The 144179-nt window shown below is 36.7% G+C and overlaps 1 protein-coding gene, 1 long non-coding RNA gene, 2 other non-coding genes and 1 pseudogene across 4 annotated transcripts; all 5 read right to left on the bottom strand.

The window, feature by feature from the left end:
- Positions 1–76079: 76079 nt before the first annotated feature.
- Positions 76080–77620, bottom strand: LOC131623395 (uncharacterized). The gene is made up of 3 exons (XM_058894406.1): positions 77504–77620; positions 77347–77432; positions 76080–77229 (listed from the first exon to the last, which is right to left on the bottom strand). Exons 1-3 carry the CDS (start codon positions 77618–77620, stop codon positions 76080–76082), a joined length of 1353 nt encoding a protein of 450 aa, XP_058750389.1.
- Positions 77621–92864: 15244 nt separating this feature from the next.
- LOC131623408 (DEAD-box ATP-dependent RNA helicase 20-like) lies at positions 92865–103734 on the bottom strand (annotated as a pseudogene).
- A 21801-nt stretch (positions 103735–125535) lies between these two features.
- Positions 125536–127497, bottom strand: LOC131623373 (uncharacterized). The gene is made up of 2 exons (XR_009290184.1): positions 127070–127497; positions 125536–126897 (listed from the first exon to the last, which is right to left on the bottom strand). It is a non-coding gene; the product is annotated as an uncharacterized LOC131623373 (long non-coding RNA).
- LOC131623423 (small nucleolar RNA snoR117) lies at positions 126938–127026 on the bottom strand. The gene has a single exon (XR_009290199.1). It is a non-coding gene; the product is annotated as a small nucleolar RNA snoR117 (small nucleolar RNA).
- Positions 127054–127162, bottom strand: LOC131623422 (small nucleolar RNA snoR100). Its single transcript, XR_009290198.1, has one exon. It is a non-coding gene; the product is annotated as a small nucleolar RNA snoR100 (small nucleolar RNA).
- Positions 127498–144179: the final 16682 nt, after the last annotated feature.

The raw sequence follows: 144179 nt of genomic DNA, 5'->3' as shown, positions 1-144179 counted from the left end.
AACGGTAACATCTGAAGTCACTACTCCAGTTTCTACAGTTGCATTCAACATTCCATCTTTCTCCATGCCAGAAGGTTGGGGCCCGCCTTTCAGTTTTGGTACAGGTTTCCGCCATAATTTCTCTGGGGTTCAAACAGCTACAACTGAAGCGCCTGCTGCACAAGGTTCGGCGTTTATTCCACATTCAGGGGTAACTTTTTCCCAAATCACTATGGCACTTTCTCAACCCACTATGACAGTTCCGACCCCTACGGTTCACACTGTTCCTTATGATGGCAATGAGATTTATCATGATCAAGGTGATAGCACAAATCAGCGTAATCTTGTGGAAGATCTCCAAGAACAGTTCAACAAGATTCAATTGGAAGTCAAAGCTATTCGTGGCAAAGATCTGTTTGGAAAGAATGCCCAGGAGCTATGCTTGGTTCCCAGTGTACAAATACCAGCTAAATTCAAGGTCCCTGACTTTGAAAAATACAAAGGTAGTTCTTGTCCACAAAGCCATCTTGTGATGTATGCCAGAAAGATGTCTACTTATGCAGATAATCATCAGTTGCTTATCCATTACTTTCAAGACAGTTTGACTGGTGCCGCACTGAAGTGGTACACAGGTTTGGATAGCACCAATATTCGGACTTTCAACGACCTAGGTGAGGCCTTTGTCCGACAATACAAATACAACTCGGATATGGCTCCGGACAGAGATCAGCTCCGATCCATGGCTCAGAAAGATCATGAAGCTTTCAAAGAGTATGCCCAACGATGGAGAGAAACTGCTGCTCAGATTAATCCACCGTTAAAAGAGAAAGAGATGACAAAGATCTTCTTGAATACTCTCAGTCCGTTTTATTATGAACGCATGATTGCTAGTGCTCCAAGTGATTTCACCGAAATGGTAAACATGGGGATGCGTCTAGAAGAAGGAGTCCGAACCGGACGTCTGACTAAAGAAGGTGGATCTTCGAGTGGAACCAAAAAGTTCGGAAGTGGTTTCCCAAAGAAGAAAGAACAAAGTGTTGACATGGTGTCCCAAGGGAAGCCAAGAGGAAACGTCAATCATCAACGACAGATTGCTGCTATTGCGCCAGTCGTTAATACAGCACCAAATCCGGGATTTACCCCGCAGTTTCAACAACAACAGCCTCGACAACAGGCTCAACAACTTAACAACAATCAGAATCGTGTGCAAAGAGCTCCACAGTTTGATCCGATTCCAATGACCTATACATAATTGTACCCTGCTTTGATTGAAAAAGGTCTCGTTCAAACTAGAGCACCACCACCAGTACCTGAGAGACTCCCATGGTGGTACAAAGCTGAGGTCTCATGCCCTTATCATCAAGGAGCACCTGGCCATGATCTTGAGCATTGCATAGCTTTGAAATATGAAGTTCAGAGGCTGGTTAGATCTAATCTCCTCTCATTCAGAAATTTGAATCCAAATGTGCAAGCAAATCCGCTGCCCAATCATGGAGGGCATGTTGTAAACATGGTGTATGGATGTCCTGGCCAATACCGAGTCTATAATATCAACTTCTCAAGAGCAGATTTGGTACAAATGCACGCTACTCTTTGTCGGGGGCAGAATTTTCGCCAGCATCAATACGGTTCCTGTAGAATATGTTGTGTGGATCCTCACGGGTGTTCGATTGTGAGAAGAGATCTCCAAGTTTTGCTAGATAATGGTACTATTGAGATCTACAGAAATAGGGATGAAAATGAAGTTAACATGATAGGATGTTATCCGCATGAGCTTTTAGTCTCAGATATCAACTCGGAAATGCCTACAGTTAACGTCATCGTTCCTCATTTCAACATGCCTGAGCGCATAGAAGTTACTTACAACAAGCCAAAGGTTCCTATTGCTCCTTTGATCATTTGTCTACCTGGACCTGTTCCTTATGACTCTGACAAGGCAGTTCCATACAACTACAATGCAACAATGATAAAGGATGGACAAGAAGTTCCTTTACCAACTCTTTCATCTGTCGTGAACATCGCTGATGTGAGTCGAGTAACAAGAAGTGGACGTGTGTATACTCCACTACCTTCAAAGCAGCCTAGTACTCCTGTAACTGGGCAAAATCATGTCAATATTCCAGTGGGAAATCCTGTGGAAACTCCTGTCAGTAATACAAACACTAATATTGGTCAATCCAGTGGAACCAATGTCAATCCGGATTTTGATGAAATTTTGAAGCTTATCAAAAGAAGTGAATACAAGATTGTGGACCAGCTTATGCAGACTCCTTCAAAGATCTCAATACTTTCATTGCTGTTAAACTCAGAAGCCCACAGGGAAGCCCTGATGAAGGTCTTGGATCAGGCTTTTGTAGATCATGATGTGACTGTTGACCATTTTGATGGGATAATAGCCAACATAACTGCTTGCAACAATTTAAGCTTCTGTGATGAAGAACTCCCCGAGGAGGGCAGAAATCACAATCTTGCTTTGCACATTTCTATGAACTGTCAGTCAGACTCTTTGTCCAATGTGTTGGTAGACACCGGATCTTCCTTGAATGTGATGCCAAAGACGACTCTTGCTCGCTTGTCATACCAAGGAATGCCTATGAAGTTCAGTGGTGTAATTGTCAAAGCATTTGATGGATCGCGAAAATCTGTTATCGGTGAAGTCAACCTTCCCATGACAATTGGTCCACATACATTTCAAATCATCTTCCAGGTCATGGACATTCAAGCTGCTTATAGCTGTCTGTTAGGACGACCATGGATCCATGAAGCAGGGGCAGTAACTTCTACGCTCCATCAAAAGTTAAAATTTGTAACAAATGGAAAATTGGTAACAATAAGTGGAGAACAAGCCTTGATGGTGAGCCATTTATCCAATTTCTCTTTCATCAGTGCTGATGATGTGGAAGGAACTCCGTTCCAAGGTCTCTCTTTAGAAGACGAATCTTCCAAGAAGAAAGCATCGATCTCTTCTTACAAAGAAGCAGTAAAAGTAGTGAGAGATGGAACTACCACTGGTTGGGGGCAAGTTGTGATCCCGACCAAGAATGAAACTAGAGCAGGTCTCGGATGTTCACCAACATTCTCAAACTGCACCAAGAAGGATGAAACCCTTCGTCCGATCAAAGAAACGTTCCATAGTGGAGGGTTCCTTAACCCAATTCCTCAAGAGGTTAATGTCCTTATCGAAGAATGCATTGAAGAAGGTCTACCTGATCCTGAAGAAGAATGGAAATGTTATCTCAATGACTCGGGATATATATCTCAGGAAGAACCATATCCTCCGTCAGAGAAATCCAAAGGCAAAGAAACTGAGCCTGTTCCTGCAGAAATCTGGGACACCTTGGGACAACCAAGTGGAAAATTTGATTACATGGTGAAATATTCTGCACCTGAAAGTTACAAGATTGCGATTGAGGATATCCAACCAACTGGATGGGGAGATTCCTTTGAATATAATAGTCAACCAGAAGAGGCTTATCAGCCCTGTCAATTTTCTCAGCAGCCTGAAATTACTGAAGATTTCAGCTTCAATGCATCTGCCAAGATTAACAATCCTGAAGATGGTTATTATCACATAAATGCCATTTTTGAAGATGAAGGGGAAGATGATCCCGCAGCTGACTCAGAAAGTGTCGCTGACAATGAGTCTCTTCATCCTGAAGACTGGGAAATACATCCTGAAAATTCTGAAGATTGTGACTCGTCTTATGCTCTTCAAGAGGTAGAAGAAGACCGTTTCAACTCTACAAAGAACAAGGTTGACAAACCAGGACCTTCAAATCCTGCTCGACCAGCGGTCAATGTCAATACTGAAGATAATTCTGAGGATAATTTTCCTGAATACATAATACACAGAGGAGTTCGTTGCTACTGGAAAGCTGTCGACGTTCCGAATGTTGTTCGCCGCTCAAAGTAATCACTTCGCTGTTATTTTGACCTCCTGCCTTGCCCAAAGCAGAGAGATGTTTTATAGGGCTTTGCTTTTAAATGTTCCGCCCAAATAACTTTGTGTATAGGGCTTTGTTTTTAAAAGTTTCCCTCTTTGTCCTGCCCAAGACAAATGAGTTTGTGTTTAGGGCTTTGTTTCAAAAATGAATCATAAATAAAGTGTCATTTTGAATTCCCTACATTATATGTTTTATTTTTGCTTTTTCTGGAAATGGTAATCCTAAAAAAAAAATAAAAAAAAAAAACTTTTTCAAAAAAAAAAAATCTGCATACACTCTTGCATTCATAAATTTTCTGAAATAAATATAAATCACATGTGCAGATTTACTATTGATAAACCCATTGAATGCAATAACCCTATGCCCTCTCCCAACTTTGAGTTTCCTGTGTTCGAAGCCGAAGAAGAGGAAGAAGAGGAGATTCCGGACGAGATCTCTCGATTACTTAAGCACGAGGAAAGAGCCATTCTGCCTCACAAAGAGCCTTTAGAAAAGATCAACTTGGGTTCTGAAGAAGACAAAAAAGAAGTGACCATTGGATCGCTGCTTGATGCTGATATCAAGAGTAAGTTGACAGACCTTCTCAAAGAATATGTTGACGTATTTTCCTGGTCCTACCAAGACATGCCTGGGTTGGATACCAATATTGTTCAGCATTACTTGCCATTGAAGCCAGAATGTCCGCCAGTTAAGCAAAAATTGCGAAGGACTCACCCTGATATGGCTAACAAGATCAAAGTGGAAGTTCAGAAACAGCTCGACGCAGGTTTTCTAGTCACCTCGGAATATCCTCAATGGTTGGCCAACATAGTGCCAGTTCCGAAGAAAGATGGCAAAGTCAGAATGTGTGTTGACTACCGTGACTTGAACAAAGCCAGTCCAAAAGATGACTTTCCATTACCACATATTGACATGCTGGTTGATAACACCGCTAAGTTCAACGTCTTTTCCTTCATGGACGGGTTCTCCGGTTATAATCAGATCAAGATGGCTCCTGAAGACATGGAGAAGACATCTTTCATCACCCCATGGGGTACCTTTTGCTACAAAGTGATGCCGTTTGGATTAAAGAATGCAGGCGCAACTTACCAAAGGGCAATGACTACTCTCTTTCATGACATGATGCATAAAGAAATTGAAGTTTATGTGGACGACATGATAGCCAAGTCCAGCACAGAAGAAGAACATATTGAATACCTTTTGAAGTTGTTTCAACGACTAAGGAAATATCAGCTTCGCTTGAATCCTAACAAATGTACTTTTGGGGTTAGATCTGGAAAACTCTTGGGGTTCATTGTCAGCCAAAGAGGTATTGAAGTAGATCCCGACAAAGTCAGAGCTATTCAAGAGATGCCTGCACCAAAAACTGAAAAGCAAGTAAGAGGATTTCTCGGACGATTGAACTATATCTCCAGATTTATCTCTCAAATGACTGCTACTTGTGGGCCAATTTTCAAGCTTCTCCGCAAAGATCAAGGGGTTGTATGGACTAAAGATTGCCAGAAAGCGTTTGACAGTATCAAGGAATACCTGTTAGAGCCACCAATATTGATTCCTCCGGTTGAAGGAAGACCACTAATCATGTACCTTACCGTGTTGGAAGAATCCATGGGCTGTATGCTTGGACAGCAAGATGAAACCGGTAAGAAGGAGCATGCCATCTATTACTTGAGTAAGAAATTCACAGACTGTGAGTCTCGTTACTCCATGCTCGAAAAAACATGTTGTGCTTTGGCTTGGGCTTCAAAACGTCTTCGCCAGTACATGATCAACAATACCACTTGGTTAATCTCCAAAATGGATCCGATCAAGTATGTCTTTGAAAAGCCTACCTTAACAGGAAGGATTGCCCGGTGGCAAATGCTGTTGTCTGAATATGACATTGAATATCGTGCTCAAAAAGCGGTCAAAGGAAGCATTCTCGCCGATCACTTGGCGCATCAACCAATTAATGAATATCAATCTCTCAAGTTTGACTTTCCTGATGAAGATGTCATGTACTTGAAGATGAAAGATTGTGACGAACCGTTACCTGAAGAAGGTCCTGATCCTGAATCAAGATGGGGCCTAATTTTTGATGGAGCAGTAAATGCTTTTGGCAATGGAATTGGGGCAATTATTATCACTCCCAAGGGTACTCATATCCCGTTCTCCGCCAGATTGCTATTTGATTGCACCAACAACATCGCAGAATATGAAGCTTGTATCATGGGTCTCGAAGAAGCCATTGACTTAAGGATCAAGATCCTTGACATATATGGAGATTCAGCCCTCGTGATCAACCAAATCAAAGACAAGTGGGAAACTTACCACCCTGGCTTGATTCCTTACAGAGATTATGCAAGACGTCTTTTGACTTTCTTCAACAAGGTTGAATTGCATCATATACCTCGAGATCAGAATCGAATGGCAGATGCTTTGGCTACTCTATCTTCCATGTTCAAAGTCAGTCACTGGAATGATGTGCCTAAAGTCAGAATTACGCGCCTTGAAAGGCCCGCCTATGTGTTTGCAACTGAAGCAGTCATCGATGATAAACCGTGGTTCCACGACATCAAACGCTTCCTTCAAACTCAAGAGTACCCGCTTGGGGCATCAAACAAAGATAAGAAAACTCTAAGGAGACTTTCTGGCAGTTTCTTCCTGAATGGAGATGTGCTATACAAAAGAAATTTCGACATGGTTTTGCTCAGATGCGTGGATAGACACGAAGCAGACATGTTAATGCATGAAGTGCATGAAGGGTCCTTTGGAACTCATTCAAACGGGCATGCAATGTCCAAAAAGATCTTAAGAGCAGGTTACTATTGGTTGACAATGGAATCTGATTGTTATAAACACGTGAAGAGATGTCACAAGTGCCAGATCTACGCGGATAAGATCCATGTGCCACCGACTCTACTCAACGTTCTCTCATCTCCATGGCCTTTCTCCATGTGGGGTATCGACATGATTGGAAAGATCGAACCGAAAGCTTCAAATGGTCATCGTTTCATCCTGGTAGCAATTGATTACTTCACCAAATGGGTCGAAGCAGCATCTTACGCCAATGTTACAAGACAAGTGGTTGTGAGGTTTATCAAGAATAACATCATTTGCCGATATGGTGTTCCTAGCAAGATCATTACTGACAATGGTTCAAACTTGAATAACAAAATGATGAAAGAATTGTGTGAGGAATTCAAGATTGAGCATCATAACTCTTCTCCTTACAGACCAAAAATGAACGGCGCCGTCGAAGCTGCTAACAAGAACATTAAGAAGATCGTCCAGAAAATGGTCGTCACTTACAAAGACTGGCATGAAATGCTACCATTTGCTTTACATGGGTACCGAACTTCAGTGCGTACTTCAACAAGGGCAACTCCCTTTTCTCTAGTATACGGCATGGAAGCTGTGCTCCCCGTAGAAGTTGAAATCCCATCAATGAGAGTCCTCATGGAGACTAAGTTATCAGAGGCTGAATGGTGTCAAAGCAGATACGATCAGTTGAACTTAATCGAAGAAAAACGTATGACTGCTCTATGCCATGGACAGTTGTACCAAGCAAGGATGAAACACGCCTTCAACAAAAAGGTTCGACCTCGTGAATTTCAAGAAGGCGACCTCGTGCTTAAAAAGATCTTGTCTTTTCAACCAGATTCTAGGGGCAAATGGTCTCCTAATTACGAAGGCCCGTACGTTGTCAAAAGAACATTTTCTGGCGGCGCCATGACTCTTGCAACCATGGATGGTGATGAACTCCCATATCCTGTGAATGCTGATGCAGTCAAGAAATACTTTGTCTAAAAAAGAACAAAAGAACAGCTCGGTAAGTTGAAAACCCGCAAAGGGCGACTTAGACAAAAATGAGCGTCTCGGTGGACTGAAAACCCGGAAGGGCGGTCCAGGCAAAAATTAGAGACAATAAACAAAAAAAATCATCCTGGTAGATTGAAAACCTGAAAGGGCAATCTAGGCAAAAATTAGGGATTTATGACAAAGTAACTGCATTAGTCCATACTTCGTCACCTGAAGAGTCTGTACTTCATCAAAGGATCTTCAATCAAATCATCGCCAATCTGAAGCAACAAATACAGTTGGAACTCAAAGTTGTTGGGGGGAATAGTGGTTATTGCTTTCAATGTAGCCTTTTCCGCATAATTACCATTTCCAACTTTTGTAAATACTCCATGGAATCACGCCTTTAGCTGATTTCCATCCTATTAAATAAATTTGAGCCTTGTGCCCATTTGTTTGCAATCTATAATTTCTTTTAGCTTGCAAAATGACGCTTTAGTTGTATTATTCACTTTTGAAAAAAAATAAAAAAAAGTTTTAAATGAATTTACTTTTCTTTTTCAAAATAAAAGCGAAATTTTCTTTTAAGTTGCGAACAACAGAAGGAACATCAACAGCTATCTCCATAGGATGAATCAAAGATTATGATAGGAAAAGGTCCTTTATCCCCAGTGAAGAAGGTCTTTTATCCCCAGTGAAGAAGATTTTCCATCTCCAGTGAAGAAGTTCTTCCATCTCAATAAGAAAAGATGCTCATCTTCCCCAGAGAAGTTGAAAGCATGCAGCATATTCATCACCCGTGCTATCTACAACATGTTGAAAAACATTTGCCAAGTATCTGGTTGTATTGCGGCGTTGGTCCATCTCCAGTATATACTTCTTTGTCTGTCAGTATCGTCAGCATGCATGCTACATTCATGACATTCATCATTCATACATATTTTCATCATTTATGCATTCTTGCATTTTTCAATGTCTGCTTAAAATCACTCGTTTAGGATATATCTATCCCAAAAAGTAGAAGAAAAAAAAAGAAAAGAAAAAAAGAAAAAAAGAAGAAAGAAAAGAAAGCAGATATGGGCGTGTCATCTCTCCAGTAGGTTGTCACCCATAAGCAGAAATAACATCCTTTCTTTCTCCAGTTCCCCACTGAGATCATTCCTCGTGGAAGAAGGTTGCTTTAGTTTCTCCTCTCAAAACAAAGGAGAAAATACCCAGTTGAGTTCATTCCTCATGGGTACAAAGTCTTGTTTGATTGTCTCTTTCCAATTCATTCTTGGTTAGAACTTTGTCTTTACCAGAGATTCAAATTCCGATAGAGTCGTAAAAAACAGACAATAAGCAATAGCCTCATCATCTGAGCAGCTTATGTCTCTTCCAAAAGACTTTTCCTCTCTAGGAAATCAATCATGAAGACCATTTGACAAATCAGGGCCTTATTACTGTTCACAAGGCTGAATAACCAGTAATTTCCCTAGCAAAGTCTCCAAAATCATTTTATCACTCGGCTGATAATTGATCATGTCTTCGAAACCACTATCACGAGGCTGGTAGTCGGTAACCTTTTGTTCTGGTTATATTATTAAACATGTCTATCACAAGGCTGATAGTCGGTAATGTTAACCGAACCTTTGAAACTCTTTTTACCTTGTCAAGTCTATCACAATGCTGGTAGTCGGTAATACAGTTTCATACCTTTCACCTTCGCATTATTAAACAAGTCTATCCCCATGCTGATAGTCGATAATGTCGATAGGTAAGCTTTTCTTACAAAGCTATCATTCTCCGGTGAAGCATACACTTGCTTTCCCAAAAAACGGATTCTCTTCCTAAAACGGATTGAGACATCCTTCCCGATCTCTTGTCCCCAGTGGAGTCAGTTTTGATATCCCTCGGTAAAGATATCCTTGCATCATTCGCAGTTTTGGTATCTTAGGTCCAAAATTCGCGTCTTCTGATATTTAAGTCTCTTCCACCCTATCAAAACGAAGATTTTCAATCTTCATGTCTCAGGTTGAAGAAACTTAAATAGGGGCATCTGTCATACCCCAATTTTTGACCTAAGATACCACCTCATATCATTTGCATATGCATCATTTGCATCTCTAACAAATTGCATAGCTTGTGTTTGTTACTTGTGACTCAGCTGGATTTAATCAGGAAATCACTCATCAGTACAAATACCAATCAATTAGGGTTTTGTTCCCCCTTCATCTCAAATGAATCATCTTCATCTACAATCAACATTTGGTCCTCAGAGATTCATTTCAACAAGCTCAACAGCTTTGAATCGACTGAATTAGGGTTTTGACTGAAGACAGCACACTCCTGACTTTTGCTCAGAATTTGACCTAATGGCTTGGGACATGATATCAAGACCTCAAGTGCATCATTTTGTCCTAATCCATTGGCTCATAATATCTCCTACACAAAGATTGATCAGACAAATCCTCAGATCAGGGTTTTGAACTATCAGGGACTAAAATCAGGGATCACATTTGGGAAACCCTAAAAATCCCCAGGGAGTCAATCAAAGGTTTCAATCATCTTCAAATAATCCCTATGACAACATCCAATGGAAATTACATCTCAATTCAAGATCCACAGTCATCAATTTCATCTGGTCGACAATTAGGTTTTTTGACCTAATTCACTGAATAACTGACTTTTTAATCAGGACATGGTGTCACAACTCAAACCATGGCTTAATATCCTCTAATGCTTCAATATGATCCATTCATACCATTCATATGGTGAGGATAGCCTGTTTCATTTGAAATCTCCAGAAACGCGATTCGTCTGAAAAAGTCAACTCAACAAGATCACCATTGACTTTTGGGGAATTTTGGTCAACCATGACTTTTGAAGTTAAAAATCATCAATATATGATATATGAAGTCATTTGATCAAGAAAAATCAAGAAAATCAATCAAGAATCAAAAAGTCAAAAGTTTGACTTTCCATACTTAGAAAAATTCTAAGTGTTTTTCAATGGTTTTTTCCAAACTTTGAAAGGGAATTTCTAAAAATTTCACCTACAAACTGAAAAAAACTTCCAACATGAAAGTTGTAGATTTTGATCCAATAAACAACTTTGACACATATAATTTTTTTCTATAAGATCAACCATTTAAGAGATATGGAGCTTCAAAGTTGGCATCTTATGAAAATTTCACTTAAAACTTCATTTTCTTCAAAGTTCATGGATCTTTTTCACCCATTTCCTTAAAGGTCTTGAAGAAACTTTCAACTAAGCTTTTGAAGTGTGTAACATGAGCTTTCCAAAATGTCCAAGAGCATGAAAAAATATGGAGTGTAGCTATGGTTTTGAATTTTGCCATTAGTGAACTTTTCACTTGAAATTTCAAGTCATTTTGCCAAAGTTATGAACCAAATTGCCAAATGATCCAAATAATGATGCATAGATGCAATGATTGAAGATATTTTCTGATTTGAAGATCAGAATGGAAGAGATAAGAAGCTTGGCAAAATAACCATGGTTAAGTCACTTTTAACCATTTGCATTTAATGTGAAAGATTCCATTTTATCTCTTAAGCCAAATCATCACTTCTTGATCAACTTGCAAGAGCTTTGCATTCAGAATCCTTGCCCTATAAATAGAGGTTCAAATCACTCTTCAAATCACACCAAAACCTCATAATCATAGGTTTTCTCTCTTCTTTCTTGATTTGCAAGTTTCATAAGTTTCAAAGAGGAAGAATTGCAATTTCCATCTCTTGCAATTTCTGAGCAAAGTGAGGGTTCTAACATCTCATAAACATCAAATGTGATGTGTTTGAACCATCCATACACCCCAAAAACATCAAGAACTCAGAATCACTACCTCACTTCTCAAATATGCATAACTTAAGCCTTATCATGCCAATTTTCATTCAAGCTCAATTCTGTCCAATCTAACCATCCAAACACCATCCATGTACCATATATGAACTATTCCAATCATCATCCCTGACCTGTAACTCCAAAATCACCAAGCTTGATCCTCACTTGAGCCCTACTGCAGATCGAGCATCACCAACTGGTCCAGAGGTTTTCAGTTCATTCCAATCATCCAAACATGTTCCATAAGGTCCACTGAAGCTGTCCAGATCAAGAAACAACATCTGGAACCTCTCATTTGCAGAATTCGATTCCCAGTTTGGCCGTTTTTGAAGGTAAGCCTCATGAACTCCAAACTCATACATACATGCATCATAAATGAAAAATTGAATTGCTATCTTGTTTCTGCACTATCACTGATCAATAGCCCTCAATCAATTTCACAATTCATCAATCCTACACGATTCCATGTTCAAATTCAGAATTAGGGTTCTTGGTGTTCATCACAAAATTGATCACCTTAGAGCAAATATAAATGAATTATGAGGGCACCATCATGTTTCTCGTCCAAAACCGAGCAAGATAGACTATCTACTTGATCAAAACAATCCAGTTTTAGAGAAATTCAAAATCAAAATAGGGATGTGTTCTTGGCGCCATTTTTTGTTCAGAGATTTCAAACACTCGTTTTTGAATATAATTAAATGAGCGTGTATCATAAACAAGCTGCGCGCGCAGCTCAGTTGGTTGTTGTTTTGAGTAGTGAACCTCAGGGCGTGGGTTCAAGTCCTAGTGGAGACAAAACCATTTTTTTTTGCAACCTATTTTCTTTCATTTCTTCACAATTTCATTAATCATTTTAACCAATCAAAATTAATTATTTTTACTTCATTTTTTACACACTTATTATTTTATATATGTATTTTATGAATATAAAAAAAATCACAAAAATATATTTGTTTAATACATTTTTAATTAAGTTTAAAATAACATATTTTAAGTGTTTTTTAATACTTTTAAATATTGTTTTTCACTTGATTTCTCAAACTTAATCACTTGTAAATATTTTTTGAGCAAACCCTAATCATCTAAGTGTCAATTGAAGACAATCTTTTTGTTTATCTTGATTAAATTAACTTCTTTCAAAATTCAAATCGTTTTAAATAAGCGATCGCGATTCTTTTCAAAAACGATAAACCATTTTCTTTTGATTTTCAAAGAAAACTATTGATTAAATCTTTTTAATTGATCAATTGATTTTCAAAACGATGTGGGGCCTCTCGAATATTAGAGAGTATAAGACCCACTCCTTTTTCCTTTTATACAGTTTTTCTTTGTACAGAAAACTCCTTCAAAACAATACTTTTCAAACTGTTTTCAAAACAACAAACGACGCATCTTTTAAACAAAATAATCAACCATGTTTCATAAAATATACCACGGGCCTCCATGTAGGTATAAGTCCCAAGCCCTTTTGTACATACCCACTCACGTACATGAAATTAGGTATTTCATTGTACGCCTTTTGTACATATCTCAATCAATGCGTTTTTAAACTTTGAATAACAAACCAAAAATGAAGGTTTCTTTTAATCTTCCCAAAAAAAAATACCATGGGCCTCCATGTAGGTATAAGTCCCGAGCCCCTTTGTAAATACCTGTTTACATAACTGTTGAATAAACTCAAGTGGACCTCTCCTCGAGTATAAGTCCCGAGCCCTGTGTATACAAATGGATCATGCTTACAGGTATATTTCCTTCATAAACTCCATTATATACACACACTTTGTCATATATGTATAACTGTTCATATTTGTTCATGTACTTGTGCATATTTGTTCGTACTTGTTCATGTTTGTGATTGTGTTATATATATTTGTTCAACTTAGTACAACACTAGGTTCCCCATAGCCTCCTATTGGGCTTCGTGCAAAGAATCTCCACTAGTTTAGGTTAGGACATAGAGTATGGTTTCCCGGTGAAATCGCTCTAAGAGCTCAAACCAACTATACCATGCCTCCCCTTGGGCTTTGTACAAACGAGTGACCCTCCCATAGCCTCCTCTTGGGCTTACAATGCAAGGACCCTGGATTGTCCCTCCCATAGCCTCCTCTTGGGCTTACAATGCAAGGACCCTCGGATAGCCTCCTCTTGGGCTTCGTACAAGGACCCACGGGCTTCTTATAAGCACCCCCAATATCCAAATCAAAACACCCTAGGAGATTAGACATTTTTCATCTCTATGCTAGGAGTATCTCTTTTATATCATCACAAACAATCAATCAATCAATCAATCAAACTTTTTTTTGCCACAAGGCTGGCTAATCAATCAAACTGTTTTACCACCGTACTGGATGATTAATCAAAGTTTTTGTCACAAGGCTGACTTCATTGAAACTTTTGCCACAAGGCTGGCTGATTAATCAAAGTTTTTGTCACAAGGCTGACTTCATTGAAACTTTTGCCACAAGGCTGGTTAAACAAACAAAAACATCTTTATCATTCTAAGAACCCTAAGTGGCATGGCCCCGGGCTTATAATGAAAAGATTTTCAAGCAAAAACAAACAGATGTATGTGATGATATAGATTAGATACATCTAGCATTTAGACGACATTTGTCTATTTTCCTTTGCTTCCACTAGCATAAGTGGGAACTACGATTGCTCTGACTTTCTCAACATCCCTTTGAGAATACGTAGGCACAAGGTCGTATCCTTGGCGAGCAAAACTTCTCTCTCAAACCACTCAAACCTTAGCACCCGTAGACCCGAGCTACAGATGCTCTGATTCCCTCTAAGGGATATGTATGCAGAGGATCGCGATGATCTTTGCGAGCATAATCAAACAAACACCTTAGGTCCCACCTCTTTCTCACAAGAACCTCCACCATAACAAGAATGGAATAAACAAAACAAAGAAACCTATAGAGTACTATAGATACGTTGGGTGCTAATACCTTCCCTTCGTATAACCAACCCTCTTACCCGGAATCTCTCCCCCACTTTTAGGTTATTGCAGCTTTTTTCCTTTTCCTCTTTTGGAAACAATAAAAAGTTTGGTCCGTACAAAAGAAAAATCATTTTTTGAGCACTCGAGCCCAAAGAAGGCATCAGGTGTCTCATCCCGAAAAAAGACAACGATTTTTCCCCGCGACAAACCCAAGTTCAATCAGAACTTGAGAAAATCTAACAAGAAAGGACCCAAGAAAATGTGGGTACCAAAGAAAAAGACTATTTCTTTTGCAGATTCTCTTGGCGACAAAGAAGATAAAAGTCAACATGACATGTCACCTGGACTCAAGTTGGTCTCAACACTTGAAGGGAAGAAGGATTGTCTTCCAAGTTCTGGTACTTAAATCTGTTGAAGAATCTATGTTCGTAGGAGATCAGAAAAGAAAGTTTATTAGTCTGGAAACCAACTGTTTTTGTTTGTTTCTAAAGCATTGATGTTTCGTTCTTGATTATTCTGAATGCTCTAAATGCTACAGAATATACAATATTGAAACATTGATTGTGGACGAATCAATAAATATCTGGTTTGATGATAAACTTGTTTCTGATGAAACAAAGCAGTTTAAGAATTTCTGCAGATACAGCTTTGTCTTATCAGAAGCTGCAGAACAAAGAAGTGAACCTCCAGAAGCTGTGTACATCAGAAGTAATGGATCAGAAGATCATTCAGATTTATATCAGCACACTTCAGAAGGAGTGTTTCCTGAAGAGAAACTTGATCAGATCAGAAGCAGTGATCTGAATCTGAAGGTGTAAAGTCTATTCTAAAATTTACAGCTGTCATCTACTATCTGATGGTGAACACGTGTCTGTACGGTTTGTACAAAGCGTGCAGTTGAAAAGACGCCGACCTAGGTAACAGTTTTAAATCATTTCATTTACCACGTTCTCTCTCCTTACGTCACTCATCATTTAATAAAATTGATTTCTTTTGATTCTGGAACTGTTTAGTTTATATTTCCTTTTATTTTCCTTTTCAAATCCGTCTCTATATATTCTTTTCAAATCATATCTTACATCTTTTTCGCTCCTTTGTCTCTCTCTCTCCTTGCATTCTCTCGTTTGAAAAGTTCTTAGCCGTTTTCTAAAAACCCTAATCGAAAACCCAGTTCGCTTTTCTTGTTCGTTTTTGTTCATTCTGCATCCATGGCTGCCTTCTCATCCAAAAATGCTGAGTCATCTGTTCCTCATCATCTCCAAGAAGAAACTTTGCAACTCACTCCTGTTGTTGCATGCTCCATTCCTAAAGATGAATTGGAAGTTCTGTGTGAACTCATGGTTGACTTTGACAACCTTGAAGAAAACCAATTTCACCTTAAAGAAGACATCATCTTTCAAGGATGGACCTCGTTGTTTGCTGAGTTCGTTGGTCCAGTTTATCCGGATCTTGTCAAGGAATTCTGGGCACATGCTGTGGTTGCTCCAAAATCTATACTTTCTTTCGTCCATGGAAAGTTTGTTGTTATTACTGAAAACATCCTAAGAATGATGTTTGATCTGAAAAACCCTGAAGGGGTTTTTGAGTTTGATCAAAGGGCAGATATGGGAGATGTTCTATCCACTCTCTATCCAAATGTCAAGAAAACAAAACACGTCAAGAATTTGAGAGATGTCTACAGAATCTGGACAAAGATCCTTCTTGGGTGTTTCTACCATAGGAAAGCAACACATGCCTCGGATTTCATCAGCAATGATCAAAGGTATATTCTTTATTGCATTGCCACTCAGAAGAAGGTTGATGCGATTTACATTATCTTCAACCATATGTGGAAAGCAGTAAAGGATTCCAGAAACGCTTTCAGAAAAGAAAATGGTGGAACAATCATTCCTTTTGGTAGAATTATTACAAACCTTCTGGTGCATTCCAAGATTGTTGAGAGTCTGGAGTCTGAAGGTATTATCAAAAACCTTGCTGTCACCTCTGGAGCCTGTCTGAATGCTTTTTCTCTAAAGAAGATGAAAATAATTGACACTATCCTCAAAGTTCCTCAACCTCTAGCTGGAACAAGAATCAGAAGAAAACCAGTACTAGCTGACTTTGAAACCTTCTTCAATAATGAGGTACCTGAAGTCAGAACTAAGTATCTGAAGTCACAAAAAGAGGATAAGAGTCTTAAAGATCAAGACAAAGGTGCTCCTATTAAAGTGAATCGTAAGAAGGAAGAAAGGACCAAAAGAAAGTTTGATCATCCTGCTGCTACCACCAATAAAGAAGTGGTCCCAGAAGAAGTCATTGCAAAGGTTGCTAAGGCTGTCTCTGCTGATTTTGAGAAGAAAAAGAAGGAAGCTGAGAAAAAGAAGAAGAAGTCAAACAACAATGCTGAGATTGTTGAAGTTGTTGAGAAGAAGAAAATCAGAAAAAGAAAGATGATTCTTCAAGAATCTGATGAAGAAAATATCTCTCAAGAGGCTGAGAATCAACCAGAAGTTCTGGCATATGTCAGAAGGAAAGAAATCGCTAGCGGCAAAACAAAGATTATTGAAGAGCCGAAGAGTAAGAAGCAGAAGAAGACTGAGGATGTGGCCAAAGCTTTTCTGAGAGGTTCCAAAGGTATATGCATTTCTGAACCTGATTCTGTTCCTGCTGTTTGTTCAGAAGCTGCACCAATAGAGGTTGTCCCTACACCTGAACCAGAAAAAGCCACATCAGAATCACCTGTCTTTGTCCATGTTCTTACACCTCCATCTTCTTCTATAACCATTCCTTCCTCTCCACCTACCATAAATCCTGTTCTGGATATACCACCCCTTCAAACTCTCTTTCCATCTCAACCTTCTCTCAATGCCACTCTTGAACATACTCCCTCCACCTCTCAAAACAATCTTTGTGATTCTCCTCTTCCAACCTCTGCATCACATGAGCAGCTGCTCCGTGATTGCAACTACACTCCCAAGCCTCGTCCTGAAGCTGAAGTGGTAGTGTTAGATTCTGATACTGAAGCAGAATCTTCTTATAGGTTTGATACTCTCAGAATTGCTGAAAGTTCTGGATTGAATGATGTTGCTATGCGGAACTTCTGGAGGATCTTTCGCAGAGAATCAGATGCTCTGTTTTTAGAACTTCAGGAAGCCTGTGTAGCTGCTGCCCCACGGCCTCGCGGAATTCTGAGGAATTATGAAGACTTCTGGTTTGCTAGTCTCAAAGGAAGACATATGTTGGAAGAGAAGCCCTTCTTGGATGAGATGGAACAATTAAGATTGGCTGCTAAAATGGAAGCAAATCCATGCAGGGATATTGTTATCTTTATTCCTGATTATCCTGTTCTGCTCGGAGATTTCAAGACTCTTTTTGACTATCTGAGGGAAAACCCGTCTGAGAAAGACCCAAGCTTGGTCATTCCAGAAGTTGTTGACCCACCAGTAGTTGAAGGTCCTTCTGCTCCCAGGAATCTAGCTGCCATTCTTCAGGCACTTGAAAATGGAGACTCGGAAATTCCTGCTGCAGAATATGGAGATGCTTCTCTGCAAGAAGCAAATGCTGAAGATCATGTTGCTGAATCAGATCATGTTGAGGAAATCCCTGCAAATGATCTATCCATGGAAGCTACAGATCAAGTTGCTATTCCTGTGGTTGAAAGCGGTGAAGCTTCTTCTGATGAATCTTCTCGTCTTGCAAGGACTCTGGAAGAAATTCAGAGGAGACAGGATGAGCAAAGCTCACTCAATGCTGAGTATAGCGCTTTCATGGTGAGGCAAGAAGGACACAACAATAAGGTTCAAGAGATGCTGACCAAGATCTTGTCAAGACTAGGGCCATCTTAGATTGAGTCTGTGTTGTTTCTTTCTTTTCGTTGCATCTGTCTTTGTGCATCTGATCTTTCTTATCTTCATGTACTTCTGTACCTGCTGTTTGAACTTCAATGAAATCATCTTCCTCCTCCGTGTGTTTCGTTTTGTTTGTCTCTGAATCTTTTTTGCTTTTTGATGATATGACAAAAAGGGGGAGAAGATAAATGATAAATGATTTGATTAATCTCTATCAGTTGCTGGGTAAAGCCCCCACACATTTACTAACAAGAACTGCAAGTTCTATATGGTTTAAGTGTTTTGCAGGTATAAAGCAGTGAAGAGAATCTTCAAAGCAAACACAGAAGCAAAACCATAAGAAGTGTTATTCTGTAAAAAGAATAAACTCATGGAAACTGAAGCAAGCTGAGTGCTATCAAGCTTCAGAAATCAGAAGCACTGAAAATAGAATTTAATCCATATCTGTCTATTTGCTTTGACAAAATTCTATTTGCTCTGATACATTACTTTAGCCTATATGGCTCTGATACATATAATGTGTTCGAATATACATTTTATGTTCTGACTCGTTCATGCTGACTTTTGTCGTTTAGTTTTTGTTCTGTAACATTTCAGGATGTAGAGATGCTCAGATGATGCTCTGGTACATTCAACAATGTTCTGATACAAATCTAGCATGAAGTGATGTTGGTAGAAATTCAAAGCTCTGAAGCTATCCGAAGGAAGCAGAAATCAGAAGCTGTGAATGTTCTAAAGATCCAGAAAACTCAAGTTCTGAAGCTGTCCTAAATGGAAGCAGAAATCAGAAGCTGTGAATGTTCAGAAGATCAAAGAAATTCAAGTTCTGAAGCTGTCCTAAATGGAAGCAGAAATCAGAAGCTGTGAATGTTCAGAAGATCAAAGAAATTCAAGTTCTGAAGCTGTCCTAGATGGAAGCAGGAATCAGAAGCTGTGAGTGTTCTAGGGATCTAAGGAAATTCTAGTTCTGAAGCTGTCCAATGGAAGCAGAAGTCAGAAGCTATGAATTCTCTAAAGACATAAGCTTATATGATCGTCTCTACCGAAATAATCAGGGAAGTCTTTTATTAAAGTTCTTCGAGTATTTATTTCGGGGGGAGATTATTTATCTCAAGGGGAGATTGTTAATCTCAGGGGGAGACATATTCATATGCTTATGATATAGCTGTGTAATTTGTCTTTTGCCGTCTGTTCTTTCTGATCGCAAATTCATATCATTTATATATGTTTTTGTCATCATCAAAAAGGGGGAGATTGTTAGAACAAGATTTGTTCTGATCAATTATCTTAGTTTTGATGATAACAATAATATGAATTTTGCTTAAAATAATATGGTACTCTAATCCAATGCAATTTCCTTTTCAGGAAATATATAAAGAGTATGCATAATTCAGCGCTCAGAAGCTTTGTCTCAAAGGGTTCAGCATGCAACATCAGAACATGGTCTGGCAACACATCAGAAGATGGTCGAAGCAGAATCAGAACATGGGTCTATGGAAGCATCAGAAGAACAAGATAACAGAAGCACTGAAGTTCTGATGGTATCACGCTCAGAAGCACTTCAAGGTCAGAAGATCAGAAGATGCTATGCACCAAGCTGTTTGACTCTGATGATATTCAAACGTTGTATTCACAAACATCAGATCAGAAGAAAGTACAAGTGGCAAGCTACGCTGACTGACAAAAGGAACGTTAAAAGCTACTAAAGGCTACGTCAGTAGACACAGCGTGAACAAGGCTCGAGGTAGTTGACAAAAGCGTATAACATTAAATGCGATGCTGTACGGAACACGCAAAGCATTAAATGCACTCAACGGTCATCTTCTCCAACGCCTATAAATATGAAGTTCTGATGAGAAGCAAGGTTAACGATTCTGCACCAAAACAACTCATATTAAACTTGCTGAAACGCTGTTCAAATTCAAAGCTCAGAATCTTCATCTTCATCAAAGCTCACTACATTGCTGTTGTAATATATTAGTGAGATTAAGCTTAAACGTTAAGAGAAATATCACAGTTTGTGATTAACGCTTTTAAGAAGCAATTGTAATACTCTTAGAATTGATTACATTAAGTTGTAAGCAACTAGAGTGATCGTGTGGATCAGAATACTCTAGGAAGTCTTAGAGGTTATCTAAGCAGGTTGTAACTAGAGTGGTCGTGTGGATCAGTATACTCTAGAAAGTCTTAGAGTGTGTCTAAGCAGTTGTTCCTGGAGTGATCAGTGTGTGATCAGAAGACTCTGGAAGACTTAGGATCTGACTAAGTGGAAAACCATTGTAATCCGTGCGATTAGTGGATTAAATCCTCAGTTGAGGTAAATCATCTCTGCGGGGGTGGACTGGAGTAGTTTAGTTAACAACGAACCAGGATAAAAATAACTGTGCAATTTATTTTTATCTGTCAAGTTTTAAAAGCTACACTTATTCAAACCCCCCCTTTCTAAGTGTTTTTCTATCCTTCACAATCTAATACATAACCTACTGGATGGCATCTTCAAGTCCATCTCCGACAAAAGTCCCTACTTCAGCCAGGGCAAATTTCTTGGTATTCTAGTGTTCAATCATCTTCCACCTTCAGATACCGACTGGCATACAAACCACTCTACATCTTCAGGTTTAAGATAATTGAACAGGGGCAGCTGTCATACCCCCAAATTTGCCCATACATTTTCTCCTATTCAAATTCAAATCAAAACACAAAGCTTCAAGACACACTCTCCTAAGCAAAGATCAGAGAATTAGGGTTTGGCTTATTCAAGGGAAAATCAGTAAACCAATGTCCCCAAGGCATCTCATATGGCTCAGTATATCTCACATCATCTCTATGACAAGTATCAAGTCTCATCTCAAAGGATTGGTCACTCAATTGCTCAAAAAGTCATCAGTCGATTGGGTTGACCTAAAAGTCAACTGTGGTCAAAATAAAGTCAAAACTCCTGATTTTTTGTCAAGATCCTCATATTGAAGTATCATTCACCATTTGATCAAGAATTGATCATGGTTCATCAAGGAAAGATCAAAAATCAACAAATCAAAAAGTTTCTAAATTAGGGTTTTGTATAGGAAAAGTCAACTGAACTTTGACCAGCCATAACTCTCACATAAAACATCAGAAATTTTCCATCCAAAGCTCATTTTGAAGGAAATTTGATTCTATACAACTTTGTCTCTCACATGCCAAGTCTAAAAATGCTTCATTTGAGAGATATGGACTAAAACATTATAGGTCATTTTCAAAAGTCAACAAAAAGTCACTTTTTTCAAAAGGACACACAAGGAGCATGGAAAATGATTTTGATATGAGACCAAAGACATTGGTTAGAGGACTCTCTAAGGTTTCTAAAAAGTCTTAGAAAACTTCCATACCTCAAAAAATGAGAGAGATAGGTCTTGTCAAAGTTGGGCTATTTTGAAGGGAAAATGTGAAAGAACTTGGATTTTTTGCAAATGGGCCCAAGATCTTTTGATTCAATCTTGATCCACAAGTCATCCAAAGCCTAGAAACCAATCCTCACGAATTTACTTGAGTCATCTAGTTTATTTTGATTTTTTATTCAATTTAAAAGGAATTAAAATCAAATAAATTGAAACAAAATCAAATATTTGATTTAAAAATATGTGGGACTCAATTCCAATCTCCATTTTGTCAACCCTAATCCTTCTCTATAAGTACCTGATAAGAGCCAATTGATAGGATTCACGTTTTGCAGCCAAAAGAGAACCAAACCCGAGTGCAAAAAAACTTGGAAAAATTTCAAAAGTGAATTCGTGGTTGCAGGCCGATTTAAAGCATTCTATTGTTTTCAATACGTTCCAGGAGCATCAAGGATACTTTTCCAAACAAATTCAAGGCTTCCAACATTCAGAATCGCTTTCGATTCACTACGGTTTGCGCCTTTCTAAATTCGCTCGGTTACAATATATCATGCATTCATATTGAAATTTGCCTACATATTATTGTTTGTGATAGTGTGTAGATCGATTCTGGACCGTTAATTGATTTTCCATGCGTGTTTGCCATGGTTCCCGATTCTAGGGTTCATAAATTTTTATTTAGGGCTTAATGATTTAGGAAGAATTAAGCCCTTAAACCGTTACCGTTGAATTCGTATGAAAAAACCAAGCGGAATAGCGGTCTTGTTTTTTATTTTCCATGCGTGTACGAGATTTTGGTGAATGGCAGGTGTAAAAGGTAAGGTTTTTTACAGCGTGTCTGCAACTAGCGCTGTAAAAAACGTGTTGCAGGTCTGCTTGTGAAGAAGATGATCACGTGGCGCTTTTCCATTGGCCAAATCGCGCGCGTTGCTTTTTTTTTAAACGAAAGGATCCGCTGCTTCTCAGTCCATACACGTGTGATACGCCCTCCAAATCCAGCCGCGAGATCATCATCTGACTCAATCCGACGCTCATAAGGATGCAGGTGCATCATGCTTCCACGCGCAGCACCACACTGGAGCGAAAGTTAAGTTTTTTTAGATTTTTTTTTATTTTAATTACACAGCCTTTTTATCTTATTTTAATTATATATTAATTTAAATCTTTTTTTTCTTTTTCTCAATAACAATAAACTAATTATATATATATATATATATATATATATATATATATATATATATATATATATATATATTATTATAAAATATGTTTTTAATATTTGTTCATTTAATTACTTTATTTGTCAATTACATATATACTTGTTTATAATATTTTTATTTTTTAATTATATTTATATATTTAACATTTAACTACATGTTTATTTTAATTATATATATTTTCTTATACAATTCATATTTAATTATTTATATTATTTCAAAAACTCATACTTATTTTGTTTTTATTCCAAAAAAATTCCTAAAAAATATATTTCATACTCAATTTTATTTTCTTGATTCGATTTAATTAATTAGGTTGTCCGACCAATAATTAATTAAATTATTTTCCTTTTTTCAATTCGTACCCTAATTAGGGTTTACGAAGATCAAGCTATACACTGATATATTTCTTTTTTATGCCTTTTCAGGGTTATTCTTCAAGCACACCCCGACTACGCACTTGATCAAGACCCAAAGCTAAGTATCTTATTTATTTTAAAAAAAGTCTATTTTGTTTCCTTTTATTAGGGTTTGTCTTGCCTTCATCTTTTCAGCCTTTGCCCTTTTTTAGGGTTACCTCCGAGGTTTCTTCCGACCATCAACCATGTCAGATCAAATCAAAAGATAAGTGTTCCTCCTGTTCTAAATACTTATTTATTAAGTTTTATTTTTTATTTTATTAGGGTTAACCCTAATTAACCTGTGAACTGATAAATGCACTCACCCTTCTTTGTTTATTCTTTCTTTTCCAAATCTTCAAGGTTTGTCAATTGTCGAAGCTACAGTATTGGTAACCCTAAACCCTAACTTTAATATTTTATGTTTTATTTTTTCAATTATATCCCGCTGGTTTCAATTCCCCCCTTCCTCCGCTGGTTACAATTTCCCCTCCCCGTATTGCTTTAATTATTTGTTTATACTGCTGTGGTTAGTAATTATAGGGAGTGCAAGATTGTAATTAATTTAGAATCACTAATTTATAAGATAAAATAACTGAATATGATCACGTGACTGGTGCACACACGCACGCTTTTGGGTAAACCTCTATGTTGTCTGTTGCCTTGTTGCCTTGTGTTGTTTTGCAGAATAGCCAGTCCCTCGAATACGAGGATACCTTAGCCAGTTGCCTCGATTAAGATCATGGTCCCCAATGATGCTGCCTTCGATATGCATGATCTCGACCCTCGGAAGTTTCCTTCAAAAAAGGCTAAGGTATCCTCTGGCTGCCTACGAAAGGCTATTCTGATCATTCCCTTAGACTACCTGCCTCTCTATGGCATGGGTCAGTCTTATGGCGAATGATAATGCGATGACCCTTCAACCTCCAAACAAAGGCTTCCTGCCCTCTTATGGCAAGGATAGATCCTTTCATCCTGAAAGGCTAAAAGAAACCTCGTTTTCAAAACTTCAAGGTAATTTCCCCTAATTGCTTTTCCTTGCTCTAAACCTTTGTTATATTCTTTCTCATAATTCTTCAAAAGGGCTACGCTCATTTACGAGCTAAAGTCCCTATCTTTTTCATCTACTTTTCTAAAAAACAAAGAGCAAAGCAATTAAGAGCCCATGGAAAACCATGGATGCAAAGGGTGCCTTACACCTTCCCTTTGCATAATTACCCCCCGAACCCGTTTTTTTTAAAAAGGTTTTTTCTGTTTCTTTTAGCCTTTCTAACTTGTTTGGAAAAAATAAAAGTCGGTGGCGACTCTTGCTTAACCGCAACATTTTCGATAAAGACAATTCACCGTATTACAGTAGGCAGCGGGGTAGGGCCCGTGCGAGCATAATCCTTTCTTTTCCCTACATTCTGCATTCATTTTAGTCCAGATTAGCGTAGGTTTGTTACACACCCATAGTTTTAGACACAAGCGTGGATACCATCGAGTACGATGGGCGTGAGGGGTGTTAATACCTTCCCCTCGCGTAACCGACTCCCTTACCCTTTTTCTCTGGTCGTGAGACCGTTGTTTTGTTTTATAGTTTGCTGGCATTCCCTTCCTTTTCAGGATAAATATGTTAGTGGCGATTCTGTTAATTTTCGCGGGGGTAGCGACAATTAGTCGCATTGACGAGAAATAAATTTAATCTAATTAATTTATTAACGCTAATCTAATTAATTCTTATCTAATTCTCTCCTCGATCCGACTAAATCTATTAGTCGCGCTGGCGAGAGATAAAATATTAAAACTAAATAACTGAATTCGTTGTCATGTAATAACTGAACTTATTGTTTATGAGAGGCAATGATAAAACTCATAATTTAATTTCAAGATTAAAATACACCTCATTTGCTGTCTGTGACGATCGAATCTATCGATCAGAATAACCAGCAATACCCCGTATAATTCGTTAACTATAATGGTCAAATCTATTGATCATCGCATCTAACGGTGACATATCAAATCAGGGTTGTACGCCCAAATCTAAAACATTCAAAATACTTCAAATCAAACTACGGATTTTCATCCTTTTCGACAAGGCAACTCAAAATGCCTTTCAAATCACAACTTCTAAAACTACGGTAGGCCATTCAAAAAGTCTTCCAACCATATCACATCAAATTCAAAGGCGTACAATCCTGTGCCCGAACTATGTTGACTTTGATTCTCCCTAAGGAGATACGTAGGCACTTGGCAACAAGGCGAGTCCCCTTCCCCAAAATCTCACTTTTTCCCCTATTCACTTATTTAGTTATTAAACCTTAATAAATTTAGCCATAAAACTATTACCTTAGATTCAAACCTTAGGAAAGGGTTTAGGGTGCCTAACATCTTCCCTCGACCTGATTATAATAATCTTACCCCGATCTCTTAACTGCGTGAGGTTTCCTATTCGCCTTGGTAGAATAGGTGGTGACTCTAAAAGCTAATTTTTAGGGCAGGTTGCTACAGCTGGCGACTCTGCTGGGGAAACACTTTGGTTAATTATTAGGCTACTAAGGCTTTAAAGGGTTTAGGTTTTTGGCAAACGGTTTAGGTTTTCAGCGAAATTTTTAGGGTTTCGGATTAGGGTTTATGGTTTATTGTAAATATTTAAAATTTTATTTATTTATTTATTTACTTGCAATTACATTTATTTACTTGCAATTACATTTATTTACCGCAATTCGTTTATTTACTGCAATTCAATTAAATGTTTATTTATTTGATTATGTGTTATTTCATTGCTTTTTGGGATATAAATTGTTGTTAAACCTAAGCGTGGGAATTATATTTAAGACCAGAGGGGAATTACATCGCCTACGAGTCTTATTATAATTCCACTCATAGTGGGTTGAATATCCGAAAATGTCTGATACGAAGCTTGACTTTGTTGAGGGCTTGACTTGGTATTTAGCTGATCTCTCTGAGAACCTACCTCTAAAACTCAAACCTCATGGATAAATGAGTTGTTCTAAAATCCAAAGAGACAAAAAGTATCGGCGGCTACGAACAACCCCATGAGATCCTCTAGAACATACCAATGGGAAGGGTAGACACCCTAAGCCGTTACATCGGACCTATGAACCTAGGGCTTATGTGCTTATTATATGTGTGCAATTTATATACTGCGAATGTCTTGCATTTTAATTTTCCAGGAATTCCTACGCGTTCCCTGGCCTGCATGGACCCCATTTCTAAGACCATGTCCTTCCCATGAAGTACACCTCCATTCATGCACGTTGATTGGCCTCTCAATGGCCATGAGCTTAGTGACTGTCATGAACAGTCACCCCGCGCCTGCATCTATGCACTCCCTAGCCTGTAGCGATTTTCCTTGTATATCTTCGTATTTTTACAACTACGTGTCCTTCCCACGAAGGACATCTTCGTTTACGCACTCCCTAGCCGGTAGGAATTCTAAAAAAAGTCGTGTCCTTCCCACGAAGGACATCTTTATTAATGCACGTCGATTAGACTCTCGATGGCCATGAGATCCAATGACTGTCATGAACGGTCACCCCGTGCTTACCTCTACGCATTCCCTAGCATGTAGGGATTCTATTTCTAAGAACGCGTCCTTCGTACGAAGGACATCTTCGTTAGCATACGTCAATTGGCCTCTCGATGGCCATGAGATATAGTGACTGTCTCGAACGGTTACTCTATGCTTGCTCATGCAGACTCCCTAGCCTGTAAGGATTTTCTTTTATGACTATGTGTTTTTACAATGACTCTGTCCTTCCCCTGAAGGACGTCCCCCATTAACGCACGTCGATAGGCCTCTCGATGGCCATGAGATCTAGGGACTGTCTTGAACGGTCGCCCCGTGCTTATTCTCACGCACCCCCTAATTTGTAGGAGTTGGATTTCTATCTATACATCTTTCATCCCTAGCCTGTAGGGATTTCACTTCATTCGATATCGTCCTTAGACAGGTTGTGTTCCGCAGAGAGAACCTTCCCACCAGGGACAACTTCATGGGTATAAGTCGAACGGCCTATCGATGGCCATGAGATTTGGTGACTGTCTTGAACGGTCACCAGCCGCTACCTTCTGCATACTCCCTAATTTAAGGGATTTCCATTGGCGAGTCATAACATCTATCTTGCAAGGATTTCATAAGGGTATAAAGTCGCCTCTAAGGCTATCCCTATGATTATACGTCACACGTCTGCATTGTATACACGAAGTTATAAAAAAAGGGAGTCTATCGCATACGCATTCATTTGCATTTTCATGCACTCATACATTTGCATTCCCATCTTCGCCCGCATCCACCCGTTCCGTGCTAGTCGATTTCCCGAGACTCATGGAAAAAAATCAAAAGGGTCCTGAACTATGGAGAAAAGAGGATAAATCATTGAAAAAGAAATTGGCCTTACTAAGGAAAAGAGGATGTCTTTCACCATGCCATCCGCATGCCCATACCTTGTCGTAACAGGATTATAAATACAACAAAGGTTATCGTCGAGCAAGGATTAGTTCAGCAAAGAAGTTCCCTCATAGATACACTTAAGGGGTATCTAGTCATAAAGGGGTTCATCTATGAACATAGCCAAACTTATAAGGATGCTCTACGATAACTTGAGGGGCAAGGGTTTGTCCAATTGGGGCAATATCCTGAACAAAGATGCATAACTACAATAGAGGGAAGGAGACATGTGTTAACTCCACACCAAGGGGAAAAAGGGCCATAGGTCTTCTTCATCAATCTACGAACTCCGAAGATTGCGAACGGTGTGATACTATCCTTAGAAAAAGCAAAATAGGTTCAGTCTAAGGAAACTCATGAAGTTCCGAAATAACGAAAACCCACTGCTACGATTCATTCCCGACAGGTTTTACGTGCCCGAGGAAATCTTGAGATTACCCTTCACTTATTCAAGTCCATCAACTAAGAAGTAAAACAAATTCTTTGGATCAACAAAGGAGATTGTCCCTAGGATTAATAGGTTTATCATTTCAAGTTGTTTTTTCTACGATCATAAGGTGTTATTTGGTGTAAAACATTGTACCTTCCGAATATTAATTCAATAAAGTAATCATGCATGTATTGAAATCAATTCTTTCTCTTCGCTCTTGCATTACTACGACCTCCCATTTCAAATTATCACTCTCAATTATTAACAAACTTGAGGGAGAATGATGAATACAAATAACTAAGTCTCGCTAAACATATGCTTTCAAGGTAAGACCGACCCGATGATGTACAGGCATTGTTTCAATTCCCAAACAGTGGAGATATAAGGATGTTAATCCCTCGTTACCCCCTCGAGACAGGAGTTGGAGTTTGATTATACTTTTCAAATAAACGCTGATTTCAACCAGGGGCAGGGTAGATTTCGATTAATTCAATGATGTATTTTGGATGTCAAGAGAACCAGTCAATCCAAGCAAGGTTCAAGCATAAGAATCAAGCAAAGCAAAGGTTCAAGCATATCTTCATCCTCTCGTTCATCCAATAATGAGGGATTAATGGGGATAATATTCACAACATCTCCTCCCTCAACACATCAGTCAAGATCGAGGACGCATCAAAGTCGAAGCTTACAAACCAAAGTCAACATGACAGTCACAATATTCAAAATCTAAGGATCACAGCGATATCGCTTTAGTAGTTAATTAGGACTTATCATTTTTATCATAAAGTGTTTTGAAATTGTAACTGAGTGAGCAACAACAAAGCATTTACGGTTCTGAAACATAACACGGACTGCACGAAACTGAGCAGTGTTTTTAAGTTAGTATTTCCTCTGATAAAATATTTTAAACTGAAAATAAATGCCAAAATATATCTGAGTCCCAGTGGTAATCCGGGAATCACATTGCAGTCTCACTTTTATTAGTATTTTTCTTAACCATATTTTATTTATTGTTTTAAATTCCTTTTGCAACTAAAATCGTTTCCAATACCCTTAGATTTGCAAAGCAATAGTATATAGCGATAGGATTTACTATTGGTCTTTGTGGGTTTGACAATATTTTATATTACTTCGATAATTCTGTGCAATTGCAGAATAGCCCCATCAAGTTTTTGGCGCCGTTGTCAGGGACCAATTTAGTCAATATCGTGATTTCGTTGTTGTGTCGTTTAGACTAAGGAACTCTTGTTTCAATTCCTATAATCCTAGGTGAATGGATCACCTAAATTTTCTCTACAATTACCACTTTCATTATTTTGAGGAAACCCAAGATACCCATAAATCCAACCTTAAAATATTAATGGAAGATTTCATTGTGACGCAAACTCTCTCTAGGCTAGAATCTATGATGGAGCGCTTTGTAGAGACACAAACTGTCCAAAATGAAGAGTTAAGAAAACAAGGTCTTCATGATAATGAAATCCTTAGGCACTTGAACACTATGGTCGAGTCCCTCTCCACTCGGAACAATGCATTGGAGACTCAGATCTCATTGCTTACACAAACACCTATATGATCCTTCCCTGAGAGAGATGTTGATGTTGTAACAAGCAATAGTGAAGAAAAAATTAAAACTCCTAAGGAGGGTGATAATGAGTTTGAGGAAAGTTCTGGTGAGAAAAAAAGTAGAGATTGAGAAAAATCCATCGACACCACCTGAAAGGGAGGTTGTCGAAGAGGTGTAAAAGGAAACATTATATGTTTTTACTCCTTTCTACAACCCACATATTCCTTTCTCGCAAAGGTATGTGGAAGTTAAGGTAGACTCCCAATCCAAAAGGTATGTTGAGGTATTGGAAAATATTCACCCCAATGCACTTTTGTCTGATGTATTACATAAAAAGAGAAAAATCAAAGGACCATGAAACTAGGGAAATCATTAGTGTTAAGAAGGGAAAGTTAACCTTTGAGGTGGTGGATGAAGTAATTAAACCCAAACAAGAAAAGTTGATACTCAGGATAGAGTCAAAACCATCCTCGCAAGCTCGGAAGCATGAACCACCCCCATAGAAGGATGAAAAGAAAAGGTGAGGGATATGAGAGATGGCTTGATAAGTGGCAATGGGAAACTGAAGATTATTAAAAGTTCGATCAAAAAATCATTCTCAAAATAACCACCATGGGTGCTTATACTCCTGAACTTCCGAGCTATCAAAGTTAAAGGAAGCGCTACATGGGAGGAAACCCATGTGACTTTAATTTATTGTTATTGCTTTTCTTTGAATTTGCAAAAAATAAAGAGATTGATCGCTTGACACCCATCAATCACATGCAGGCGCGACTCTCCATGTTCTACCCTCGTTGCAATAATAATGAAATGATGTAACTATAATTGTTATTGGTCTATGTTTTTGCTTTAGTTGTTGTTTAGTTTTAGGGTAAGTCTATGTTTAGATCTTGTTGATGTTAAATAAAATGATGCAATTTTTGTTGGAATGAAGTTGGCTTGTTGTGATTTCCCAATTTGAATCTCTATAACAGTGGTTTTTCATGCTCAACATAACTTGTTCATAACAGATTTAGCAGAATAGAAGTTGTTCATAATATAACTTGTTCATAACATAACCATAATATAAGATTGAGCAGACCAAAACAAAATTTGTTCATAACATAACTTGATCATAACATTACTTGTTCATAAGATTACCAAAATATAACTTGTTTAGAATTTGTTACATAATAGAACCAAACAGACCAAAATATAATGGTTCATAAGTTGACCATATTACAAAACATAACAAAACAGATCCAAACATAGCATTACATTCCAAAAAAACTCATTCATAAGTTAGTCTAATCTTGTGTTGCTTAGGGTGCTTGAGACCCCTATCCAATTTTAAATTGAGTTTCCTTTGCCTTCTTAGGTAGTTTTTTCTTTCTTTGTACCCTTTGGTTTCTTGGTAGTCTTTGATTTCTTAGCCTTGTTACCTCCCTTTAGGGTTGCTCTATCAGCTGCTTTTTTCCCTTACATGTCCTCTTGTTGTGTCCAATTTGACCATACTTCTTACAAGTGACAGTTATAAACTTCCTTGATAGCACATGGGGATTCTTTGGTTCATCAGCTTCCTTGTTTCTCATCTTCTTAGGTCTTCCAATTGCTCTTTTCATCACATGGGGGCATATGGGCACATGATCAATAGTTGGCCATAGTTGTGGACTATCATACCCCAACATTTGCCCTCCTGGTTTTATTTCTACTGGTTTATGTTTTTATATCATTTGCATACTTCCATTAGGACATTAACATAAATTTGCATTTATACAAAAAATCCAAAAAAAATTAATGCATGTGTTCATTTTACACAATTTTATTCCACTGCACGATTTAATAGCTTTAATTTTTATTTTATTAATTATTAAGGTTTATAGTTTTAATATTTAATTCAACTTTAATTTAAATTGAATTTTAAATTAAAACTATTAAATCATTTTAACTCATTATACTAATATTTTATCCTTTTTTTGCATAATTTGTTTGCCCTTACTAATATCTGTAGGTACAAAAAGAATAAGCCCAATCTTACATCCTAGAAGGCCCATAAATCAACTTCTTTTTATTTTATGATTTTATTTCTTTAATTATTAATTTTTAAATCAAATTAAAATCATAATGAAAGTGGAAAGATTATATGAGACATTCAAAAGGCAAGAAATAATGCGTGAGAATATTTGGAAAAGAGTAAGATTGAACAAAATTGGAAAGCTTGGATGATTGACTTTTAATCAAATCTCAATCTCCATAATTCACTAAGATTGAATCCAATTTCTTGACCTAAAATCGACTCCATATATACTAAGCTTAGACAGGTTGCAAGAGGGGAAGTTTTCGGCAGCTTCATGAACCTGGGCAAAGTCAAAAACGTGAAAACCGAGTGAGGGGGCAGAGGAAGTTTGGGACGGATTCAAACCAGGGAAAACATCATAATCGATTCCTCAAAGCCTTCTGGACGTGATCGCATCGTCTCCTTCGATCCAAACATGCAAACCCATCTCTGTATTCACGGTTTTGAGATTGGGGGTTCATGGCCACGATGCAAAACGTTGCTAAAATGTCTCTGTTCTTCCAGGAAATCCCACGAAGGGGATGACAGGCTGGGCGCTTTTTTTTTTAATTCAAACACTCGAATTGTTTTTCTTATATATTTATTGTTGCATAATGATATCATGAGACAAACACAGCATAGATGGCAAGGGAATGCGTTTAGTGTTAGCCAACAAGAAGACATGGGTTCGAATCCCATGAAAGTCACTTATTTTTTTACAATTGCAAATTCGTGCGATCCGGTGCGTTAGTCAGAACGAGATCCACCATGCGCCTTCCAACCAATGGCCATCAGATTTCAGGCAAAGATAATCCAACTCTCCTGAGAGCGCATACGCACCATGTACCTCCAAGAGCCTACCACACCAGATCAATTACGCTAAGTGTCAAATTTTTTTTTTTATTGTATAACTTAGTTTTTATTCAAATTTTATTTGTTTATTTAATACAAACTCATTTAAATATTCTCCCAAGTTTCATTATTTTCATAAGTAATAAAAACTATTATTTATGTTTATAATTTGATTTTAGTCATTTTTTTTAATTAAATGATTAAATTATTTTGGTTATTTAATTACTTAATTAATTATTAAGACTTTTATTAATTAATTAAAATACCCAATAGGTTAGAAAATTTAATCGAAATTTTATTTTCATCAATTTAATTAATTAGGTTAAAACCAATAATTAATTAATTCGATTTCATTTATTTTATTAACCATGGTTAACTTGTACCCTAATCTGGGCTTACACAGATCATGCCTACACTGAAAAAATATTTCTTTGTGGATTTTTCAGGGTAATTATTAGACACCTCCCGACTGTGAGCCCCGTCTACTACGAAGCTAAGTCCCGATTTCACCCTTATTTAAACATCTGTCATTTTATTTAAAATCAGGGTTTGCCTTTAAATATAATGAACTCCGCCTACACTCACCTTCTTTTTCTGTTTGCCTTTGCCCATTTTTCAGGGTTAACCCTGAGACTGCCAACCATATCAGATCAAATCAAAAAGCTAAGTTCTATTTTTTTTTAAAAACATTTATTTTATTTTATTTTATTTATCAAATTAGGGTTAACCCTAATTATCGTTTGAATTGATAATACACTCACTCCTTCTTTTTATTTTATCTTTTCACACTTTTTCAGGGTTAGCCAACCGTCGAAGCTCAATAGTCGGTAACCCTAAAAATCTAACCCTTTTTTTATTTTTTTGTTTAATTATTACTTATGTCAAACCCGCTGGTTTCATTGTTCCCTTCCCCTTATTCTTATGTATATGTTTCTGGTTTGTATTGATTGGCCTTAAAGGCACTTAAACTGTATAATATTAATTTTTGTGGTTAGTAACCCTAGGGCGTGATAACCTTGAAATTGAACTTAGAGTCATTTAATTTTTATAAGATAAATAGTCGAATTAATCACGTGATTGTTGCATCCACACACACTTTTTGGTGACCCCTGTTGTTGCCTTGTTACCTGTTGCCTTGTTGCCTTGTTTTTTTTGCAGAATAGCCATGTCCCTCGAATACAAGGATACCTCAGCCATGTTGCCTCGATTAAGATCATAAGTCCCTAATGATGCTGCCTTCGATACGCTAAACATGATCTCGACCCTCGGAAGTTGCCTACGAAAGGTTGAGGTATCCTCTGGCTGCCTACGAAAGGTTATTCTGATCCTTCCCTTAGACTACCTGCCTCTCTATGGCATGGGACAGTCTTATGGAAAATGATATTACGACGACCCTTCAACCTCCAAATGAAAGGCTTCATGCCCTCTTATGGCATGGATAGACCCTTTCACCCTGAAAGGCTAAAAGAACTGATTTTCTGCATTATTAAGGTAATTGCCCCTAATTGCCTTGCTCTGGCTAAAAACTTTTTAATATTCTTTCTCATAAACCTTCAAAATGGCTATGCTCATTTATGAGCTAAAGTCCATATTCACTTCTTCTACATTTCTGAATGAGAAAGAGCTAAGCAATTAAGAGCCCATGGAAAACCATGGATGCAAAGGGTGCCTTACACCTTCCCTTTGCATAATCACCCCCCGAACCCTATTTTTTATTTAAAAGGTTTTTCCTGTTCTTTTAGCCTTTCTGATTAATTTGGATAAAATAAAAGTCAGTGGCGACTCTTGCTTAACCGCGACATTTCGATAAAAAGTCAGTTCACCGTATTACATGGACCATTGGTGGGTAGCACAATATTAGCATATATCTTCTCAAAAGTTGCTTTACTACACAAACAAAACAAGAGGACATATATATATATATATATATATATATATATATATATATATATATATATATATATATATATATATGACAACAATTAAATTGTACAACATATCAAACAAAACATACCTATAAAATCATATACATAAATTTTAGGGATTTTTTTATGTTCCAAATGCATGAGATACATGGCAGGAAGGTATTCCTGTCAAATCCCATTTTCTATAGCTACATGTTTCCTTCTTTAGATTCACACAATATGTATCAATCCCATTGGTCACTCCAAATATTGAGAGATCATCATCACCATGCCAAGTTGGACTCCACCCTTGTGCCTATTTTTTGTTCTTCTCAGCCTTAACCACTGCATATGCTATTGGATATATTTGGTTGTTAGCATCTCTACCAACAGTTGACATCAACTGGTCACCAGATTCCCCCTTTAAAAATCAAGCATCTAAGCCTATCAATGGCCTGCAGAATTTGGAAAATCCTGACTTACAAGCATCCAAACATATGTATATTCTCTCAAAAACATGTGTGTGGTGTCGTTTTCTTTTACCTCCCCGTTTCACTTGGGAGGACGGCACGCTAGACCCTTCACGCGAAATTTGGAAGGAGAATGCGCCCGTGGTGGGATGAATTTTATTTCAGTTCTTCCTACGATATCACACGAACTTTCTTATTTGTCCTACGAGTAGGAAAGGGGAAAAAAGATCTCAACTAAACCCTAGGAGTTTGCTAAGTGTGGGGATTTCACCTAGACTAGAAATTCTGGAGTCCGGGAGGTCGGTTATACATAGGGAAGTGTTTAAACACCCTACATATCTGTAGTACTCTACAGGAACCTTCTCTGTGTCATTGTGATTGTGTTTGCTGCTAATGATTGGGAAAGTTTCTCCTTTGTGTTAGGAGAAGGAATTGATTTGATTAAAGAAAGACAGACAGATAGACAGACTGACTATTTTTGGTATTTTATTAGCTCGCTGAGATTCCTTGTGAACCTCATGCCTACATATCCCTAGTGGAAGTCAGAGCTTAATGTAGTTCGGGGAACTAACTAGGGAAATTAATTGTTTTTGGTGCCTTGCTTGAAGCTCAAGGTTGAAGCTTGGAATTAAATCTCTGTCTACAGTAAAGAGACATGAAATTATCTCTACAGAGAGGTATTTGTACTATTCTACCACAAACATTTAAAGGAGTGACAGAATAACTGAATTCATTTCATTCAAGAGGGGGACCTTACTTGTGTATGTGCAAGTATACCAGTCAAATGCCTCTTAAATGAAAGAAAGATGCTCATCCAAATTAGGGAAAGTTACCACATGTCTGGGTTTTACTGCCAGCTCATGCCTTTCAAAATCCTAAATGGGAGACTTGATTAAAATTGAAATGAAATGTTTGTTTGTTTGAATGTGGTAGAGTAGTAAAAATATCTCTCTATGGAGATAAGCTATGTCTATCTACTGTATAAAAGATTTGACTTTAGCTGGCTTGTATGAGGCCCAAGCTTGAGGATTTTTTTGATTGATTAATTAATATTATTGACTCTGGGAGATGACTCCACTGGGGATTAATTACAGGGTATTTTAGTGTTTTGTACAAAGCCCAGAATTGAGGCTGACTCTACTTAGGGAGACTCTATTTATGTGCCTTGTACAAAGCCCAAGGTTGTGGCTGACTTTAGCTAGGGAAAAAACACTATTTTCTGCCTTGTACAAAGCCCAAGGTTGTGGCGGACTCTTAAATGAATTAAGTATTGATGACTATATGGGGAAAGATCCTAAGTGTTAGGAATCTTTGACACATGAAAGATATGGTTTATCTGCCTTGTACAAAGCCCAAGGTTGTGGCTACTGAGTGATGAAGAACTCACTGGTGAGACTCTATTATCTGCCTTGTACAATGCCCAAGGTTGAGGCTGACTCTTGACAGGGGAGTTTTATTGTTTGGGTGCCTTGTATGAAGCCCAAGGTTGAGGCTAACTGTTTTTGTTGGTTTTGACTCTACTGGAGATTAAAAAGACTGTTTTTCTTTGGAAGCTAACCCTTTCCAGGGATTTTGACTCAGCTGGTGAATTTGTCTATTAAAAGACTGACTTTTATCATGTTTTTGGAGGCTGACCCTTTCCAGGGGTTTTGACTCTTTTGGGGAAATTATCTCCTAAGAGAAATGAATCTTTATTCTTTTGACTTTTTATTAATTGACTTTGGAGGCTAACCCTTTCCAGGGGTTTATTGAAATGAAGGAATGTGTGGAAGCTAACCCTTTCCAGGGATTTTTATGGAAGTTGATTTTAATTGACTTTGGAGGCTGACCCTTTCCAGGGGTTTTGACTCTTTAGACAGATGTTGGAGGCTAACCCTTTCCAGGGGTTTATTGAAATGAATGGCAGAAAGATTATCTAATGGAGACTTCTTGTTTAAAGCCCAAGATGAAGGCTGACTCAATGCTGAGGATGACCAAACATGGATCCTAGACTCTACTAAGGAGGATTGATGAAGATAAGGGTGATAGAGACTGTCCATGACTCTCATTCCAAAAAGTGTACTCAATGCAAAATTGAGACAAACTTAGCTTGTTTAAAGTCTGGTTTAAATTGGAAGAAACTCACCAGGGTAGGCTAAAAGGTGACTAAAGACCTGTTCCTATGTTTATAAGAAACCTGATGGGTCCTTGTATACAAGCTCAAGAGGAAGCTGGAAATGCTTTTAAGAAGCCTGTGGGTCCTTGTACAAAGCCCAAGAGGAGGCTAATCGAGGGTCCTTGTTATAGCACAAGAGAAAGCTTATGTAGTTTTGAACTTATTTTGGCTCTAAGCAAATGGGTAAGAGGTTTCACCGGGAATAATTCCTCTTTGGGTGGATGTGTCCTATTTATTTGGATTCTAAGGTTTTTGCCAAGATGTTTCACCGGGAATAATTCATCTTGGGGGTTTGAACTACAGATCTCTAATTAGGAAAGAGCCTTCACCGGGAAGACATTCTCAATCCTGGTCATATTCCTATAATATATATATAGTTTAACTGTCCTAAGGTTTATACTCAAACGCAGTTCTAAACTAATATATGCACAGTTTATATTTGACAGTAATTTAAACAAAGACTGTAAATGGAAAGCTTGTAAAGCCTAACCTGGATGGAGTGGAGGCCATTGAAGAAGTATGTACAGAGCCTCAACAGTATTTTTGTTGTTTTGTTGATAACAGTTGAATATTTATGATAAACAGTTAATGGATTTTTGAAAACAGAAGAAGTGAAGATGGACAAAGGTCACATAGGTATCTGAAGAGTTTCACCGGGAATAATGCCCTTCAAATACCAGAAGAATGTTTTGAAAATAGAAAGAAGATTTTGAAAATACAGTTTTGAAAACAAGCTAAGAAGAGAAGGTTTTTGGGACTTACACTCTATTAGAGGCCCAGTACTTTACAGTACTGGTGTAAAAGCAATTTGAAAATGATTTGGAATGATATGAGGTTTTGGTTGTTTGAAAACCTTAATCATCCGTTTAATCGGAGACTGAAAACAGTTTTGAAAATTGACAAAAGTCAACTTAATTAAAGTAAAAATAAAGATTTTTACTTAATTAAGACCTAAGTAGTTAGGGTTTTATCATAAAATTATTCACACAAATAATTAGGTTAAAACAAAATGAATACATATATTTAAAGTATTTAAGAAAACACTTAAAACAAACTATTTTAAACCTAATAAAAATATATGAAATAAATAACATTTTTATGATTTTTTTGATTATTCATAAAATAGGTATGTTAAATAAAAAGTGTGTGAAAAATGAAGTGAAAATGATTTATTTTGATAGGTTAAATAAATATGTGAAGTTGTGAAGAGAAATGAAAGAAATTAGTGTTAAAAAATAAGTTTTGGCCCTTGGAGGGTTTGAACCCACGCCCTTGAGGTCACCAGTCCAAAACAACACCACTGAGCCAACGCGCGCTCAGTGTTAGTGACTTGCCTCCATTTGGTCATATTTCAAAACAAGTTGTAAATCCTTAAAAAATAAAAGAATCAAAAAGTCTGGGGCGAGGGGGATTCGAACCCCAGACTTGTGGCATGATGATACTAAGGGCGCATGTGTGGCCACTAGGGCAAGTTGTTTAGTCATTAATAAAACGCATACCACTCAAAATAAAATGAACTCTGCCCTGAGATTTAAATTTTGCGCGCCACCACCATCTTCGTCTTCAACCTCAAGCTCCATGAATTTGAATTTCTGAACTCACTCATTTCTCAATCATTTGCCATGATGTAAACACGAAACTTGCTCTAATTTCACTCACGATTCTAAATATGTAACTAACATGAACTAATATTAACTACATCTAACTAATTTACCAGAAATCGTGAAGAACCCTAAAATTTCAAAATCAAATTAAATGACTATACTGAAAGATAAATGGATGATGATAGAGGGTTTTCAATCCTCTGATGATGCTGAACAAGATAGAATCGAGCTATTTTACAAAGAGTACTTAAATTAGAGAGGTGAAGTTCAGAAACTTACCTCTGAAAATGGAGGTCGTGAGGATGATTGAGAGCACCTGGGCTTGAATGAATGATCTCAATAGCTTCCCTGAGACTCAATGATGCTAACTGGATGCTTATTGTAGCCTGAATCCTTCTGAATTGTTCTATGGACCTCCCTCGATTTGAGCTTCAAGTGGACATGGAGGTTGTTGAATCCTGAGTTACAGATGAGCTGCAGCCATCTGGTTAGCTTCACTATGACCTGAGGAGTGTGTCTGGATGATTGGCTTGCCTTGAAACCTTCTGAATCACTCCATGGACCTCCAACTGCAAATGCTCCAAAGTGAGAGCAACAATGGTGTTCCTCCACCTACAGAAGTGATCCAGGTGCTTGGATCACCTCAAATGACCTCCCTTGAGATGTTAGAATGCTCACTTCCCAAAGATAAGCTCTGGTTTGAAGAAATCGATTCTTCTTGCCAAAGAACTTTGAAAAACAATGAACAAGAGGAGAGAAAGAGAAAGCAAGGAATATGGTTGCTTTGGTGTGTTTTTGAATGAGGAATGCATCTGTATTTATAGGCAAATGGATCAGTATAGCTGCAGAGGAGTGAGCTTCCTTAGTGAAGTTGATTTGCTTTCTTAGCCATGAAGGAATTCAAAGAATATTCCAAGTGCAATGATGAGCTCTTTGATACCACTCCCTAGCCATCGGTTTTGCTTGATCTTAGGGGACCAAATGGCTGCAGAAATGAGCTCCAATTGGTTGGGAGAAGATTCCTTTGATGAATCACCAATTTGCCATAAATTCAAAAATGCAATCATTACATAATCACATGCCTTTGTTTTTGGGAATCTTCTCTAATCCTTATGCAATGATGGAAATTGATGTATGGTATGGTTTCAGATGCATTAGAGGTCGTGTAGCATCACTTAGTGAAGCAAAATGCACAAAATTGCAAAGTTCCAAAATGATGCATGACCTATAATTTCACTTCATGAGGCCAACTTTGAACAAGCATAACTCCTAGCTCAAATTGAATTTGGAGAAGGTTGAACACAATTTGGAAAGCCCTAAACATCTACTTCAAATCATTAGTTTATGTCTTCTTCAGAATCATTTGGGAAATTTGTGAAAAATGAGCCCAAAGTTGGATGAAAACTAGGTTAAAACACTTAGAAAAATTTCTAAGTGTTTATGACCTAAACTTCAAAATTTCCAAAACTTCATAAATGATTGATCTTTTGAAAAAAGTTCCTTTGTAAGATGTTGTTTTATTTTGCAAGATCTACAACTTTCATGTTGGAAGTTTTTTGAGTTGTGTAGGTGAAATTTTGAGATCTCACCATGCCCTCAAAAACCCTAATTCCCGACTTTTCGCTCTTTGATGAATTTCTTTGAATTTCTTTGGCCAAATGACTTTGACATCCATATATTGATGATATTGATCTTTGAAAGTCATTTTTTGACCAAAAACCTTAAAAGTCAATGATGATCCTTCACAGTTGACTTTTTCCTGACAAAGTGAATTTTTGGGCTTTTGTGTAGAAATAAGATCTTCTCCCCAAATGGATGATATAAATGGATTATATTGAGGTAGTAGAGACTCTTGAATCATGTCTTGAGTTTTGGATTCATGCCCTGATCAGAAGTCAACTATCTTGGTGAATTAGGTCAAAACCCTAATTTGTCGACCATGTGAAACTAATGACTGTAGACTTTGAATTGAAGTGTGATGTCCAGTAGATCTTGTCATATGAGTTATTTGAAGATGATTGATGTTTTTGAATGGTTCCCTGGGGCTTTTTAGGGTTTCCCAAAAGTGATCCCTGATTTTAGTCCTTGATAGGCTCAAAACCCTAGTCTGGTGACCTGAGTAAACCTGTACTCATATGACTGGATGTCTAATCAATCATAGATGAGAAAAATGAAGTTTTTGAGCCCCCATGATTGTATTAGAGACTAGTCTTTGTATTGATTGATCCTTTGCCTGAGCTTTCTTGTCTTTGAGCATCCTCGATTAGGTACCAGATGGAGAAATGACTGCTCTGGGTACTTGTCTTGACCTGATGAAAAATCCTGAAGATATGCCATCTCAGGGGGGTCAAAAATTAGGGTATGACAATGTGCTCCATTGTCTTCTCCATATTTTATTACCACAGTACTCTTGGGATTTGACTTCAATAATTCCTCTGCATAACTCCTAAGGTGATTAAATTGGTCAAGTCCATCCCCTTATAGTAGATCCATTGACCTCCTTTTTGCCTTGTATGCTTGGTCACTGTATTACAAAACTGGTGACTCTGCTGGGGACTTTTTCGATTAAAAGAGGGGTTACCTTAAAAGTTTAGGATCACTTAATTGTATTCTATTATTTTCTTTGCTTGCTTTATTTTTCAGGGTTGTTTTGGGAATTAACTGAAGGACGAATCCTACACCCGGATTCAAGTACACTTAAGATTAGGAGTGGCATAGTCATGGCGACCTCTTTCACATATGTGGGAGATGAGTTAATATGAAGTTCACAATTGGGTTAGGACTCCATAGCATATGCACACCTTTCTCAAATGAGGGAGGTCTATGTATGTGTCTGTGGGTGCGCTGGAGCTCAAGAACCTTTAGATTCCTTTAACCCATCTTGGCCTTTAGGAACGTAGTGGGGGGACTATTCTCGACAAATGTTGAGAACTAGTCGCTACCCGATACTACAATTCAGATAGGTTCTTTCTCAAAGTATCATTGCATGATGCGAATGTATCATGTCCGAGGGTGCTTTAGAAGGGCTGACAATTATGGATAACTCATAGAATCCGTTGCTGATATCATCTTTATCCTTAGAAATACCTTTGGGGAAGGGTATCTCACATGATCTAAACTCCATGCTAGCCGAGCCTAAGGAAAATGTGTGACTTGTGTGACTTGTTTGTGCTTGCTACTAACCTTCGTTTCCTCGCAGATTTTGTTGAAAGGACTTGTTTGTCCTTACTATCTCACACTAATTCTAATGAACTGCATTCGCATAACATCATGACATCATAAGCATAACATGATTTAACTGACCCTTTCAAGGATCATAGGGATTTAGGGCGCATAGTTTCAGGTGCCCTTATCAAGGACTAAATCCTATCTAGGGGCAAGAGGATTTATTTTCCTTTGGCCACGTACCTTCCAATTCAGAGACTCGGTACCTATCAAGGGGAAAGAGGATTTATTTTCCCCTAGCCATACTCCTTCAAATTCAGAAGTATCCTGAATCAGAGGCTATGACCCACTAGATATGGTGAGCTTGACTCCCATGGAAGAACATCCCAGAAACAGAGTTCTTCAAACAAAGATGCGACCAAATCATTTTCTGATGTTGCTCACTAAATTTGATATAGATCCTTGAAAGCATTGCATTCGCATTCATAACATCGCATAACAGGTCTCTCATCTTCTCTCGCTGTTTATTTCAGCACAAATGGATCTCGAGCAATCAGTCAAAGACCTTCAAGCTCAGAATGCCCAGTTCCAAGCTTTGATTCTGAACTTGTCCAAGGGGCAAGAAGAGCTGAAGACCATCCTTACCAAGAAAAAGAACAAAAAGGGTAAGAAGACTCTGGGGAAAAGGCTTAGACCGATCTTGCAACTCAGGGATGCCGAAGCCTCTGAAGAAAGTGACGAAGATGAGCAAGATGATGATGCTAGTATCAAAACTGAGGCAAGAAATAACCACGATTCTGCCGAGCACTCTGAAGAAGAAGAGGACTATCACCATGAGGATGAACATCCTGATGACAAATACAAGTTGCTGGAAGAACGTATGAAAGCCATAGAAATTCATAAGGTACCTGGTCTAGATTTTGAGGAACTAGGACTCGTCTCTGGAGTTGTCATCCCTCCGAAGTTCAAGACTCCGACCTTTGTTAAGTACGATGGGGTCTCCTGTCCTAAACTACACTTAAGGTCTTATGTAAGGAAGATTCAGCCTCATACTGCTGATAAGAAGCTCTGGATCCATTTCTTTCAAGAAAGCTTATCTGGAACACAACTCGAATGGTACTATAAACTGGAGGGTACCGACATCCATACATGGGAAGATTTGGCAACTGCTTTCTACCAGAAATACCAATACAATGCTGGTCTCGCACCAACCCGCGTGCAACTACAAAGCATGTCTATGAGTTCTAACGAAAGTTTCAAGGAGTATGCTCAAAAGTGGGGAGACCTGGCTGGAAGAGTTCAACCTCCCTTAGCTGACAGAGAGTTGGTAGATATGTTCATGAGTACACTGACTGGTCCTTTCTATAGTCATTTGCTGGGAAGCTCATCATCTGGATTCACCGAACTTATATTGACTGGGGAACTTGTCGAGAGTGGCATCCGAAGTGGTAAGATTCAAGTGGCTACGTCCTCAGGTTCTACAAAGAAGCATTTCAATGGGAAATCAGATTCCAATGTTGTGTATGGGCAGAAAAGGAGAAACCATGACCAATCTATTGGGGCAGTTCTGATCTCCACACCGACGCCTCAACAAGGTCGTCAAAACAAACAAGACGCACCCATGCGTCAATTCACAAAGATCAATAAGTCGCTATCTCAAGCCTTACAACATCTGCTAAAGGCAAATTTGGTTACCCTGAGGGATCCTCCTAAGAATCCTAAAACCTCTGCTCCTAGCTACAAACCCAATGCGAGGTGCGCATATCATTCTAATAGTCCTGGACACGACACAGAGAATTGTTGGCCGTTGAAGAATAAGATCCAAGATATGATCGACGCGGGCGAAATTGAGATCGACCCTCCTGCAATTCCTAATCTGATCACTACTCCCATGCCTAATCACGACAAGATTGCTAATATTGTGGATGGCTAGAAAGATGGACTTTTAGATCATTAGATTTCTTTTCATTTGCAATTTCTTTCCTGTTTGTTTAAACATTCGACTTATGATAGACATTATCTGTTTTAATAATCATCATCAGTGCATTGCATATGTTTATCTTGAATAAATTATTTCGCTATCACTCTTTTTAAGTTGTATTTTTACTTTGCATATGTTTTGTGTTTATTCAACGCCTGCTAAGCTGTAAGCCTTTTTGAGGGAGGATGACGAAAATGATACCGCAACTTCATACAGTATGTTTTTTAATAGACTATGCTGACGATGTACAGGCATTGTTTCAATTCCTAAACAGTGGAGATATAAGGATGTTAATCCGTTGTCAACCCTTTTGAGCCTTGTAGTTGTTGTGGATTGGCTGTAATTTTTGGTAAAACTAATTGTGGTTCTATCATGTTAAAATCAATGTCATGACATGCTTTCTGCTGTTAAGAAGTCCTTCCTAATGCAGGACTTTACCGGATGTCAAGGCCGATGTCATGACATTAGCAGCTGTCCGTTATTTTCTGTTACTACTTTATGATTGTTTGATCTGATAAGACCTTATGCGCTATATTTGGTAATAATGGATTCTGATCTGTTTCAAGCACGCCTTGGATGATTTTTTATGAATTCCTTGCGTAATGGAGATTGGTTAAATTAGGTTTAAAACTATGTTGTGGATCCAAGGCCCATTTGCTGTATTGTCTGAAGGCTATTTAATCCGTGCAGGTGCTGCTGTTGCCGTCAAGGGTTTGTGTGTTGAGAAACTGTTTGAGTTCTTTTGATTTAGTTTTCTCGTTGTAGTTTTCTTGTAATCCAAACAATCATCATGATGATTGTCTTGGTCTAGGTGTTTTGGTTTGAGTTGTAAGAAGTACTCAAAGCTTTTAAGCAAGAGTACTATTGTACTTGATCAAAGCTTTTAAGCAAGATCAAGTTGTGTCTTTGAAGAGTGTCTTCTGTTATTACTCGTTTGTTAGTTTTTCATCACTGCTGTGATTGAGGGGGAGTGAGTAGGATCTCTGGTCTAAGTTGTTTTAGATTGAAGTTGCATTGGGTAGATATTAAGTGAGAGGCGTAATATTGAGTTGTATTACCTTGAATTAATATTACTTATAGTGGACTTCCTCCCTGGCTTGGTAGCCCCCAGATGTAGGTGTGTTTGCACCGAACTGGGTTAACAATTTTCCTGTGTTGTTTTCTGTTTACACTTTGTTCATTTGTTTAAAAACATTCAGATAGTGATGTCGTGACATCCTGTAAGACATCGCGTGTCTGAGTCCAGAATTTCAATTGGCATCAGAGCAGGCACCCTGCCTGTTTTTACTGGGTGAGATCTAGGGAAAGTATTTTCTGGTTCGATGGACAAAGAAGGTGGTGGATTTATAATGAGACCACCCATTCTGGATGGCTCTAATTATGATTATTGGAAACCTCTCATGGTGGCTTTTCTGAAATCCGTGAACAGCAAAGCGTGGAGAGCTGTAAACAAAGGATGGGAACATCCTGTTATTACTGATAAAGATGGCAACAAAACTCTTAAACCAGAGGAAGATTGGGACAAAGATGAAGAGGCATTGGCGCTTGGCAACTCTAAAGCCCTAAATGCTTTATTCAATGGAATTGACAAAAATATATTCAGACTGGTTCACCAGTGTGAACTAGCCAAAGATGTCTGAGATATCCTAAAAACTACTCATGAGGGCACCTCCAAAGTGAAGATGTCAAGACTTCAACTGCTAACTACAAAATTTGAAAATCTAAGGATGAGGGATGATTAAAGTATTAAGGATTTTCATATGAATTTACTCGATATTGCTAATACCTCAGGAGCTTTGGGAGAAAAAATGTCTGATGAAAAGTTGGTGAGGAAAATTCTTAGATCCCTACCTAAGAGATTTGATATGAAAGTTACAGCTATAGAAGAGGCACATGACATCAGCAGTATGAAGGTAGAGGAGTTAATTGGATCTCTTCAAATCTTTGAGATGGGAATCAATGAAAACTCTGAAAAGAAGAACAAAAGCATAGCCTTTGTGTCCAACTCTCGAGAGGAAGTAGAGGAAAGTAGTGAAGAGAATCTATCTGAATCTATAGCTATGCTTGGCAAACAATTCAACAAAATTATAAGAAGAATGGATCAGAAGCCAAGACCTAATGTCAAGAACATCTCATCTGACATCAGTAGATCTTATGACTCTGGCAGAAGAGATAAACCAGAAGAAAAATACAATCACAGTAAAGGGATTCAATGTCATGGATGTGAAGGGTATGGACATATTAGAGCTGAATGCCCTACCTATCTCAAGAAACAAAAGAAAGGATTATCAGTCTCCTGGTCTGATGAAGATTCTGAGAGTGATTTTGAAGAAGAATCAGCTAAACATGTCACAGCTCTAACTGGAGTTTACAACTCAGATGAAGACTCTAGTGAAGATGAGCTATCCTTTGAAGAACTGGCAACCTCCTACAGAAAGCTCTGTATCAGAAGTGCTGAAGTATGTCAACAAGGTGAAAAGCAGAAGAAATACATAGCCCAGTTGGAGGCTGATAACAAAGAGCTTAATGAAACTATATCTGAACTGAATGATGAAATTATCCTGTTACAATCCAAACTTGATCAGATGACTAAATCAGTAAAAATGTTGAACAATGGCACGGATATGCTGGAGGAGATCTTGCAGGTTGGAAAAAGTTCAAGAGATATGTCTGGCATAGGATTTGTTAGTGCAAAGAAATATGTCCAAGATAGTAGCAGAACTAAACCTGAAGCTGAGATGTCGAAGCCGATGTCAAAACATGTGACTCAACATCACGAGAAAGGTGAAATGAAGAGAAAGTTTCAAAGATGGAGATGTCATTACTGTGGAAGATTTGGACACATTAAGCCTTTTTGCTTCAGACTATATGGATATCCAGATCAAGCTCCTTTTTACAAAACTAAGCAGATCATGCCCATCCAGAAGCAACAATGGAAACCTAAAAGTATGGCTTTAATAGCCCATACATCTCTTAGAGTTTCAGCCAAAGAAGACTGGTATTTTGATAGTGGATGCTCCAGACACATGACTGGACTCAAGAATCTGCTTGTTGATATCAAGAGTCATTCTACTAGTTATGTAACCTTTGGTGATGGAGCTAAAGGAGAAATCAAAGGAGTTGGAAAATTAGAGTGTTCAGGAGTGCCAAATTTAGAAGATGTTCTGTTGGTCAAAGACCTGACTACCAATCTTATAAGCATCAGTCAACTCTGTGACCAAGGATACCAAGTCAACTTCACTAAAGATGAGTGTGTGGTTACTAATGAAGAAAAGGAAGTAGTAATGAGGGGTGTCAGATCCAAAAATAACTGCTTCTTGTGGGTGTCTCAGGAATCCAGCTATTCTACTATATGCTCTAAAGAAGAAGAAGCAAAGCTATGGCACCAAAAACTTGGTCATCTTTATCTAAAAGACTGGGCAGGCAATGCTGATAACAGAAAAAGAACTTCATGAGGATGTTCCTTCTTGGGAAGTAGATGTTCTCAACTTGTTTGGATGAAACAAATGTCAACAGAATACAATGTCACACAAGATGTCATGACATTATATTGTGACAACTTAGGTGCCATCAACATTTCAAAGAATTCCATTCAGCACAGCAGGACCAAGCATAGTGATATTAGACACCACTACATCAGAGATCTTGTTGAGGACAAAATAATTGGCTTGGAACATGTTGCTACAGACCTTCAACTTGCTGACAGTTTTACAAAAGTCTTAGATGCAAATAAGTCTGAAAATCTAAGAAACAAATTAGGCATTTGTCTTTGTGAAAGATTATGGCAATCAATTGGGGGTGGGGCCAACACTATTTCTCTCTCCAAATCTTGGATATCATTACACATTAAAGTGTATTTTCCCCCCTTTTTGCAAGTTACCCAAACAGTTTCCATTCCTCCACAACCTCTCTTCCACACTCTCGCTATCTCACTGTGCTTCTGCATTCATCACTCCTTACCCAACCTCTCACTTTCTCTCACCATGTCTCAGAGTCCTTCCTCAAAGAAATCTTCTTCTATCTCTGAAACAGCATCAGGTTCTAGGGCACCAAATGTTGTGAGCGATCAAGATGTTGTGCTGGATGTTGTGCCATTGAACTCTGTCCCTCCCTCCGATTCTGCTCGCAGTCAACCAAGGAAGATGCATGCAAGAAAATCAACCGGAGGATCTGTTCCAGAAACTTTTTCTGTCCAGGGAAGAGAGGGCTCGTCCTATGTTCATAATGCGATTGCAAATATTGTCACCAGAATCTTGAGTGAAGGGCACAAGGTTGAAGGAATTTCTGTTCCTCTAGCCCAAATGCCTGCTTCCGATGATGATCAAGGTGAGCAAAATGATGCCAGCAAAGATTCTGATAAAAATGATGAGACATCTGCTGATAAAGATGATGAGACTCCTGGTGTTGCTAAAGATGTTGAGACATCTGTTAATAATGATGAGACTTCCGGTGTTGCTAAAGATGTTGAGACATCTGTTAATAATGAGACCCCTGTTGCCAAAGATGTTGAAACATCTGAAGCTATCAATGTTGAAGCATCTGGTACCAAAGATGATGAGACTCCTGCTCCTGAGAAAGATGAAGATGTTCCTGCTGTTCCTGCTAAGAAAGATGAAAACCCTAATGTGCATGATGTGGTGGACCTAGATGATCTTGATGATCCTATTGATATTGCTGATGATGACCTCATCTCCAGCATCTCCAACAGGGTCAAGGCTCGTAAGGGAAAACAAGTTTGTGAACAACAGTCTCTCAAGCCACAGGTTACTCCTCTGAAGACTGTTACTAAAGAAAAGATGAAGAAAGTTCCTACCGGACCCTCAAAGTCTGGAAGCAAAGTTAGTGTGAAGAAGAGGAAGGAAAGAAGCATTTCTGAATCTGAAGCTGATGTCCCAAGTGATGTCCCTGACATTCCCTCCAAGAAGAAAATTGTTGTTACTAAATCTGCTACAAAGGTCCGTGATGTTCCTTTGGATAACATTTATCTGCACTATGCTTCCAATGCAATCCAGTGGAAATTTGTGTATCAAAGAAGGCTGGCCCTTGAAAGAGAGTTAGCAAATGATGCTCTGGAGAATCAAGAGGTAATGCAGCTCATCAAAACTGCAGGTTTGATTAAGACTGTTTCTCAATTCTCTAAATGCTATGAAATGCTTGTGAAAGAGTTTATTGTCAATTTATCACAAGACTGTGCTGATGGTAGAACAGATGATTTTCATAAAGTTTATGTTAGAAGAAAATGCATAGAGTTCTCCCCTGCTGTTATCAATCACTATCTAGGTAGAAATGCTGAAGCTCAACCTGAGCTTGAAGTAACTGATAATGATGTCTGCAACACTATCACTGGGGGTAAGGTTAAAAAGTGGCACATCAAAAGCAAATTGTCTGCTAATCTCTTGACTGTTAAGTATGCCCTGCTGCATAAAATTGGTTATGCCAACTGGGTGCCCACAAATCACACCTCTACCATTGCTGTTGGTTTAGGTAGATTCATTTATGCTATAGGGACCAAGACTGTGTTTGACTATGGGACCTATATTTTTGACCAGACTATGAGACATGCAGGTACCTCTACTACTAAGCTTCCTATTGCCTTCCCATCCCTAATATGTGGAATCATCCTAAAGCAATACCCTGGCATCCTGAAAGCTAAAGATTCTGTCTGCAAAAGGGAAAGTGCTTTGACTTTTCACTACAAGCTGCTTCAAAGGACTGATGCCTCAACATCTGCTGGGACATCTCAAACTAGCAAGTCTGTGACCAAAGCCTCTCTTATAGCTGAGCTGAAGGAGACCTGCAAAGAGCTGGAAAATAGGAAGATGAAACTTGAACAGCTTATACAAAGTCTTGAGCAGTCTGCTGATAGTGATGATGATCATGCTGCTGGTGGTGATGGTGAGAAGATGAATGATGATATGGATGCTGATAGTGAGGATGAATACAAGTCTAGTAGCTCCAGTGATGAAGAGATGAGTGAGGAGGATGATGATGGTACTGCTGGCTCTGAAGATTAAATTTTCATTTGATATTTGGCTCCTTTTGTGGCTAAAAAGGGGGAGTAGTGTGGTTGAAGTGTGGTTGTGGTTTGTTGTTTTGATTGTAATGGTTGTAATGGTTGTCTTGGTGTTCTGATGATTGTTCTGATGATCTTTTGGTTCCTTTTTCTTGGACATGTTTTTTACATGTTTTTTTTGGTTCCCTTTATTTGGGTGTTCTCTTGTTCTCCCTGACAATGACAAGTGGCTTCTGTAACAACTGATTAAGTAGTTGGTTTTTGGTGTTTAATCAAGTTGAAACAATTTATCTTCAGAATTTATTTTTCTGTTGTTAGCTGCTGTATGCTCTGTTATCTGTGTTGCATTTATTAGTGTTTTAGCCAAAAATTCGCCAAAGGGGGAGTTTGTAGTTGTTGTGGATTGGCTGTAATTTTTGGTAAAACTAATTGTGGTTCTATCATGTTAAAATCAATGTCATGACATGCTTTCTGCTGTTAAGAAGTCCTTCCTAATGCAGGACTTTACCGGATGTCAAGGCCGATGTCATGACATTAGCAGCTGTCCGTTATTTTCTGTTACTACTTTATGATTGTTTGATCTGATAAGACCTTATGCGCTATATTTGGTAATAATGGATTCTGATCTGTTTCAAGCACGCCTTGGATGATTTTTTATGAATTCCTTGCGTAATGGAGATTGGTTAAATTAGGTTTAAAACTATGTTGTGGATCCAAGGCCCATTTGCTGTATTGTCTGAAGGCTATTTAATCCGTGCAGGTGCTGCTGTTGCCGTCAGGGGTTTGTGTGTTGAGAAACTGTTTGAGTTCTTTTGATTTAGTTTTCTCGTTGTAGTTTTCTTGTAATCCAAACAATCATCATGATGATTGTCTTGGTCTAGGTGTTTTGGTTTGAGTTGTAAGAAGTACTCAAAGCTTTTAAGCAAGAGTACTATTGTACTTGATCAAAGCTTTAAAGAAAGATCAAGTTGTGTCTTTGAAGAGTGTCTTCTGTTATTACTCGTTTGTTAGTTTTTCATCACTGCTGTGATTGAGGGGGAGTGAGTAGGATCTCTGGTCTAAGTTGTTTTAGATTGAAGTTGCATTGGGTAGATATTAAGTGAGAGGCGTAATATTGAGTTGTATTACCTTGAATTAATATTACTTATAGTGGACTTCCTCCCTGGCTTGGTAGCCCCCAGATGTAGGTGTGTTTGCACCGAACTGGGTTAACGATTTTCCTGTGTTGTTTTCTGTTTACACTTTGTTCATTTGTTTAAAAACATTCAGATAGTGATGTCGTGACATCCTGTAAGACATCGCGTGTCTGAGTCCAGAATTTCAAGCCTAAAGAGTAGGAGTTTTCTTTCTTGAGAAATTTAAAACCTTTGATCATAACCTGGGGCAAGGTAGTTACTCAGTTAACACATTCATGCCAGTATGCTTTTATACAAATAATGATGGGTTCCCGAAATCATTAAGGCAGGCAGTCAACATCTATCAAAAGAAAAAATATTAGGTCAAAACCTATGAAGGAGACTTATCGAAAAGTCGAAATATCCCGTTGACTGTAATCACAAAATAAACAGTTCAAGAAAAAGTTAGGGATAACAAAAATCAAAGTAAAAAAGGAGGTCACTACAAATCCTCGACCAAAGCAAAAAGAATTACAAAGAAGGGCGACTGACTGTCCGAATCAACTTCTGATACTTTAACCATCATTAAACATCAATATTACAACTCCAAGCTCTACTAGGACTTAAGCGAAAGGTTAACTGGGCATAGGATCGAAAAAACATCCCGGAGATTGGGATGGGTATAAATAAATTTTTGAGCCATTATCCTTTGTTTCTTAAACCGTGAACCAAGCCACGTTACAACCCTTGAAAGTCCCAACTGAAGCATGGTTAGTTCGAAAGCATACTGTCACCAAAAAGGTATCCTGACTCCTTAAGGTTTACAAAAAATGTTGAGTTGATATTTCGTTTTTACAAAACATCACGTTTCTACAAACATCACATTTTTACAAATATCACGCTTTTACATCTCCTGTTTTATTGATTTTCAACAAACTCAACACAGACATATGCACTACATCTCATGAATTCATTATTAAACATATTCTGCTACATAATTTCAAGTGTTAGCATTAGAAAGAATCTGCACAGGGTACAACTAATGATTAAAAGTCATCCCTGCAGACGAAACTATCTCGATAGCAATATCTCTTATAACCGACTCAGTTGGTTAGAAGTCAAATGAATACAAGGGGCATGACATGCTGCGACCAGTCAATTTGAGGTAATCAGGTCAAGATTCGGAGAATCACTCAGAAATGTCAAACAATCAGGCGCATACACCCAAGTGGGTCTGAAGCTACTTCCCGATTAGTCAGGGGCATCACACTACGTACTAGGGGCATGTCATCCAGAGTACACACTTCATAAGGTCCCCGCGAGGCGAATCTTTCCAAAGTCCCTACTAGCAGAGGGCAAATCTATGCAAGTCCAGTTTCACATCTTGATCAACACTCAGTGGTATGTCCTAAATCAATACAAGTCTAGGAACGACCGTTACTACAATATTGGGGACAACTTTCAAGACATTCATGTCTTCTCACAAGAGCCAGGTTCACAAGGTCATATCCCCACAGAGTAATCATCAAGAAGATATCTTCAAATGTTCTCGTCCCAACAAAGACTTAGTTCCTCAGCGGAGTTTACATCTTCGACACTGCCGGTTCCCCGACACGCTTCTCTTCTTCAAACAGGGTTATTCATCTCTCTTATTCCCAGTCAGGGTGCGCCAAGGATCAATCATTCGAATGGTTCGCATCCCCAAGCAGAAATCATAAATCCCCTGCTAAGCATCTTCAAAACAAGATCAGACATCAAAATCACAAAGACATATGGATTTATTTTCTCAATCGAGATATTCCAAATAGCATAAATCATGTTCATACATCATGTATCATAGTAAATTCATACATAACATACATACGCCTCATTACATATGCATAACACTCTCATTCATGTCAAAAATAAACACTACAATACATGCATCATGACATTTGCATAAAACTAACCTTCCTTTTTCAGTCTATTGCTACAATCAAATGAACATTGTCTTCTAGATATAGTGCAGAGATAATCAAGTCAACAATTTAATTCTGACACTCATTCAAAACAGAGATTTAGTTCTGACACTTAATTTTGGATATCTTCCAGAGATAGTTCAGAGATAATCAAAATAGAGATTTAGTTCTGACACTTAATTTTGGATATCTTCCAAATATAGTTCATAGATAATCGAGACCAAGATTTAATTCTGACACTTAGTTCCGGATATCTTCCAAAGATAGTTCATAGATAATCGAGACCAAGATTTAATTCTGACACTTAATTCTGACAATTTGACCATATTTCTTACAAGTGACAATTATAAACTTCCTTGATAGCACATGGGGATTCTTTGGTTCATCAGCTTCCTTGTTTCTCATCTTCTTAGGTCTTCCAATTGCTCTTCTCATCACATGGGGGCATATGGGCACATGATCAACAGTTGGCCATAGTTGTGGACTGTCATACCCCAAAATTTGCCCTCCTGGTTTTATTTCTACTGGTTTATGTTTTTATATCATTTGCATACTTCCATTAGGACATTAACATAAATTTTCATTTATACAAAAAATCCAAAAAAAATTCATGCATGTGTTCATTTTACACATTTTTATTCCACTGCACGATTCAATAGCTTTAATTTTTATTTTACTAGTTATTGAGGTTTATAGTTTTAATATTTAATTCAACTTTAATTTAAATTGAATTTTAAATTAAAACTATTAAATCATTTTAACTCATTATACTAATATTTTATCCTTTTTTTGCATAATTTGTTTGCCCTTAATAATATTTGTAGGTACAAAAAGAAGAAGCCCAATCTTACATCCTAGAAGGCCCATAAATCAACTTCTTTTTATTTTATGATTTTATTTCTTTAATTATTAATTTTTAAATCAAATTAAAATCATAATGAAAGGGGAAAGATTATATGAGACATTCAAAAGGCAAGAAATAATGCGTGAGAATATTTGGAAAAGAGTAAGATTGAACAAAATTGGAAAGCTTGGATGATTGATTTTTAATCAACTCTCAATCTCCATAATTCACTAAGATTGAATCCAATTTCTTGACCTAAAATCGACTCCATATATACTAAGCTTAGACAGATTGCAAGAGGGGAATTTTTCGGCAGCTTCATGAACCTGGGCAAAGTCAAAAACGTGAAAATCGAGTGAGGGGCAGAGGAAGTTTGGGACGGATTCAAGCCAGGGAAAACTTCATAATTGATTCCTCAAAGCCTTCTGGACGTGATCGCATCGTCTCCTTCGATCCAAACGTGCAAACCCATCTCTGTATTCACGGTTTTGAGATTGGGGGTTCATGGCCACGATGCAAAACGTTGCTAAAATGTCTCTATTCTTCCAGGAAATCCCACGAAGGGGATGATAGGCTGGGCGCTTTTTTTTTTAATTCAAACACTCGAATTGTTTTTCTTATATATTTACTGTTGCATAATGATATCATGAGACAAACACAGCATAGATGGCAAGGGAATGCGTTTAGTGTTGGCCAGCGAGAAGACCTGGGTTCGAATCCCATGAAAGTCACTTATTTTTTTACAATTGCAAATCCGTGTGATCCGATGCGTTAGTCAGAGCGAGATCCACCATGCGCCTTCCAACCAATGGCCATCAGATTTCAGGCTAAGATAATCCAACGCTCCTTAGAGCGCATACGCACCATGTACCTGCAAGAGCCTACCACACCAGATCAATTACGCTAAGTGTCAAGTTTTTTTATTTTTATTGTATAACTTAGTTTTTATTCAACTTTTATTTGTTTATTTAATACAAACTCATTTAAATATTCTCCCAAATTTCATTATTTTCATAAGTAATAAAAACTATTATTTATGTTTATAATTTGATTTTAGTCATTTTTTTTAATTAAATGATTAAATTATTTTGGTTATTTAATTACTTAATTAATTATAAAGACTTTTATTAATTAATTAAAATACCCAAAAGGTTAGAAAATTTAATCGAAATTTTATTTTCATCAATTTAATTAATTAGGTTAAAACCAATAATTAATTAATTCGATTTCGATTATTTTATTAACCATGGTTAACTTGTACCCTAATCAGGGTTTACACAGATCATGCCTACAATAAAAAAATATTTCTTTGTGGATTTTTCAGGGTAATTATTAGACACCTCCCGACTGTGAGCCCCGTCTACTACGAAGCTAAGTCTCGATTTCACCCTTATTTAAACATTTGTCATTTTATTTAAAATCAGGGTTTGCCTTTAAATATAATGAACTCCGCCTACACTCGCCTTCTTTTTCTGTTTGCCTTTGCCCATTTTTCAGGGTTAACCCTGAGACTGCCAACCATATCAGATCAAATCAAAAAGCTAAGTTCTATTTTTTTTTAAACATCTATTTTCTTTTATTTTCTTTATCAAATTAGGGTTAACCCTAATTATCGTTTGAATTGATAATACACTCACTCCTTCTTTTTATTTTCTCTTTTCCCACTTTTTCAGGGTTAGCCAACCGTCGAAGCTCAATAGTCGGTAACCCTAAAACTCTAACCCTTTTTTATTTTTTTGTTTAATAATTACTTATGTCAAACCCGCCGGTTTCATTATTCCCTTCCCCTTATTCTTATGTATATGTTTCTGGTTTGTATTGATTGGCCTTAAAGGCACTTAAACTGTATAATATTAATTGTTATGGTTAGTAACCCTAGGGCGTGATAACCTTGAAATTGAACTTAGAGTCATTTAATTTTTATATGATAAATAGTCGAATTAATCACGTGATTGTTGCACCCACGCACACTTTTTGGTGACCCCTCTTGTTGCCTTGTTGCCTTGTTGCCTGTTGCCTTGTTGCCTTGTTTTTTTTTGCAGAATAGTCATGTCCCTCAAATACGAGGATACCTCAGCCATGTTGCCTCGATTAAGATCATAAGTCCCTAATGATGCTGCCTTCAATACGCTAAACATGATCTCGACCCTCGGAAGTTGCCTACGAAAGGCTGAGGTATCCTCTGGCTGCCTACGAAAGGCTATGTTGATCCTTCCCATAGACTACCTGCCTCTCTATGGCATGGGACAGTCTTATGGCAAATGATATTACGACGACCCTTCAACCTCCAAATGAAAGGCTTCATGCCCTCTTATGGCATGGATAGACCCTTTCACCCTGAAAGGCTAAAAGAACTGATTTTCTGCATTATTAAGGTAATTGCCCCTAATTGCCTTGCTCTGGCTAAAAACATTTTCATATTCTTTCTTATAAACCTTCAAAATGGCTACGCTCATTTACGAGCTAAAGTCCATATTCACTTCTTCTACATTTCTGAACGAAAAAGAGCAAAGCAATTAAGAGCCCATAGAAAACCATGGATGCAAAGGGTGCCTTACACCTTCCCTTTGCATAATTACCCCCCGAACCCTGTTTTTTATTTAAAAGGTTTTTCCTGTTCTTTTAGCCTTTCTGATTAATTTGGATAAAATAAAAGTTGGTGGCGACTCTTGCTTAACCGCGACATTTCGATAAAAAGTCAGTTCACCGTATTACATGGACCATTGGTGGGCAGCACAATATTAGCATATATCTTCTCAAAAGTTGCTTTACTACACAAACAAAATAAGAGGACATATATATATACATATATATATATACATATATATATATATATACATATATATATATATATACATATATATATATATATACATATATATATATATATATATATATGACAACAATTAAATTGTACAACATATCAAACAGAACATACCTATAAAATCATATACATAAATTTTAGGGATTTTTTTTATGTTCCAAATGCATGAGATACATGGCAGCAAGGTAATCTTGTCAAATCCCATTTTCTGCAGCTACATGTTTCCTTCTTTAGATTCACACAATATGTATCAATCCCATTGGTCACTCCAAATATTGAGAGATCGTCATCACCATGCCAAGTTGGACTCCACCCTTGTGCCTGTTTTTTGTTCTTCTCAGCCCCAACCACTGCATATGCTATTGGATAGATTTGGTTGTTAGCATCTCTACCAACAGTTGACATCAACTGGTCACTAGATTCCCCCTTTAAAAATCAAGCATCTAAGCCTATCAATGGCCTACAAAATTTGGAAAATCCTGACTTACAAGCATCCAAACATATGTATATTCTCTCAAAAACATGTGCTCCATTGTCTTCTCCATATTTTATTACCACAGTACTCTTGGGATTTGACTTCAATAATTCCTCTGCATAACTCCTAAGGTGATTAAATTGGTCAAGTCCATCCCCTTATAGTAGATCCATTGACCTCCTTTTTGCCCTGTATGATTGGTCATCGTATTACAGAACTGGCGACTCTGCTGGGGACTTTTTCGATTAAAAGAGGGGTTACCTTAAAAGTTTAGGATCACTTAATTGTATTCTATTGTTTGCTTTGCTTGCTTTATTTTTCAGGGTTGTTTTGGGAATTAACTGAAGGACGAATCCTAGACCCGGATTCAAGTACACTTAAGATTAGGAGTGGCATAGTCATGGCGACCTCTTTCACATATGTGGGAGATGAGTCAATATGAAGTTCACAATTGGGTTAGGACTCCATAGCATATGCACACCTTTCTCAAATGAGGGAGTTCTATGTATGTGTCTGTGGGTGCGTCGGAGCTCAAGGACCTTTAGTTACCTTTAACCCATCTTGGTCTTGTTTAAGACGTATCATATCCTTTCTAGGAGCCTTTCTAGGTAGTCTCGTTTAAGACATATCTCAACCTCTTTAGGTAATCTTCCTTCAACATATTTATCCACCAAGTTCTAAGACATCTACTGCCCTTTCAAGGATTTTTCTCAGTTAATCTTCTACAAGACACTTTTTCCCGAGCTTTGTTTAAAGCCTAATCTCTTTTACCTCAGTAAATGATCTATCTATTCAGGAACCTCTCCAGGTAGTCTTCTGTAAGACATTACTTCGTCTATCCTTCAAGTACAATCAACGCATATGATCCAGTCTGAAAAGCATCTGCTTTATACAAACAAATCTTCCAAACACCTGGATGGCATCTTCAAGCCCATCTCCAACAAAAGTCCCTACTTCAGCTAGGGCAAATTCCTGGGTATTCTAGTGTTCAATCCTCTTCTACCTTCAGACTCCAACAGGCACACATGCCAATCTGCATCCTCAGATATAAGAAGATTGAACAGGGGCAGCTGTCGTACCCCAAAATTTGCCCACTACATTTTATGCTCAAGATTATTTGAGTATCAGAAACTCAAGACTAGACTGACTGTACACTCTCCTAAACAACAATCCTCAAATTAGGGTTTTGATCTTCTCAAAGTAAAATCGAGTTCTGACAATTCAATTGGACCTCATAACCTCTCATATGCCTTAAAGGACCCTCATGCCAATTTTCAAGCTTTGATTCAAAAGATTGCTCATCCGATGGCCCGAATAATCAACAATCGACTAGTTGACCTAAAAGTCAAACTGTGGTCAAAGTACAGTCAAAACTCCTGATTTTTTGTAAACATCCTCATTTTAAGGTATCATTCACCATTTGATCAAGGATTGATCATGGTTCATCAAGGAAAAATAAGAAATCAACAAAACCTAAAGTTTCTAAATTAGGGTTTTCATAGGAGAAAGTCAACTGAATTTTGACCAGCCATAACTCTTACATGGAACATCAGAAATTCTCCATCCAAATCTCAATTTGAAGGAAATTGAATTATCTACAATTTTGTATCTCACATGCCAAGGCCAAAAATGCTTCATTTGAGAGATATGAGCCAAAACATTATAGGTCCCTCTAAAGGATCGCAAAAAGTCATAACATGAACATGGAAGAACTCAATTGAGATGAAACCAAAAGGAGACTTTAGGGGACTCTTTGAGCTTTCTAAAAAGTCCTACATCATCTCCATGTGACAAAAATTGATTGATTTATGGCTTGCACAAGTTGGTCGATTTTGAGAAATTGTACTTATTGCAAAATGGAGAATTTTGGTATGGTGAACTTTTAGGCCTAAGATTTGGACTTCCAACTTTTCCATGACCTATATAAGGACTTTTAAACTCATGTTCACATTTTTGTCACTTTTATTTACATTTATTTGGAATTTTATTTAATTAAAGGACAAATAAATTAAATAAAATGTGAGATAAATAAATTAAATCACATGATTTTGGTTCTAATCACTCAAAGGCCCATACAACACCATAAAAGGATCCAATTAGGTTATATTTTTCTAAAATTTTCAAGTGATCCAAAGACTACATATACAAGCCCATGTTTTGCCCTAATCTCAAGAGATATATATGCTTAACATGAGTCAGAACAAGAGGACGAGATTGAGGAGAGCTACTAGGGTTTCAAAGACACCAAATATTCAAGAGAAAGTACAAAATTCGTGGTCAGTCTACAGCCCTTCACTATCGATTCTGGGCATTCAATCAACTTTCTAAGGCTCATAGGAACTGATCCACACACTCATACGAATTCAGAGCAAGCCCAGAACCACCTCCCTCGGCCTCACAGGTTTGTGTATTTTCCTTGTTTCCAAACGTTTGATTCATGATTTTTTAATCATTCATATACATGTATACATGTACACCATACCATTTAGAGTGGTTCTGGACCTTTGTTCGTAAGCTTTAACGTTGGAAAACAGATGTGCCATGGTTAGGGCACAATGGTCTTGGTGCTTCGTATCCATGGCTATGGATGTTTTCAGTCGAAACTAACCACACCAATGAATTCCTGGGGTTCAATTTAGGGAGATAGGGGTCCTTTCTTGAGTTTGTGCTTGTGTCTTTGCAGGTTTCCAAGTTACAGGGTTAGCCATGGAGGAATCGCGCTAAAATCCGCAGGAATTTCCAAAGGAAATTCCATTGCTGAATCCGCAAGTAAATTCAAGAAGATGATGAATAGCAACCTGGACCTTTGACTGTCACGCGTGGAGCCCTTTGGTTGGTTGGTCAGCGGAGTCAATCTCTCTCTCCACACAAATGAAACGCTATTGGCCAGTCCACAAGTTCCACCTCCTCTCTCCTTCTCCCATTCGTCAGTCAGCATCCAGAGGGCCCACGGTTTGAATGTTTTTGAATTTTGTATCTAGAATTCGTATTTATATTTATTATTTGAAGTTGATGTTGCTAACAAATAAATGGGTGCAGCCAAAGTGGTCAAATGGGAGCGCTGGTAACAAGCAATACTGGGGTTCGATCCCTGGCGTGGTAACTATGTTTTTTTCCAGCTTATTTGTTTCTTTGGTTTCACAGATCCCACGCCATGCATGCTTGCAAGACCACCATGCAGTCCCAGATCTCAACCATCAGATCTCTTCAGGTTCCAATCCAACGCTCCACAACCTGCTTCCCCACCATGGACCTTCAGAAATGCGGAGTACTCAATCAGAGCTAAGTATCTTCTAATTCTTTTTATTTTCAATTATATAGTTCCTTTGTTTTTCTATTCTTTTTATCTATTTATTTTATTATCATTAGTCTATTTATTTTGATCAAGAATTATCACATAAAATTATATAATAATTTTGTAATTCCCTCTTTTATCGAAAAACCCGATTTTTTCCAATCTTATCTATAATCGTTTTAAACAATAAAAATTATCATTTTTTGTGCATATTTTTTGAAAACTAATAAATCTTTTAGGTTTGTTAACCTCGATTCATTTATAAACCCTAGAATTCTCAGGTAGGTGTTATCCACTAACGCATTTTTGGGTCACAATAAGTTTTCTTAAAAACCTTTTTTTAGGTTCATGATTAGGGTTTGTAAACCTTTTTAGGATTAAATCAATTAATGCATTAACTATTTCTTTTCTTCATTCTTAATTTTTTTTCAGGGTTAATCGAAAATCTTCCGACTACGCGCCTTGCCAATAAAAATAAAAAAGCCAAGTCCCTATTTAATTATTATTTTAAATATTATTTATTTTTACCTTATAAAATGTAAATTAGGGTTTACTTTCAAATGTTAAAGAACTCTTCCTACACTCACCCCATTATTTTCTGTTAATTCTCAGATGATTAGAGTCAATCAAGGATTCGAGGAAGATCAAGGTTCAAGATCAAGATGATAAAACTAATTATTGATTTCTCTTACTCTTTCGCCTTTTAATTTCCCCCATCCCCGCAGGTGTTTATTGTAATAGCGTAGGGTTTTAATACTGCCTTTATTTTTCTGCTGTGGTTAGTAACCCTAGGGAGTGCAAGCTTCGTTAAATGAATTAGATCACTAATTACAAGATAATATATATGAATTTAATCACATGATTATGCCACACACACACCTTTAGGGTAACCCTTCTTGTTTCTTGTTGCCTTATAATTTTGTTGCCTTTAATCGTACTAAATAGTCAAAGTCCCTCGATTCCGAGGATACCTAAAGCAATGTTACCTTCAAAGTTATTGAAACTCCCTCGAAGTTGCCTCGGTAAAGATGACTGTATCAATTGCTAAGGTATCCTCGCATGATGCCTAAATTATTAAATGACTATTATATCCTTCCCTTAGACTACCTGCCCTCTTTATGGCAAGGGACAGTCTTGTGGCGAACGATAAACCTCAATGACCCTTAACATCCAATTGAAAGACTTCCTGCCCTCTCATGGTATGGATAGATCCTTTCGCCCGAAAAGCTAAAAGAACGATTTTTCAAACTTAGGGTAGTTGCTACTAATTGCTTGCTCTAAAAATCAAATTACTTTTCGCACCTCTCTTTTCAAATACTTTCAAAACAAGGCTACACTTATTTACAAGCTAAAGTCCTTAAGCGAAGTTTTTCTATTCACACACGACACTTCAAACTTTTCAAACAATTCAAACATTTTGAAAACAAGTGAGCTAAGCAATTAAGAGCCCATGGATAATCATGGATACAAAGGGTGCCTTACACCTTCCCTTTGTATAACTTACCCCCCGAACTCAAAATCTTTAAAACGGTCTTTTTCTGTTCTTTTAGCCTTTCTTATTGGATAAAATAAAAGTCGGTGGCGACTCTTGTTTACCGCAACATTTCTTCAAATAAAGTCAGTTCACCGTATTACAAGAAGCATTGTAACTCTTAAAAGAATTTGTTTACATTAATTTGTAAGAACTAGAGTGATCAGGTTGTTGATCAAAATACTCTAGAAAGTCTTAGAGGGTATCCAAGCAGTTTGTTCCTAGAGTGATCAGGTTGCGATCAGTATACTCTAGAAGACTTCGAAGTTATCTAAGTGGAAAACCATTGTAATCTTGTGTGATTAGTGGATTAAATCCTCAGGTGAGGTAAATCACTCTAAGGGGGTGGACTGGAGTAGTTTAGTTAACAACGAACCAGGATAAAAATCATTGTGCAAATAGTTTTTATCTTACAAGTTTTAAAGATACACTTATTCAAACCCCCCCCCCCCTTTCTAAGTGTTTTTTATATCCTTCAATATTGACCCTTAGCATATGCGTTTGAATTAGAGAAATTATTGTACTTACGCCGGTTGAATAGGAATAGGAGACATCAAGTAGTGGCATTAAAATTAACACATTGTATCATCTCCTAATTTCATTTATACCAGTTTAATAGGGATAGAAGACCTCTAGTAGAAATCAGTGAGTTATATATATCAAGGGATTGGGTATAGTGGATTTGTTAATTCACCGTGGAAACATAACATTGTTCCATTCATGTAATACATTATACATCCAAATAGGGAGAAATAAGGGATTTACTACAAAGCATAATCGCTTTCTGATTAATTTCAAAACAACTTTAATTTTTCGCAATCAAACTCAAAAAATCCCTAATTCCCTTTCTTTCTCTATTTTTTTAAACTCTAATTCCCTTTCTTCCCCAATTCATCTTTTATTTTCTTCTCCATTATTGTTTGTGCAGCATAATCATCTTGCAACCAAGATTGATTTATTCACTCAAGTGAAGAGTGAAGAACAAGAAAGGGAATTCAATCAGTGAGATTGAATCTTGTTCATCAAGATTGATTCCGAATTCTCCATAGATTTGGTATAATTCCAACATAGAGTATTTTTCAATGAGAGAATCTAAGTGAGTTTCAAAAAAGGATGAACTCTTTTCCTCTTTTTAAGAGCATTTTAAAGATTATGGTTTATTATAAAGTATCCTATCACCATAAATACATGATATTTTTTGTATAATCATGGAGGGAAATGTGTATGAGATGCATAAGTATGTTGTAGCTAGAGTTGTTATAGTGGGGTAGCTCATATAGGGAGGTCTGTCAATTCTGATAAGTTATAGGATTTGCTAGTCTGTATGAGTCGCAGGTAACCCGTCAAGGCCCGCATAGATATAAATTTTTAAAAATTATTTTAATACCTATATTATCTCACTCCAAATTAACATATTGATTTTTCTGACCTCATTGAACTTTATCTTTATTCTTTTTAATCTTTATTTTTAAAATATTGCATGTTAGTATAATCGAATTGATAATCAATTGTTGTGTTTTACTTCACAATTTTCTCATATTCTATTAATTTGTCTTACATTAAATATTTATGATAAATATTTAAATATTATTTTATACCATTAAGAAATGTATTGCGTGTAAACTAATAGAATTATGAGTTTAGACATGTATTATATTTATAATAAATAGCATGAGGTTTTATTTAAATTTTTGATTAAAAAATAATTAAAAATAGTTTGTCTAGGAACAGGTAGTCCAAAACACGTACAAGGTCAGACTTGGGTAGTAGTTTTTGAATCAATACTAGTAGAAGACCCGTGCGTCCGCACAGGTCCATTAATTTTAATTAGTACATAATTTATTTAGAAGCACTTGTAAATATAAAATGATAAATGTATTTGTATAATGCACTTTAATCCTACAAATGAATAGTATATTAAAACCATTATCAATAATTGACCATTTTTAAATAGGTAATAAATTACCATTTTTAAATATTTTTCAATTTGGAGACAATTTTACAAAGAGAGGCCAATTATATCTCCCTTAATTTTAGCATGTTGTAAGTCATCAGCTAGTTTATGCTCTCTGCGAAGGCAATGACTATGTATAGTCCTACAACAATTAGGTCTTCAAGCGTGTAGTTAACGAAAGGCAATGCTATGTATAGTCCTACAATAATTAGTACAAAAATTAGAACAGCAAGCGTGTAATTAGAACAACAATTAGAATATTGTAAAACTCCAAATAAACTACAAACCACATCAATGTGTGTCACCAACAAATTCTCTAATCTCCAACATTGAAAAGAATGGCTAACTTTTTCTCCAGATATTCGTATTGCATCACCCTATGTTAAATTCATGTTCCTACTACTGAAATACCATTTACTGGTAAGCCAAATCTAAATCTAAAGAGCATGTATTGTCTTTATTTAACTCATTGTCAACCAACATGGGATTAACACAACTCCACACTTGTATTTTACAGAAGTACTCCTTTATGTAAATCGAAGATCTTATGTAGTTAATGCCTATGCTCATGTGGTATAGCAGACTTTTACTTATGGAAAAAGACTCATAATTACAAACATTATAGAGAATACATAATTCCCACAAAAACTAATCGAAGAAATTAGAGAGTTTATAAGTTGATGTGAAACCAAAACCAGCTCAGAATCATAAGTTGATGCAAAACCGTAATATTGATGTGAAACTATGGTCTAGTGATGCGAAACCAACTTCTTTCCACTGAATTGCAAAAATATTTCACTCTCCAAACAAGACAGTATATCAGTAACAATCAAAACACCATCAGGCCATATAAAATCACATGTTTCATCCATACAAGACATATATAATAAGATATTTAATCCCAGGCTGCATATATATTTAATAAATGTGAGATATTGAATCAAACTCTAGTATGGTCGAAGGGTGGATTCTTGGTTCGACGGGATTAAGCATGAAGTCGAAGGTTGTTCACATGCTGGTGTCGGAGATGCTAGGGTTGTTAGCATGTTAAATTAGGTTTTAGTGTTTAAACCCTAATTTTTTAAGTTAGCTTGTGTAATGGGCCTTGTGGAAAAATCCCATTAGTTAGTATGTTAGGTTTTATTATAAATAGCATATTAGTCTCTCAACATTGGATGCTGCAAATCCTAATTTAGGGTGAGAGAGGTTATTTGTTATTCTTGTAAAGTTGTAATCTTGTTTTCTAAGAGAAAGTAAAATAACAGCAGTTATAACCAATTTTTGTGTTCTTCTTCTTCCTTGTTCTTTATTCTTTTCCCTTGTTTGATACTTTGTTCTTGGCATTGAATTCAAAACAATAAGATATCTAATCTAATATTTAATAATATATCTTATCTAATAAGAAATAATATAATAAGTAACAGCACGTCTAGTAATATTATCATATAATCACCATCAAATAATATCATAGAATACCCAAGTTGAATAAAAATATATGCAAAATGTTTTTTTATAAGCGAGGATTTTACTAAAAACGAGTACTAGGGGTACTCGAACCCACTTACAAAAGCTCGAAAAGCACAAAGATAAAATTACAAGCCAAGTGACATCTACTTAAAGTAAAACAGCGGGTTTCTACTAAATTCGTAGAAATTACACTTGGAAATCACAATTTTACCGATAGTCAACCATTTCCACGCCGTGAATTTTATGTCCCACACACAGTCGTCTAAATTACAATTTCCTTCCTTGAAAATCACACTATTCCTTAACTTCCATAAATTCCACACAACCGCCGCCCAAATAATCCCATCCTTTCTCCTACTGTTACTGAATTTCCTGAAACTATTCCCCCACAGTAAGAAATTGTTCCAAACACATGGGTCGAACCCCGGCGACCACCCCAACCATTGGAAAATGTTTCTCCAAATCAAGCCAGAAAACGGGCATAAGAACAGAAGATGGGATAGAGATTCAGTAGCATTCAAACAAAAAACACAATTGTAGTCAGAATTTGGAACCGGAATACCTCGTCTACGCATTTGATCTTTGGTTGCAGCTCTGTCAAGAAAGCATCTCCAAATGAAAGCTCTCACCTTAAAGGGCACATCAGTAGTCCATGAAATACTAAGAGCTTTCTTTAAGTCTATGTCCAAATCCTCCACCTCCGCGCTACCTGCCATCATGTCGTATCCTCCTTTTGCCGTGTAGCCTTGGTCCTCATCAAAACTCCAATGCATTCTGTCCTGGGAGTCTCTCAACGGCGCAATTGAAACTAACATGGCCAATAAGGCATGCTGACCGTTGATAGAAATTTCGCCCTGAGTAGTGCTCTCGAAATCCAAATCTCCCCACTCCCAATTAGATCCGTTCCACCTCCCCATCTCTGATAATTTCTTACCCTTTGAGTTGCTTGCTGCATAACAGTCCGGAAAAACATCCCTAAAACTATCGTCGCCCCACCAAATCGATTCCCAAAACAGAATCGTATCTCCCTGCCCATGCTTATAATACACATTACCTAACAAAACCGGCGTCATAGAGTCGTGGTCTAGCTTAATAATGTTATTCCACCAAGCTGAATTTATCTTTGAACCTCCTAAGACCGAACCTGTTGTGACAGCGTACCGGATATTGCCGTACCTCGCCCCCAGCACCTTCATCCACAATTCATCTTTGCCCTTCAAAATTCTCCACACCCATTTAAATAATAAAGCCTTGTTAAACACTTCTACGGTTTTCACCCCTATACCTCCCTTCTCCATAGGCTGACAAATTCTCTCCCAACCGACCCAGTGAACCTTCCTCTTGCCCTCCTTTTCTCCCCATAAGAAATTAGATTGGATTCTTTGGATTTCCTTACACACCTTCTTCGGAGCCTTGTAAAAAGACAATTGATAAATAGTAATGCTCGATAGGACCGATTTCAGCAAAGTGATGCGGCCTCCTATACTTAAGCATTTGTTTTTCCAATTGTCCAGCTTCCTTTTTACCTTCTGTAACAACGGATTCCAATAGTGGCACTGTCCCATGTTGCATCCTATCGGTATGCCGAGAAAGTTGAAAGAGCTTGAATCGATCCTGCAAGATAAAAAATAGGCTGCAGCCTCTAAAAAACGATCACTGGTATGAATGCCTATCAACCTGCATTTATTGTAATTCACACCTAATCCCGAAACGACTTCAAAGGCTCTTAACATAGCTTTTAAAGCCCAAATCTGTTTCCAAGAAGCAGGCCCCAACAAGAGTGTGTCGTCAGCAAATTGGATAATGTCCACTTCACACGCCGTCCCCATCTTAATACCTTGAAATTCGCCTACAGCCACTGTTTTCTTAACGATGCCTGAGAGACCTTCAGCTGCAAGAACAAACAAGAAAGGAGATAAGGGATCTCCTTGGCGGAGTCCTCTGCCGGCTTTGAACTCCTTGGTTGCGCTTCCATTCACCAAAATTGACATCCAACTAGAAAAGACCGTTGCATTCATCCACTTCATCCAACGATTGCCAAAACCCATCCTCCTCATAACGAACTTCAGATAATCCCAACACACGCGATCATATGCCTTCTCGAAATCGACTTTGAAAAGTAAAGTACTTAGTTTAGATTTCTTTGCGTGATCCATAACTTCATTTGCGATCAAAACTCCATCGAGGATTTGCCTCCCTGGCACGAACGCACTCTGAGACTCCGACACGATGGTTCCCAGAACCACTTTCAGTCTTGCTGCCAAAACTTTCGCCAAAACCTTGTAAATGCAACCTACGAGGCAAATCGGCCGATAGTCACCTAAGCCCAAAGGATTGTCTTTTTTCGGAATAATAGTAAGAAAAGAAGACAAAATGGCCTTGGATAAAGTTCCCGATGAATGAAAATCCATGAAGAGCCTAATGAAATCACCTTTCAAAAAACTCCAACATTTCTTGACGAAATTGAGGTTGAATCCGTCCAGGCCAGGACTTTTAGAGCCCTCACAATCCCACACAGCTTTCCGGATCTCAGCCTCGGTAAAAGGCATTTCCAGCATAGAAACGTCCTCCACTGATAAGACCTTAAAACTGATTCCATTCAACACTGGCCTGTTGGAATCAGTTTCAGTGTACAGCTTTGCGTAAAAATTCCACACTTCCTCTTTTATCTCAGCGACCGATTCCAACATGCCTCCTTCCGAGACTAAAGGACCTAAATGGTTTCTTCTGTATCTATCCTTCAAGCAGTTGTGAAAAAACCGAGAATTTAAGTCCCCATGGCAAGCCCAATCTGATCTGCTTTTCTGCTTCACTAAATTATCTTTCAAAGATAAATTCTGCCATAACTTAGATACGGCTTCACTCCTCTTCACCACAATCTCCTTAATCATTTCCTCCTTGCAGCTCTCGAGCAAACAATCCACCTCATTGATCACGTCGATACCTTCGTCAATGTCTTGATTCACTCTATTGAAAACTTCCCTGTCCCAAATGCTTAGTCGAGATTTAAGCAACCTCAGCTTCTCCTTGAGAACATAATCACTTCTGCCCCTGACATCTAAACAATTCCACTCTTTTTCAACAAAAGATAAAAAAGCTTCATCATCGAACCAGGCGTCCTTGACACGAAAAGGTTTGGGTCCCCAATCGTGATGATCGATAGAGAGCCAGATCGGACAGTGGTCTGAAATGTCCCCCTTATCAATGATTTGCCCGACAATACCCCAATCTGATATCAAAGAATTGGATAATAGAAACCTGTCGATTCTGCTCATCGAATTTCCGTCTCCGTTGTACCAACTAAAAGCCTTTCCTTTGCACTGCACATCAATAAGAGATGTAGCTGATATAAAATCTGCAAATTCCCTCATCTCCGTTTTCCTACCGTGATACTTGGATCCTCGCCTTTCCCTGCTATTCGTGATTGCGTTAAAATCTCCTCCTAAACACCATTCTCCATCTGAATACTTATCTTTCAGCTCGAGTAACTCCTTCCAAAGCATCCTTTTTTGATTGATGAGACAAGAGGAATAGACGTTGACGACATAATAAAACTTTCCTCTTCTGATTAATTTAATTCCTAAATAACCTTCTCCCTTGAAACTGTGCAGAACCATGCAAGAATCTTCCCTCCACATTGTTATCAGACCGCCTGAGGCCCCCTGGGAGCTAGAAAAAGACCATCCCACTTTCTCCTTTGGCCAAAAGCTATTAATTATGCTGGCATCGACGATAGTCAATTTGGATTCCTGAATTAGGAAAATGTCAGCCTTACCTTTGATCAGAATCTGGTTAACCCTCTTCCTCTTTAAGATGCTTCCTCCACCCCTAATATTGAAAGAACCAATAATCATGAGCCCTCATTTTTGCACTCCTTCGCTGCTTCTGGGATTTTACTGATCCCGTGTTCCAAAGCCAATATCTTCTTTCTAGCGTCGTTGTTAATAGATGTTTCGAAGTACTAGTAACCCTCAACAATGAAGAGGTACACAAATTATCCCCAAAGACGAGCTTTAAAGACGTGCCCAACTTCTCACAAGTATCAGCGGTGCATCTTGCGGTGTTTGATGTTAGAAAAATAATCATACAAAATAAGAACCCACTCAAGAAGAATGAATCACAAGGAGATGTCCATCGTGCAGACTTAGGATACTGAAAGTAAAACATGTCACAATAAAAATGGACTTTTCAAAATCAATATCTTCACAAATAAAATTCAATTATTTACACTGAAAAGCCCAAAAGTAGCTTCAAGTCTAAAGAGATAAGAATAAAAAGGGCCAAAGTGCAAGGTTGCCCTGCTTATTGTACCCAGTTCCCACTGGAAAATTATGCCAATGCTCATGTGTTCTTGTTCCTCCTACTTTGAGGGAATGTTGTTTAAGTCCCCTCCACTCTCTCTCTCTATCTCCCTTTCTTCTTGTTGTTAATACAATAAAAACTTATAATACATTAATACCAAAAGTTAGAGGCAATCGAAAGATAAGTTGATGTGAAACTATGGTCTAGTGATGCAAAACCAACTTCTTTCCACTGACTTGCAAGAATATTGCACTCTCCAAGCAAGACAGTATCCAACATCTGCAACACTATGGTCTAGTGATGCGAAACCAAAACCATCTCAGAATCATAAGTTGATGCGAAACCGTAATAATGTCGAGATGGTCTAGTGATGTAACCATTCATGTTAGACAGGTATATGAGAGTGAAAAATGTTAGACAGATATATGTTAGACAGGTATATGTTAGACATGTATATGAGCGGCATATGAGAGTAAAATGTTAGACAGATAGAGTAAAATGTAACAGTATTAGCTTTTTGCAATTCATTTTTCTGTGCAGCGTTTTCCAAATTTTCAGACACAAAATGTGGTTGCAAATCTCCCCTTTATCTTTCTCATCCCAACTCGGGGTCATAAGTTTGGCACACTTGATGTCAATTTCTGGCTTATCTAGCATAAATGCAAATACAACACTTGATTTCAATTTAAAGTATCAAAATAAACCCCAACAAAAGCTAGTTCTTCAAAAGGATACTTGGAGACATGTGGCGAAAGATCCTATATGTGGTTTTGTTCACATGGTCTAGTGATTTTGTCCAGTATCCAACAGTTGCAACATTGTGGTCTAGTGATTTTGCTGAGCTGGTACTTTTCAACATTTAAGACCATGAGGTTGAAGCATTCAAGCTTCCGATTCAGGAGTCGAGAGTGTTTCTAAAATTCTGTTCCAACAAAAGGTCTCCCATTGGGTTGTTACAAGACTAACTGAAGCAATGTTGCTAAAAAGTTTGGAGTTTCTTGCCTTCAAGGAATCCAAAGTATCCACGGCGTTCTGCACGCGATGCACTTGTATGAAAGGAATCCAAAGTATTACGTCAATAGATAAATTCAAATAAATCAAGAATTACGTCAATAAATAAATTCAAATAAATCAACCAAAAACCGATGTATAATATGAACCCTCAAAGAGGGTTTTTCCTTTTTTTTCCAATACAACCGAAGCAACAATTTTTGTAACACCAAAAATTTTACCTCGTATTTTCTCTGCAACTTCGCTTCACCTTCAGCGTTAATACCATCCAGCTTCAGCAATTGTCTCATAAGCATCTCTGTGGACACAACAAACACTACCGCCATTGAATCTATCCATTTTTTCTTCTTCTCTGGCGGTTGCTTCTATGCTAATAGTTTCACTAAACCCTAATAAGCATAACCTAACCAAAAACAAAACAATCTTAAATTTGTTAATCCGAAAATCATCAAACCTAACCGTAAAAGTAACCTGTAAATCAAACAGATACCCCTTTCTTCCTACAATCAAACCAAACAACATCATAAGATATCATCAAATCAGAATCACTACAAAGGACCAAAAAATAAACATATCTTACACACCCATTGCACATCGAAAACGGAACATTTCTCGAGAGTGGAAGCTTATTAGAACATTTTTGAAGAGATTTATAATCAAAATAGAACTGATGAAACAATAACGAAAACGTAAACGAAAAATGAAAAACGAAAAGGAAGAAAAATGTAAACCGATTTAAAGATGGACGAGATGATCTTACCATTTTCAATGAACAAATCCTTGAAATGTTGAATGGATATGTCATGGAGATGACCGAGAAATGATTTAAGGCACCAAAGAGAGTGATGAATCTGGTAGAGTTTGAAGGGATAAGAAGAGAGAGAGAAAGATGAATGAAGGAAAAAAGAGGGAGAAAGAGGAAAGAAGAAAGGAAGAATAGAGAGAGAAATACGATTGATAGGAAAGAGAGGGAGAAAGAGGGTACACGAGAAAGAGAGAATGAAGTGGACCCTATGAACAAAAGCTTTCCCCGGGTAACGAAGAGGACCCCATAAATTTTGAAAATATTAAGTGTCACTTGGACGAAAGGAAACATTTGATTTGTTAGTAACATTTTATTTAGTAAATTACGAAAAAGAGTATTTTGTAGTGTAAATGAAATTTGAGTTAATGGGTAATATAGGATTTTTAGTGGCATTTTTCAATGATAGGTAGTTGATTACAACAATTATTTTTGGCCTGATCCTAAAATGCTCGAGTCCCACAAGGCCAGTCAGTTTAAGGTCTGGTATTCCATGTTGACACCTTTAGTTACAGCATTGTAATGACCTTTTATCAAGGTACAAGTTTTAAAATAAATTTCTTGAAAAAATAAAACAATTAGAGATGCTCTTAAAGAGATGTGAAATAAAATGTGAAATTAATTGGTCACATTTGTGTACTAAAATTTAGTTTAAGTTCATTGTCTCCATAATAGGATACTGCAAATTATTTTAATAGTGTATCAACTTGGACTTACAAGTGCTAAAATAAAACATACACAATGGGAGAAATCATCTCTATCACAAAAAACTTGAACACAAAACAAGTCACAATCATTACTAGTTACAAAACACAAGTCATGGCCATTTCTAGTTACACAACACAAGTTACGCTATTTATAGTTAGTACATGACATCGTTTCTATTTTGTAAGAACTATCACCATTTCAATGATAAACAATATTTCAGTGGTGAGTTACGTACTTCAAATGTGATGACGAAGCTACAACGAGTTGGTGTTGGAATAATTGATGTTGAAAAGAGATGATGTTTGAGTTGATGTTGGAAGTTTTTTGATGAAAATCGCTTAGAATTTTTGTGAAGAGAATGACGATGCAGTTAGAGTATTTGTTGATAGGTTAATGAAAAGTTATAGTCTAGTTCTATGAAATATTCATGCAATAGAGAAAACACATCGATTTTTAGGAGAATCCGAGGGAATGTAAGTGGATTTTGTGAGGCAATATTTTGAAATTGATTTAATATACGCTCTTCCGATCTTCATCACCCATATTCACAAACTTTCGAGTCACTTAGACTTTATAAAAAGATCAACTATAAGCCAATTGTAGTGTGTGAATATGGGTAAAAAAACAATATAGAGAGGGGTGAATAGACCTTTCACAAAAAAAAAATCGATTTAAAAATAGTTTAAAAATGTTTTACATGAGTTTCAAAAACAAAATTAACTTTTTGTAGCGGAAACATTTTTTCAAATAGGGCAATTTAGCTCATCGATTGGAATTGACATATGGAGAGGTAAACAGCTCACAACACAATCAAGATTGACAATCAAATTCAACCAAATGTAAAAACTAACAATGTATTGGATAGTTAACAAAATACACAAGTAGTGTGATTTTACAATATTCCCACTTAGTGAACTCTACAACCACAATTTTCAAGTTAGTCCACAATAAGCAAAGGGCGTGTTTGTTTTAGCTTTAAAAAATAGATTTTTTTTCTTTATATTTTTGAAAAGAGATTTTACAAAATTGTTTTTTAAAATATTACAAAAAAAATTTATATTCATTTTTTCTAAATTGAAACACTAATTTTGACATCCTATAGCATAAATATACATTATTGAAGACCAAAACATGGTCAAAATCGCAATTTTTTCAAAAAGTTGTATTTCAAAAATGATTTTTATGAAAATCTATTTGAAATAGCTTCACAATTAAGTGATTTTTTGAAATTTTGATATCCAAAAAAAATTTCGATAACAAGATAAAATACCTAAAATAACATTTTAAGAACTATACAAACTAAATTTTCATTTGAAGCTTTTATGAAAAGTTTATTTGTAAAATTTTTTTACACAAAATTATGTAACACTATTAAAATCTTTTTTTTTAAAAAGCCCAAACAAATGGGTCCAAAATCAAAGTGTCAATTCTAATAAAACTTATACCTTTACAATAAATCGCTACCAAAAGAAACCCTAATGGCGTGCAATTTCTAGAAAGCAATAAAGAATAACCTAATCATGCAATTAAAAAGAAAAACCACACCTCCACCTACAAAGAGAAACAAAGAGTTGGATTGACACGCCAATCAACCCAATAAATGGAGTCTCTAGAATTGTATGAACATAAGAACCATTCCCAAGCTACTAATTTCATCATCCCAAGCGCATCAAAATTACACATCAAGACATTATTAAAAGTAATCTCATTTCTACAATTCCAAACCCCCCAACAAAAAGCCAACCCAAAAAACCATCTACTATTAATCTTATATTTGATTCTACAAATAGACTCCAACGAACAAAGGCGATTAAAAAGATTACCCGAAAAGATTGCACCATCAATCCGAAGCCAATCACAAAACATATGCCACCATTGAAGAGATACCGGACACAAAGCAAAGAGATGCTCCGCATTTTCCTCCTCCTTTCCATAAAGCGGACACAACAAAAGCAACGGATCCACCAAAATCTTCCGTTTTGCCAAATTATCCTTCATCGGAATTCTATTTAACAAGAGTCTCCAACCAAAAATTAAAATCTTACTTGGAATTTTAGTTTTCCAAAGACCATTCAAGGCCTTTAAGAGATTATCATCAAGAGTCGAACCCCGGCCATTCCCTTCCAAAACCATTAGGTAGACATTCTTAACCGAAAACCCCGTCGAGTTTTTCCACCACATGAAAGTATCATCTACACCAACTTTTGGTTCATTCCCACCTAAAATAGGTAAAAGAGACTCCACACTTTCACCATCTATTTCCCCTCCAAAGGACTCGATGAAATTAATCCGCCAAACCCGAGAACCAGAAATCCAAAAGCCATTATCACTCACTTTTGAACACAAAGGATCGGCAAAACTAAAAAGAGACGGAAATCGATCACAAAAAGGAATACCCCTCAACCACCTGTCTAACCAAAAATCAATAATGTCTCCATTACCAAGTTTGCTAAGAATGGAAGAAGAAAACCAATTCTCCAACGGTCCCACTCCTCCCGAGCCTATCATGCAAATATCCTTCCACTAAAGCGAAACCTTATTTCTTTTGTGAATGGACGAGTTTGAGAGCATAGTCCTTGTTATGTCACCGTACCTGCAAGAAAGAAGGTTAGTCCATAAAAGATTTTTTTCACTCAATATCCTTCATCTCCATTTTCTAAGCAACACCATATTGAACATCCCACAATGCTTCACTCTTAAACCTCCCTCCTTCTTTGTAATACAAACCGTATTCCACCCAATCCAACTCACCTTCTTCTCCCCTTCCACCCCACCCCAAAGAAAACACCTTTGAATCTTGATAGTGTCCTTTATGACCACTTTAGGAGCTTTGTAAAATGAGAAAAGATAGATGGGAATACTAGACAAAACCGAATTTAAGAGAGTAACTCTACCACCAATTAAAAATGCTTATATCTCCATGAATCCAATCTTCTACGCAACTTAGAAACAATCGGTCTCCACATCTCCTTCCTTCTATGATTAACACCTATCAGTATTCCAAGAAAAGAAAAGGAAGAGGAACCCACCTCGCAATTAAGAAAAGTTGAAGCCGCTTGAATCAAATCCGCCTCCAAATTAACCCCCACCAACAAACTCTTTGATAAATTTACCCGAAGACCGGATACCAACTCAAACCCCCTAAGAATGGCCTTAATACTCCAAAGATTATTCCTCGATCCGTCTCCAATTAAAAGTGTATCATCCGCAGATTGAAGAATCTCAAAATGCAAATGATGGCCAACTTTTAATCCACCATAATTACCCAAAACCGACGCTTTCCTCATCAAAGCCGACAAACCTTCCGCCACTAAAAGAAAGAGAAAAGGGGAAAAAGGATCCCCTTGCCGAAGACCCCTAGTAACAATAAAATCTCTCGTCGGGCTACCATTAACAAGAATAGACACTGTGCTATTAAACACCAAAGCTTCCATCCAACTCATCCATCTAGTTCCAAAACCCATCCTTCGCAACAAAAATCTCAAGTAATCCCACGACACACAATCATACGCCTTCTCAAAATCAACTTTCACCATCATACATTCCAAGTTTTGCTTTTTTGCCATATCCAAAATTTCATTCACAATCACCACTCCATCTAACATATTCCTTCCCGCCACAAAAGCCGATTGACAATTCGAAACTAGCTTTCCAATCACCTTCTTCAATCTATTAGCAAGCAACTTAGCAAGAATCCGATACAGACTACCGATTAGACAAATTGTTCTAAACTCATCCAAACAACTCGGATTTTCCACTTTTGGAATTAGAGCAAGAAAAGAGGCGGTAATTGCTTTAGGAAGTGTTGCAAATTCAAAGAACCCGTTGACACAATCCATAATATCATTTTTTTAAAACGGCCAACAAACCTTGTAAAAACCCATGTTAAAACCATCCGGCCCCGGGCTCTTATCACCATCAGAACTCCAAATAACATCCTTCACTTCCTCCTCCAAAAACATCCCCTCAAGATTTAAAGAATCATCCGACGATAAGGCGACAAAATTAACCCCTTCTAAAATCGGCCTTGAATAAGTATTTTCGGAAAATCTACTTTCGAAATGCCTTCTAACCTCTTCCTTGACCACCCCCACATCATCTATCCAACTATCAACCTTATTCCTTATATTACGGCTATTGATTACCTTATGAAAGAATCGCGAATTGGAATCACCATCCTTTAACCAAAGAGCCCGTGCCTTTTGACGTAAAAAACTCTCCTTATGACGCACCACCTCCCACATTTTTTTTGAAGCCATTAAACGATTGATGGCCAATGAATCAATATCCACCGGATTATCGCCCATCATCGCAAAATCCAAAGCATTTAATTCTTTGAAAGCATTCTCTTCTTGAAGATCCAAAAGATCGAAAACCTTCACATTCCACACCCGAAGTTTACTACGAAGAAACTTAAGTTTTTCCTTGAAAGGATAAATAAATCTATTACTTATAGGTGCATCAAGCCAACACTTTTCAACAAAAGAGTAGAATTCAGCATGTTTCATCCAAGCGTTGAAAATTTTAAACGGTTTAGGCCCCCAATTACGCACATTCCCTTTAAACCAAATGGGAAAATGGTCTGAAAGCTCCCTACTCCCTATCACCTGATTCTCCACTTTCCACAAATCTAACAAACCTTCCGTCAATAAAAAGCGGCAAATTCGGCTACAGCAAGTTCCATCAAAACTAAACCAAGAGAAATTCCTTCCAACTAACCCCACATCAACTAACTCCATTCTATTCATAAAACTATTAAACTCATCCATCTCAGTACAATTAACTGCTCTCGAACAACCCCTTCTTTTGGCCTCAACTTTAATTGCATTAAAATCCCCTCCAACACACCATTCACCCTCCAGAAACTTCTCCTTAAAATTCAGCATGTCACTCCAAAATCTCCTCTTTCTTTGAATACAGCAAGCAGCATAAACATTTATAACATAAATATTAACTCCCTTCCACAGAACGTTCAGCCCAATAAACCTTTCCCCCACAAAACTGAAGTTCAATTCGAATAACCATCGACACCAAAGAGATATCATACCCCCTGATCTACCATCTGACGCTTTAAAACATCACACCACATCTGATCCTCCCCATAGCTCATAAATCAACCTCTCATCAACCTTCTGTAACTTGGTTTCTTGAACAAGGCAGAGACCAAATTTCTCCTTTTTAATCAATTGGCTAAAACGCTTCCTCTTCAACACAGAACCACATCCCCGCAAATTATACGAAACAACATTCATTAAGAAATAGTCGAAGGTACTACCTGCTTAACAGAAGAGATGTCGTTCCTTGATTCCATCTCCTTTATAGCATCCACATACACACCATCTTTTTCGCACCCAATGATTCCAAAAGCCGCAGCCTTGGACCATAGCCTCATCGCCAAATCTTAAGAGTAACTCTTCTTCATTTTGTCATTAACCTTCACCAAGCACGAATCAGAAATTGTTTCAGGGGATGCCTCTGTTTGCTGGATAGTGTTTCTACCAGCCACAACTGCTTAAGGTTTTTTACAAGCCTAAACTTCCTGTCTTCGTAGAGGTTCAAAAGCGGATCTGGAAATATCCAAATGGTGTCCTTCTGATTATTCCCCAGTCTAATGAAAAGAACCAAACGTTGCCTTACCCTTCACGTGATTTGCACGAGAGGATTTAGAACATTCCTCATTCAACGCAAAGGGTACATCTCCCACCGAGTGGGCCTTTCGCAGAACCGGCCAAATTCCTTTTAATGCCGAATAAAATTGACCCAATGCTTCAGTAACTTTCCTTCGCGTCTCTCTCCTCAGATTACTTGACAAGTGCCTATTTCCTTCTTTCGTGGAATTAGTGTGCTTCAAGGGACCCACTTGTTAGAACAAGATTTGTTCTGATCAATTATCTTAGTTTTGATGATAACAATAATATGAATTTTGCTTAAGATAATATGGTACTCTAATCCAATGCAATTTCCCTTTCAGGAAATATATAAAAGAGTACGCATAATTCAACGCTCAGAAGCTTTGTCTCAAAGGGTTCAGCATGCAACATCAGAACATGGTCTGGCAAGACATCAGAAGATGGTCGAAGCAGAATCAGAACATGGGTCTATGAAAGCATCAGAAGAACATGAGATCAGAAGCACTGAAGCTCAGAAGATGGTATCACGCTCAGAAGCACTTCAAGGTCAGAAGATCAGAAGATGCTATGCACCAAGCTGTTTGACTCTGATGATTTTCAAACGTTGTATTCACAAACATCAAATCAGAAGAAAGTACAAGTGGCAGGCTACGCTGACTGACAAAAGGAACGTTAAAAGCTACTAAAGGCTATGTCAGTAGACACAGCGTGAACAAGGCTCGAGGTAGTTGACAAAAGCGTATAACATTAAATGCAATGCTGTACGGAACACGCAAAGCATTAAATGCACTCAACGGTCATCTTCTCAATGCCTATAAATATGAAGTTCTGATGAGAAGCAAGGTTAACGACTCTGAACAAGATTATTCAAATTAACTTGCTGAAACGCTGTTCAAATCTAAACTCAGAATCTTCATCTTCATCAAAGCTCACTACATTGCTGTTGTAATATATTAGTGAGATTAAGCTAAAACGATTAAGAGAAATATCACAGTTTGTGATTATAGCTTTTAAGAAGCATTTGTAAACTCTTGAATTGATTACATTAAGTTGTAAGGAACTAGAGTGATCGTGTTGATCAGAATACTCTAGGAAGTCTTAGGAGTGAACTAAGCAGATTGTAACTAGAGTGATCGTGTGGATCAGTATACTCTAGAAAAGTCTTAGAGGGTATCTAAGCAGTTGTTCCTGGAGTGATCAGTGTGTGATCAGTAGACTCTGGAAGACTTAGTTGCTGACTAAGTGGAGAACCATTGTAATCCGTGCGATTAGTGGATTAAATCCTCAGTTGAGGTAAATCATCTCTGCGGGGGTGGACTGGAGTAGCTTAGTTAACAGCGAACCAGGATAAAAATATCTGTGCAATTTATTTTTATCTGTTAAGTTTTAAAGCTACACTTATTCAAACCCCCCCCCCCTTTCTAAGTGTTTTTCTATCCTTCAATTGGCATCAGAGCGCCGGTTCTAAGGTGCAAGCACTTAACCGTGTTTAGAAAAGATTCAGGAAGAGAAAAACGCTTCATTAAAAGATGGCTGGTGAAACTCCAACAAATACACCTGCATCTACATCTGGCTCTGCTGAGCAATACAACGGTAACAATGGTTATACTAGACCGCCGGTATTTGATGGTGAAAACTTTGAATACTGGAAAGATAAACTGGAAAGTTACTTTCTTGGTCTAGATGGTGATCTATGGGATCTTCTGATGGATGGTTACAAACATCCAGTAAATGCCAGAGGCGTAAAGCTGACAAGGCAAGAAATGAATGATGATCAGAAAAAGCTTTTCAGGAATCATCATAAATGCAGAACTGTTTTGCTGAATGCTATCTCTCATGCTGAGTATGAGAAGATATCTAACAGGGAAACAGCCTATGACATATATGAGTCCTTGAAAATGACTCATGAAGAAAATGCTCAAGTCAAGGAGACTAAAGCTCTAGCCTTAATCCAGAAGTATGAAGCCTTCAAGATGGAGGATGATGAAGACATTGAAAAGATGTTTTCAAGATTTCAAACTCTTACTGCTGGATTGAGAGTTCTTGACAAGGGATACACCAAGGCTGATCATGTAAAGAAGATCATCAGAAGCTTACCCAGAAGATGGGGTCCTATGGTGACTGCATTCAAGATTGCAAAGAATCTGAATGAAGTTTCTCTGGAAGAGCTCATCAGTGCCTTGAGAAGTCATGAAATAGAGCTGGACGCAAATGAGCCTCAAAAGAAAGGTAAGTCTATTGCATTAAAATCAAATATCAAGAAATGCACTAACGCTTTTCAGGCTAGAGAAGAAGATCCTGAAGAATCAGAATCTGAAGAAGAAGATGAACTGTCTTTGATCTCCAGAAGGCTAAATCAACTCTGGAAGACCAAGCAAAGGAAGTTCAGAGGCTTCAGAAGTTCAAAGAGATTTGAACATGGAGAATCTTCTGATGACAGAAGATCTGACAAGAAGAAGGTCATGTGCTATGAATGCAATGAGCCAGGACACTTCAGGAATGAATGTCCAAATCTTCAGAAGGAAAATCCCAAGAAGAAGTTTCATAAGAAGAAAAGTCTTATGGCAACCTGGGATGAGTCAGAAGATGATTCAGACTCTGAAGATGAGCAGGCCAACTGTGCGCTGATGGCGACAGAAGATGACGGATCAGAATCTACATCAGAATCAGATTCTGAAGAGGTATTTTCTGAACTTACTAGAGATGAGTTAGTTTCCGGGTTAACTGAACTTCTGGAATCCAAGTCTCAGATTTATATCAAATACAAAAAGCTGAAAAAGCTATTTGAATTTGAAACAAAGAAGCTTGAGTTGGAGAATTCTGAATTAAAAGAAAAACTTTTAAAATTATCCAATGATGTTGGATCTTCTTCTGACTCAGAAAAATCCACTCCTAGTCTAAACCATATTCTGAAAGAATATGATTTAAGTTTCAGGAAGTTCTTATCTAGAAGTATTGGCAGAAGTCAGCTAGCTTCTATGATATATGCCGTGTCTGGAAACAAAAGAGTTGGCATTGGTTATGAGGGTGAAACCCCATACAAACTTGAACCTGTTGATGAAATGAAACTCACATACAAGCCATTGTATGATCAGTTCAAGTATGGCCACTCCCATGATATTAGGCACACTTCACATGCTCAAAGCTTTCACATAACAACACCAAAAAGCATGTGACACAACCTAGGAAATATCATGAGACTCACACTAAAAATTATCATGTTGTTCCTCCTATTGCTTATAATGTCAAACCCAAGTTCAATCAGAACTTGAGGAGAACTAACAAGAAAGAACCCAAGAAGATGTGGGTACCAAAGAAAAAGATTGTCTCTTTTGCAGATTCTCTTGGTGACAAAGAAGACAACATTCAACATGTCATGACACCTGGACTCAAGATGCTCTCAACACTTGAAGGAAAGAAGGACTGTCTTTCAAGTTCTGGTACTTAAAGCTGTTGAAGAAACCATGTTGGTAGAAGATCAGAAGAGAAAGTTTATCTGTCTTGAAACCATTTGTTTTGTTTCTAAAAGCAATGGTGTTTCCTTCTTGGATACTCTGAATGCTCTAAATGCTACAGAATATACAAAATTGAAACATTTATTGTGGACGAATCTAAATGTCTGGTTTGATGATAAACTTGTTTCTGATGAAACAACGTTGTTTAAGAATCTCTGCAGATACAGTTTTATCCTATCAGAAGCTGCAGAACAAAGAAGTGAACCTCCAGAAGCTGTGCATATCAGAAGTAATGGATCAGAAGATCATTCAGACTTATATCAGCACACTTCAGAAGGAGTATTTCCAGAAGAGAAACTAGATCAACTCAGAAGCAGTAATCAGAATCTGAAGGCGTAAAGTCTATTCTTAATACAGCTGTCATCTACTTTCTGATGATGAACACGTGTCTGTACGGTTAGCACAAAGCGTGCAGTTGAAAGGACGCCGACCTAGGTAACTGTATTAAATCATTTCATTTACTGAGTTCTCTCTCCTAATGTCATTTCTCATTAAATGCATATTAATTTCTTTTTAAATCTTTTTAAATAACCCGCTTCATCTTCATTCCCTCTTTTTCTATCTTTCTCTCTCGTCTGTGCATTCTTTTCGTTGCATCTCTCTTCAAACCCTAGTTCTTGATTTGATCTCAAAGCATCATCATAATGAATCCATCTTCTCGTTCATCAATCTCTAAAGAAAGAATCACTTCCACACAGAACCGTTTAAGCAAAAATGATGCTCCATTGAAAACATGCTTAATACCCACGAAAGAACTGGAAGTTCTATGTGAATCTGCTGTGGACATCAACAACCTTAAAGCAAATGGCTTTCAGTGTGATGCAAGAATCCTTGAGCAAGGATGGTCTAAATATCTTAATAGATTGGTTGGTCCAATTTATCCTGAACTTGTGAAGGATTTTTGGGTACATGCAACGGTTACCCCAACTGCCATCATTTCATTCGTGCTAGGGCATGAAGTGATTATCACTGAGAAACTCATCAGAAAGCTATACAATCTTGATGATGAAGAAGGTTGGTCTGGTCTTCAACCCCATACAGTCGACTGGACTCCAGTCGAAAAACAAATCTCCACGGTCTTTGGAACTGATTCTCATTTCACGGGCACCTTAAGACCATTTTATAAAGTATGGGCTGAGATTATTCTGGGTTCTCTTCACCATAGAAAAAGGATGCTCTGCTCCTCCTACATCAGTCCGACTCACAAGTATACTCTTTTCTGCATTGGCAAAAAGATAGAGATCAACATCTCTCATATTCTATTTGAGAATCTGAAAACCTCTATCTTTGAGTCAAGAGAAGATGAAAGGGCGAAGTACCCTCATATTCCAAGAACAACCATTCCTTTCGGAAGGATGATTTCAGACATTCTGATTGAAAGCAAAGTGGTGGACTCCATCAGAAATCGTAATGCCTCGCATTTTCTCGGAGTAACTCAAGGTCCCATCTTCAATGGTGTTGATCTGTTCGGACTGGAAGTCATTAAGAATGTACCTGTTATGTGCACAAGCTTTCCTGACATTCTGTCAAGAAGAATTGCCGTTGAAGGATTCATATCTTTGTTTCATAAAGAACTTGATCAAGTTGTCAAGTTTTACTTGGAAGATTGTGTGAGGAAGCAATCAGATGTTGATCCTGCTTGGATCCGTGGCAGAGTACTCCCGTCTAAAGATGATATTCTGAAGAAGGATAAGAAGGAACGACAGGCGAGGCTAAAAAGAAAGGCAAAAGAAGATGAGGCTGAGAGAGCCAAGAAGCTGAGAGTCACCTATGACCCTGACAAGGTAGGATCTTCTGAACACAGAAATAAAAGGATCAGAGACTCCTTTCACAGAACCAGATCTTCAAGGCAGGTTTATACTCCACCTTCTTCTGTCCCTAAACCTTCTCTCCAATCACCTCCTTCTGAACCAAAAGTAAACTTCACTTTACCAAATTCTTCTCCATCATCCTTCTCCTCTCCCATTCTAAACCCCACACCTTTAAGTATTCTTCCACCAACTCCTTCTGATAAATCCCCCTCACCAATTCCCTTTACAAATACTCTACCCTCTCCTCAATCCATCCCTTCTGATACTCCAACCTCATCAATCATTCTCTCAGATATCCCCTCTTCCTCAACCACCGCACCTCCACCTTCTATATCCCATCCATTACCTACCAGAAAATCCCAACCCTACTGTCTTCTCTACCCTGACTACAAATTCACCTTCAATCCGCCTGAACCTGAACCTTCTACATACCTGGAACTCTTCAGACATGAAGTAATCAATGGCTTAGACCTTCTGAAGGAAGCCTTTCTAAATGGTCTGAATGATGTTTCTACAAGAAGTATCTGGAAGAGATTTCGCAAGGATTTTCAAGTAGAAGCAATGGGAGTACAGAAAAGACTAGTGGCTGCTGCCCCTGGTTACCCTGGTTACCTTCTGGAGGAAGATAATGGTATATACTACCATCCTCTCAGAAATTGTGTTGCTGCTGAGGAGAAGCCCTTTTTGGATGAAATGGAACAGTTAAGACTGGCTGCTGCAATGGAAGCAAACCCATGCAGAGATATGGTTATCTGGATTCCTGAGTATCCTGTTCTGCTTGGAGACTTCAAGACCCTATTTGACTATCTGAGGGAAAACCCGTCTGTGAAAGACCCAAGCTTGGTCATTCCAGAAGTTGTTGACCCACCAGAAGTTGAAGGTCCTTCTGCTCCAAGGAATCTAGCTGCCATTCTTCAGGCACTTGAGAATGGAGACTCTGAAATTCCTGCTGCAGAGTATGGAGATGCTTCTATGCAAGAAGCAGATGCTGAAGATCATGTTGCTGAATCAGACCCTGTTGAGGAAATCCCAGCAAATGATACTTCTATGGAAGCTGCAGATCAAGTTGTCATTCCTGTGGATCGAAGCTGTGAAGCTTCCTCTGGTGAACCTTCTCGTCTTGCAAGGACTCTTGAAGAAATTCAGAGGAGACAGGATGAGCAAAGCTCACTCAATGACAAGTATGATGCTTTCATTGAGAGGCAAGAAGGACACAACAATGATGTTAAAGAGATGCTGGCCAAGATCTTGTCAAGACTAGGGCCATCTTAGATTGAGTCTGTGTTGTGTCTGTCTTTTCTTTGCATCTGTTTTGTTTCTGTGCATCTGATCTTATCATCTTGTACCTCTGTACCTGTTGTTTAAACCTTAATGAAATCATCTTCTTCCTCCGTGTGTTCTGTTTATTCATCTGAATCTTTTCTATTTTTTGATGATATGACAAAAAGGGGGAGAAAGATAAGTGATAAATGATTTGATTTAATCAGTTGCACTAACTAACAAGAACTGCAAGTTCTATATGGTTTAAGTGTTTTGCAGGTATAAAGAAGTGAAGAGAATCTTCAAAGCAAACACAGAAGCAAAACCATGGAAACTGAAGCAAGCTGAGTGCTGTCAAGCTTCACAAGAAAGAAGAATGAATCAGAAGCACTGATAATAGAATTTGATCCATATTTGTCTATTTGTTTTTGACAAAATTCTATTTGCTCTGATACATTATTTTAGCCTATATAGCTCTGAGATATATATGGCTCTGATACATATAATGTTATAGCTCTGATACATATAATGTGTTAGAATATACATCTTATGTTCTGACTCGTTCATGCTGACTTTTGTCGTTTAGTATTTGTTCTGTAACATTTCAGGATGTAGAGATGCGCTGATGATGCTCTGGTACATTCAACAATGTTCTGATACAAATCTAGCATGAAGTGATGTTAGTAGACATTCAAAGTTCTGAAGCTATCCGAGGGAAGCAGAAATCAGAAGATGTGAATGTTCTAAAAGATCCAGAAAACTCAAGTTCTGAAGCTGTCCTGAATGGAAGCAGAAATCAGAAGCTGTGAATGTTCTGAGGATCAAAGAAATTCAAGTTCTGAAGCTGTCCTGAATGGAAGCAGAAATCAGAAGCTGTGAATGTTCAGAAGATCAAAGAAATTCAAGTTCTGAAGCTGTCCTAGATGGAAGCAGGAATCAGAAGCTGTGAGTGTTCTAGGGATCTAAAGAAATTCTAGTTCTGAAGCTGTCCAATGGAAGCAGAAGTCAGAAGCTATGAATTCTCTGAAGGCAGAAGCTTATGTGATCGTCTCTACCGAAATAATCAGGGAAGTCTTTTATTAAAGTTCTTCAAGTATTTATTTCAGGGGGAGATTATTTATCTCAGGGGGAGATTGTTAATCTCAGGGGGAGACATATTCACATGCTTATGCTATAGCTGTGTAATTTGTCTTTTGCCGTCTGTTCTTTCTGATCGCAAATTCATATCATTTATATATGTTTTTGTCATCATCAAAAAGGGGGAGATTGTTAGAACAAGATTTGTTCTGATCAATTATCTTAGTTTTGATGATAACAATAATATGAATTTTGCTTAAGATAATATGGTACTCTAATCCAATGCAATTTCCCTTTCAGGAAATATATAAAAGAGTACGCATAATTCAACGCTCAGAAGCTTTGTCTCAAAGGGTTCAGCATGCAACATCAGAACATGGTCTGGCAAGACATCAGAAGATGGTCGAAGCAGAATCAGAACATGGGTCTATGAAAGCATCAGAAGAACATGAGATCAGAAGCACTGAAGCTCAGAAGATGGTATCACGCTCAGAAGCACTTCAAGGTCAGAAGATCAGAAGATGCTATGCACCAAGCTGTTTGACTCTGATGATTTTCAAACGTTGTATTCACAAACATCAGATCAGAAGAAAGTACAAGTGGCAGGCTACGCTGACTGACAAAAGGAACGTTAAAAGCTACTATAGGCTATGTCAGTAGACACAGCGTGAACAAGGCTCGAGGTAGTTGACAAAAGCGTATAACATTAAATGCAATGCTGTACGGAACACGCAAAGCATTAAATGCACTCAACGGTCATCTTCTCAACGCCTATAAATATGAAGTTCTGATGAGAAGCAAGGTTAACGACTCTGAACAAGATTATTCAAATTAACTTGCTGAAACGCTGTTCAAATCTAAACTCAGAATCTTCATCTTCATCAAAGCTCACTACATTGCTGTTGTAATATATTAGTGAGATTAAGCTTAAACTATTAAGAGAAATATCACAGTTTGTGATTATAGCTTTTAAGAAGCATTTGTAAACTCTTGAATTGATTACATTAAGTTGTAAGGAACTAGAGTGATCGTGTTGATCAGAATACTCTAGGAAGTCTTAGGAGTGAACTAAGCAGATTGTAACTAGAGTGATCGTGTGGATCAGTATACTCTAGAAAAGTCTTAGAGGGTATCTAAGCAGTTGTTCCTGGAGTGATCAGTGTGTGATCAGTAGACTCTGGAAGACTTAGTTGCTGACTAAGTGGAGAACCATTGTAATCCGTGCGATTAGTGGATTAAATCCTCAGTTGAGGTAAATCATCTCTGCGGGGGTGGACTGGAGTAGCTTAGTTAACAGCGAACCAGGATAAAAATATCTGTGCAATTTATTTTTATCTGTTAAGTTTTAAAGCTACACTTATTCAAACCCCCCCCCCTTTCTAAGTGTTTTTCTATCCTTCACCACTCTGCTATCATGTTTCAACAGACAGGTTGTACCAACAACACCTGTCACACCTCCTGTTCACTCAGCATAACCCTCATGATGCTCCTCTAAAAAAGATCCAAAATCTCTTCCAGACAAGTTATCAGACGTCGTGCCTCCCATTTTCATGCAAAACGTCTTTTCTCCATTAATGTTAAAAGAAAAAACAGCTTTGGCTTTTTCAGCCTCGAGACCCTCCCCTTTACCGCCTTCGTCCCTCTCTGTCTCTTGACCTCTCCCTTCTTCACCGTCTTCAATAGCAAAATCCCGTTCAGAGTCTGAATCAGAAACTTCTTCCGATGAAACAGTACAATTATCATCTTCCTTATATTATGAAGCAATACAAACCCTAAGAGGACCTTGAGTGTCTTCCACCACTTTCAATCTCATCACAACTCCTGCAATCTTAACTGACAAAGATTCATTGATAATGGAAAGACAACTGGTTCTAATTAAGAAGCGAGCAACATCCAACCTATCTTGGCAAGCAGATTCATTATCAGCTCGAATAAACGTTCCAAAAGGTAAGGCTATAAAGCTGAAAAAACTCTATTTCCACACATGGCAAGGGAACCCAAAATTTTTCACCCAAGTGACTCTTTCTTCATCCACCATCCCCGACTTCCACTTCTTCACCTCCAAGAACCACTTCTCCAGCCATGAACCCCCACTCTCAATAAGATTATTCAACTCTGCTCCATATCATCTCTCTTCAAGCAAACAGAGTCTTGCTCCCATAGGCGTCACTTTGATCCCAAAATAACCCTCCATGTCAAACACATCTTGAATATTGTAGGTCAATCCTGCCGTTGCCACCTTCCCCAAATATGCTTTACTAAACCTTCTGAAATCTTCTTCTTCTATCTTATCGTACACTAGCTGATGTTTGACAGTCGAGCTTCGCACTTGTTCATCCTCCTTCATCACCACCCCCGCATAGGACCTCCCATATCTAAAACTTGCATATACCCTCTTTCTTATATCCTACTGCACCAAGTTGTGTCTCATCCCTTCAGAAGTCTTCTTCACGTTTTCCCTAACATTCCTCTGAAATCCTGGAATATTGACAAAGAGTTTTTGCTTCCCCACAAATATGTTGTCAAGCTTGGTAGCCAGCATTGTATCGTCTGTCACATTGAAAAACCGTGTGAAACCAAATCTCTGCCCTTGTTTGTTCCTTCTATTAAGAATGATCACCTCATCCACCTGACCATACTCTTCAAAAAGTTCGAACATGTCCCTGGCCTTCATCTTCTCTAGGAACGATGTGAAGTAAAAGGAGGATTGGGAACGATCAGCCACCCTCTTACCCTTGTTGGCCATGTCCCATCTTCTCCCAAACTTGTTCGCATCAAGCTTCTTAGAACCTACTGTTATCCATGGTTGAGTTTTCTCGCCGTTCTCCGGGGGTCGCAGTGACTAGGCCCGGGCGACTTTTTACCATAAACACAGGTCTCTGCAAAGTCGTAAGACCGTGTATGGGGGCTGACGCCTGCCCAGTGCCGGAAGTTAAGGAAGTTGGTGACTTGATGACAGGGAAGCTGGCGACCGAAGCCCCGGTGAACGGCGGCCGTAACTATAACGGTCCTAAGGTAGCGAAATTCCTTGTCGGGTGAGTTCCGAAAGTTACCACCCCTCTCTCCACTTTCTCTCTCTCTCTACTTTCTCTCTCATATTCCACTCACTCGGTAATATAAAAGGTTAAGATTCACTAATATTCATTTTGTTTCTTTTGGTTAATGGCTTTATCTATGGCTAGAGGGATTCCAATTCCCCTTTTAATAGAAAAATTAAATTTGGAATCATGTATTCAAGAGGATGGAACTCAAATATTCAAGAGGAATGCTATGAATCCTAATCTAGTATTGATCATATTAGTCTCATTAGTCTCATGTACAAGTTGAAATCAGACGTCCAAAAAAATAAACGAAATATTCCTTGCACAAGAAGTTAAGCCCCGTAGCAAGAATACTACTATGTAAATTTTCAATAAACAAAAAAGTGAAAACAAAAAATCCCATTACCGATAAGTGTGAGAATCGGTCTTGCAAGTATCACCTTTGAAACATTGCATTGGTATTTGGTTTAAAATAAATCACAAGTTTTATCATTAGTGTTGATTTCATTAACAAAAGTAATTTATTTCTCTCTGGCATAGTCTTTAAACTTTTTCTTATCTTGATTAAATATCATAATATAGAACAACACCTCTAGCATAGTCTTTAAACTTTTTCTTATTTTGATTACTGGTCATAATAGTACAACACCAATGTGTTTCAACTTTTTGCTATTATATTTTTGAAATCAGTTTTATATTATCATTTTAAAGGTATATTCTGTAAAGATATTCATCAAAATCATTTTAAAGATAAATTATTTTAAAAAATTATTTAATTTTATTATATTTTAATAAATAAAAATTTAATTTATTTAATGTCAGAAAGGATGAAAAATTTGTGAGAAACAATATATTTTCATCAAAAATTTTAAAAACTATTATTACAAAAAACATCCATGACTGTGACACTTATTATGAGATTGTTTTAAAAAATCCCCACAAATTAAAATAAAAAATATCATCCTGATTTTGACGGTTATTTTAAGAAATCCCCATAAATTTAGTTTACTTAAAAAATTGACGGTGAATCATTAAAATATAAGAATATTAATTAATACTTTAAATTTATAAATTTAATATCTTTTATCACTTAAAAAGCCATTATTGGAAATGAGTGGTTATGAATCACTAGTCACTATTTGAACTTTGCTATGAGGATTTCGGAGTGGTTGAATTGAATCTTAACTTAAACATACACAACTTTTTTTTTGTGTATAAAAAACAATGTTCTAACCAATAATAAGTTATTAAGCTTAATTAATAGATACTACTATAAAATGAAATATATGAGACAACAGGTTAAAACTCATAAAATGAAATATATAAGACAACAGGTTAAAACTCATAAATTAAACTCGTGTTCATAGACAGACTTACTAAAGACATACTCATAGGGTTTTTTTTCACTCAACAGACAAAGATAAGAAACACTCGTAAAGACAGATTCACAACAAATTTTATTTAAGTATTTGTACTCATAGGTACAAAATACACACACTTACATAGTTTATTTATTAACACCTAGAAACTAAGGAAGAGCTGTCTTGGAGGCGGCGGCGGTCTTGGAGGCGGCGGCGGTAGTGTGGGAGGCGGCGGTAAAGGCGCCATGAGCACATGGTGGGAGAAAGCACCTACAGTAGGGAGGAACACAGTTTGTGTGGGTTTGTTGGGGGAGGGTGACTCCACCTCGTGCTGAAACCATTGAAAAGAGGAGGAAAAGAGCAACAACAGAAAAGAGAATTTGAGTTTTCATTTCTTTTCAAGTATAGAGAAGAGATGGAGTTGTGAATGTTTAAGAGTGAGATGAGGTGAATTTAAATTGTAATTGTTGAACCTGAAATAGATATGTAGTTGAAAGAAGAAAGTGCACATAACGGGAAACACTTAATTCATTGATGCTACCCAACCCTGAGGTGAGACTCAAATAATTCGTTGATGCTTTGAGAATCAATTTTGGAGAGTAATTGAAAAAAGAAAGTGTACATAAGGGGAAAGAGAGATCACGAGACTCACTTAATTCATTCATGTTACCTACCCCTTGGCTGAGCCTCAAATAATTTTAATGCTTTGCGACTCAATTTTGTAATTTTTGTTAGTATTTTAGTTATACCCTCCATCTATCTCTCTTGGGACCCACTTTTGTTATCACCATGCAAAAAGAAGGAGATTCTCCTTTATATCCTCCCTCACCCCAACCCATCTATTTCCCCACAAAAAATCAATTTAGTCACAAATAGCCTGCAACTCCATTTGATAACCCTATAGATTCTCACTGTAATTGGATCACCTCTATATCTTTGGGTAAGCTTGATTGAATTATTTTAAAATCATGTGGCCAGATTCCTAATATGAAATATAAAATGCAAGCCACTTCTTTTAACCATGTTTGATTAAAAGAAAGTTTATTTACTCTACTCATTATACTAACATGAGCATACGTTTTTCTTATATTTGTTATTTAGTATGGGTTGATTTATTTTGATAGGCAAAATTTTTAAAAACATATTTTAAAAGTTGTTGAGACATTATAACTCCATTATCTTTTAGTGTAGTTTTTTAAAAGATTTATTTTGTTCCGATTGATTTTAGATTTATTTTATCAAGGTTGAATTTATTGAAATTGTGTAACCTAGCCGGTCTATATGAGATTTTAACTTGACACTCTTATTTTTGACATAGTACTCACAATTTTCATTATTTCATAAATGTCTTTGATGAGATGAGAAGAACTATTCGAACAAAATTTTCGATATCGGTTAAGAAATTTCCGGTAGTACATAACAAAATTATTGTACCATGAATTTCGAAATATATTAAAATTTGCGGTAGTGTAAAAAAATTTCAAAAATGAACTATCCGGTAATCTTTTTATAATTCCGAAATTCTTTCCGCAGATTTCAAAATTTCGTTATTTTTTTTATAATTTTCAATACACTCCCTAAATTTTCGTTAAAACTCAAACTTTTTCGGGAACGGGTCGCGTAAATATCTCCCACCCCGTGGAGTCTCGTCCCGCCTAGAATACAAAATAAGTTTTTTTCAATCATCATAGAAATTTTAGATAATAATTATAGTAAATGTTTAAGAATTTAAAAATATATCATACGATTAACTTATTTATCATGAATTATTTATGAATAAACATTGCAACCATTACTAATATCAGAAAAGGTGTGGAAAGATATTTCAATAGATTTTATCACTAGATTAACAAAAGTCAAAAGTGTATAAGATTATTTTAGTGGTGGCTCATAGCCTATCAAATTATTGTCATTTTATACCCCCGTTAAACACTTTTATCGTGAAGACTCGGTGTGTGCTAGCCATTTTTAAAAACAATTGTTCAAGCTACAATTGACACATCGAAAAATGAGTTTAGCTTACCACCCTGAGTCGGATGGGAAAACGAAAAATAGTCAACTGTTGTCTATAGACATATCTAAAATGTTTCATAGCAGATCGACATAAGTTGTGGATTTCATGGATGCATTGGGCTGAATATTGATTTAATATCACTCATCATGTTGCTACAAGGTAAACACCATCTGAAATTGTGTATCATAGAAAGCCTCCAATTATTGCAGTGGGTTCAAGGTAAAAATAGAGTTGAGCCATTGCAGAGGAAATTAACTAATAAGGATGATGTTATTCGCCAGCCAAGAACACGAGCACAAGAAAGGATGAAAGTTCAAGCGAACAAAATGAGGAGTGAAAAGAGTTTTGAGATTGAATAGGTGTTTGTCAAGATTCGTGCTCATAAACAATTGTCTGTCATATCAAGGATCAATGCGAAGTTAGAAACCAAGTATTATGGACCATATCATCTGGTATTCCATGTTTCATTGTTGAAGAAAATTGTAGGAGATTATCACTTAATCATTATAATAGAACACTCTCCTTTATTCCATTTTCTGTGTTGTTAAACTTGTGTAAATTTTTAAATGCAAGTAAGAAATTGATGTGGAGAATGAAGCTGTCAAGGTTGAAAGGGTTTGCAAGACATGGACATACGAGGATGTACCAGAAGATGACAGTTTACATTCAAATTACAATCACCGATGATTTTCGAATGTCCTGTTGCACAAACATAGACTGAAAAGTGAGAGGGTGTTATGAAAACATACCCAACCAATCAGTTATATAGCTAAGAATTAGCTTGTGGCATTAATATGAAGATTCAAATAGCTAATATGGCTAGTGTAACTTGACCTTTAGCTTTGATAAAAATAAATGATGTTCCAATTTTTTGCAATTATTTGAAAAATTAGTTAAGGTGATTTTGGTAAATATGAAGAAAAAGAATGAATAAAAGAGTTTCAATAAATGCTAAAATTGAAAGAAAAATTGCTACACCAAAACCTAACAACTCTACAAATTTAACTAGAAGATTTACCGCAACACAAATCTAATGAAACTTCTGTTTCTATGGTTGATTACATGAGATCCATTACCTACATGACTGACTCACTCTACAAATTGTGTCTAGGAAGCTACCAGTTACCAGTGTGCTAGCTACAACGTGTGAAACAGTACGTAGACATGCAAACTTAACTTGTCCATCTCCTCCAGTATATGCCAAACAACATACCTATAGCAACTGCCATTGATCAAATCTATGGGAGGCATCAGAAACTTCATCAATCATCCCATGCACTATCTGCTGCACCTTCTCCTCTACTGTTTGAGGCAGCAATCATGAATCTGTACTTATCTTCGATGTTAATTGATGCAGCTCCCAATCCAAGGTGCCTAGATAAAGCAATATTTGCTTCTTTGTGTGCAGCTGCTGCTTCTTTCTCCTTCCTTCTGGCAACCTAGAATCCAATAGTAGAGTTAGATGCAAAACCAAATTTGAAAATTTTTGGGGAAAATTGAGCACCTGGCACACAAACCTTAACACCTGTTTATAATATACTAATCTAAGCCATTTACTGTGTAATAAAACCAAGACAAACCCAATCAACTAAAACTACAAAACACCAGATTTCTAAAAATAATAATTGTCTATTTAGTTTTTCATCAAAAAATTAATAAAAAATGAAAGAACTATATCGAAAGTTCATTCCTTTATAATTCACCTCATATTTAAGGATATACTAAATGGACCATGAATTTCCTAGCAGAAGCGAAACAGTACCTTTCCAGTAGCAAATGCCACAGCATTCCCAGATTCTGCATCAGCTATTGCTTTCCTTATATTTGTAACAAGGAACTAAAGAAAAGAACCATATTAATGCTTAAATCAAGAAAAAAAGCACAATTCAAGTTTTTGTCCATCTAGAAAAGGAGGATAAAAGTACCATGTCACGATCAGTGTAAAACGAAGTGGCTATGCCAGTTGATCCTGCACGCCCGGTCCTTCCAATCCGGTGTATATAGTCTTCTGTGGTCTATAATTGAGGTAGCCATAACTGAAGCTTCAGGTATGCATTTGTCAAGGAAATTTAAATTGACAGGAAAGCTAGGCTAATGAGATGCCAACGAGCAGTGGCAGAATGAAAGTCAACTAACTGCAGAAAATCTCCATAATTTTCCAGATAATAATCTCCTTGTGGAGTACATATAAAACTCCATTAACTAAGTAGCTTTTGCTTGGAGTAGAAATGCATAAATACCTTTGGAAGGTCAAGATTGATGACATGTGACACTCCTGTGACATCCAAGCCCCGTGATGCAACGTCAGTGGCAACCTGCATGATACAGTATCACAAATTAATATGGTTAACAGATAAAAATCCTGAAATTTATTTATAGTTATGGAAAAATTGGAAAGAATCCAAACTTTTAGGTAGAATTTCCTGAAGCAACATGAAATACCTTAATTCAAAGGTCCATGTGACGCATGCAGATAATGTAGTGTCATTTGTGACAGTTAGTTAGCAGGGTTGGGATTGTTAGAAGAAATAAGGCACATCGCCTATGAATAAAGGGAGGTTGAGAGATATAGGCATCTAGTTATTTGAGAGATATCTTTGGGCTTTTGCAGATGGCGGAGCAGACCATAGAAGTTCTGCACATTAATAGATGTATTCAAGTGATATTTTCCCTTTTTCTAATTAAATACATGGGGTTTCTGGCAACTAGAGCACAGATCATGGAGCTGTGAGTATTGCTGTTTCAAGGAGTCAGCCAGAATAAAGACAAGCATTCTAGAAGAAGTTCCAGGGTCTGCTCCTCCATAACCTAATAGTATAAATCTCTCTCAGATTACAAGATGCCTCTTTCTCTCAACCCTTCCTCCTATTTACAGGAAACATGACATATTTCTTGTAACTATCCTGGCCCAATAAACTCTCACCAACAGTAACTGACAACTATCATACAGACAGCGAGTTAAGTAAATTGATGGATGGTGTGAAGAGAAAATTCAAGTTATAACAATCATTTGAGCTTATAAATTAACTTATTTCCATATTTGATGCAAAAAAGGAATTTTATTTAGGGAACAAAGTGAACACAAGCCAAGGCTGGCTTCACTATTATGTTGAGTGATGACAAAATATTGCAGAGAACTAAGAACTTGCAATAGAAGAAAAGTGAAAGGAAGACTATTGATGTGCTGAAAAAGTTAGAGTATTGTGTTAGAGTATTGTGTTCTAGCAGTGTAGAGGAGATTACCAAAATGCTGGTGGAGCTGCTCCGAAAATTTTGTAATGCAGCCTCTCTTTCATTCTGACTGCGACCACCATGCAGAGAAACTGCAGATAATCCTTGAGCAACCAATGCTTCAGCAACTTCATCGCACCTTGTCTACATGCATATAAAAAATTAGAGGGAAGCATGGAAATATCAATTATCAGACAGACTACTCAAATACTTTTTTGACAAAAATAACAACCTACTGCAACTTCGACCCTGAGGTATTCAAAACAGAAAATAGCATAATAGCTCGGTAGCATTGATGGAAACAGAGAAATACAATAAAAGAAAGGTAATATTCTGATTGAAGACTCTACCAGCCCAAACCTTGACAGCTTTCCTCGCCTAGAATACCCTTGGTGAACTTCTATCTCTTTAAAACAGAATACTATCATGATATTCTCCCCACTCTCCCTTATTCCTTATAACTGCCTAATGATGTGTTACTCCCTCTCTCACTCGCCAACTCATCACTTCTATTTGTTGTTACGCCTCCATTGGTACACCTTCCAAACCTGGCCATGTTCCCACATTTTGAACCAACTGGCCCAAACATTGCTCTTCTTTGCTATCAGACCCCATATCAAACAAACCACTTTTGACTTCTTGCATGTATACAACTAAATAATTAAGACAAAAGTATAAAGTACTATACATAGCATGGAACTATGTTGTTAATCTCGGATAGCGGCGCGGCGCGGTCAACCTCAAAATAGGAGCGGCGCGGAAGCGGGGAGCGACGCGGGCGCTATTTAAGTAAAGCGGACACTAAAAAAATAATTATTTTAATAGCACTTATATATTATTTTTTATTTTTTAAGAGGATTAACTATGTATATAAAAAAAACCATTAAGAGGATTAACTATTATTTTAAAAAACTATTATTTTTTTAGCACATATTATTATATTTTTTATAATTATAGGTTAAGTATATGGTGGTATATAGCTGTCACATTGAAATTAGTTTTCTTTGACTTTTCAACCGTTTTGCATTATCTCTGCTTCTTTCTCTTCCCACTTAATTTTTTTTCTTCTCTCTCCCCACCGACTGCCCACGTCACTCTTCTTCCTCTCCCCACTTCATCTCTTCTTCTTCTCTGTCCCCACGACTCCCCACGTCACTCTTCTTCTTCCTCTCCCCACTTCATCTCTTCTTCTTCTCCTTCTCCACGAGTCCCCACGTCATCTCTTTTTCTTCCTCACCCCACTTCATCTCTTCTTCTCTCTACCCTCTTCTTCTTCTTCGATGATGGTCCAATTTGGGAAAACAGGAAAAGCGGCTTGTTCGGACCGCTCCGAACCGCCCCAGGACCAGAAATCGCGGCCGCTACACCCGCTTCTCCCTTTCGCGCTGTACCGGTAACAAAGGAAGCGGCTTGGCCAAAATTTCCGCTTCGCGCCGCTATAGCGGCCGCTACAACCGCTTTTAACAACATAGGCATGGAAACATATCAAAGCTTACCTTTCTCTCAACAAACACAATAGTCAACGGGAAGGGATGACCACACTTTTCAGCTTGTGATGCTTCTTCTACAAGCAAATCTAGGAGTCGGTCAATCTACAAGAATGTGATAAGATTTTAGAACAGAAACCAAAAGATTGGTAGAGATAAACTAAAAACAAAAAAAATTAAGAGAAGAATTACATGTATGTTGAAAAACAAGACATAAATATGAAAATAAAAAAAATAATTTATCCTCTTTCTCTCATCATTACTCTCATTTTTCTCCTTCATTATCTCGAAATTTTCCCATCCCACCTTGCTTTCTCTCCACATAATTAAATTTATGTGCACATGTTGCCTCGTGTCATATGAAGCACAGACACCTTTAAGAGTGGGCGTGTCGCGGTGTCCGACACTTGTATGACACTCGTATGATACTTGTCGGAAAAGTCATACAAGTGTCGGAAAAGTCAGAGAAGTGTCACCTAAAAAAAAAAAATTCATTGTTTTGACACTTTAAATAGGTGTCGGACACTCGTATTACACTCATACAACACTTGTAGAACAGTTTAGACAAGTTTTTTCCAAAAAAATAGTTTTCAACATACCTTACACATCTTTTGGACATGTATTGAATCGATATTATCAATGAAAAATTGAAGACAATAATTTTCATTAGAATATTTTTAACTCTTTTATTAATAGATAGATAAATGAAGCTTAAATACTATCGTATATATAGCGGTGACAGTGTCTTATGTTTTTTATATTATCGGTGTCGGAGTGTCGGTGTTGTGTTGTGTCGCAGTGTCCGTGTCAGAATCCGTGCTTCATAGCTCGTGTCAAATAGCATACATTCAGCAAAATAACACTTGCTCGAGAAACGAGGGGAATGAAAACAAGAACCCCAGAGAAATCTAAAAACAGTCTTTCAAAACTGGTGATAGCCGTAAATATTCAAGGAAACTTGAAAATAAATTGATAACATTTAACCCAGCTCATAACAAAAATATTTCATTTGTTAGATTACTATATGTACCTTCTCACTTTCAGAAACCTTTACAAGAGTTTGTGAAACATTAGTTGTTGGGCTGCTCACTTTTCCCACTTTAACTTGAACTGGGCTAGCTAAGTACTCCTGAAAATTCAAAACACGACCATTGAATTAAATTGAATGAATCTTTCAACAAACGATTTTAAAGAAAAATATTGATGAAAAAAGAATTTCAAAAGGATTTTTTTTGGGATGTATCAGTTTATTATAAAGAAGAAAATTATGGCCAGAAAAAATATCCAAAAGAAACACTGAGGGTGTGTTTGTTTCAGGGATTAAAATTATAATCCTGGGAATGTTATTCCCGGGAACATTATTACCAGGAATGTTTTTTCTATCCTTATGTTTGGTAAATAGTTTAAATTCCTAAGAATGTTTATAAATTATATTTAGTTTAAATATTTAAAATAAAAAATAAAGAAATTAAATAAATAAAAATGGGAAGTTATTGGAAGTTACATCTTATTCCCATGGGAATGTAAGATTCCCATCCTTTTACATGGGAATAGAAAATGAAAAAATCAAGTGTAAATTAAGTTCCAAGGAATAAAAAGTTCCAAGGCATAGTTGATAAATACTTGAAACAAACATGGAAATGCAAAAAATTAATGTGAGATTCCTGAGAATAAATTAAGAATCCATGAAACAAACACACCCTGATATTTCGATCATTAAACTTACATCTACAATTCAAGATGTTATCATGCTACTAAAGCTTTATGATTCTTAGAATTGTGGTTGAGTTTAACTCAACTTTACAACACTGACTTGATAGGTGAAGATTTCCCCCACTTATAAACATATATTGAGACCATATCATTTTCAATGTGGGACTCTGTAACACACACCGTCACGCCCAGCACTATTGAATTTGGTGTGTGGATATAAATTGTGGGTGGTCCAACAGGAGAAACCTGATAGCAGGTGGCCCAACAGATTTTGGATAGGCCCTGATCATCTTAGAAGGTCTAACTCAACCTTTCAAAATCGGTTCATAAGGTGATGATTGCCCCCCACTAATAGATATAAATTGAGACTTTATTTTTTCAATGTGGGACTCTTCAACAATGATCAAGCAGCAAGACTGCTAATTTGTGGAAAGCAAATTATGAATGCTAGAATTATATTCATTTACTCACAAAAAGTGATTTCATAATATTAGAATGCCTACCACAGCCCGCATTATTTTAACATGGCTTAAAGGAGAAAATAATGACTTTGAAAAACTCAGGAGCCAAGAACAAAGGCAAACTGACCTTTGCTAATGCTTCAATCTCCACAGGCATAGTTGCACTAAACAGCAATGTTTGATGCTTCTCAGGAAGACTTCTCATGATCTGAGGATGATGAAACTTATTAAAGCTTGAATCTTAAAATGAAAATGAAACTTCTATCTAGAGAAGAGGCAGAATTTTGGGTCATAAAAATTCAATTCATAAGAGGTGCATAATCATACAATGAAACTTATTAAAGCTTGAATCTTAAAATGAAAATGAAACTTTTATCTAGAGAAGAGGCAGAATTTTGGGTCATAAAAATTCAATTCATAAGAGGTGCATAATCATACAATGAAACTTATTAAAGCTTGAATCTTAAAATGAAAATGAAACTTTTATCTAGAGAAGAGGCGAAATTGTTATTGCTGGACTTTACTTTGGAAACGGTGAGCACATTTCTATTGCTAGAAAAATTCTTTAAGTAAGATGCTAATAAATCATAACCAAAATATCTTGATAGAACATCATAAGTTTCACTTCCAAGTTCAATGACGTTAATTGGTGAAGTGAAGGGAAAGGGGGTGACATGGAAACAACTGAATTTGAAACCATAAACACCACAATGAAAGAAGTGGCATTATTTATTGTACATTAGGAATATAAATGTCTTCAAAATAAAAGGAAAACCTCACACACGAGAGTAACTCCAACACTAACCTCCCTTATTTGTGGTTCAAACCCCATATCAAGCATTCTATCTGCCTCGTCTAGCACAACATAAGAAATTCTAGAGAGGGAAGTGTTGCCTTGTTGTAAGTGGTCAATGAATCTTCCAGGGGTGGCAACTGCTATGTCAACTCCTGCTCTTAGTTCAGACCTCTGCCATAGAGACCAGAAAGAAATCATACACAATCATGTTACCAGAAAGAAAGCATACACAAAATCCTTGTGTCCTAAATTTTACTTGGTTAAAATAATATTTAGCAATGCTCAGCATCTGTTTCCAAACTAGGCTTAACGTATAACACGTGTATCAGTCTAGCGGGAGAACTAGCTCTGTGAAAACTAAAAAACACAGACTTTTCCAAAACGCTATACGCCCATGTCCAAGCGGGAGAACCGGACTTGCTGGACAAACAATTGCAAAAGGTTTAGCACGCCCATGTCCAAGGCAACCAAAAAATGACATCATAGATTTACAATAGCTTAAACATATTTAACATACAAATACTTATATCACAGGTAGGGGTGTTTATGGTTGGGTTCGATAAAAAAACAACACCAAACTGAATAGAACTGTTACTCATTTAGCTTGAACTTATCCGAGCTTATTTTTGGTTGAGTGCACTGTGGTTCAGAGTAATAGAACAAAACTGGCTGGACAAACAATTGCAATAGGTTTAGTTTGCCCAGCCACTAGTTTGCCACATACTGATTACCGCGATGTCTTTCGCAAATTGGGAAAGAAAGAGATAATGTCTTGTTTAAGTTGCTCCTAAAATATTCCAAAAAAAAAGGTAGCTAAATTGGAGGGGTTTGTTGTTCTGTTGTGGAGTTACTTTTTGACGTACACACACCATACACACTAATCAAAGTATGATAAATTAGTCCCAAAAAATTAAAAAAATATCAACTAATGTTTACAGTCCATAAAAAATGATAAATGTGTGCCCAAAAGAACGGATAGATAACTATGTTCACCGAACTGTTTTTGTAGCACAGTTCAGTTCATTGATTTTGTTTTAAGCAGCAGTTTCCTTCTCACAATTATGCTGACAGTTCAATCTTTTAAGATTGGTTCGGTTCAGTTCTATTCAGTTCTCAGTGCAGTTCAGTTTTTTTCAGTTGGGTGAACAGCCCTAATCATGGATGCTCTTTGACCATATTTAACAGAGTATAGTAATGTCAACAATTAAAAAAAATAGTCATCATTGTTTTTTGACCGAGAGAGAAAAATATTCACATTTAATTACCTGTTTTTCAATGTTAGTTCCACCAACAACTATGGCAGTTTTTAATGACTCGAGAGATCTGCTAAATGCTTGGACCTGCCAAAAGTCAAAACAACACAAAGATACTTACTTACAAGAATGACGACAAAAGGGATGATTCATAGAAAGGGAAAATAGATAGAATGAAATGCATTGGAGTGAATCATAATTTCAGGCATAATATGAAAATATACCAATTACAAAATTAAACAGATTATTGAAAGTAATAAAGAAAGAATCTTATACCCGTGTAAATTATTTTTGCAAGAACTAAGAATACACATCTCCGACGTAATGAGAAAATATACCAATTACAAAATTAAACAGATAATTCAAAGAATAAAGAAAGAATACTACACCCATGTCAAATTACTTCTGTAATAACTAAGAATACACATTCCAAATAGGCAGGTGATGGAGAACAGACAAGCTCAGTATCAAAAAAGATGGCAACAAATAGCTTTGAAAATTTGTATCCACAAAACAAAAAATTATAAATAAAGGGTCATAAGAGGATAGTAGTTAATCATTTCCTTTAAGTATTAAGACAATTCAAATCTGACCCCAGAAAAATGAAGAAAAAAAAATCAAGCCACAAGCAAGTCACCAGAAATATATGAATAATGCTTGAAGATACCTCTAAATATAGTTATAGCTTACAAAGAAAATTGCCATCTAAAATTGGAGAAATGAAGAATATTCTGCCTCACATAACTACTTACAATTCATGGACATAGAATTACATATATTACCTCTTTTTCTATTTGTTGAGCAAGTTCTCTAGTAGGAGCCAAAACTAATGCTAGGGGACCATCTCCACGCCGAATTGGAGGTTGGACCAAGCAATGCTAACAAAAATAGAAAAGAAAAAAATTAAATCACAAAAAAAAAAAAGATGTCCAGTTACAATTGGTTTTTTTTACCACATGGTAATTAGAAATATCATCAAAATGCCCAATCAAGCCTGCATCTGCATGTATAAAAAGTTCAGACCTGTATCATAGGAATGGTGAAAGCAGCAGTCTTCCCACTACCAGTTTCAGCACAACCCAAAAGATCCCTTCCACTGAGAGCAATAGGCATGGCCTGTGCCTGGATAGAAGTTGGCCTGGTGTATTCATGATAAGCAATATCCTTCATGATACTTGGATGCAAACACTGGTACAAATAAATTCACAAATTTTACCCAAATTTGTAAATAGTAGCTCGGGTTTTTTCTTTTGCACTAGCTCTAGCCTACCATTGCCTAGAAGAAATATAAATATGATTAAATACTTGGATAAATTAAACACCATACCATATCATTAAACGATTCTATAGGTCCAGGAGCAGCAGGAGAGTCAGACGAAACAGTAACATCAAGATTAAGACGTAGGCGGACCTCTTCAATCTGGATGTAACAAACACTATAATTCAGCAACCAATTTTTTTTATGTGGCTATATAACATGAAAGAACATGCACTCGCTGAACAATATGAATATTAGATTAATACAAACATGTAAAGATGCAAGCTAGCTAGTTCAACTTTGAAAAGAGGATATGATATAATGAGAACTCTAAAGGTACCCCAACTAAAAAAGAGAGAGACAATTGAGATGGCCAAAACAAAAGAGCAAGAGCTCTTCCCAGTAGAGATAGAGAGGTTTTGGAACCAAGTGTAAGCGAAGAATAGGTAAGCTAAATAAAATATCAGAACCCATGATGTTGAAGAAAAAAATTGATAACAGTCCTTGAGAAACCATAATGTTTGAGCCAACTTCATCACAACTTAATAAATCTCACTTTTCATCCAAAGAGAATCGATAACTTCTATAGTCCCTTTTTTCACTAGAATCCCTACAAACACATAGGTGGGATTTTCTCTTGAGTCAGGAGTGTAGTTGTTCCGTAAAATTCCCAACAGTGTGGCAACTCTAGCAGTCTGAATGGAGTCACAATCGATTTCCATGCTAACCAAAAATCACCTCTAACTTTAACTTGCTTATTCACTACAATTACAAAGCCTACAGTCAAAGTAGGAAACCTGAAATAATACACAATACTATCCCACAGTTCCAAACCCTACAATAGAAAACTTCCAAATTCATGGAAGTTAAAAATACACCTCTTATCCACTTCTCTTAATTACCATAGTTGCACACATTACACTGGCAATAACCACATCGCCGAAATCATATTCGCATACCAATGAAACAAAAACTTCACACTAAGGATACAAATGAAACTAAAATCAGCTAAAATAAATAATAAGAACGAAAAACCCTAAATATACGAATTGAAAATTTTGAAACAGAAACAAAAACCTCGAAATGAAAACACTCATTCAGTTCAGAGGATATAAAAAACGATAAGAAATGAGAAAGAAAAAAGGGGAAATGGAGATTGGAGCGGAACCTGGTCAGGGTTCATGCGGGAAACGCGTTCAGAAGGTTGCCAGTTAGGGAAGACAGTGTCAGGGACGGTGATAGTCCGAGATGGCGGAGGTGCGGCGGAGGTCCGACGAGAGCCATTGGAGAGAGAAGAAGAGTTGGAGTGATAGTGAGAGTGAGAGTACGAGGAAGAGAATGCGAGGTTGGTGTTGTGGTGGTGGTGGTTGTTGTTGTCTAGGGTTCCGGATGACGCTGAAGGTCTGGTGGTGGTGGTAGCCACCGCGGTTGAGCTCGCGTTTCTCAAGTGTGGAGGGACATACGACATCGTTTTGCTTTTTCTAGCTCTCGAGGTTACTGAGTAGTAACAGAAAAATAACAAGAAATAAGGGTTGCTGAGTGAGTGAGGAGGTAGAGTGTCCTGATAAAATGATAATGATGTTGATAACAACGAAGATGAATACCAAAAATTTAATAACTTACAAAATAATATTTTTCTTATGCCTAAGACTTTTTTTTTACAAGTGAAGACCCATTTTGGTCCCTCACAAAAACTACATAACCCAAATTAGTCCTCCACAAAAAATAGAACCCGATTTAATCCTTACAAAATATAACCGGTCATATTAGTCCTTATGGGGATATTTTTTTCAAACCGGTTTTTTCTTCTACTTTTAAACCGTGACTGGACCGCCAAGTCGTATTTTATTTTTCATTTTTCATTTTTTAAATACTAAATTAATTTTTATTTTTAATTTCGATTTTATTTTTAAACAATTCAGATTTTAAAATACAAAAAAAGATAAGATTTGTTCTGAAAAGGAATCGAACTTAAGACATTTAAGTCACATCCTATGCCTTTACCACTATGCCAACGTACACTTGTGACAAATAATTCGCATGATTTATAGTAATATTAAACAATTCTAAATTTAAAATATAAAATATAAAATTTGTACCCATGAGGTCTCAAACTCAAGTCCCTTCAAATTTAATGATAGTCACTTCACTGTAAATATGAAAAGTGATTTAAGAGCGGGTGAATCAGTTAGATTAATCGGTATTAGTGAATTTTTCTCGATTATGAATGTTAGCAATATTGTTCTAATTTTTTCGAAATTGTTATAATAGTTTCAAAAAAATCAAAACATTTTAACATTCATTATCGAGAAAAATTCACTAATATCAATTAATCTAATTCATGCAACCCCTCTTAGATTACTTTTCATATTTCCAATAAAGTGATTACCATTTAATTTGAAGGGACTTGGATTTGAGACCCCGTAGGTATCAAAATTTATATTTTTTGTTTTAAATTCAGAATTGTTTAATATTACTATAAATCATGTCAATTATTTGTCATCAATGTATGTTGACATAGTGGTAAAGGCATAGGATGTGACCTAAATGTCTTGAGTTCGATTCCTTCTCAGAACAAATCTTATCTTTTTTTATATTTTAAAATCTGAATTGTTTAAAAACAAAATCGAAATTAAAAATAAAAATCAATATAGTATTTAAAAAATGAAAAATGAAAAATAAAATACGACTTGGCGGTCCAGTCACGGTTTAAAAGTAGGAGAAAAAACCGGTTTGAAAAAAATATTTACAGAAAGACTAATATGACCTGGTTATATTTTGTAAGGGATTAAATCGGGTCCTATTTTTTGTGGAGGACTAATTTGGATTCTGTAGTTTTTGTGAGGGACCAAAATGGGTCTTCACTCTTTTTTTTCTTTTGAGATAGAAAAATCTCATTCCACCCCTTAATCTTTTATCCAATTACCAAATTTTAATTATGTCCTCTCCTTTCATAGATGTACATTTAAAAGTGTTTTTCAAAAAAATTCTCTATTTTCGTATGTGCATTTACGGAACGTGTTAAAACAGAGTGTTCCGTAAATACACCTACGGAACAGTCTACTATATTTTCAAATGACATACATTTTACTCCAAAACCCATTTTTATAACAACAATGGAAAACTCAATTACAGTAAATTAAAGTAATGCAATTTAAAGACAATAGTAAATAGTATGCTAAAAAATAAATCGTATAAATCATCGGTCAATAATGTCGAATACATAAATCAAAACCTTGTACATAAATGAAATCAAAATACATATATGAAATAAATCACATGCATCGCTACTGTGTGTGTCGAACATCATCTTGCACCTCTCCACTGCCCTTGGCCCCGCCTCCGCCTATGCGTCCACTGCGCCGTCTACTGGCTACTCTGCATCTACCGTCGAGTGCCCCACCTGTCTTGGCATGATTTCTACGGTACAAAAATGTCTCCTCAGCCACCCTAATGATATCTCCACTAGACGCAGACCCCTCAGGGAATAAACCATCGGTAATGCCTGCCTGCGTCATGTCAACTATCTCACGACACCGAAGAAGAATATTCTAAGTGTGGTTCATCTGAGCCTGATGAGTCCGCGAAATCTCCCTGTGGGCTGATATAGACGGTGATTCAGGTGCGGTGGGAAGCATGTATGGGCGTGACACTCTGTAGTACCAGGTGATACTACACGCATCCGTTCACGCCGCACAGATGCATGTTGTGCAGTCCTCCCATGTATAATGCGATCTAGATGGTCGGCCATAATATATGCATTGTGATTTAATAAAATCGAGTAAGTTACTAGGTAGTTATGACAAGAAAAAGAAAGAAAGAAAAATATCAGAGCCTTCCGTAAATGCATCTACGGAAGTATTTTACATTTTAAAAAATGGGTTTCTTCCGTAAGTGCATCTACGGAATGACCCAATGTTCCATTCTTCCGTAAATGCATTTACGGAAGGTTCTAAAACCTCCAAAACGCAACAATGGCGTCTGGTCACTATTGTAGAGGGTTAAAACCCCATTTTAATGGATTGATCGCCCATTTTACACATGAAACAGGACCTACATTATCTCTAAATCATATTTCTTACACTACTCAATCATTTCTACACCTAAATATCAAATTCAATCTCTATTATAAAAACTCAAAAATAACTCAAAAATGTCGAAAACTTACCGATTAAATGGAGTTTGGAACCTGTTAGAATGTGTTGGTAGTTGATGTTGACATTATGGGCCGAACTCGAGAGAAAGAAAACAACTTCGGTGGAAGTTTGATTTTTGAGGTTGAGAGAGTTTGATAGTTTAAAATGAGAAAGTGAAGAATGAGAGAGAGGAAAAGTCTGGCGCAAATATAACATCAAATGCTTCTGTAGATGCATCTACAGAAGCTTCTGTATGTACATTTACGGAACAAAACAACGTTAAACAACAAAATGTACTTCCGGAGGTACATCTACAGAAGCAAGAGGGCATTTTAAGCAACTCGCATGGTGTGTGAGATATCCAAGGAGTGGGGTAAGATATTCTCTTGAAATATTATGCCCAAATTCACTTTGCAAATCTATTATATTTAATTACATCATTACTTCAATTATATGCATTTGGTATTTAATGTATTTGATGTGTCATTCCAACAATTTTCTTACTATTTTTAATTTTATTTAAATGTCTAATTTTTTAAATTTAAACGACTATTACACTTCAATATTGTGTGGAAAACATAATTCCAAGTTCAAACTTAATTACTTGGGCAATGGAAAGTCTCACAACTTTCCATGTTGGTAATCATATAACATGATTAATATTACAAATGCATATGCATTTCACATAGCATATCACACAGAAAGCTGGAAAGACACAAGAATTTGGCAGTGCATTTTTTCAAATTGAACCATTCAAATAATTATTAGCTTTTTCACGTATATACCATCCTATTAACTATTATTTTTAATTTTCAATGCAATTATCACTCTTCTCATTCTCCTCAATGCATAGGAAGATGAAAAGATTCAAGAGAGATAAAAAGCTAAAAGATACTAAATGCATACATTAAAAGACACTACTACAGTCATTCGTTGGCTTCAACAATAATCATATGAAGAATGGAAGGCGGAAGATGATGGCTTATTGAACCCCATTAACCACGAAGCAAATCTTCCAAAAAAACCTACAAAGTCGTCGTACCCTAAACCGCCAAAGACCACTGCAACATAACTCGAAATTTCAAACCGCTTTCTACTTCTATCTTCCTGGCGTCGCTCCACGGGACTTTCTTAAGATAGTTACTTAATAGTATTTTTGTTTCACTATCCTTTTTATCTGTATTTGAGTCTGAGAAGTTACATATCTGTTGTATTGAATTTGATTCCTTAGTAGCTGATAATCCTCGGGTGATGCACTGAGAATACGTGCTTAGTAGAAGATCGGAAGATTGAATAACCCAGTTGTGCTATTGAAGAAGAGACTCAAAGGTCTCCAAGTTCAGTCCTTTACTCACCTCCAGTCATCTACCATTATTGAGAAAAAGGTAATTATCAATATCAATAATTTAGGATTTCATGTGAATTTATGATTCTGATGTTTGATTCAGCAATGATCCAATCTACTTTAGCATTCTCGTTTTGTTGTTCTTAAGCCAAATAATGGTTTATATTTATCTGAGTTGTTTTATTTTTTATGTACGCAAAGTTTTAACCTTTATCCATGCCTGGAATGGAGATTCTATCACAAAACTTACAAATGAGAAAATTTCATATTTCAATGCTCTCATTTATCTTCAAAACATGACTCCATAAGTCAAACCAACTTCGAGAAATCTCGAACCTATTCCCAGGGATGCCATTGTTCATGTTGTAGCAACGTTTTCCAACAACGGTGGCAGATCTCAACTAAAGAAGCTCGTGCCTTCAGAAAATTATGTCAATAATGGTTTACTGTTAGTTATGTTACTATTCTATGATTATACTTATAGACAACACTGTTTTGTTTTTTTCACCAATGTGATTTTTGTTTGTATCATTTTTCAATCAAGATGATGGAGGAGATAGTTGTTACTTATTACTCTGTTGGTGATAGGTTTTACATTGACCCAGGTAAACTCTTGAATTTGTTTTCCATTTCTATTTTGAATTTTTGTGCTTCATTATGCTACTTTTGATTTTGGATTTGAATTAGGTCGAATATTGTCATGCTTATTTGTTAGAGTCATAATATGATTTATTTTCATTTCGTTTCTCTTTGATTTTATAGTTTTTTGTCAAGCAATATGAATTTTCTATCTTTGTAAGATTTGGCTCAATAGGTATCTTAGAAACTTTCATCATGGATTACTTTTTAGTGTTTATTGGCTTAATGCATATGGTATGTGTTTCCTCTTGGTCTGAATTTTTTTTGTTGGTTAGATGTTATTTTAGTAACAACAAACCAAAACATAATTGTATTTTTTTATGGAAACTGTAATACGGTGAACTGACTTTTTATAATCGAAAATGTCGCGGTTAAGCAAGAGTCGCCACCGACTTTTATTTTATCCAAATTAAATTAGAAAGGCTAAAAGAACAGGAAAAACCTTTTTGAAGAAAACAGGGTTCGGGGGGTAATTATGCAAAGGGAAGGTGTAAGGCACCCTTTGCATCCATGGTTTTCCATGGGCTCTTAATTGCTTTGCTCGTTTGAAATCAAAAGTTTAGAAATGTATAGAAGATGAAGAAACAAGGACTTTAGCTCGTAAATGAGCGTAGCCTTGAAAGTGTTTAGAAAAGAAAAAGTTGATAAAAGACATTTTAGCCAGAGCAAGGCAATTAGGGGCAATTACCTTATAAAAAAAGAGTTCTTTTAGCCTTTCAGGGTGAAAGGGTCTATCCATGCCATAGAGGGCAGGAAGCCTTTCATTTGGAGGTTGAAGGGTCGTCGAAATATCCTTCGCCATAAGACTGTCCCATGCCATAGAGAGGCAGGTAGTCTGAGGGAAGGACCAGAACAGCCTTATTCGTAGGCAACCAGAGGATACCTCAGCCTTTTTCGTAGGCAACTTCCGAGGGTCGAGGTCATGTAGCGTATCGAAGGCAGCATCATTAGGGTCGTATGACCTTTATTTATCGAGGCAGCATGGCTGAGGTATCCTCGTATTCGAGGGACATGGCTTATTCTGCAAAAAACAGGCAACAGGCAACAAGGCAACAGAGAGGTTACCCCAAAGGTATGCGTGTGTGCAACAATCACGTGGTTCAATTCGAAATATATTATCTTATAATTTAATGACTCTAATTCAGTTCAAAGTTGCACTCCCTAAATTACTAACCATGCAGTTTAACATAAAGCAGTAACAATAGCAATATGGGGAAGGGGAAAATGAAACCAGCGGATCCCCAATGGGGTTTGGCATAAGTAATAATAAAAGACAGAAAATATCAGGGTTAGGGTTTAGGGTTACTAATACTCGTAGCTTTGGCAATCGACAACCCTGAAAATTAAGAAAGAATAAACAAAAGGGGGTGAGTGCATTATCGGTTCAGAGGCAAACACAGTTAACCCTAAAAAACAAAAAGATAAAGAATTTAAATAAATAAATAAGAAGCAACTTAGCTTTGCATTTGATCTGATAGGGTTGGCGGTCGGAGGAAACCTCGGAAATAAACCTGAAAAGGGCAAAGACAGAAACAAAAGAGTGAACGTATGCACAGTTCAAGAAATATAAGGGCAAACCTTAAAATCAAAGGAAACAAAGTAGACTTTGAAATTTAAATGAATCGAATACTTAGCTTCGTATTTGACGTGGCGCGTAGTCGGAAGGTACTTGAAGAGTCGGCCCTGAAAAGAAGGCACAGAAAGGAAATATATTCAGTGTAGGCAAACCCTAATTAGGATTCAAATTGAGTATAATGGTAAATTGATTTAATTAATTATTGGTCTCGCGACCTAATTAATTAAATCGGGACAAGAAAATTAAATCGAGTGTAAAAATAATTTTTAAGAATTCTTTTGGAATTAAAATACAATAAATATGAATTTTTAAAGATTAAGTAATTAAATATATAAATTAAAATAAGAAAATAAATAATAAAAATGTAATAAAATAAATATGTAAATATATAATATATAATTAAGAAAATAAAATCATTATACTAATTAAATAAATAAGTATATAAAATTAAAATAAATAAATATAATAAATAAGTATATATAATAAATATATTAAATAAAATAATTAAAAAAAAGTGTTTTAGAAAATAAATATAATTTTTATAAGTAAAAGAGAAGAAAAACAAATAATAAAACCTATATATAAATATATGAATATATAAAAGAAATCATATAATTAAATATAAAGAAAAATTAAAAAAAAACTTAGCTGGATCCAGTGTGGCACGCGTGTAGAGTCCATGGTGGTCATGCAGCTTTGGAGGCGTTGGATCTGCTGGGCTAGTGATCTGATGGTTGTTGAAACGAAGGCGCGTCATATGTGCATAGGCGAGAAGCACCTGATCATTCACAGGAACGCGCGCGCAAATGTTTGAAGTCAGCCAACCACCGCGCGCCACGTAATCGTCTCCTTCATTGGGATTTTTCATAATGCGCTTTTTACAGCGCTTGTTCAGAGAAGCTGTAAAAAGTCGTACCTTCTACACCTGCGAAAACATGAACTTCCACAAAACAAAGCGAAAATCTGGCGCACCCCCATGGATACGATCGTCCAAGTGCCACGAGTTCAGTAGTACCTACCATTAATCCTAATTTTTCCTAGAACATGAAACCCTAAATTAAAGCTTCAAAACCCTAACATGGTATAACGATCAAAACGACATATAAATGTAATTAATTCTCCAGAATCATTCAGTATGTCACACAGAACAAATATATGCAATTGGATTTAATTATTCATGCGTGTGTTATGCAAATCGAAGAGAAAAAGAAAGGCAAGCCGTGATGCTTTTAGTGGTTGATTCCGAGCGTTTCAACCTTGGAGAACGGTTGGGAATTGTTCAAGGACCTTCAGGGAATATGATTGACTCCTTTGAATGCTTTGAATCGGCTTTAAACTCAGAATTGAACTTTGAAATTTTCTTTTGACTTTTGCACTCGGGTTTGTTCTTTGGAGGCAGCAAAAATTCTGAACTAGGGGTCTGAGATTGATGTATTTATATAATTGAGTGAATTAGGTCAACAAGTTTGATCAAAATCCAATCCAATCCAATCATTCTTTGCAAAAATTGAAAAATTTGATTCACATATACTTCTATTTTAGTCCAATTTCAATCTCTTTCAATCCAATTTTATTTATCACTAATTTGGAACTGAATATTGAGTATTTTCTTTAACTAATGATAATTGAAATTAGAGAGGAATCAAATCTTTTCAATATTCTTTTTGAATATTTGATTAAATCATGATTTAATTGAATATAAATTCATATAAAATCAATTTTTTAATCAAAAATTCGTGGCCTTCTGATTAGAGCTTCTAGATGACTTGTTTAGCAAGATTGGATTAAAAGAAATTGGGCCCATTTGCAAAAATATTCAAATTCTTTCATATTTTTCCCTCCAAAATAGCTCAACTTTGACAAGGCCTATCTCTCTCAATTTTTGGGATATAGAGGTGTTCTAGGACTTTTTAGAAACCTTAGGGAGTCCTCTAACCAGTTTCTTTGGTCTCATATCAAAATCATTTTCCATGCTCATTTTATGTCCTTTTGAAAAAAGTGTCTTTTTGTTGACTTTTGAAAAGGACCTATAATGTTTTAGTCCATATCTCTCAAATGAAGCATTTTTAGACTTGGCATGTGAGACACAATTTTGTAGAGAATCAAATTTCCTTCAAAATGAGCTTTGGATGGAAAATTTTGGATGTTCCATGTGAGAGTTATGGCTGGTCAAAGTTCAGTTGACTTTTCTTATACAAAACCCTAATTTAGAAACTTCTTGATTTATTGATTTTTGTTCTTTCCTTGATGAACCATGATCAATTATTGATCAAATGGAGAATGAAACTTCAATATGAGGATCTTGACAAAAAATCAGGAGTTTTGACTTTGCTTTGACCACAGTTGACCTTTTGGATCAATCGGTCGACTGTTGACTTTCTGACTTTTGAGTGACCAGAACTTTGAGATATATCTTGATACTTGTCATGGAGGTAATGTGAGACATGTTGAGCCATATGAGATGCTTGGAAGCCATTGATTCAGTGATTTTCCTTTGAAAGAATCAAACCCTAGTTCAGAGCCTTTGTATAGGAGAATGTGTCTTATGAGTTTTGCGCATTGATCTGATTTTGAATAGGAGAAAATGTATGGGCAAATTTTGGGGTATGACAGAAACCAAAGACAAAGGTTGCAGACCTTAAAGTTTCTTAAGCTAAGAAATCTACTAGCAAGAGTGGTGCACCTGCCAAGGTTGATCGACTCACCTAAAGTGGTGTAACTGCAAAAGAAGTGAAGGTTGTTGATCCATAGGAAAAAAAGGATGATGATTTTGATGATGGATCATATTCTACCAACTATTTTATTGTCATAAGCATGCTGAAATATGTTTAATTTTACTCATAACTGTTAGGTCTGTGATTTTATTAATGACATAAATTTTGGTAAAACATGTTTCATTTGGTAAAACATGTATCACAACCAGATGTTAGACATGATGTTGTGACATCATGAACAACTGATATAGCAGGAGCTGATGATACTTTCTTGACAGATTTGATTTGTTTTTGTGAGATTCTCTATGGATATATCTCACTTATTTATGCAAGTCAAGAAGATTTTATCTGGAACAATTGATTTGATCTCCTACTGTGCATAAATTTCTAAAATTGGATGTTGAGACAATTTAGGAAACCTGATATTTTTGTTCCATAAATTAAGGAGTTTTTCTACATAATTGATGCAGCCCTCAGCTTATGGATCAACAACAAATTGGATGAAGATTTCGAAGCCCATGGATAGTTGAGGAACATATAAAGAAAAACCAAAATCTAATGCAATTCGGCTTTTACAATTTTGAAAAAAGGGTTTAGAGTCTTAGGTTTTGAGAGTCTCTTTAGTGTGCTTTGTTTTTGTACATATCACTCACATACCATGTTGATATATAGAGTTTGACTGATTATTCATTGTTCATTGTCAATCACTCCTGAGCTTTTAAGCAAAGAGTTTATCATGTTTAATTTGAAGTGTGTTCTTTTGTTTTGGTCTATTGTTATTATCATTAAGGTCGTTGTGGAAGTGAGAGGTGGGTTTTATATCTATGAGGTTCCTAGGTAGAACTTGCATAAGATAGTGATTAGGAGATAAGTTGTAAACTATGGTTGTTTAGCTTTGAACTAATACCATCATAGTGGATTTCCTTCGTGACTTTGATGCCCATAGAGTAGGTAGGTTGCATCGAACTAGGTTAACAATTGATTGTGTCTTTTACCTCCTGCAATTTACTTCCGCATAATTCATAACTGTTGTAAATTGTTGTGTCAGCAGATGATGTCTTAACATCTGTCTTGACATTGTGTTTTGGTGTTCGACATCAGTCTTGACGTCTATTTTAAAGTGCTAGAATTTCAATTGGAATCAGAGCTGGCCCCTTGTTATGTTTTAGGTGAGCTTTAAGGAGATAATTTTCTTGTACTATATGACTATTAGAAGGCTGGAATGGTAATTTTCTTGAAATCAATGGACAACCGAACTTGGAAATATGTCCTAAATGGCTGGGAAAATCTTGTTATTAAGGATAAAGAAGGGAATGTTACTTTGAAGCCAGAAGAGGACTGGTCTAAGCAAGAGGATGAGTTGGCTCTTGATAATTCTAAAAGCTTTGAATTCCATATTCAATGGAGTTGATAAAAATATGTTAAGTATGTTCAGACTGATAAACACATGTGTAGTGTCCAAATATGCTTGAGAAATTCTTAAGACCACTCATGAAGGCACATCTAAGGTGAAAATGTCTAGACTTCAGCTGCTCACAACCCAACTTGAAAGCTTAACGATGAAAGATGATGAAAGCATTCATGACTTTCATATGAATATTCTTGAAATATCAAATGTTTTCAGTGCTTTGGGAGAAAAGATTTCAGAAGAAAATGCCAATCAAAGTAAAGGCGTTTAGTGTCATGAATGTGAAGGCTTTAGACATATTAGAGTGGAATACCTTACCTATATCCATAAACCACTTAAGGGGCTTTCTATTTCTTGGTTTAATGAGGGAAGTGATCTTGATGATGAATTTGCCAAGCCTTTTACTGCCTTAACTTGAAGGTGGGTTTCTTATGTAGAATCATGTGATGAAGAAATAACTTATGATGAGTTGGCTGCTTCTTAAAATGAATTGTGCATCAAAAGTGAATAAGTCTGTCAATAAGTAGAAAAAAAGGTAACTACTTCTTAAATACGAGCTTAAAACGAAGTATGTTTGCCTACCATAGATAACCTACAAAATGAGGTGACTTGATTGACCTCTAAGCTTGAAAATAAGATCAAGTTTGTGAGGATGTTGAATAATGGTTCTGATATGTTGAATGAGATTTTTCAAGTTTGGAAGATGGCCGAGAAACCTAAAAGGGGTGGGGTTTGATTATCAAGGCTCTAACAAGCAAAGAAACACTCAAGTGACAAACTTTGTTCCCGCCAAAAGACGGACTGAGTCAATGATATCAAACCAAATGTCTCAACATCGTGCCAGACATCAAAATACTCAAGCTAAAGGCAGGTTCTTATAATGGAGATATGACTTCTATGGTAAAGTTTGTCATATCATGTCCCTTTGTTTCAAATTGTATGACTATCCCAAAGGTCCAACTCACTCTAAGGTCGACCAAGCAGTGGTTAAAACTAGGAAAGTGTGGAAACCCAAGGAAGGTGCTAATTGCCTTATTGCTCATACCTCTCTTAAAGCTTTAGCAAAAGATGGTTGGTATTTTGACAATGGTTATTCCAAACACATGACTGGAGTAAAGAAGTTTCCGGTCGACATTAAGTCTCATTTTACTAGCTATGCTACTTTTAGTGATGGTGCCAAAGGTGAAATTAAGGGTGTTGGAAAAATGGAATGTATAATGTTCCCAAGTCTTGATGATGTTCTCCTTGTTAAAGGTATGACAAATTGATAAGCATGAGTCAATTGTGTGATCAAGGTCTGAAGGTAAATTTCACTGAGGGAGAACGTTTGGTCACTAATGGGAAGAATGAAGTTATGATGAGAGGAGTTAGGTCAAAGACAATTGATATTTATGGGTACCACAAGGAACTACTTGCTCATCCACATGCTTAATGTCCAAGGAAGATAAAGTCAAGATGTCACACCAAAAGTTGCAACATAAGATTGCTGCCAAAGTTCTAGAACTTCCTCTTACGGGTCTAATGAGGCCAATGCAAGGTGAGAGTTTTGGTGGACAGAGGCGTGTATATGTGGTTGTTGGTGATTTTTTTAAATGACCTAGGTGAATTGTAGCAAAGAAAAATCAGATATCTCTGAAGTCTTTAAAGGCCTTTATCAACTCCTTCAAAGAAAACAAAAGGGAAAGATGGTTCCCAAAAGTGATGAAGGGATATTTCTGGGTTACTTTACTTCTAGTTAAACTTATAGAGATGTTAACTCCAGAACCAAAGTCAATGATTCAATTAATGAAAAAAGGTATTAATGTCGAAATAGATGTTGGAATATCGTCCTCAGCAGACTGGTACTCTAGAAAATGAGGCAAACTCTAAAGAGCTAGAAGACAGTGACACTGAATCAGAGAGCTCTTAAGCCGACAAAATCCCCTCTAGAGTTCAGAAAATTTATCCAAAGGAATTCATTATTTGGAGTTTTTGTGAAGGGATCACCACTAGATTCAGAGATGTAATATCTAATCATGGTTTTATCTCAAATTTTGTATTCAAAGCTCAGTGAGCAGAAGAAACAACTATAAGAGTTGTTATAAAAGAATTTTGTTCGACTGAGTGTTTCACCCTGAGGAGTCTAAGTGTTGATGGTTAAAAAGAAAGATGGTAGTATGAGACTGTGTGTCGATTATTGGCAATTGAATAAAGTGACGATCAAGAATAATTATCCACTTTCGAGGATTGAAGACTTGATGGATCAGTTGGTTGGTGCGTGTGTATTCAATAAGATTGACTTGTGGTCGGGTTATCATCATATTCAAGTGAAACTAGAGGATGTTTCGAAGACTGCATTCAGAATGAGATATGATCATGATCAGTGCATTTTGATGCACATTCTTCTATGTTTGTACTTATACATTTCCATGGTTTGCTTTTCTTAATTTTGTATTTTATAATTTTTTTATATTTTAATCTATTTTTATTGTTATTTGATTTTCGTATTTAATTTTCAGCTTTAACAATTTTCACAGAATCAATCATAACTGGAGCTCCGGGAATCCGATCGACGTATTCTAGTAATCTTCGGAAAGCTAAGAGAAAGAGCTACAACTTTTGTGTTGGAGTCGAAGTCAGATTCGGAGGTCATACATTCCAGAATTGCGTTTGAAGTTGCTACATTATTTTTTATTATTTTAGTTTTGGGTCGTTAGTTGGGCCTGGATTATGTTTCTGACCCAGTTGGGTTGTAAACGGGTTGTCTTGTTTTCCCTAATACCCTAGTAGCCGAAAAAACACTGTTCATCATGATTTGACACTATTCACGATCAGAAAGAAAAAGACGCTTGGCTTTGTACGATCATGAGGAACTAATTTTCCAAGGATCAATCTGCTGTAATCGAATTCCACTTTGAGGTACTTTTATAAATTCCATATTAAACTGTTTCCTTTGAATTATTCTTATAATCTTAATTATTTGCTTAATTTGGTTGTGGCTATAGGATATAATTCTTAAATTCGATTGTTGTTGTTGTTTCTGAATCATATTCGTGTTACCGTAGCTTTTGCGTTATCGCGTTCGATCAAATTGCGTTTGCTTAATTCGCAATAGTTTTTATTCTGTTTGCTTAATTCGGATTTCAGAAACTTCCTTTGTATAATTGCTATTGTGCTTGTTGATACTTCTTGTAATCGAATAGAATCAGACCCATTTGGGGATATTGGCAATTTATATGAATCAATGATAAGGCGGAAGTCGATACAATAGGTTGATTCGTTTTAGATTAATTATTAATCACTTATTTTATAATTTGGATTATTTGAACAGTACCGTACCAACCCCCCTCCAATTCGACTTTACATTTAGTTAATAAAAAAGAATCCTTGAGAACGATACTCGAGTTGTCGTTACCGTAACTATATTTCAAAATCACTCGTTTTTGATTCGTGCGCGACAGTGGATCAGGTCACTATTAATATTTTGTGATGTCGTTTGGAGTATCTAACGCGCCTGGATTGTATATTGAGTACATGAATAGAATATTTCATTCATACTTAGATCAGTTTGCTCTTGTGTTCATCGATGATATTCTAATATAATCGAATTCAAAGGAAGATCATGCATGGCATCTAAAGGTTGTGTTGCAAATGTTGAAAGGTAACAAGTTATATGTGAAGTTATCCAAGTGTGAGTTCTGGCTGAAATAAGTTAGCTTTCTTGGACATGTAATTTCTAATTGAGGTATTGTTATTGATCCATCGAAGGTTGATGTTGTATTACAGTGGAAAACTCCGAAGCTTATTATTGAGATCAGAAGTTTCCTTAGTTTGGCTAGTTATTATCGCAGGTTTATAGAAGGTTTTTTCGAAGTTGGAAATGCATTTTACCTAGTTCACTCGAAAGGTTCAAGCTTATGTATGAGATGATTTGTGTGAAGAGAGTTTTGTATAACTCAAGAAGAAGTTGACGACTGCTCTAGTGTTGATTTTTCCAGGTCCAAATGAATCCTTTTTAGTATATTGTGATACTTGGAAGATGGGTCTGGGTGGTGTGTTGATGCAAAATGGTCTGGTTGTGGCTTATGCTTATAGACAGTTGAAAATGCATGAGAGGAATTATCCTACACATGATCTGGAGTTAGTAGTTATGGTTTTTGTTCTTAAGGTGGAGATATTATTTGTTTGGTACTAGATTTAAGATGTTCGATGATCACAAGAGTTTGAAGTATCTGTTCAATTAGAAGGAACTGAATATGAGGCAGATGAGATGACTAGAGTTTCTGAAAGACTGTGATTTTAGTTTGAGTTACCATTCGGGTAAAGTGAATGTTGTAGATGATGCTTTAAGCAGAAAGTCTTTGCATATGTCGACATTGATGGTTCGAGAGTTAGAATTATTTGAACAATTCAGAAATCTCAGTTTGGTGTGTGAGGTGACTCTTAATAATGTGAAGTTGAATATGTTTAAGATGAGTAGTGGTATTCTGGAAGAGATCATAGAAGGTTAGAAGTCAGATTTGAAGTTGATTGATTGTCTTGTGTTAATCAATCAAGGTAGCGGATGTGATTTCAAAATCGACGAGAGTGGTGTAATGAAGTTTCGCAACAGGGTTTGTGTCCCAGAGCTTAAGAAGAGTATTCTTGAGGAAGGTAACGAAAGTGGTTTGAGTATTCATCCCGATGCTATTAAAATGTATCAAGATATGAAGAAGACGCGTTTGTGGCCATGAATAAGGAAGTTAATGAGTTTGTGTATGCGTGTTTGACTTGCTAAAAGTCAAAGATCAAACATCATAACTCGTAGGGTGTGATGCAACCGTTGAGTATATCGAAGTGGAAATGGAATAGTATTTCCATGGATTTGGTGATAAATTTACCAAAGACAAAGAAAAAAATGTGATTCTATATGGGCGATTGTTGATAGACTGATTAAATTGACTCATTTCATTCCGATTAAGATCATTTATCCTTTACAGAAGTTAGTTGAGCTGTATATTGTGAAGATTGTTACTTTACATTGTACTCATTTGAGTATTATTCCTTATAGAGACCCGTTATTCACATTGAGATTCTAAGAGAGTTTTCAAAAAGCGTTGGGTACTAAGCTGAAGTTAAGTTCTTCCTATCATCCTTAAATGGACGGTCAAACAAAAAGGATTATCCAGTCTTTGGAGGATTTGTTGAGGGCTTGTGTGCTAGAATAAGGAAGTGCTTGGGATAGATACTTATTATTGATCGAGTTCACTTACAACAACAATTTCCTTTCTAGTATTAGAATGGCATCATTTGAGGCTTTGTATAGAAGACGATGTACAATACTTTTGTGTTGGTACGATTATGGTGAAAGTGTTGTGTTTGGATCAAAAATTGTTCAACAGACTACTAAGAAGATTAGGATGATCCAAGAGAAGATGAAAGATTCGCAGATTCGCCAGAAGAGTTACCATAATAAGAGAAGGAAAACACTTGAGTTCCAAGAGGGAGACCATGTGTTTCTTAGAGTTACTCTAGTAACTGGTGTTGGTCGAACGTTAAAGTTTCGAAAGCTCACGCCACATTTTGTTGGTCCATACCAGATCTTGTAGAGGATATGAGAGGTGGCCTATCAGATTACATTGCCAACGCCGCTTGCTAATCTTCATGATGTGTTTCATGTGTATCAGCCGAGGAGATACATTCTAAATTCGTCTCATGTGATCCAAGTGGATGATGTACAAGTGAGAGAGAATTTGACTGTTGAAGCATCACCCATGCAGATAAAGGATCGAGACGTGAAGCAGCTACGTGGTGAATAAATTAACTTGGTGAAGATAGTTTAGGGAGGACCGGCTGGTGGAAGCTTGAATAGGGAGCTGGAGAGCTAGATGAGGGAGTTGTCTTTGATTCTATTCTCTTCAGGTAATTTTCAAGGGCAAAAATTATGTAAGCGTGGGAGAGTTGTAACACCATGTTTACCGATGTTTTTGGTAACCAATCACGAGTTTAGAAAGCAAGTGAGATTAACTTAAAAATATCCAAAGCAATTTATGCAAATGATTTGTGTAAACATACGTGCGTGTGAATTAAATGCAATTGTCGTTTTCACAATAATAATGTAGATACAAAATTTAAATGAAGTTGAGTTACAATAAATGACAAGGTAAAATGCAGTAAAAATTACAATAAACAGGAGTAAAAGTGAAATCAGGAAAAAGCAAATGTTACATTTGAGAAAACTAGAAAGAAATTAAAAGACTGGACATAGACACATACATGTTTCTCACACATTGTTTTGCTCTTTGACTTATATACTCCATTGGTATGGAGAGTATGTGTGAATTTTTTTTACATTTGTTACATATATGAGTCTGCCATTTAATCTATTTACAAAATAACCATTAACAACACTTTTACCCACTATGGGACCATTATGCTTTAGTCCACGTTTGGTCTTTAAGTTCCCACTAGTGTGCTTATGTGTCACCCATGATTTTCCCTATTTACAACCCATATTCTGTTATAACCATTTCAAACTTCCCTACAAACTTTTGAGAAAACCGTCCAATGTGTTGTCGATGTTGCTTGCAAAGGTCTTTTGAACTTGTAAAAATACTAAGGCTTTAACTTCCGTGGCTCAGTCGACTGGTATGTTGGCTGTAGTGGAGGTTCTGTCGACTACCATTTTCAAGATTCTAGACATGTTTCCAGATAATCCTAATCTTGTGTATCTATTAATGAGATTCCTCCAAACCATGTTTCTTTTTGTTGACACTGTGATAGATTCTTTGTCGACGCTTTGTCATCAATATTCTTTAAAGCATTTCATTAATGCAACACTTTATTGATGTTTTTTCATTTTGACATTCTTTGTTGATTTTCTCCAACTTAAAAATGCAAGTGTAATAGATGCCCCCAAAAAAATATCACTTTCGTTAAACATCTGAAGGGAGAAAGTGATATATTTTGTAACCACTTTGTCTCTGTTTCCCATGTTCTATACACGTGATTTCAGTCACGCTTTCTATCAGTTATCATGACTAACTTTTTACCAAAACGTCACGTCTCAAAATGTGAAACCGACAATCCATCATTACCCATATTTCCAAGGGCATTTTATAGCCCCTAACAATGGAATTAAAATTTAATTTTAATTTAGTTAACAATACTTTCCACAACTTGATGCCATTTGTAACACCTCGATTTTATTTACTGGTTATTTTTTAGTTATTTATTTTATTAATTATTATATGATATCGTAGTTAATTAATTGTGAACATATGTGTTATATGTGTGTTGGGTCATTGAGTGTGAGGATAATAGAAATGAATAATTGGGTCTAATAATAATATTAGGATGAGTAAAGGTGGGGGTATGTGTTAGTAAGCACATTAGGGAAGAGAAATAGAAATTAGAAAGAGAAGGGAAGAAAATCAAGAGGAGAGAAAAAGAGGATAAAGAAGAGAAAGGGAAGAGAATAAGAGAGAACCCTAAAAGAAGATCTACATCCAAGGTAAGGGTGGGTTTTCATTTGATTATGAGAGTATGTAATGTATGTAATGGGTAGCAAACATGAATTAGGATTTGAGATTTCAATTTCTAGGTTTTGATATGCTTAGGTTTTGATTTAGAATTCATGAAATTGATGTTTAAATCATGTTTTTATGTTGGTAATTGATACTACATGATTGGTATATGCTATAATGCTTTTAATTCAAGAAATATGGAAGTTTGGATGAGTTTTGAGGATGAAATTTGTGGGAACCCGAGACTGTTTCGAAGTTGGATTTTTCTAGTTTTTCGTGAGGGTTCCCTAGCAGGCTGTATCGCGCTTAGCGGGGTCTAGAATAAAAACTTTTACTTTTTCATGAGTTGAACTATATCTTGTATTCTATTGATTTATCATGAATTATCATGAATTTTCTAGAATTTTAGGAATAAGTTTGGATGGTTTTTGAGGCGATTCTTTGTATGAACATAACACTTGATTATTTATGTATATGTATGTTGTGAATTACAATTGCTTGAGAATAACACTGTTGAGTATTGTTTGCTATATGTTAATTGTGATGTGTTGAATTGATGAATGCTATGAAGGTGTTTCATATGGGAATGATGACATGATATATGTATGTTGTGCAAAAGGTGAGATAATTCATATGTGATAAATTATGTGATATATGCTTGTATAATTAAGATTTGGAGATGGTCTTAATTGCATATAGTTATTGGTATCAAGGAGTAATGGTGTTTTGGCTCGCGAGGATTAGTCGGAGGAGCTAGTTCTTTTTTTATCCTTATTCTAGGTAGTGAGTCATGCTCTGGTTATGTAATACGGGGAAACATTTGAACTTATGTTTGTTTCGAGAGATGTTTGTTATATTCTCTTTTATATTATGATGTATTAAGATTGTGTGATGGTTTGCCTTTGGTGCCTAATGTTTTAATACATGGTTTTCTATTATGAGATTCAATTATTGGTGTCCTTTGAAAAGATAATTATTCCACTGTGATATGAATATATGTTAGTGTATGCAACATAAACTTAAATGCGTGTTATGAGCATGACTAGGTGTATTTTTGTTGGTTTTGAAATACATTTGACGCCCTCTTTTGATATGCATGCTAATTTATTCTAATTATACCATATAATTTTCAGTGGGGTTTAGAGGGTGTTACACCGTTCATTGGCTCTGAACATGCCACTTATCCACGATTCTAGGAGAAAACTTTTCGCCATCTTTTCTCTTTCTATTTAAACCCTTTTCCTCTCTCACTTTCATTTTCTTCCTTCATTCTCATTTATGAAATAACTAGCGTGAAAAAACGCTAACCGTGCCACCCATCATTTTCTTGCTACATCTAACTTCTCTCTTTCTTAAACATTCCCAATTTACAATGACACCTAAACACACAATCCACAAACATCCTCCTTTTGCCACTAGTATTGATGAACTAACTCGCGTCGATGACCAAATGTATGTCCCAGAACCTCTACTTGAAGATGCATGTAAGATACCTTTGTATGCAAACCAAATGGTTCCTTACTCTGTTGCAAGTACTAGTCTCGCTTTCATGGGTCCTATCCCCAAAGCCACTGTACCACCTTCCTATTTTCAGGATTTTCCCCCTAATTTCCCTTGACGAAATCTTGGGTTATCAGAAAGTCGTCCTTACACTTCCGTTTTTAAAAAAATGGGTTTTTCGTTCTTCTCCCCCCTCAAGACTGCTGAATTAGCTTATATTCAATGGCCGAATATGGTAGAAAAGAATAAGAGACTTGTGTGGGAAGAACGAGGAATTTATGACCTCGTCAAACTATTGAGGGTAGGTCCCAAATACAATAATGCTATGCTCCTTGGTGCTACATGTTTCTGGGAGGCTTCAACGAACACGTTCCGCTTTCCCCGTGGGATGTTGAGTCCCACCCTCTTTGATTTAACTGTTATCGCGGGCGTATGACCAACTGGGGTGAATTATGAGTCTGTGAAGAAGGATTTTGGTATCAAATTTTCCAATAATACCTACAGCCCCTTTATTGAGGAACATTGTGGCTCTGGTGACTACGTTGAGGCTCGTGAGCATATAACATTTTTTACATATTATGGGGTTTAACAAAAAATGGAGGAATTGGGTGTCAGAATGCCTCAGATCTGCCACAGTATCAATATTGATAAATGGAAGCCCCACAAAAGAATTCAATATGGGACGTGGGCTTAGACAAGGAGACCCGTTATCTCCTTTTCTGTTCCTTATAGCTGCAGAAGGTTTTAACATACTGATGAAAAGAGCAGTAGAGTTAGACATGTATAAAGGGTTTAAATTCGACAATGGAGATGAAAGATTTACTCACCTTCAATATGCGGACGACACATTAATCATTGGCGAGAAGGGATGGGAAAATATTAAAATTATCAAGGCAAATTTGATGTTGTTCGAAGCAATGTCAGGACTAAAGGTCAACTTTCAGAAAAGCAAGTTAGTTGGAATTAACATCAACCAAGAATGGATCGAGTGTGCAGCCGCTGTGTTAAGATGTGAAATCGGCCACGCACCGTTAAATTATCTCGGCTTACTAATCGGTGCGAATCCGAGAAGAAAAGACTCCTGGAAGCCCATAATTGAAGCTGTTAGAGCGAGATTGTCGAATTGGAGGAACAATCAGCTATCCATAGGAGGTCGGGTGGTTGTTATAAAATCAGTCCTGTCTGCTTTACCAGTATATTTTCTCTCTTTTTTCAAGGCTCCGTCAGGTATTATCCATAAACTTGAATCTCTTTTTAAAATTTTTTTATGGGGAGGGAATGAGGACAAGAGAAAAATTAGTTGGGTAAATTGGAATACAATTTGTAGACCAATTGAGGAGGGGGCTTAGGTATTAGAGATTTAAGGGCATTCAACCTTGCTTTGCTGGGAAAATGGGGCTGGAAACTAAAAAATGAGAGGAAAGGTCTTTGGTTCCGAGCATTACTTAATAGGTACGGGTCAAGAGAATTGGAACAGAGGTTGGGGGAAGGGCTGCTCCACGTGGTGGAATGATTTGTGTATGTCAAGTATGGAAATTCGTGATACTTCGAGCGAGTACTCGGTCAAAGAGGTGTATAAAGACATAACTCGAAATATATCGAATCCCTCCAACCCAAGTTGGTCCAAAGCTTGGCATAAGGGGGTTCCATCTAAAGTATCGTGTTTGGTGTGGAGAGTGTTCCAAAATAAAATAGCAACTAAGGATAATTTAAGTAAGAGAGGAGTGTTGGGCCAAGGGGCGTTGCTATGTGAGGGCGAGTGCGGTAGTGAGGAATCGGTATCTCATCTGTTTTTCGAGTGTCCATCTTTTGCAGGTATTTGGTACTCAATTTGTCAATGGATTGGGATTAAAGCGGCATTTCAGAAAGACAGTATGACACATTTGGAACAGTTTGTTGGGATCATGGAACCGGGTAGAGCATCTATAAGAATTGCCACTGTAATCTGGATCGCTTGCATATGGAATATTTGGAAGGCTAGAAACGGAAAGGTTTTCCGTAATAAGGAAGTTTGTTTGGACATGATGCTGGAGAACGTGAAGCTTACTACTTGGAACTGGCTGAAAATAAAGTCTAACATTAAACATAACATAGCTAGGTGGTGGCAATACCCAATGGCCGAGTGATTAGGATTTTAATGGTGGGGCTTGGTCAATTCGGCGGAGCTCAAAGGTGGCGTGAGATAGAGGTGGTTCGTGTGGCAGTGGTTTTCAGCGCTTGGAAGCATCGCGTTGCATCAAGATATACATCATAATCTTGTATGGAACAAAGATTCAAGAGCAGAGTGTGCTGAAGCGTAGGGCAGCTGGGAGTTTTTCTGAGTTGGTTTTGATGCAGTCTGGGGGCTGATTCTTTCGGTCCTTTCACCGACCTCGCAAGAATTTTCAATAGTGGTGCTCTAATTTTTCTACTGTTGTATTTTGGTATTTGATTGCTATGTTCTGTACTAAAGTGTAGCAGTAATGGCTGAATGCTATCTTCTAATATAGGCAGGTTTGGGTAATTTAGTGGTACTAATTAAATTCTGGTATAGGCAGTTTTCTTTTGGTATTTTAGTGGTACCAATTGGAGTGGTCTAGGGTTTTTCTTCCTAAAACTTAATAGTTGGAATACTGCTATGTATTATTTTGGCATTCCTGATGCCTTATTCAAAAAAAAAAAAACATTTTTTACATATTAGCTTTGTTGTTACGTCTTCTTTCCTCGTGAGGTCTATATCCCAAAGATGTATGTATCTCTGGCGACCAAAATTCGTGATCGGAAAGATGTTTGACTTAGCAAACTGATCCTTGCAGACCTTTAAGAGGTGTTGGGACACACATCCATCGATCGTGTGTGTGGAAGCCATCTCGACAACTTTTAAATATGAGACCCTGTATAGTTATTACAATTGTGGCTTAACACCACCTTTGTCCATGCTCTGGATGTCCAAATCCATCATCATAGCATTGAAGTAGGTGTTAAGGATACACAACTAGCTCAATTCATCCATGACGATGGTAAGACAATATCGAAAGAGGTCTTTGAGAAATACTTCTTTGAGAAAATGAAAAAGACCAAAAGTGTTCCAACTAAGTCTGTTCCAAGTGCCAACCCTATAGCCACTGGCTCGACTGCATTTGCTACTCAAGTAATGCGACACTCCATTTTTCTTCAAGCCATCACGTATTTATTCTAGATAGGTTTCCTGGGCTGGTAAAACTTAGATTTGGCTTGAATATAGTTCTGGAGCGTAATCGTTTTTAGAATTGGGTAAGATCTATCTGATGCAAGCCGGCGTCAACTGTAATTCTAGCATGCTTTGTGCTAGAAGTTTTTCCTTTATTTTAATTTCATTTTGCTTCTCCAAAAAAATGACATATAAGCATATTGCTACAAACTTTATCAAGCTTAAATACTTGGTAGAAATTTCAAGAACGGTATGTCATACAGTAAAAATCTTCAGTTCTCATAAATATTGACTACAAATTATAGTTTAATTAATCTAAAATTATAATTGGTAACCAAGCAATCACTCTTAGCATTAAGACCGACAAGCCGTTCAAATTACATCAAATACATAGATATCTAATATTATTAAAATACATATGATTGTAAATTAATAAACACGGAAATGGATAAACCATTACATTAATCAAAAAAGCTTGTCAAGAACAGGTTAAAGATTATAATTGCTGTAAAATGCAACAACTGATGGAAGGGTCATTTGACCAATCCAACAGATCAAGGCTAAATAGAGGCAATCATCAAATTAACATATATAAGTATAATAAAAACAGAAAATACAAGAACTCAATCGAACAAGTTTACTTAATATAACAAATTGTAGGAAGATCTGAATGCATAAGCCTAGAATGACAGATGCAGAAAAACTTCAGTTCCAATTAGTATCGGCAACGTACAGCACTGAAATCGCTATCGAATAAGCAAATCAGAGACTCTAAATTGTTGCCTAAAAGCTATATCAGCAATCAAAACAGAAAAAAGTTAGGTAAAAAAAAGCCTCAGATTAAAGAATTGGTGTATCGATCAGAGAAGTCTAAAAGAATTCTCAGATGGTACGGACAAATATTCATACATCACAGGCAAAATTGAAAAATAAGAAACAGAAAAAAAAATGTAGGTCGTTACCAGGCCCTCAAATCAAGTCAGGAATCAGAGAGAGCAGACATGCGGACCTTAACAAGATCAATTTGCGTGCACACTACCATGGTTCCATCATTTTCCAGATCCAGACCATCGGCTTATTGTGCACGCATCCATTAACGGTTCATAATCAAGTAAAACGCAGCAAATTAAACAAGAAAAAGAAAATATAGAGAAGTATTCACTTCGTAAAACTTATAAACAGCATAAAGTACATTGAATCATGGTGAAGATGTGAGAAACTGCAGAGCTGCTGTGTACAAGTTGTAGAGTTGAGACGGTGTATTTATAAACGGAAGTGAGTATTCTAGGGTTTACCGATTCTGATGGCGATTGAATGGGTCACAAGCCAGGTTTGGCCCAATGAAAAGTAATATGTTACTTGCACCTTCCTTTTTCACATTATCGCTGCTAAGTTGTTCTTCACTCTCATCCTTCACGATTTTCTTCTTGAAAACATGTCAACTAGTTCAACTATACTAAAATATTTTATAAATAAATATAAATATTTTATAATAACATTCATTGTAAAAAGCAATTACAAGACGTTTAGATAGTTTTTTACTGACCCCCTCCACCTAAACTTCCACCGGTAAAACAAAAATGCCCTCGCGTTTGCCTTCGAGGTCTCTGAATTTGATCTTTCCAAGATGTTTGGTGTATGTTCTGATTCGCTTGAGGCATAAATGCTTGATGCGATGGTCTCGGGACAACAGTCAGATCATACAATTCGTTGAATTTTTCTCCCTAGTTTGCAGTGCTTCCAAAGAGATTTGTGGCCATGTTGTCGAAGTTGGGTCAAGTCTGTTGGGTTACATGTGGGTATGGTGGTTGGTAGAATTGGGTTAATGAATCGTATTGAAAGTAAAGCAATGGTTCTTGTTTGAAAGACATATGGTGGTTGAGTGCTTCGGTGGTGTGATATTTAACTCTACATTCGTTGGTGCTATGGTAGGAAAGAGAGGTGTCATATGTGTCATCGGTGTTGTGGTAGGATGTGGTGGCAGGACACTCTTGGTGTCTAGTTGCTGCATGTCGAACTGGAGCTTCACACAACCACTCTGGTGTCTGGTGCATCTCCACAGTAGTGAACCTGATGATTGTTGTTTTTGCAGTCCAAATAGTAGCATCATTTTGGTTAATCTCATGGTCGAGACCCAGATATGGCATATAGATAAATTGTATAAAAAATTATTTAATCGCAAGACAATATTAAACTATATTAGAGGTGTCTAGTTGTAATACCTCATTAGGACCAACATGATCCAAAATATTTCGATAGACCACTATTGTGTTTCTAGGAGTTTTGTTGTAGTTCATCTTTGGAACATACCACCTATGAAGAAAAAAGTGAAAATAAATTAATTATTATTGTTTATACTATTAAGTAAGCAAATTGAATAATGTTGTTAACTTACTTTGTCACGTAGGGGAACTTGAAGGACCTGTCATTGCGAGGGGAGAATGTTGGTATTCTCAACCAACTCCATGTTTGCAGCAAAAAAGCGCAGGAATACAACGAACACGTGTCGTTCCATGTATTTTTACAAAAAGAACTATAGAGATGGGCCAAAACAAATGAACTCCAACTATATGTGTTTATTTTACCGAAATCTCTTAACATCGGTAAATACATAAGATTTATAATATTACTAGTTGTTTCAAGAAATAAAATATGACCAAATAATATCATAATATAGCACAAAACTTTCATTAATTTTTCTTCCTCGGTAGAATTTTCTATCAATATAATTTTTGAATAATGTTTGTTAAGGAACTTGAGATTAATACCTTGGCCCTTGCTCTTTGTTCAAACAATGGAGCACCCAAAAGTTTCTCGCATATGGTGTTGTCTTGATTGACTCGACCATTAACAGTCTTACCATTGATGGGTATACCCAATAACATGTACACGTTCTCTAGGGTGACGGTACATTCATCTCATGGAAGATGTAACGTGTGTGTTTCGGGCCTCCATCTTTCCACCAAGGCCAAAATAAATTTATAATTAACATGGTAATTGACTATGTTGATGACATGACCAAAACCAGCAAGTTGCAAATAAGGTTCAATAAGTTCATTGTGTGGGACGTGTTCGTGTACAAAACAAGGAAATCTCCTTGTATCCTAAAATAAATGAAGGAAACAATGGTTAAGAGACATAATTTAGATAAAGAAAATAAATTATGAAATGATGGTTAACAAAACATAATTTAGAAAAATCAAAACTTACAAAGTTTGCAATGTTTTCGACAGTTCCTATGTGTTGGTTGCCCATTGTCAAAAGAGACTTTTTTTTCTAGAATTCTTTAATTGTGCTTGGTTATATAAGTATATTAATGAGTTCGTGAAGAAAATAGTGTGATGAAAATTGGCATTTATAGGAAATGATAGAGCATGCATGTGAACAAATCGCACATGCAAACTTGAATTGATGTGCCATTCAAGATGGCTAATGCATGCATATTTGCATTGATGCACCATACTAGGTGGCACCACCCTTTCTGCGTGCATGTAAAACTCAACCTAGGGTTCAGGTGGCAGATGGAATGCATGCAAGATGCTCCATCACGTGACAAGCCATGTAACATGGCGCATGGGTGCATTTTTTTTGGAGATTGCACACTGCTAAGCGACACATCAGTGCAATTTTTAAAGGATGCGTCATTCAATTTGGCACCTCAATGTATTTTGAACATATCATTTTGCAGTCTTTTATTTGCATACAAAATCCTCTCAATTCAGTCACACAACTAACTGTCCAAAACACACTATTACCAAACTAAACTTACAATAAAAAAATAATCATACACAACATTATACTATCAGTGCTCATGTAAACGGAGAGATGATCAACTGCGTAAGTTTGATTTTAATTTTCGTAATACTGATGTTGTCCGATTTAAAATAAATAGTAGACCGGGCTACGCACATTTCAAAGAAAGACTATAGGCTAAATTGCAGTCTGGTCCAGTTTATCAAACTTGTTATAAGAGTCCATTTGTATTTGACGACAACCAAGTCAGATATTTTCAGAGTATGTATTGAACTCATGAACATTCTGGGTTCAACAAAATTGAGATATATGTTTTACAGTAACAACCTCAACAGTCTCAAATCTTTGAACCCTCACTAGTTTTTAAATAAATTGACGACGACCACACCAGAGTCGATATTATTGATGAAGAATAGGAAGAATATGAGATACTGGTTTATTGCATGGTGAACGATGATGATGCATACCAAGAGTACGAGTCATTATCTTCGTGCCATGTGTACGAACCTCTAGTTTACATGAATAACTTAAGATGACAAAGCAGCCTCATATATCTTTCACAATCCTTATATGTAGACCGAAGGGCGTTAAAATTTGGAGACAAATTTTGTACAAAAGAAGAATGTGTGCAAGCTATAAGAAAGTATCCCATGGATGTTTCAGCTGACTTCTTTGTAGATCGCACCAATTCAAGTAGGTACATCATTTAATGTCGTTAAAAACCAATTTTCCCACTTCAGCTAATTACATCTTACAAGAAGACAAGTGATTCCTAGGAATTATGTACTATTGATCCACCCCACACTTGCATCGTCACCATCCCGATGCAAAATCATCGAAAACTTAGCTCTCAGTTAATATACCATGAAATCTTATATCTCGTTAGTAAGGATCCATCATTGAATGTGAGTACAAATATTTTTCATATAGTTACAAGATTTAATTATACTCCCACTTATAGGATAAGGTGGATCGCAAGGACTAAAGCCGTTGAACTTGTATACGACATCTGGGAGGATTCATACAAAGAACTTCCAAGCTTTTTTATTGCACTAAAGTTTTATGCTTTGAGACTTGCTATTAGTTTGGAAACACTTCAGACATTTGCGCTAGAAAAAACTTGTGTTATTGAAAATAGAGTATTTCATTGACTATTTTGGGCGTATGAACCATGCATCAAAGGTTTTGCATTATGCAAATCTATAATACAAATTGATGGAACCTAGTTGTACGAGAAGTATAAAAGAACGTTAGTAATGGCAATGGCAAATATTTTTCCAATTGCCTCCGCTCAGGTTGAAGGTGAGACGACTGGTGATTGGAGTTTATTTCTCAAGAACCCACGCTCACACATTGCTCCTCAACCCAACCTCTGTTTGATTTCGGACAGACATCCTTCTATTAAGAGTGCTTACTATAACCCTAATAATGGTTGCAAGAACCCTCTTCGACACATGTCTATTGCATTAGATATGCCGCTCAAAACTTTATGAGGGAGATAAAAAACAAGACACTTTGAAAAAAGGTGATTAATGCGGCATACGCCTTAACAGAGCCATCGTTCTAGCACTACTGCAAAAAGATCCGGTTGACAAATGCATATGCATTAAGGTGGATTGATAGCATTCCATTGAAGAAATGGACCCGGGAAATTGACAATGGTCAGTGATGGGGGCACATGACAACAAATCTAGTGGAATCAATGAACTCTATATCCAAAGGCATCAGAAACCTACATATAACCGCATTGGTTAGAGCAACATATTTTAGGTTGGGGTCACTGTTCGATACCAGGGGTTCTAATGACGGTCAGTGTTGCAATAAGGGAATTATTTTAGTGAAAGCTTTATGAAATGTATTGAAGAGGAAACTGTAACACCCCACTTTTCCCATTTAAATAAAATACGCGATACTAAGAAAATAATCAGAGTTTTCACCGTAAAGTGGAATGTCAGATTAAAACAAAACTAAAATAACTCCTTGTATTAATAAAATAAAACAACGGAAAAGCAATTGTTTTATTTCAACTTGGCGGTATGCCTAAACACCAAAACATCCACATTAATTCGTGGTTCAATAAATCTCCAATTAACAAATGATACATTACTAATTGACAAAAGAAATAACGAATAGATAAACGCCCCAAAATCCCGTGTTACGTATCAGAGCGACTCCTAAGACTCGATCAGGCAACACACACTTCGTGCACACTTAAGTACCTGGATCATCTGTACTTCCAAGGAAGTACAGACGCAATAACAACAACAAAGGAGTGAGAACTACATTCAATAATTTAACGGTGAAATAATCATGTTAAGAGTAGTAATCACACAAGCACACCAATCCAATCAAATAATAATAACGATGCAATGTGACTCAACAATGACACAATGCATGTGGTACCAATCACCAAGGTTCATTCAATCGAACCAGATAAATCACATACACTAGGCAATGATTTATCTACACCACTGGTCACGTACACTCCTCCCGAGCAATGACCTATTTTCACCAATAACACCATGAATGTTTGACAGCAATATGTATATAATTCACACGTGTAAAACATATTCACACCAATACGATCCTCCTGATCATCTGTAAGTCTTATACTTACCGTAATACTCACTAGTATTACCACACCTGCCCACACAGACAAACACACATGCATACATACATACAAATCACTAAGTGCATCACTAATTCTAAATTATTAACTACACAATTAATTCGCCAATAATTCCACCAATTTACTATTGTTATTTGTCTCCACCAATTTAATGTATATGTTCGCTATAATTTGGTTGAACTACTTAATCCCGTCAAACTCTAATATATCCTGAGGAAATGTGTATATTATCTAAAGACTTTACCATGAAATAATTAACCCACTTAATCCCATTATTTTACTAACTATTTAATTTATTAAAATGGAGTCATGTAGGAATTGTTATATGTGACTAAAGTATTATCATTCTACACCTACACGTACCAATTCCCCTCCCAGTAAGCCAACACACTCAGAACATGACGAACGTGTCATACCCCAATTTTTGCCCCATACATTTCGTTCCACTAGATCATTTGCATATCATTCATTCACTAAGGCATGATTTCAAATGATCAACATTTGTACAAAAATCAAGGTTTCTGCATGGTTCAAACTGGGTATGTCAATTGAGCGTGATTCAAGTGTTGTTTCTAGGGGAAAGAAATTAGGGTTTTCTATTTCATCGATATGGTGATCCAATTATCAATTCAAGAATCATTTTTTTGTCATAATCATTGGTTTTGGGTGAGTTTGTGTTTCTTTGCATTGAGAATACAAGATTAAGTGTCAAATTTGCAAATGCTTGATTCAAGAATTCAAAAGACAGAATTCATGTAGTTTTTGATAAATATTATGAGATAATTTCTTAAGTTACAAAGATATTTGTCATTTAAATCCTAAAGTCCATGAATCAAAACATGAAGCCATATTCCTTCAAAATCATGAGGTTTCATTCCATCCAATTTCCAATAGCTTTGCATCTTACAAAGAAAAAGAAAGATCTCATCTCTATTCCATTTGATCAAGAATGAATTGTATTCAATTGCAATTATATCTTACAAAAAAGGAAGAAGTTTCATTCAAAATTTCATTTGAAAAATTACAAGAATTGCAAGACTTTTTGCTAAGATTCTTAATCATTTGAAATAGTCATTTTTTTATTAAGAGATTACACTTGAATTGCAAAAGCTGTTACATAAAAGATAAAACCAGTCCCTAAACCCAAACTCTAAGGGCCCTAAGTTATTTGCTTGCAAAGCCCAATTTGTTGCTGCTCAGACCATGGCCAATACCTGCACTTCCATGCTGCATAAAACCTACACAAATAAAAACAACAAAATCAGCCCAAGTTCAAAAGAAAAAGAGAGGGAAAATGCAAACATTGGCACATGAAAAAATCAGAAAACATTGCACAAAATTGGCAAAAACACAAACTGCCATATGAAAGTCAGCCTGCAACATTCCCCAAAGAAATTCCAGACCTAACCATTTCTATCCAACCCTAGAAATTCAGCCATACCGATGCACTATATAAACAGCAGCAAATCAACAAGAAAAGGGGGAGAAAGAATCGGCAGCCACCAAAACCTAATAGAAAAACTCTCAATCTAACCCTAGTGCAGCCTTGCTAAAACTCTGTTAAAATTTCAAAATAACCTCCGATAGAACTCTTTCTTCGGAATCAACAGAGCTTCATATTGAAGCACTGCTTGGTTGAGTTGAAACTAAGCTCTTGCTTCATTCAGTCAACACTCAACCACAAATCAAACCTCCATTTACAAACCTCTACAAAAACAGCTTCCAACAACAAATCATAAATCTCTCAACTCACCCTCAACAGGTAGGCATCAGTTCAGAATCAACACAACAAAGTTACGGTAACGGAAACAACAAAGGAGGAGAAAAGAAAGGGAGTTCGGATTCACCTTGAAACAATCACCGCGAAACTGGAAGCGCTATAAGCACTGCCAAATGTGAACCACCACAACGGAACCCCTGTGCGTAGCAGCTTGCCATCACTTCATCGTTCACGACTTCTTCAAGTGGAGCCGCCTTGGACGTCCTTGCCATTGCTGTCGTGGTTGTTTCAGCTTAACAAATAAAAGGGAATCTCAAAAGCAAGAAGAAGAAGAAACCAAACACAGAAGCAAGTCGGAGGGGGAAGAAGATTACCTGAGGTATTTCGAGTCGTTTATCTGTTGATTTGTAGTAATTACTTTTCAAATTTCACCATGTAGCTTGTAATCTGTAACTCCATGAACATAGTAAAATCAATTGGGGCTGAAGGGATTGATTTGGGATAAGGGTTTTCCTTCGATTTGTTGATGTTTGAACCGAGAGAGGACCGAGCGAAACCATAGCAGCGGAGAGAACTGAGATGAAAGTAGAGAATGAACATGAGAATCGGCGAGAGAGATGAGAGAACGTTGAATTTGTTGTTGCATTTTTTCCATAATAGAAGCCGTAATCGTGAAACGAACATGAGAGGGTGAGGAGCGGTTAATAGTTTATTTGGGGGCTAGGTTTTTCTGAACTCAGTTTGGTTCAAGAAAAGAGAGTATCGGGTGTGAATTCGACCCGGTTCAGCATAGAGTGTTTATGGGCCTGTTACTCATTCAAAGGCCCAGCGCTCAGGATAATAATGCACCCCCATTTCTTTTTTTTAGCCCATTAAGTTTGTTTGCTATTATCTTTTATTTTGTTTTTATTGTTTTAATTTCTAATAGTCCAAAATACAAAAAATATGTTTAGATGTAGATTTTAGTAAAAAAAAAAAGTATTAAAATATGTTTTTTTTTAATTTAGTTTTTTTTATTAGTTATTAAAATACTAAAAACATTATATTAATCTCGATCCAATAAAGAACAATAAACTTGGTCCAATGCCAAGTCGTTTCAAATAAATTCTCGATCCAACGTCGAGTTTCTTTTTTACAAATTTTTTTTAAACGGTACCGAAAGATCGAGTGACAAGAAGTGCACACCTCTTGAATACCTTTGATCTTTTGAACCAAACTTTAAAATTTCTTTTCTTAATTAAATCGAAGTGATCGAGTGACAAGAAGTGCACACCTCTTGAATACCTTTGATCCTTTGAATCAAACTTTAAAATTCTTTCTTAATTAAATCGAAGTGATCGAGTGACAAGAAGTGCACACCTCTTGAATACCTTTGATCCTTTGAATAAAACTTTAAAATTTCTTTTCTTAATTAAATCGAAGTGACAAGAAGTGCACACCTCTTGAATACCTTTGATCCTTTGAATCAAACTTTAAAATTCTTTCTTAATTAAATCGAAGTGATCGAGTGACAAGAAGTGCACACCTCTTGAATACCTTTGATCCTTCGAATCAAACTTAAAAAATTCTTTCTTAATTAAATCGAAGTGATCGAGTGACAAGAAGTGCACACCTCTTGAATACCTTTGATCCTTTGAATAAAGCTTAAAAATATCTTCTTTAATTAAATCGAAGTGATCAAGTGACAAGAAGTGTACACCTCTTGAATAACTCGATTCTTTTGAATCAAAACACATTAACAAAACTTTTTCTAAAAAAACCTTTCATAATTAAATCGAAGTGATCAAGTGACAAGAAGTGCACACCTCTTGAATACCTTTGATCCTTTGAATCAAACTTAAAAATTCATTCTTAATTAAATCGAAGTGATCAAGTGACAAGAAGTGCACACCTCTTGAATACCTTTGATCCTTCGAACCAAACACCAAACATCCTTCATAAAATTAACCCACAAACTCGTAGTTTTTTATTCGAACTACGATCGCTCTGACTTTCCCATTGCACGAGGGAATACGTAGGCACAAGATACAAATGTCTTGGCGAGCATAATATTAAAAAATCTTTCATTTTCTTTCACAATAATAAAAAACCTAAAAATCCTTTCATTTATTTTTTCTTGATTAATAAATTAAAGAACGCAAACATTACGCAAACACTCATTCATAAAACTAACTAAATGGGTCCCATCGAGTACGATGGAGGTGAGGGGTGCTAACACCTTCCCCTTGCTTAACCGACTCCCGAACCCTAATTTGGTTGCGATGACCATTTTATCCATTTCTTTTCATTCGTGGGTTTTATTCGACATTTTCCCTTTCCTATTGGAATAAATAAAGATCGGTGGCGACTCTGTTCTTTTTTGAGTGTGTAGACACCTCGAGCATTTTTTAGCGCTACAGAACGTCATGTTTTTCTCCCCCACCTCATGTGTGTCGATCGGCACCCTTGCCCATGTGACGATCGTCACATGCTCCCCCCTGCCGGTCGTCCCACATTTTCTCCGGAACAATTTTCTGTAATACCTTCATCTTCCCAGACTTTTCCTTCGACACACCAATTGCCAATTACCCGTACTGCTATATTTCTATCAATTAACAGACCAACTATATTAATACATAACCATGTTCGATCACTATTCATCAGTTAACCCATTATAATTTCAACAGAAAATTATGACGGCAACATCACTACTATATTTCTACGAATCATATTAAAGAAATTTAATCACCCAAGTTTTCATCACCAATTAATCATACGATCACTGATTCACACACAAACAGAAATTAATTTTTTTTATTAAGGTATTATTGAAAAGTATAAATTTTAAGGTTATTTTTTGTCGGTGTACCTTCGAGTCTAGATTATCTTTTTGAATATTCAATTGTTTTGTCATGTTATATTCTTACGAACCCCAATATCTCGCTTAGCGCATTTGCTAGTAAAATTTGGCACTAGATGAGGTTATTTAGCCTTTGCTGCTCTTTTTTCGCTTAATGAGGTCTTGTTTATGGCTAAGCGAGTCTGAATTTCTATATGCTGTATTTTGTCTATTTTAGATATTTTGTTGTCCTTTTTGCATGTATTTGATAAATACACAGTTAAAAAGTTCATCCAAATATTTTATCATATCTTCTTGATAAAGTGGGTTATCTTTTCATTGATTGATTGTAAAATAAATCAATAAGTGTCTATGTGTTTTGCACTGATGAATACAGCAAGAGAAATTTTTGTAATAGCAAAACCATGGATACAATTCAACCCCTTCTATGAATTTTTAGAGATTAAAGTTGAAAACAATCATAACTTTTCAAATTCAGGAATTTGTAGAGAAATTTTTCACCATACCAAATGAAATCATGTAGAATATTCCTTTGATATCATTAACATTTCCTCCACTTCTATGTAAATAGTTTCACCTTTTAATTGTCCTATTAATTAATTAAACACAACAAACATCGATTAACATATAACTCATATTAATAAATTTTTAAATATTTAATTAAATATTATTTTATTACATAAATTTGTAAGGCTTCTTTGTTAAACCTTTCTATGTAGGCTCGGAGCGATTCGTCCTTCCCCTAGATGATGGCTTCCAGGGAGGCTTCTGACTTCGGGTGCCTGCGGGAGGCCGTAAAGTGTCTAGGAAGAGCTTTCCGAGCACCTTCCATGATGTAATGGATTCATCAGACAGACTCTTGTACCACGTCATTTCTCCTTTGCGCAAAGTGGTCGGGAATAAGCGGCATTTGATCGCGCCAGGTACCCCTCGGTAATCCAGGAGGGCGTCGATGTTATCGATGTGCTCGTCTGGGTCAGTTGTCCCGTCGTACGTGCCCAGTGGCGGGGGCTTCTTGAGACCAGTCGGCAGGGGCGCCTCCAAGATTGCGTGGGACAGAGGGCCCCGACGCTCTTCTTCTTCGTCACTGGCGGAAAGCGTGGCGGAGCGGATGCGGCTTCGCCCGTGTCGCCTGCGGTTATCGTCGTGTTTCGCGGAAGGCGACTTGGATCTTCTTTTTGGTCGAGGAGACTGAGAGTGGCGCCGGGAGCGGCGGTCGTCGTATCCTTTCTTGGAAGCGGGACACGCGTGTTCCCTAGGAGAGGGGGAACAAGGACGTTTCTTGGGGACTTCCTTGCGATGGGAGCGAGATTTGTGGCCCGGGGGAGTCTTTGAGCGATGCTTTTGCTCGAGTGCCCCGATCCCGTTTTTCTGTTGTTGGATAAGGGCATTTGTTTGTGAAAGGGAAGCCAGGACGGCGGCCATAGTCTGGTCCAGGGGAGTTGGACCCTTGGAGGAGGAAGGGTTCTCCTGAGATTCTTCGTGATTATCTTTATCGTTGGTGTCACCGAGGTGGTGAACAACGTCTTCATGGAGACCCCTTGGGAAAGGAGAAGTCGTGAGACCGTCACGAGGATGTGGAACGGTATTTCTGGGTGGAGGAATGACGACGGAAATGTCGTCCTTGTTAATCACGGTAGCGTTCGGAGAAGAGGAGTCTTCGTTGTTGCCAGTCATGGATGATGATTGAGTTAGAGCTTTGGTTTCTGGATTCTTGCAGGAGGCAAGAACGGATCAAGAAGTGCAAGAAGAGAAACGGGGGAGCTGAAAATTCCCACAAACGGCGCCACTGATCTCGTCGGGCAGATCAGATGGCCAGCAATGGTGAAGGATTGAAATCCGGAACAGTTGAGAGGGAAAAAAATGGTTGTACCTGCAAGGCACTCCGATGCCAAAGTAAGTACGCGATCAACAAGGTACAACAAAGTGGGAGATTTGGGGGTAAGAAAAAGGTTACCTTGCCCTATGGGACTAGAGGGCTATTTATAGGATTATCCAGAGCAGAAAAGACTCCACATTATGGGGCGCTGGATCAGGTAGCATGCGAGCAAGCCGTTACCGAGCATGAGGTTCCAGTCTGCTCGGTTGCGTCTGGTGTTTGCCCGGAGCGGGCCGAGGACCACTGTTGTGCGTGTGGGCCAGGATGCCTTCGGTCAAAGAGTGGGTCGGCCCAATTGAGATAGTTGGATCGGTCCAGAACAATTTCCTTTACATATATAAAATTTTGAGATAGAAATGGCATGATGTAACACAAAATAGACACATATATGACTTAATTTGTCTATGGTATGACAAATTAAACTTTCATATAAATATAAATTTAGTTATTGATTTTAAATTTTGCAAATTGAAATTTGGACCCGTTTAAGTAGGCAAAATTATACTCAAATTGTTGGACAAGTGACTTCAAACATGAGGGACAGGTGAACTGTATGGATTTAAACTTCGTTGTCCAATTAAAAAATATTTGACTTATAAAGTATTTAAGTTAATTTTATAAATCAAGCAGAAAATAAGTTACGGAATAATTAAAATATAGATAATCAGATATAAGAGATGAAAATACAGCGGGAAGAAATAAAGAGCTAACATGTAAGGATATAAGGGATGAGAGAAATACACCAATAATTTTTTACAGATTCTTCCTAACCATTTGGCCTACTTGTGTTTGCAAGAATTTTTTTCTTTAGATTTTTCACTATATTAAATTTAATTTTTTCACAGGTTACGCCCACGAACCTTCTTACAACCAAACAAGAGATTTTACATCAATTAATCTCAGAACCAAACATATATTTTGATGACTAAACTCAATAACCAAACGTGAGCTTTTAACATACATAACTCACAAACCTAAATAGAGGTTTTACCTAGACAATCTCAACAACCAATCAAAGCTTTTAACTGGTTAGGTTAAGAACCAAACAACAACCTTTTTTTTTTTGAAGATATTACAAAAGAGAAAATTCTCTCTTGGGTAACTTACAATATACTCAGAGCATCAGAACAACAAAAATCTCATAGATATTTTTCACTATCAAATCACTAAAGCAATTTCGTACATAAATAAAAAGAAATGAAGTAGAAAGAATAGATGGAGAGAGTTATTATAGAAATACTTTTTCTGATATATTTTGAAATGTGGAGAATCTCTTTATTTATAAGAGAAAATTTTGGCTAAAAAAAAAAGATCCATGGGTCTTTTTAATGATCTAATTAATTAACTACTATGGTTAATTAATTAGAAGCTTCAAAATGATGAAAACATTACTATGCCAAAGTTGATTTTAGATAGCGCCACATGCTATAAGTTTTAAAAAAAATAAAATAAATTAAAATGATCACCTCATAAGTATAAGTCTTGTTAGCTTAATGTTTATGCACAATATACAATATTCTATAGTTTAGAATTTAAGGGAATCTTTAGACCATTATTAACATAGAAGGATCAATACCGGTGGTCCGTGAAAGTAAATGTAAGTACCATAAAAAGGAGAATTCAAGATGTCATTCCTGAGTTATATTTGGCATCCCCCAAACTTAATGAATTTATATTTGTCACCCCCAAATTCAATGAAAATATCATTATAATCATACTCAAATTCTCTATCATTTTCACAAATTCACGTTTCTAAACCGGAAATTTCAAAATTTTTGGGCGATACCTAAAAATTGGATAGCCTACCATAAATTCTTTGAAATAGTAAGTAGAATACCAGAAATTTCACGTTTAGTGGAATACAGAAAATTTCAGAATTTTTGGTAGAATTTCCTAGAAATTTCAAAATTCTCGGAAGATTTTCACACGGAAATTGACTTAATACACTACCGAAAATTTCATCTTTCAACTAAATTTAGGTTACAAAATGGTAAATTTTAAAATTTCTAAAAAAATTTGTAACGTACCGGAAATTTTGTTGATACCAAAAGTTTTCATCATGATACCAAAATTTTTGTTCAAAAATGTTTTTTTTTAAGAAGGGACATTTTTTATATTAAAAAAGATTAAGGGTGTCAAATATAATTTTAGGGTGGTATCTTGAATCCTCGAGGAAGCCAACATATATTTTCTATCAGGCACAAGACCACTTAATATACATCTTTGGAATCTTGTAAAGGAAACTTAACATTACCGTGGACCAAATTTATATAAGTTAAATGTGGTTGTAGGAAAAGAAACGGAAGGATAAATGTGTGAATACCTTCCAACAGTTATCTGTAGTTAGTATTTCCTCTGGTAAATATATAACTCCTATGAGCATTCTTACACAAGAACTACAAAGGAACGCCAGTGTCCGTATATGATGGAATATTGGGAAGTGGTGTTGTTATAATGCATGGAAGTTCATACGATTGGAGCTAAGTTGAATAAACCTAAGGAAGAAGAAGTAATAAATTTAGTCAAAAGAAAGCTGAATGACCAAATCTCGTAAGATAAATTAAAGGAGTGATCTTGCGAGAGAAGGTGTGTGAAATGTGTATAAAATTTGGGCATCTAAATTAGGACTACCTTATGAAGAGATTGAACTAAGTGATTAAATAAATGGTGGGGAAAGGCCATGTTTTATGTGGTGTGACATAAGAACCTGAGCCAAGGACAAATCTAGAATTTGACATAGTGATTGTAGTTTAGCATGTCTTTCTTTGGAATAGTTTATTGAAATTTTAATAAATAGAAAGACTATAATATTAGTTTCTATAAGTGGAACCTAACTAGATATTATGATCCCAGATAACTAATCATCCTTATATAGTTTTCCATCTCGACTTGTCATGAGTATTATCTTAAACTCGTAACATAGCGTATCCCATGATAAGTCACTTCTAGATCCTTATTAACATTGATAGTGGTGAAGTCAAAGTTAAAGAATTTTTTTCCCCAAAAGTCAATCTATACTCTTATTATTAATGTAACAAATCACCTTTGTTGACTAGTATCTTTAATCGATTAAACAACTTTGGAAAGATAAAATCTTTTTAATAGTCTCAGTTCTAGAATAACTCGGTGTACCTTCGAGTCTAGATTTTATTTTTGAATACTCAACAGTTTTGTCTAGATTATATTCTTACGAAGTTTTAGCATTTGTGAACCCCAAAATATTATACTTTATGAAACTTAATTGTAGTGAAACTTAAATGGAACCTTAAAGATGCTCATTTTGATCTCCATAGCATTCCACTCTCTATAGAAAAGTTTGATTTATCTTCAGGTCATCAGATTTGGGTTAGTCTATAGAAGGAGCATAAAATCTCACTAAGGCAAGAGAATCTCGCTTAGCAAGTTTAGTGTAGCAATACTCGTTAGTGTGCCACACAACTCGCTTAGTAGGTTTTCTTCTACTTTCAGTGTTTCTTAAAGATACTCATAGGTCTAGAGAATTTGGACATGCTCGTGTATTCAGTACGAAATTATCAACATCTCTAATTCCTTTTTGTCCATGGCATTGTTAATACTTAAAAACATACAAATAGTTCAACAAATAATAAAACTAACTAGAAAAGTACTAAAGTAGAGCAATTAAAATTTCCAGTGTTGGTGTCAGTGATCTAGTCATCATCTTCACTCACTTTTTCGTCATTTTCTCACTATTCTTATTCACTTTCTTCTTCCTCTTCTTTTTCTTCGTCTTCATTCTCTTCATTTCCCTCTTGTACATTACCCCTTCCACTAACTTTACCACTTCCATCTCCTAAGTAGAATGACCTGCTCATAGGCCAATTAAGGTAATTGCTAAAGTCCCCTGAAGTGGGTATTGACTCATGTGGAGCTTGTGGTATGCATCACTGACATCCTAGTTATACTCGAAACATGCTCTCAAATTTGGATCAATGATATCAAAGGTTGCCATCCCTTGTTGATACTTCGACCCGTGCAATGACGAGATAGAAAGTCAATATCTAGCTTAGAAGCTTTCTAAACCATGATATCTCGCTTAGTGCACTTGCTAGCAAGATTTGGCACCTAGATGGGATTATTTAGCCTTGTCCATGGCTAAACGAGTTTGGATTCCTATATGGTGCATTTTGTCTATTTTTGATATTTTCTTAGTCCTTTTTGCATGTACTTGATAAATACTAAATACATAGATAATAAGTTCATACAAATATTTTATCATATTTTCCTGTTAAACTGTTTTTTTTTTTTCATTGATTGATGGTAAAATAAATCAATAAGTGTCTATGTATTTTGTTGGCCCTGATGAGTATAGCAAGGGAAATTTTTTGCAATAGGAAGACCATGGATACAACCCCTACTCTGACTTTTAGAGATTAAGCTATATAAAATTTCAGCACAAAGAATAAAAAATGAGGCGAGAAATAACCCCCTACTAACACTAAGACAAATGGTTGAGTATGTGAAGAAAATAATAGTAGTTAAAGTTAAGAACAACCATGACTTTTCAAATTCAGAAATTTGTAGAGAAATATTTTCACCATACCAAATTAAATCATGTAAAGTATTCCTCGGATACGAAATAAATCATTTACATTCCCTCCACTTCTAAGTAAACAATTTCACATTTTAATTGTCCTATTAATTAATTAAACACAACAAACATCAATTAACATATTAACAAATCTTTAAAATTTTAATTAAGAAAAGTAAAAAAACAAATTGAAAGTAAAAACACATTTATTTGACTTATAATTTTCTTGAAATAAAGTGCTTTGGAAAATTATAAAAAAAATTCTAATTGGTTGTAAGTTATGGAAATGATGAGAGAGAATGTAAGTTAAATGCAATTTGCATTTAATTTTATCTTGAAAGAAATGAAAGATGATTTTTTCTCTTATATTTTGGGACAAGAAAAATGCATTTTTTTCTCTTATATTTTGGGACGGAGGGAGTAACTCATATTAACAAATCTTTAACATTTTAATTAAATGTTATTTTATTATGTAAATATACTTCACATTATGCTTATGAAAAACTTATAATTGATCAAATGACAGCTCCAAGATGACTAACATTTAAAAAATTATATTAATAAGTATAAGACAACAATTGAAAGTTTGGTTCTCATTAAGACAACAATTGAATATGAAAAGTATAATAAGTAAAAATTGAAAAGGGGGAATTTTTTATTGGCTAGCAATCCATCGAAGTTGAACTAAAACATAACATAGACC

Source organism: Vicia villosa, unplaced genomic scaffold (assembly GCF_029867415.1).
Source record: "Vicia villosa cultivar HV-30 ecotype Madison, WI unplaced genomic scaffold, Vvil1.0 ctg.000063F_1_1_1, whole genome shotgun sequence".
NCBI lineage: Eukaryota > Viridiplantae > Streptophyta > Magnoliopsida > Fabales > Fabaceae > Vicia > Vicia villosa.
This window is presented reverse-complemented; position numbering and strand designations above follow the sequence as displayed.

Coding starts and splice junctions, on each gene's coding strand:
- LOC131623395 (XM_058894406.1), bottom strand. CDS start 77,620: ATGAGGCTATGGTCCAAGGCTGCGGCTTTTGGAATCATTGGGTGCGAA. Junction 77,433..77,503: donor ACATCTCTTCTGTTAAGCAG/GTAGTACCTTCG, acceptor TCTGTGTTGAAG/AGGAAGCGTTTTAGCCAATT. Junction 77,230..77,346: donor TTACAGAAGGTTGATGAGAG/GTTGATTTATGA, acceptor ATTGAACTTCAG/TTTTGTGGGGGAAAGGTTTA.